The 144,179-nt window shown below is 37.3% G+C and overlaps 12 protein-coding genes and 1 long non-coding RNA gene across 22 annotated transcripts; 6 read left to right on the top strand and 7 right to left on the bottom strand.

Annotated features, from left to right (window-relative positions):
• The first annotated feature begins 25,693 nt into the window (after positions 1-25,693).
• LOC101901452 (beta-1,3-glucosyltransferase) lies at positions 25,694-50,591 on the top strand. Of its 5 annotated transcripts, none has more exons than XM_059125193.1 (9): positions 25,694-25,899; positions 30,620-30,925; positions 39,649-40,028; positions 40,195-40,331; positions 43,412-44,036; positions 45,448-45,580; positions 45,887-46,130; positions 49,637-49,901; positions 50,162-50,591. In XM_059125193.1, exons 2-9 carry the CDS (start codon positions 30,799-30,801, stop codon positions 50,486-50,488), a joined length of 2,238 nt encoding a protein of 745 aa, XP_058981176.1. In that variant the 5' UTR covers positions 25,694-25,899; positions 30,620-30,798; the 3' UTR covers positions 50,489-50,591. The 5 variants fall into 5 exon arrangements, with proteins under 5 accessions (XP_058981176.1, XP_058981174.1, XP_019890322.2 ...); XM_059125191.1 differs by having other exon boundaries at positions 30,584-30,925; XM_020034763.2 differs by having other exon boundaries at positions 25,694-25,909; positions 30,786-30,925.
• A 31,438-nt stretch (positions 50,592-82,029) lies between these two features.
• LOC101899399 (myotubularin-related protein 2) lies at positions 82,030-84,163 on the bottom strand. Its single transcript, XM_005177780.4, has 2 exons — positions 82,538-84,163; positions 82,030-82,468 (listed from the first exon to the last, which is right to left on the bottom strand). Exons 1-2 carry the CDS (start codon positions 84,090-84,092, stop codon positions 82,146-82,148), a joined length of 1,878 nt encoding a protein of 625 aa, XP_005177837.2. The 5' UTR covers positions 84,093-84,163; the 3' UTR covers positions 82,030-82,145.
• Positions 84,164-86,774: 2,611 nt separating this feature from the next.
• LOC101899219 (phosphoribosylformylglycinamidine synthase) lies at positions 86,775-92,404 on the top strand. The gene is made up of 8 exons (XM_005177779.4): positions 86,775-86,946; positions 87,049-87,218; positions 87,294-87,510; positions 88,064-88,983; positions 89,051-89,391; positions 89,452-89,666; positions 89,729-91,526; positions 91,590-92,404. The coding sequence occupies exons 3-8, from the start codon at positions 87,433-87,435 to the stop codon at positions 92,282-92,284; spliced, it is 4,047 nt and encodes a 1,348-aa protein (XP_005177836.2). The 5' UTR covers positions 86,775-86,946; positions 87,049-87,218; positions 87,294-87,432; the 3' UTR covers positions 92,285-92,404.
• LOC101899051 (FAST kinase domain-containing protein 1, mitochondrial) lies at positions 92,330-95,899 on the bottom strand. Of its 3 annotated transcripts, none has more exons than XM_005177778.4 (9): positions 95,381-95,844; positions 94,029-95,332; positions 93,819-93,967; positions 93,482-93,761; positions 93,277-93,427; positions 93,095-93,218; positions 92,884-92,993; positions 92,736-92,818; positions 92,330-92,679 (listed from the first exon to the last, which is right to left on the bottom strand). In XM_005177778.4, the coding sequence occupies exons 1-9, from the start codon at positions 95,723-95,725 to the stop codon at positions 92,472-92,474; spliced, it is 2,754 nt and encodes a 917-aa protein (XP_005177835.3). In that variant the 5' UTR covers positions 95,726-95,844; the 3' UTR covers positions 92,330-92,471. The 3 variants fall into 3 exon arrangements, 2 of the variants coding, with proteins under 2 accessions (XP_005177835.3, XP_011290174.2); XM_011291872.3 differs by having other exon boundaries at positions 94,029-95,316; positions 95,381-95,522; XR_009342737.1 differs by lacking the exons at positions 92,330-92,679; positions 92,736-92,818 and having other exon boundaries at positions 93,270-93,427; positions 95,381-95,899.
• A 267-nt stretch (positions 95,900-96,166) lies between these two features.
• LOC101901294 (nuclear pore complex protein Nup214) lies at positions 96,167-102,791 on the top strand. The gene is made up of 11 exons (XM_011291871.3): positions 96,167-96,349; positions 96,449-96,587; positions 96,665-96,852; positions 96,908-97,951; positions 98,020-98,293; positions 98,354-98,622; positions 98,681-98,862; positions 98,928-99,284; positions 99,340-100,641; positions 100,708-102,600; positions 102,659-102,791. Exons 1-11 carry the CDS (start codon positions 96,314-96,316, stop codon positions 102,681-102,683), a joined length of 5,709 nt encoding a protein of 1,902 aa, XP_011290173.2. The 5' UTR covers positions 96,167-96,313; the 3' UTR covers positions 102,684-102,791.
• A 189-nt stretch (positions 102,792-102,980) lies between these two features.
• On the top strand, positions 102,981-104,465 carry LOC105261463 (uncharacterized). Its single transcript, XM_011291870.3, has one exon. It carries the CDS (start codon positions 103,204-103,206, stop codon positions 104,416-104,418), a length of 1,215 nt encoding a protein of 404 aa, XP_011290172.2. The 5' UTR covers positions 102,981-103,203; the 3' UTR covers positions 104,419-104,465.
• Positions 104,466-109,245: 4,780 nt separating this feature from the next.
• Positions 109,246-111,348, bottom strand: LOC101898764 (protein slowmo). 2 transcript variants are annotated; one of them, XM_005177777.3, is made up of 2 exons: positions 111,227-111,348; positions 109,246-110,875 (listed from the first exon to the last, which is right to left on the bottom strand). In XM_005177777.3, the coding sequence occupies exon 2, from the start codon at positions 110,756-110,758 to the stop codon at positions 110,111-110,113; it is 648 nt and encodes a 215-aa protein (XP_005177834.1). In that variant the 5' UTR covers positions 110,759-110,875; positions 111,227-111,348; the 3' UTR covers positions 109,246-110,110. The 2 variants fall into 2 exon arrangements, with proteins under 2 accessions (XP_005177834.1, XP_005177833.1); XM_005177776.3 differs by lacking the exon at positions 111,227-111,348 and adding an exon at positions 110,992-111,220.
• Positions 111,349-112,927: 1,579 nt separating this feature from the next.
• On the bottom strand, positions 112,928-114,584 carry LOC101898590 (ras-related protein rab7). The gene has a single exon (XM_005177775.4). It carries the CDS (start codon positions 114,214-114,216, stop codon positions 113,590-113,592), a length of 627 nt encoding a protein of 208 aa, XP_005177832.1. The 5' UTR covers positions 114,217-114,584; the 3' UTR covers positions 112,928-113,589.
• Positions 114,585-116,083: 1,499 nt separating this feature from the next.
• On the bottom strand, positions 116,084-117,118 carry LOC101898417 (uncharacterized). Its single transcript, XM_020034762.2, has one exon. It carries the CDS (start codon positions 116,731-116,733, stop codon positions 116,218-116,220), a length of 516 nt encoding a protein of 171 aa, XP_019890321.2. The 5' UTR covers positions 116,734-117,118; the 3' UTR covers positions 116,084-116,217.
• Positions 117,119-123,284: 6,166 nt separating this feature from the next.
• LOC131803672 (uncharacterized) lies at positions 123,285-125,183 on the bottom strand. 3 transcript variants are annotated; one of them, XR_009342716.1, is made up of 3 exons: positions 124,467-125,183; positions 123,898-124,403; positions 123,285-123,527 (listed from the first exon to the last, which is right to left on the bottom strand). It is a non-coding gene; the product is annotated as an uncharacterized LOC131803672 (long non-coding RNA). The 3 variants fall into 3 exon arrangements; XR_009342715.1 differs by having other exon boundaries at positions 123,903-124,403; XR_009342717.1 differs by having other exon boundaries at positions 124,150-124,403; positions 124,467-125,173.
• A 1,151-nt stretch (positions 125,184-126,334) lies between these two features.
• LOC105261462 (uncharacterized) lies at positions 126,335-128,318 on the bottom strand. Its single transcript, XM_011291868.3, has 3 exons — positions 128,159-128,318; positions 127,384-127,563; positions 126,335-127,325 (listed from the first exon to the last, which is right to left on the bottom strand). Exons 1-3 carry the CDS (start codon positions 128,214-128,216, stop codon positions 127,111-127,113), a joined length of 453 nt encoding a protein of 150 aa, XP_011290170.2. The 5' UTR covers positions 128,217-128,318; the 3' UTR covers positions 126,335-127,110.
• A 425-nt stretch (positions 128,319-128,743) lies between these two features.
• Positions 128,744-131,885, top strand: LOC101898245 (sesquipedalian-1). Its single transcript, XM_005177773.4, has 4 exons — positions 128,744-129,103; positions 129,205-129,399; positions 129,462-129,641; positions 131,149-131,885. The coding sequence occupies exons 1-4, from the start codon at positions 128,902-128,904 to the stop codon at positions 131,502-131,504; spliced, it is 933 nt and encodes a 310-aa protein (XP_005177830.2). The 5' UTR covers positions 128,744-128,901; the 3' UTR covers positions 131,505-131,885.
• Positions 131,886-133,453: 1,568 nt separating this feature from the next.
• On the top strand, positions 133,454-136,828 carry LOC101898066 (protein RCC2 homolog). Its single transcript, XM_005177772.4, has 4 exons — positions 133,454-133,613; positions 134,330-134,680; positions 135,010-135,588; positions 135,666-136,828. Exons 2-4 carry the CDS (start codon positions 134,348-134,350, stop codon positions 136,200-136,202), a joined length of 1,449 nt encoding a protein of 482 aa, XP_005177829.1. The 5' UTR covers positions 133,454-133,613; positions 134,330-134,347; the 3' UTR covers positions 136,203-136,828.
• Positions 136,829-144,179: the final 7,351 nt, after the last annotated feature.

Genomic DNA, 144,179 nt, shown 5'->3' with positions numbered 1-144,179 from the left:
AAGAGGACACATATGTGCCATCGGGCCGGCACACATATAATCTATAAATGTGTGTCCGTTTGTCTGTCTGTGTGTGTGTGTGTGTGAAGTTTCGCAAAATCGTTTGATCCACCGCTACACCATTTATGTGGCGGCTCGTTTTTTACTTCTTTGGCACAGAGATTCGCAAAAAAAAAAAAAACAAAACAAAACTACAGTAGCATATTCATAAACATATGTAACACATATACAAATACACATGTGAGTGTCCGTGTGTGTGTGTGTGTTTTAATGTCTGTAGTTGGCTAGTTTCTTTTACGAATTTATGTCGGCATCCGAAATAGTAACAAAAGAAATTTTGTCCCTTAAATAGCATTGATCTGTAATGAGACGAACAACAATAACAACAACAAGAATGGAACGGAACACTTGAAATGTCAATTTGAAATCATCAATTCCAAACCATAAACATAGCGATATTCAAATGTCGGAGGAACTATAAAAAAGTAAGGAATTGTCTCGAGCTTTCACAGCATGCAATAAAAAAGGAATATGCATTTAGAGGTTCCAGGGAACCTCAAGGGTTACAGTGACATGGCAACCCATACAAAAATTAAGTCAGTCCAAAACTATGATCCTAGCGATGAGATGTTGTTGCGACAGATGGGTTTTTTCGCTTCGCCCTGAGAAAATCGTTGGAGCTGATCAACGACTAAAATAAATTTTTATTTTTTTTTTAATTTAATTTTTATTTTTTATTTAATTTAAATTTTTTGATTTGTAGTTTTGCGAAAATGTGTTACGTTCCGGTTTTCTACATTATTGGGCCACGCACTCTCTGGGGTAAGTTAGATAGTTTTGTCTTTTTGTGCAGGGTGATCTCAACACGCTTTTTCATAGCCAACATGCTGATTATAGTCCAGATTATACATAATGTTGGAGACCTCTGAAAGTAATATTTTCCACAATGATCTGAAGCGGTTTTGTATCCTACAATCGCTCCTAAAGATGTTTTCATCTAAAAACAAGTAAAATGGCATCAGTCGGTTTTGCCGACAGATGTATATCCCCAGCCTTGAGTTATGATTATTCAATCTGTTGACCCTTTATGGGGGAGGCTAATATTGATTAATTCCTATCTGACCTTAGACTGGTATAAATATTACACCACGTCAGATTTGGACTATATCGACTACTTCCTATACTTTAAATATGCGAGAGGTAATATGCAGCGTGATATCAAAAAACTGCAACCAACTTCAGACTGCTATCCTTTTTAAGCCACTCGTACGGCAGCTGTTAAAATTATTCCAGTGACAGCTCATTATATTGTATATTGTACAGCAGAAATGGTTCGAAAAGTAAAGAAGCGACTTGATCGAAACCCGCGTCGTGAGCTGAACATATCACAAGTATTGAAAAATGAGCTCGGGGTAAAGCCATTGAAATTCAAAAAAAAATGCAAGAACTTACACCGCAACAGAAAGAAATATACTCAAAAGAGCTAAAGAGTTGCTTCGCTTGGACGAAAGTAGAGAACTGTCGAATTTGGTTTTCTCCGATAAAAAACATTCGTTGTCCAGAATTTGCAAAAAAAAACAAAATTATCGTGTTTACTTGCCAAGAAGTTCAGCTGAAAATGTGCACCTTCGGTTGGCCACCAGAACTCAAGCGCCGGCCATGGTGATGGTGTGGGCCGCCATAACCGCCGATGGTCGCTCTCCGCTCATTTTAATCGACCGTGGCATCAGAATAAATGCCGAATATTGTCGCGAAAATATTCTGGAGGGTGTATTAAAGCCTTGGACACGCAAACATTTTGGCCGCAGACCTTGGACATTTCAACAGGACTAAGCACCATCGCACTCAGCACGCGGCACTCAAGAATGGTTACAAAAGTTCCTCGCTTCACTGCCATCACACAATGACCACCAAAACCTCCGGATACCAAACCGTTGGACTATTGTGTCTAGAGTATTTTGGAAAGCAAGGTTGGAACTAAAAAATACCGAAGTGTCGATCATCTCAAGCAAGCGCTTTGCCGGGAATGGACCAAAATACCGCAGAGCAATATTTGGGAAGCGTGTGATGGTTTCATTGGCCATAATTCGTGCCAAAGGTGTCCAATTCTAACAAATCTAAACTTATTCTAAACTTTGATGCTGTTTCCGATAATAAAATTAAGAAAAAGATTTAAAAGTTATGGCGTTTGACTTTGTTGCAGTTTTTTTAATTCACCCTGTATGGCGTTTTGTCAACAATCCTCAGACTCTTACTGCTCTTAAGAGCAATATCCGTCAAGAATGTGAGGACCTATCGCCAGAAGTCTTGGCCAAAGTGATGGAAAATGCCATAAAAAGGGCTCAAATGACAATAAACTGTGGCGGCGATCATTTACATCACATCATATTCTCGACTTGATGCAAAAAAAAAAAAAACTAAAAGACCATATAAAAATAATCCCCAAGAAGTATAATTCTTTTTAATTACAAACAAAAACATCGGAAGTTTACTTTTGTGCCGCCTTGTAGGTTCACACTTTCTATAGCCCCCATATTTTGGTATCACCCAATATTCGGTATTCTGATGGTTTTTGACACATTCTCCAGCGGAATTTTTAAAAATTCTATATGTGAGGTTCTGTCTTCAGTGTCAAACGACTTCTTGAAAAAAGGCGGACTGTATGGCATAGCGGTAACTCCGAATATGTGATTTTTTGGTGATTACAGCTACATTTTTTAACAGGATTTCGCTGGAAATGTTGGAAGAGGACGCAATATTCAATTCCGATACTTTTTTTAAATATTTCTTTACTTCATGGTGGAGGGTACTAAAAATTCGGCCCGGCAGATCTTACTGCGTTTTTAATTGTTTAAACTGCTAATAACGCACAAGAGACTTTTTAATTGATCATTCCCATCAAATGAAAGGAACATTTTTAATGAGCGTGATGATCCTATGATCATTCTAAAATCAGTGATTTTACAGTGAAAGTCGACCGGTTGTTATAGGAGCATAAAAGGAAAAAGTGGCTAGACCATCTGAAGTGTTGCAACATTGGGACCCATTTGAGTCAGCTGTGGTAAACGGTTAAGACGCTCTCGAACACTGGAAAAATGAAAAATCAATTTTAAAGACGTAACGGCAACTGATCCCAAGAGGTGCGCTGAGTATTACAACCGACAATTTGTCGAGCACCCCGAGAGCGAAGCGAGGAGGAACCACCACAGTTGGCGATGGGTGATGTTGCATGTGTCATCCGGAACGCTAAGTCATCCAAAGCGTTGGGTCCAGACGGAATCTCAATGGTATTGCTAAAACAACTGGATACGCCGGGAGTTGAGTACCTGACGAAAGTTCTCAACCAGTAGCTAGTCACACACATAGTTCCCGAAGCCTGGAAAATGGGTTGGCTGGTCCCGCTACTGAAGCCTGGCAAGGATGCCGAGTCGCTTTTGCTTTTGTCGCCAGTACTAAGACACTCGAGGCTTTACTCCTCTCTAGAGGAAGTTATCCAGTTGCCAACCACCAGCACGGTTTGTGTTTACAACATAGTACCACAACAGTATCCCACGCCATTTCTACACATATTAGTAAAGGATTAAACCAGAACAAACCGTGTTGGTAGTCCTTAACCTATCAAAGGCATTTGATACAGTCAATCATGCCACACTGTTTGACAACGTGCAGACAACTACCCTCCGGCCAAGTTTCTCCGGAACTGATTAACCTCTACCTTTCTGGAATTCCTAGCCCTCCAGACGGCATAGAGATCGTAACTTATGCGGATGATTGTACGATCATGGCGTCGAGCCCAGGGGTCGATGACATATATGAAAGGTTGAACCCCTATCTCGCTGGGCTTGCCGCATGCTTCCGAGAAATATAAAAATATCACCCACGAAATCAACGGCCAACTCTTTACCACATGCTCTGCGGAGATGAGAATACAGCTGAATGTGCAGGCCATGAATGAACCCCACGATTCTAGGGGTCACATTCGACAGCATGCTCAAGTCGTCCGCGCAAGCCACTGCTATCTGCGACAAGATGAAAATTAGGAACAAGGTCCTCAAGGCGCTAGACGGCAGCACTTGAGGTGCGGACAAGGGAACTTGTTCACCTCTTGTAAGGCGATAGGTCGGTCTGTGATCAGCTATGCAGCTCCACACCCAGCACATCCAGACCTGCCAGAATGCTGCACTGAGAACAGCGACAGGGTGCCTCCTCATGACACCAGTGAACTTGGAGGTAAAAGTCCTTCACTTACATCAACATAATCATATGCTTTCTTTTCAGTACCTGATTGGGTGTTACCATGAGAGTCATCCTAACCACCATATGGTGGATACAACTCCCCCACCCAGGCGTGTCAGGAAGGACAAACATTATCTAGAGGATGAATGTCATCCTCGGAGACCACCCCCATTCATTGCAACTGAAGAACGTCAGTTGCCTAGACAAACCAGGGTATTTTTGGCGCAATTACGTGTATAGTGTGGTCGTGACGTCTGCTCGGTGAGTCCCCATTCCAAGTTCCAAGATTTTCAATCCGCTTCAATATTTTGCCATTGAATTCCCGACGGGAAATGACATTTTTAAGTAAACTATGAAGTACAAACATAATGAGTGTTTTCAAATAGGTACATCGTTTAATTGTAGTTTGCGAATATAACTCAGGGTAAGGTAGGTATCCTGTCACATAAAAAGACTGTTATATTTATTTATTAATTAATTTTTTGTTTTGGTTTTTGTATTTTTTCATTATTATTATTTTACTAGAATAAATAAAAGTTTTAAATAATTTCCATAGTCTCAATTAATTATTGAAAAAAACTAAAATTATAGCTTAGCTGTTAATCAGGATAATAGCACCAGAAGATTTCATTATTTGTATCGGTTGAGATGCCCTGCAACGTAACATTAAATTATTGCACGTGGTCACTGATGATGCCGCCATTCATTCACCGCACAAATGCACTTGTCATTTCAACCTTAACGTACAACCGGCTGTTTTCATAATTCCATTACCGCACAAAAAAGGCGGCATCTTTTTTTTTTCTTTCATTTTGTTTTCATAAATTTCTTCATAAAACAACAACAATTGCAAATTAACAATTCTACTTAGCCATTCTCACTAACCCAGCATATTAGGGCCTTTGCTGTTAATGCTGCACAACAACAACAATAATAAAAGAACACTTTCAAATCTTCTTCTTCCTCCTTTTTTCCTTCAAAACGGAAAAGGTGACAGCGGCAACTTCGCTGGCATCAAAAATAAAAAATCGAGAGAGAAATTTAGACAAACAAACAACGCGCGCTGTCAAAGCCGCTGCAACAACGCCAAAAGTTTTGCGAAACAATCAAAATCGATCGTGTCAAAAAAAAACTCGCCGATGAATGGCGGTATGAAAGAATGAATGAATCGCGCTAACAATGGCTCTCTTGACGCGATCGCGGTTAAAATCACACTGTGGTGAAATTAGCGCTGGTGGTGGCGTGGCCCCCTTTTATTCATATTTGTCGCACATGTTTGGTTGCATCAGATCGGTCGGCCGGTCGGTCGGTGGGCTCTTCCAGTCAGTTACATACTACGAGACGACTTGATACTTTGCTTTTCTTCTTCTTCTTCTTTTGCTGTTTGTGTGTTATGCGATTGTGTCTCTCTCCACTTGTTTGCGCGTTTACAGTGCGGCGATTTGAAATTGGTACGGGTATGGTACTGTAAATGTTTTTTATCCACCACCCTGGATAATCTTATCCACCAACGTGGATAATTTTATCCACCGACGTGGATAATTTTATCCACCGGCGAGGATAATTCTATCCACCGACGTGGATAATTTTATCCACCAACGTGGAAAATTTTATCCACCAACGAGGATAATTTTATCCATCAACGTGGATAATTTAATCCACCAACGTGGATTATTTTATCCACCAACGTGATTAATTTTATCTACCAATGTGGATAATTTTATCCACCAACGTGGATAATTTTGCCCTCCAACGTGGATAATTTTATCCACCAACGTGGATAATTTTATCCACCAACGCGGATAATTTTATCCACCGATGTGGATAATTTTACCCACCAACGTGGATAATTTTATCCGCCAACGTGGATAATTTTATCCACCAACGTGGAAAATTTTATCCACCAACGTGGATAAATTTATCCACCAACTTGGATAATTTTATCCACCACCGTAGGTAATTTCATCAACCGGCGAGTATAATTCCATTACAAATGTGGATAATTTTATCCACCGGCGAGGATAATTTTATCCACCAACGCGGATAATTTTATCCGCCAACGTGGATAATTTTATCCACCAACGTGGATAATTTTATCCACCAACGTGGATAATTTTATCCACCAACGTGGATAATTTTATCCACCAACGCGGATAATTTTATCCACGAAACGTGGATAATTTTATCCACCAACGTGGATAATTTTATCCACCGACGTGGATAATTTTATCCACCAACGCGGATAATTTTATCCACTAACGTGGATAATTTTATATACCAAAGTGGATAATGTTATCCACCAACGTGGATAATTTTATTCACCAGGGTGAATAATTTTAATCACCAGGGTGGATAATTTTATCCACCAACGTGGTTAATCTTATCCACCAACGTGGATAATCTTATCCACCAACGTGGATAATCTTATCCACCGGCGAGGATAATTTCATAACTAATGTGGAAAATTTTATCCACCAACTCGGATAATTTTATCCACCAACTCGGATAATTTTATGCACCAACGTGGAAAATTTTATCCACTGACGTGGATAATTTTATCCACTGTCGTGGATAATTTTATCCACCAACGTGGATAATTTTATCCACCAACGTGGATAATTTTATCCACCAACGTGGATAATTTTATCCACCAACGTGGATAATTTTATCCACCAACGGGGATAATTCTATCCACCAACGTGGATAATTTTCTCCACCAACGTTGATAATTTTATCCACCAACGTGGATAATTTTATCCATCAACGCTGATTATTTTATCTACCGACGTGGATAATTTTATCCATCAACGCTGATAATTTTATCCACCAACGATAATATTTTTTTACACCAACGTGTAAATGATAATTTTATCCACCAACGTGGATAATTTTATCCACCAACGCGGATAATTTTATCCACCAACGTGGATAATTTTATCCATCAACGTGGATAATTTTATGCACCAACGTGGATAATTTTATCCAACATCGCGGATAATTTTATCCATCCCGGATAATATTATCCAACATCGCGAAAAATTTTTCCAACATCGCGGATAATATTATCCAACATCACGGATAATTTCCTCAACCAACCAGGATAAATTTTATCCACCATCGCGGATATTACTATCCTAGGTCTCTAAGTTCTGAAGAAGACACTGTCCCAGCACAACACCGTCCACATGTCGGTCTGTCTTCAAATGTGTGCTCGGACGGACATTTGTTGCGATCCCATCGATGTTTCAAGACAATGTTGTTGTGGTGCCGGTGCTGGGGCTGTTGGTGCGAGAGCTGGTGCTGGTTTTCCCGGTCTGACGTCTCCTTCGTATTGTGCGTAGACTCGTGCCTAAGCTTCATTTTGTCATTTCGCGATGTCGATTTCCTACCACAGGTTCCATTTGATGCTGCAGCATCCTCAGTGGCGGCAGCTGGCGCAGCAGTATCCACGTTGCATTTGATTTCGCACACAACGTGCCTCCTCTCCATTTTCATTCGTCTGTTTATTGGTTGCATCGTCTGCCGGCTTCACGGCTGTGGAGAGGATAGTGAACTTAGGCATCGCACCTAATACCAGATCCACAGCATCACCACCAGCAGCCAGCATTAGTACCGGCATCTCCATCGTCAACAGTGCCATCAATGCGGCAACAGCGGCATCATCATCGTCGTCGTCATCCTCATCTACATCGTCATCATCACCATCAGCATCACTGGTCTCATCTGTTATCTCTTGAAGTCGTAATTTCTTCTTTTTTTTTTTTGCTTCTCTGTGAGTTTCGACATTTGCATACATCCATCCGAACAGCCAGCCCAGCATTCGTCCATGCAATCGTACAAAACAACAATAGCAACAATAAAAGGCTTAACAGCTTCGCATAACTAGATTTGTGTTTGCACTTGTTTTGTTGGTGAAACGGTTTCTTTTGTTGTTGTTGTTGGACGAGCAATCGGACAGTGGACACTTGTCATGGAGTGCTCGATGGGAACAACATTAACTGAAGTTGTATGTGAAGGACCTCCAGGTCTTCTATGAGAAGACTTCCACGTCTTCTATGAGCAGACCTCCAGGTCTTCTATGAGAAGACCTCCAGGTCTTCTATGAGCAGACCTCCAGGTCTTCTAAGAGAAGACCTCCGGGTCTTCTATGAGAAGACCTCCGGGTCTTCTATGAGAAGACCTCCGGGTCTTCTATGAGAAGACATCTGGGTCTTCTATGAGAAGACCAGCAGCTCTTCCATGAGAAGACCACCAGCTCTTAAAGGAGAAGATCACCAGCTCTTCTCGGAGAAGACCTCCAGCTCTTCTCGGAGAAGACCTCCAGCTCTTCTATGAGAAGACCAGCAGTTCTTCTATGAGAAGACCAGCAGTTCTTCTGTGAGAAGACCAGCAGTTCTTCTGTGAGAAGACCTCCAGCTCTTCCGTGAGAAGACCTCCAGCTCTTCTATGAGAAGACCTCCAGCTCTTCTATGAGAAGATCTCTTGAGCTCTTCTATGAGAAGATCTCTTGAGCTCTTCTATGAGAAGACCTCTTGAGCTCTTCTATGAGAAGATCTCTTGAGCTCTTCTATGAGAAGATCTCTTGAGCTCTTCTATGAGAAGATCTCTTGAGCTCTTCTATGAGAAGATCTCTTGAGCTCTTCTATGAGAAGATCTCTTGAGCTCTTCTATGAGAAGATCTCTTGAGCTCTTCTATGAGAAGATCTCTTGAGCTCTTCTATGAGAAGATCTCTTGAGCTCTTCTATGAGAAGATCTCTTGAGCTCTTCTATGAGAAGACCTCTTGAGCTCTTCTATGAGAAGACCTCTTGAGCTCTTCTTCTATGAGAAGACCTCTTGAGCTCTTCTTCTATGAGAAGACCTCTTGAGCTCTTCTTCTATGAGAAGACCTCTTGAGCTCTTCTTCTATGAGAAGACCTCTTGAGCTCTTCTTCTATGAGAAGACCTCTTGAGCTCTTCTTCTATGAGAAGACCTCTTGAGCTCTTCTTCTATGAGAAGACCTCTTGAGCTCTTCTTCTATGAGAAGACCTCTTGAGCTCTTCTTCTATGAGAAGACCTCTTGAGCTCTTCTTCTATGAGAAGACCTCTTGAGCTCTTCTTCTATGAGAAGACCTCTTGAGCTCTTCTTCTATGAGAAGACCTCTTGAGCTCTTCTTCTATGAGAAGACCTCTTGAGCTCTTCTTCTATGAGAAGACCTCTTGAGCTCTTCTTCTATGAGAAGACCTCTTGAGCTCTTCTTCTATGAGAAGACCTCTTGAGCTCTTCTATGAGAAGACCTCTTGAGCTCTTCTATGAGAAGACCTCTTCAGCTCTTCTATGAGAAGACCTCTTCAGCTCTTCTATGAGAAGACCTCTTCAGCTCTTCTATGAGAAGACCTCTTCAACTCTTCTATGAGAAGACCTCTTCAGCTCTTCTATGAGAAGACCTCTTCAGCTCTTCTATGAGAAGACCTCTTGAGCTCTTCTAGGAGAAGATCTCTTGAGGTTTTCTATGAGAAGACATCTTGAGCTCTTCTAGGAGAAGACCTCCAGCTCTTCCATGAGAAGACCTCCAGCTCTTCCATGAGAAGACCTCCAGCTCTTCTATGAGAAGACCTCTTGAGCTCTTCTTCTATGAGAAGACCTCCAGCTCTTCCATGAGAAGACCTCCAGCTCTTCTATGAGAAGACCTCTTGAGCTCTTCTTCTATGAGAAGACCTCTTGAGCTCTTCTTCTATGAGAAGACCTCTTGAGCTCTTCTTCTATGAGAAGACCTCTTGAGCTCTTCTTCTATGAGAAGACCTCTTGAGCTCTTCTATGAGAAGACCTCTTTAGCTCTTCTATGAGAAAACCTCAACAGCTTTTCTATGAGAAAACCTCAACAGCTGTTCTATGAGAAGACGTGCCGCTCTTCTATAAGAAGACCTGCCGCTCTTCTATAAGAAGACCTCCAGCTCTTCTATGAGAAAACCTCTAGCCCTTCTATGAGAAGACCTCCAGAAGACCTCTTGAGGTCTTCTATGAGAAGAACCTCCAGCTCTTCACCTGAGTAGAGTATGGGATCTTTTCTTAAAAGACCACATGCTCTTCTCTGGGAAGACCTATTCTCCTTTTGTGAGAATTTTGCACAAAAAATCCTCGGTTCGTTATATCGGACACCTCCTGTCCCGATATAAATACATAATTATGTTTATTTTAAATTTATTACCATTCACTTGGAACACTTTGATAATTAAAGCAATAGCTGAGCGTATTGGACGATTCCTTTGCTGTGGATTTTTTGGGGTGCAAATGTGTGTTGTTGGTGCTGATACTGAGGATGGTGATGATGACGATGGGCCTCTATGTTGGGAATGAGCATTGGCTTTTGCACAAACACGCTCTGCTTCTGCTGCTATAGATTTCCTGTCCCAGAATCTGAGAAGATTTTTGATATTTTCTCATGTCGTCTTCTTTTACAAAAGACGCGGAGTAGATGTTCTTTTGTCGTCGTCGTCGTCGTTCGTTTTCCTTTGCATCCATCCATCCATCCACAGTCCTGAGTGCTGGCCCGCTCGAAACGAATCAAAGACAATGTAGCTATTTTTGGCGGCGGCAGTGGCCATGTTTGACTATAAAAACAAAGCATTAAGAAGTGATCTTTGTTTTGTCTTTCTAGACTTGGTGATCGGAGGGGGGGCATGGAGGTGGGATGGTGACTGGTGGGGTTTTTAACGTTTTTAATTTCTTTTTGAGATTTGTTGCTGTTGCTTTTTTGTTTTTGGTTTATCTTCACTGCCTTGGTTTTGTTTGATTTTGCCTTGCGTTGGGACACAGTTGTACCAGTTTTTGGTTATCATATCCGGAGTGTAAATGGCTGCAAAGGCAATGGCTGGGAATATGGATTCCAACACTCGCACACTCACGTACATCTTACGCATATGCATATGGATTCGAATTCGCATATTCGTAAGTCATTTCAAAGTTGATTTGGCGGTTAATGAGAGCAGCAGCAACAACAATCCGACCAGCACCCTGTTGATGGCTTGGGCGCAAAACGTTAACAGTTTCTCCTCTTCCTCGCTGCCAATGCATCTGGCTGGAATGGGACAACAATGCGTGGCTAGTGACAACTTCTCCTCTACGACGGCACGCAGCAGACAAATCGACAGTACAGGTGAAGCTGTACTGGTTGTTGAGGCAAAAAATAACCCCATCGAAACCCCTTCCCCTTCGTTAGAGCAATGAACGCAACCAACGTTAAGGATCAGGACAACAACGTTTACGCTTTGCAGCACCATGAGGTATGAGCTATTCACAAAACTTGTCTGTAAGGAAACTTAGTTGCAAACGCCGCACAAAGTCTCCTTACCCTCTCCTCGTCCTCCTTGGGCATTTGGGAATAATGATTATTATCTTTGACAAAGCCTGATTTTTGTCTCATAACCTAACAAATTAGATGCTAAGCCGAAGCTGGTATTTATCAGGCGGAATAATAGTTGTCTAAGCCAGAGGATATTGAAATAATAAAACGAGGAACAACAACAATGGATATAAATCAAGTGGGGAAAGTTATGGAGGAACGAAAGGGATATTTTGTAGGAGATCGCAGAATTGCAGGAGTACATAATTTTGTGACACGCCTTCCAACCTCATTTCTAGCTGCACCACTTCCACTAGGTAGCTTTACCTTATGGACTTTGGACTGTCCTTCTTCGTCCTCATATTCTAAATATTTAAAATGCTTCTTTTTGGATACACCTTTCCCCAAGTAACTTCTTCTTCCAAACAACTTGAACTTCCTTGTGCATTTCCAGAATCGTAGATGACCATCTTTCTCTTTCGTCGTCATCCCGCTGGCGTAAAGTTCACACTTGACTTCTTTCTTCTTCCGTTTCCACGTAAGTGGGATATTTGTTTATTTTTTCCAATCGGATTCTTCAGTGGTTGGGAGTAGTCGATTCAAGTCTTTTAAAAAATTCTGTTCTCTCCCCAAGGACTTCAACTTCAGTAATGGAATCTTCTACTCCAACATTTTCGTCCTTTCTGGCATTTGTGGCTATCCGCCTCGTCTGCATGTCATACCTTCTCCGAAATGGCCAAATCTTGGTGATGTTTTTTTATCTTTTCCATCAAGTATTGAGCTTTGCGTTCTGCTTTCTATCTTACATTTTTCACTTCATCATTTGCAGGCATAGCTTCAATATTCAGAAAAATGTTAGTTAATCATTTATTATGTGGATTTGTGAGGACACCATAGCTTCAACACCTTCGGCTCACCTTAATTCGATCTCGAGCTTCTTATTTCTCGCACTTAAATTGACAAATGCTAGCGTCATTTTTTAAAACTTCTGATTCAGGGCCTCTCTTTTACGGGCTTCAGGTTTGGCATGGTCAAAATCTGACCCCATAACCATGGCAAAATAAATTTCTAAAAGGGGATTTTTTATTCACGTTGCTGGTTCCCGCTTTTGACTACCTACGAAGATGCTACCCTTTGTTGACCTTGACCTTTAAGTCAGTAACCGATTCGCTCATTTATCAAACATTGATACAACATAGTGGTAGGTTGTGAGCTTATGGACCTTCTCCGAAGTTGTCATGGGAAATCTAATCCTTGAAAGAGTATTTTTCTAGCCTTTGCTGACATCCTAACTGGCTAACTGAGGTCTGTCACAGATTCATTCGTAACTCAATCGCCCAATTGATAAAATATATATGCTCGGTGTCAAGTTTTTGTACCTTCTCCGAACTGGCCAGAAAAATGTTCGTTTGAATTTTCATGTCGAATTGAGAGGAAACCTTAGCTTTAGGACCATCCTTTTCTTGTTCAGCTCGCTTTAGTTTGATCTTGAGCTTTTTGTTTCTCGTACTAAATTTGACAAATGCTCCCGTCAAATTTTCAAATTCTTGATTCAATATCTTTCAATATCTGACTCCTCAGCCATGGGAAATTTAATTGCTAAAATAGCCTTTTTATGTCCCTTACTGACTCCCGCTTTTGGCCACCTGAGTAGATGCGACCGCCCATTGAACTCTTAGTTAGTCTGCAATTCATTCATTCGTAGTATGCCAATTTTGATCTCAATCTTTTTCGGTACCGAGTTTTTGCCCCATTCGTTATCCTCAGTATAAGTCCCATAGCTGCCTATTCCTCCTTTTCTAGATTCCAAGCATTCTCGCATTTTGTGATCATATCACAACTATTTTTTTCTATTTTCAGTCGAAGTTTCGTCTACTTCGCTCAGGGTCATTAATCCAGCTTGTCATCCCTTCTGTCTATCCCATGACCATGGTTGGTTAGGAAATTTCTGGCCGATTCTGTTTGTAACCTACTTTCTCAAATCCGAAGCCCACTTGCATTTTCTGCTCATCATCACCAACAGTTTTTTTTTATTATTTTCAGTCGAAGTTCCTTCTACTCCGCTCACGGTCATTAATCCGGCTCGAAGATATCATTTTGAGGCCAAAACTTTGGTGAGTTCAATCTTGTTCGGTACCGCATTTTTGACACATTTGTCTTCCTTAGAATAAGGCCCTATAGTCTCCTCCCTTTTTTCTATCTCATGACCATGGTCAGTGCGGACTTTTTGGTCGATTCTGTTTGTAGCCTCATTTTTAAAATCCGAAGCCCTCTCGCATTTTCAGCTCATCATCACCACCAGTTTTTTTTTTATATTTTCAGTCGAAGTTCTTCTACTCCGTTCACGGTCATTAATCCGGCTCAAACGTATAATTTGTAGCCAAATCTTTGGTCCTTCTTCCTGCATCAGCAGCCTTCTTATTTCTCGCCTCTGGAAACTCGTATCTACACTAAAAAAATTTAAATTTTATCTATTGGGAGAAGGCGGTTATAAGAAGAAAACATTTTGAGGAGGACCATTTAAAGGACTTCTCTGAAGTTAAGTCTGTTTGAAGATCCTCTTTATAGAGATGACTTTTCGAAGGTCTTACAGAAAGAGGACCATCCCAAGCTTCCGAACAAAATGAAGTAGCTTTATAAAATTTTACCCAAATGTATATTATATCTGCAGGACTTTTGGTATTGAAAATGGGCCATGTAGGTCCATGTTTTGGTACAGCCCCCATATAATGGTACCTCCCTATTTTTAGTATTTTGGTGACTCAAGCGACATTATTCACCGGAAATGTTTCAAATTTGGTATTTAAAGTTCGTAATAAATAATACGGCCTGAGACAGAAAATTGGCTATGCAGGTCCAGGTCTTCGTATAGCCCCCATATATCGGTAACTCCCCGATATTCGGTATTTTGATGATTTTAGCGACATTATTCCCGGAAATCTTTAAAATTTGGTATTCGAAGTTCATAATGGATACTACAGACTATGACAGAAAATTGATTGTGCAGGTCCACGTTTTGGTATAGCCCCTATACAAGGACACTTCCCGATATTCGGTATTTCGATGATTTTAGCGACATTATTCACCGGAATTGTTTCAAATTTCGTTATGATAGGGTAATGGGCACTAAAGCCTATGACAGAAAATTGCCTGTGCAGGTCCACGTCTTCGTATAGGCTCCATATAGCGCCACTTCCCGATATTCGGTATTTTGATGATTTTAGCGACATTATTCACCGAAAGTGTTTCACATTTGGTATTTGAAGTTCATAATGGATACTACAGCCAATGACAGAAAATTGTCTGTGCGTCTTCGTATAGCCCCCATATAACGGTACCTCCCGATATTCGGTATTTTGATGATTTCAGCTACATTATTCACCGACTATTTTTCAAGTTTGGCATTTGAATATTGAATATGGCTTATGACAAAAGTTGCCTATGCAGGTCCACGTCGTCGTATAGTCCCTAATATAACGGCTCCATTCGGTATTTTTAAGATTTTAATAGAATTTTTAACGGATTTTATTTTGTTGAAAAATTGCCAAGTTCGTTTCAAATGGTGGAGGGTATTCAAAGTTCGTCGCGACCGAACTTAAAGCTTTTTTTAAGACCCTTTCTTCTATGGAAGGATGATCCCTTAAAGGGACTTAACAAAAAAACACTTTTAAAAGGTTTTCTATGGACAAACGATCTTTGGCACGATTTCTATTTTCGAAGACCTTACAGAGAGTTTTGTATTTGCAAGATATCTTCTGACAATCCGGACTTCATCTATGCAAAAAAGACTTGTTATTACGTCCACTTCCCTATCCTCCCCTCCCTTTTATCACACATCCTTCCAATTACAATTACCTCATTTAAAATAATTTTAATTGCTGTTTATTATTTTAAATAAAATCATTTACCCCATCTTCTCAATTTCAATTGGAGGCAAAGACCTAATACGGGCCTAAAGGATTCATACAGCAAACCATGATGCAGTTGTCTTGCAATTAGGCAAACGGTACGGAACACATGCAAAAGGTTTCAAAATACGAAATAAAATAAATAACAAAGTAAATATGGCAAAATGAAAGCCAGGCTGGGAGGCTTCGAAAGTCATCTAATTAGATGAAGATTTGCACTGCAGTGGTACGCAATACCCACAAAAAGAGTCCTTTTTAATTAGACACCAAGGCATACATATGTAGTCCTGGAATACAACACAAGGATGTTAACACATCATCGCTGAAGACACAAACACAGGTTTCTATACCCTCTCTGTACTGCAAGAATAATCTTGAAATCTGAAAGGACTTTCTATCTAAAAATCTAAAGAGAAATATTTTTAATTAAAATCCTGGGAAAAAGGAAAAAATAAAAATTACAAGACAAGTAGTACCCCATCCAAAACTTTACGATTTAATTTCATTTCATTTAATGACAAACCGTTTGCATGTAAATCTAACAACAACAAGACATTCTCTTGTTGGCAATGGTAAGTTCCAACACATGTTCTGAGGTCCTTTCTCCTGCTAGACACAGCAAACTTTAAGTAAACACTCAACTTTGCTCGTACAAAAGGGTTTACCTACTACGTACTTCGAGCAATTAACAACAACTACCCATCTCATCAGGCTTCGTTCGTCATTCACTTGCAGACTTGGTAAACCAGAAATAACCACACAATCGTGGAAAAACGGCAGGAACTCATTACATGATTAGATTTGTGTAAACTTTTTGTGGAGATTTTGCCAAACCAAACAAAAAGGAAGAAAAAATGCAAAACAAAACCCAAAATGAAAATAAAGACAGCTTAAGAAGAAGTAGGAGTTTTCTCGCCTTGTCTTCTTGGGGTTAACACAAAAGTTCATCAGATTATGCTGTCGATAAGTGGAATAGGCATTCATCACATGCTACTGCTCTACAAGGATCCTAGCCCTTTGTTCAAAATGGCACTTAAATGTGTATTAACATGGTTGGTATTTTTGGTGTATATTGGGGTGGATGGGTTCGAATGGGAAAATCTGATTCAGCTAAAATAATAGGTTCCAGAAGTTCCTATATTGGCCATGCTACTGTCGGAGATGTAGTTTCAAAGATTCGGCGGGTTTCGAATGATTACCCCCAAAAGTTTATTTAAATGCTGTTGCTGAAGAGTTCCGTTATCACTGGTTGAGATTCCTTGACATAAAGACAATAGACTTTTAAATACTAGTCATTGTTCGAATTGGTCACCTTTGGCACGAATTATGGCCTTGAAATGGCCAATGAAACCGTCACACGCTGCTCGAATGTTGCTCTGCGGTATTTTAGGCCATTCTGCTTACGGTGATCGACACTTTGGTATCTTTTAGTGCCAACTTTGCTTTCCAAAATACCCCAGACACAATAGTCCAATGAATGAAATGAAGCGAGGAAATGAAGCGAGGAACCTCATTTGTACCATTCTTGGGTGGCGCATACTGATTGCGATGGTGCTGAGTCCTGTTGGGATGTCAAAGGTCAGCGACCAAAAGGTTTGCGTGTCCAAGGCTTTAATACACCCTCCAGAATATTTTCGCGATGGTATTCGGCATTTATTCTGATGCCACGGTCGATTAATACGAGCGAAGAGCGACCATCGGCTGTTATGGCGGGCCACACCATCACCATTACCGGCGCTTGAGTTCTGGTGGCCAACCGAAGTGCACATTTTCAGCTGACCTCTTTGGCAAGTAAACACGATCATTTTGTTTGTTTACAAACTGCTGAACAACGAATGTTTTCTAATCTGAGAAAACCAAATTCGGCAGTTCACCTCTTTCGGCCAGGCGAAGCAACTATTTAGCTATTTTGAGTCTATTTTCTTTCTGTTGCGGTGTAAGTTCTTGCACTTTTTCAAATTTCAATGGCTTTACCCCGAGCTTGTATTTCAATATTTGCCGAATGAAATATTGCAATATGTTCAGCTCACCAGCCATTTTTCGCCCACAGCGACGCGGGTTTCGATCAAGTAACTTCTTTAATTTTCGAACCATTTCTGCTAATGTTGCTGTTCTTTTTCGTCCACTTCCTTGACGTTGGGCCACGGTACCAGTTTCACGATAACGAGCGATGGTACGGGACACAAAAGATTTGTTCACATTTAAATGCTGGAGTGCTCTTGTGGTTTTCCACCCAAATATAAAGAAATCACACTATCACGCCTGAATTCCATCACGAATAATATTTTTTCTGGAAAATTCTCACCAAAATGCTTTTGCACGCTTGTAAACATAACAATGAGCTGTCACTGGAATAATTTTAACAGCTGCCGGACGAGTGGCTTTGAAATGACAGCAGTCTGAATTTGGTTGCAGTTTTTTCATCTCACCCTGTATATGATAGATTCTTGATGTTCCTATTGTAGTTATGCTTTGGTCGTAGTAAGAGGGTAATAAAAATGTCTTTAATTCTGTTGCTGAATAGTTCCGTTAGTCATTGTCATTGAAAATTCGGTGTCATTGAAAATTCTGCTACCGGCCAAATGGCTTTTACTGCATAGAGTAAATAATTCTCGTTTACTTGGTGAAGTCTATCAAACATAGTGATCAGGAAGCTTGTCTAAACCAACCAGTTTCACTCTTTACTCGAATTTGAATTGCAGCCGTGTTGGAAGTTGATAAAATCATCTTCAATTTCGCTCGAATAGGAGTGAGCGTGCTTCTCTCGTTTTAGAGAGAAGCGAACTTAGCTCGAAATCAAGCAAATTCTACTCTTTCCGAGTACTCTTTAGATGTTGTCATATTTTCTCAGCCCACAAACGAGCGAAGAGTAAGCTTCATAAAAAAACTCCCACTCTTTGAGTACTCCGGCTCACTAGCGTGTCTCGCTCACGGGTAAGTACGAGCCAATCTATGCTCTTTCTCGAGCTAACATAATTGTTAGCTGAGAACACCTATATTGGCTGGCTGTCATTAAGATTAAAGGTCGGTAAATGATTTAAACAGGAACTTTAGCTCGTTGTTTCGAATAAGAGTGAGCGTGCATCTCTCTTCTAAGAGTGGAAGCAAAGTTAGCACGAAATCAAGCAAATTCTACACTTTTCGAGTACTTTTTTAGTTATTGTCATATTTTCTCAGCCCACAAAGTGAAGAGAAAACTTTGTACAATAACCCCATTCTGTACTCCAGTTCGCTAGCAAGTTCCGCTTACGGTTTAAACGAACAAATTTACGCTCTGCTTCAAGCTAAGACAAAGTTAGCTGGGAATACCTTTATTAGCTGGGTGTCATTTATATAATCCGAACCCGTGCAGTTATACAAAGATCATACCCATAGTGAGATGCCGAAAGCAAACGGTTTTACGTCTCCCTGATTTCACTTATAAGACCTGGCCATTTTTACCCGAGATGCTACGGTGAGTTGATGACCGCAACCAGAATTGTAATATGACGGGTTCCCAAATCATCTAATACGACGTGAAGACACCATTCATCAAAGTTACCGATTACCTTCCGAACACCAAGGTCGCAATTCTTGATCTCGTTGTCATCAGAGTTTCAGTTTTAAATTACCTTCAAATTGTCTGTTACCCTGACATTACTCTGGATTAACATTTCATAGTCCGAATAATTACATCTACATACGAATATTTGGCTCTCATCGGAATCGGGTATTACGATCGTGTTCCATAATTAAAAGGTGGTTAACTTTCGAAAAGAATTTTCTAAGAGGGAAGATTCGGCGACTTGGAAATTGTGAAATTTTGTGGGTGAGGTACCAGAAGGAGTGGACCGATATATTCCTGTTTCGCACCAAATCGTGGCTTAATAAAAATATTGTGATGTGTGTAATTTGAACCGGAACCGGATGCTTATTTCTGATTTCATGATCGTTTTGGTCAATCAAAACTTTTTTAGCCTTTGTGGGGGTGGTACCAGAAGGAAAGGTCCGATCTCTACCATCTTTATAACAGATTTTGTGTTTATGGAAATAATGATATGTACCAAGTCTGAATGGAATCAGAATGTGATTTATGTTTTATAGCTTTAAGGGTATTCAAAATTTTGACTCTTTGCGGGGGAGATACCAGAAGGAGTGGACCTATACATTGCAATTTCACAGCAGATCTTGTGTTAGAAGAAATAATGTAGTATGTGAAATATGAAGAGAACTGGATGATTTTTTTCGGATTTTTTAATCGCTTTGCTTATTCAAAACTTTTATCCTTTGTGAATGAGAAGTAATTCCTCTCCTCCTAGCATATTGATTTTTCCAGACCATTCTAATGCCTTTCCTAACGCAATCTGCTTTAATTGAGACATATTCTCTGAATATAAATTTGTTCCTTTTTAAAGCCCATTCCCACATCCTTTCCGCATTTATTAGCTTTCTTTTATGCGTACGAAAAAAATGAACGGTTTTATGTCTTTATCTTCCATCTTTGCGGAAAAGCCCCAAAGTTGCACAGTACCATATTATTGTTGTTATTAAAAGCACCGGTGATTAATGATAATTCTGATTGTATTAAGTTGTTTAAATACTGGTCAACATGGAACCAACACACGCACGCACGCCCCGCTCTCACGCCCACCTAAGTGTTATGGTGTGTGTGTGTGTGTGCGTGAGTGCTGATGCCCAATAACACCAAAAACTAATTCGAAATGTATTTAACCTTATCGAATGGGAGTATCGTCGTTGAATTTTATTGGACAGCAATAGATGTGGCCGATAAGCTATTTGCCACAAGGAGTTGACCGCCAGCCGCCTGCCTATTGATGGTAATAACTATTTGTGTTGAAAGTTTATTTTCTTTTCCGATTATTTCGTGTTAGAAAGAAATGGTTAAAAGGATAAAGGTAAGTATGGCATGGATTTTTTTCATTTGGGGCTACTTAAAAATGTGATTATGAGGGGGAAAATTTAAGAACCATAAGAATCGTTGGAGATTTTTATAGAATTATAAACCACTTAAGGCCTTAAAATGTGGAACCTTCTAAATGTCTTTGATACAATAGAATAAAATAAAGGTCGTTTATGGAATAGTAATCGTTTATAAAAACTGGCAAATTTTTTCCACAAAAAAGGAAAACATCCTGGACTCATTTAACGAAGAATGGAACATCCTCTAGATATCGTTCTATAGGAAAAGAGGATCTTTTGCAAGAATCCTATTGACAATAAAATATTGATATTTTAAAAATAATAAAACTCCCCATAGCTCTCCTTATAATAAACCTAGACCTCTAGAATTGGTTGAGTTTCTTTGAGTTTATTCGTTTGGATTCTCTAAAATCAAAAATCGTGTTCACATTTAGAACAGATGTCAGACTTCAAAATTGTTGAGCTTTCTTATTCGGTAACTGAAAAGTTACGTTGGGCTTGGTTGAGTTTCTTTGATCTAATGACAATAGGGAGATATTTTTTTCTCTGTATCGTTAGACATCTATACCAGTTCTGTTAAAAGCTAATAAATAAACTGAACGCTAATTTAAGCTTTCCGGAGTGATTTCCGATTAGTAACGTTAGACATGATTGAGTTTCTTTGACATACAGGCAATAAGACACTCGTGAATATCCTAAAATATATTGGATTACGAAATTATTGAGAAAATTCAGAAAAGGAGCAGCCAGACTCTTTGTGGCAAGACGACACTCAATCTATAATATATAGTTCGACCGGGCCGAACTTTGAACACTCTCCACCATTTGCAACAAATTTGAAAATTTTCAAAAAAATAAAAATAAAATCTGTTAAAAATTTTGTTAAAATCTTAAAAATAGCGAAGACGTGGACCTGCATAGGTAACTTTTGTCATAAGCCATTACAATATTCAAATACGAAACTTGAAAAAAAATCCGGTAAATAATGTCGCTAAAATCATCAAAATATCAAATATAGGGAGGTACCGTTATATCGGGTTATACGAAGCCCTGAAACTGCATAGACAATTTTCTATCACAGGCTGAAGAACTACAAATACGAAATTTGAAACAATTCCAGTGAATATTGTCGCTAAAATCATTAAAATGCCGAATATCGGGAGGTACCGTTATATGAGGGCTATACCAAGACGTGGACATGCACAGACAATTTTCTGTCATATGCTGAAGTATTCATTATGAACTTCAAATACCAGCTAAAATCAACAAAATACCGAATGTTGGAAGGTACCGTTATATCGGGTTAGACGAAGCTCTAAACCTGCATAAACAATTTTCTATCACAGGATGTCGTAACCATAACCAACTACAAATACCAAATTTGAAACAATTCCAGTGAATAATTTCGCTAAAATCATCAAAATGCCGAATATCGGATGCTACCGTTATAAGGGGGCTATACGAAGACGTGGACCTGCACAGACAATTTTCGGTCTTAGACTATAGTATCCATTACGAACTTCAAATACCAAATTTGAAACAATTCCGGTGAATAATATCGATAAAATAATCATAATATCGAATATAGGGAGGAACCGTTATATGAGGGATATATATGAAGACGTGGACCTCCACAGACAATTTTCTGTCATATGTCGGTGAATATTGTACCTAAAATCATCAAAATGCCGAATATAGGGTGATACTAATATATGGGGCCTATACGAAGATCTGGACCTGCATAGACAATTTTCTGGCATAGACTGTAGTTTCCATTACAAACACTTAATACGAAAATTGAAGCAATTCCAGTGAATTATGTCGTTAAAATCATGAATATACCGTGGCTATACGAAGACGTGGGCCTGCATACGCAATTTTTTGTCATAGATTGTAGTTCCCATTACGAACTCTAAATACGAAATTTGAAGCAACTCCGGTTAATAATGTCGCTAAAATCATGAAAATGCCGAATATCGGGAGGTACGGTTATATGGAGGCTATACGATATCATGGAGCTTTATAGACATTTCTCTTTCAGGGGGTAAAGTGCTTCCATGTAGATAAAATCATCAAAATACCAAATGTCGGGAGGCACCGAAATAGGAGGGATATACGATATCGTGGACCTATACAGACAGTACTCTTCCAGGGTTTAAAGTTGTCAAAAGGAACTCCTTTTGATTTAATTTTTTCATTTTCATTGAAAAATTTGCCTACAATCATGAAAATACCGAATATCGGTGGGTAGCAAAAATATTTGGATGTGTGAAATTTGAAGAGAGTAGGATGCTTTTTTTGCTTTCTTTGAGCGTTTTGTTTTTTCAAAAATCTTGAACCCTATGTGGGGGGAGATACCAGAAGAAAAGTTCCGATCTCTACCATTTTTATAACAGATCTTGTATTGATAGAAATATTGGGGCGTACCAAGTTTGAATATAATCGGATGCGAATTTCGCGTTTTACCAGCTTCGTGGATATTCAAAATGTTGACCCTTTGTACGGGAGGTACCAGCGGGACTGGACTGATGTATTCCATCTTAAGACCAGACCTTGGGTTAATAAAAAATATTGGGATGTGTGAAATTCGGACTCTTACTTCACATTTTATAAGAGTTGTAATTATTCAAAAATTTGACCCTTTGGGGGGGAGGTATTTGATAGAGTGGGCCGATATTGTCCATCTTCGCACTTGATGAACATATATAGATTCGCAAAGTTGGAGCAAAATCGGATCATCTTTTCTCTTTCTGTACAGAAAATAAATTTTTTGAAAATTTCGACCTGTTGTGGGGGACGTACCAGAAGGAGTGGATTGATATATTCCATCGTAAAACCAGACCTTGAGTTAATAAAAATATTGGGATGTGTAAAATTTGAAAACAATCGAACTCCTACTTCACTTTTTATTAGAATTGTAATTATTCAAAATTTTGACCCTTTGTGGGGGAAGTACTTGATGGAGTGAACCGATATTGTCCATTTTCGCACCTGACCTAGCACTAAAGAAAATATTAGGAATTACAAAGTTCGAGCAAAATCGGATCATCCTTTCTCTTTCTGTGCAGTAAATAAAGTTTTGAAAATTTCGACCTTTTGTGGGGGTCGTACCAGAAGGAGTGAACCGATATATTCCATCTTAAGACCAGACCGTGGGTTAATAAAAATATTGTGATGTGTGGAATCTGAAGACAATCAGACACTTACATCACAGTTTATTAGCGTTTTAATTATTCAAAATTTTGACCTTTGTGGGGGAGGTACTTGTTAGAATGGACCGATATTGTCCATTTTCACACCTGACGTATCACTGACGCAAATATTAGGATTTGCAAAGTTGGAGCAAAATCGGATTATAGTTTCTCTTTCTGTACATAAAATATATTTTTTGAAAATGTCGACCTTTTGTGGGGGAGGTACCATAAGGAGTGGTCCGATATTGTCCATCTCCGAACTCGATCTAAGTTTTACAAAAGTATTACGATGTACCAAGTTTGGACCAAATCGGATACTCCCTTCAAGAGATATCGTGCACACCAACCAGCCAGACAGACAGACGGACATCGCTAGATCGACTCCAAATGTCCTGAAACGGATTTGGTCCAAAGGGACCTAGGGACCTTAAACCATTATTTGGACCTTAAACCATTATTTGGATCATACACGTTTTGGTCGCCTCAAATGATAAATACCCTCTCTAGCCATATGGCTGAGGGTATAAAAAACTATTCAATTTGGGTGAGCAAAAACCCGTAAAATCGGATGAATATGTATATCTAAGTTATATACAAAGCTGAAAGCCGACTTCGATAAAATTTGGGAGTGGTATTTTCGAGCTGTATCTGATGTCAGGTATTATATATTTTTGTTGTGGTGTGCATATTACACATGTGAGGGACTTAAACACAAAATATCTGAACCGATTTGTACTAAAATTTGAAGCACTTGATTTTAGGCAGAATTGCGTCGGAAGTGCCAAAATTCAATCCATTTAGGCTGATATTAGACATTTGGTGCGCAAAAAATCTGAAATCGGATAATGATATTTATGGGAGCTATATCCCAATCAGAACCGATCTTGACAAAAATTTAGACACATATTTCTGAGCTTTATCGGATAATTGGCACCAAAGATTATTGTTGTGGAGTGCATATTACGCATGTGAGGGGCTTAAAACCCCAAATCGGATGAAACATATGTATGGGAGATATAGCTATATCTGAACCAATTTTCACCAAAATTTGAAGCACTTGTTTCTAGGAGTAATTCAGTCGGAATTCAGTCATTTGGACTAATATTGGCCATTTGGTGCACAGTCAACCCGAAATCGGTTTAAAGATATTTATGGGATCTATATTTAAATTTGAACCAATTCTCAACAATTTCAATAGGATTCGTTCTTGGGCTAAACATGTATTGTTTGGAAAATTTCATCTCAATCGGATAACAAAAGCGACCTGCAATTTTTTACAAAAATGCATGGACAGGTGGACGGACTGACATGCATAAATCCACTCAGAAAGTGATTCTATGAAGATCCTCCAAAGTAACTATGAGTCTATCTCGCTTGCTTCTCCATGTTACAAAGGAATGCAGAAAGACAAATACCCTTACCCCTATGTGGCGTAAGGTATAATTATCAAGGTTCTTGAAAAAGTGTGTCTCGAATGTCCTTGGGAAATATGAGCCAATAGATTTCTTCTTCTAAACTAAAATATCCTCACATCCCAAGAAGAGAGTAAAACTCAACTTCATTAGCAACAACTATTCAACCATGGGACATTTTTACACATCGTTGATGGAATCTCTTGCATTTGCTAGGCTTGAAGTGTTAAGCAATTAAGTCTGGTCATAACACACAAGTGTAACATCGTCACAAAACATTGTCGTCAACCATTCAGCCAAGCAAACCATCCATCCACCCGACATGAGAAGAATACTCAAGCTATTAACTGAATTAACTTAATCATACGTAATTACACCGGACGGACGGGCGGACGGACGGATGGACTACCAGGCAGACGGTCAGATGGTTTACTACAAGCTCTGGCATCCATTGCTTGTTAATGTTTTTTGTTCGCACTCTCGCATTTCACTCCAAATGCCTGTAGCAGGTCGGGCATTGCATTCATTCATAAATTCCAATAGACCGCACCGGCGCACTGCCATTTCTACTCAATTCCTCGGTGATGAGTGATTTATGTGGCAAATTCTTTTGGCAAGTACTGCTACTACTACTACGTCCGACTACGACCGAGCTTCAATGGCATACCATCCGCATGTTTACAATCAGTACATGCCGGCACGTCAAACCATTCAGATCGAACGTTTCCGCACAAGTTGAGGGCGCATCGGTGAACGCACGTGACAAAACGAGAATTTTGTGTTTTGGGTTTTATGTTTCGCTGCTGGAAATGAATGCATTTAAATGCTGAGTGACAGACTAACTGCGGGACTGACAGTGACAGTCTGACCACTGTCATCAGTGTATGATTTCAATGTCATATCAAGTGTAATTCCCTGTAATTTAATTCAATTTCTGTTTTTGGTTCGATGTGTTGTGTTCTGTTGTATCTTCTGTATGGGTATGTGTCGGCAGAACCCGCATCATCCCAGTCGTTTAGTGTCACTTGCATCCCTGCATCCAAAAACACCCATTACACACAATAGCCGATGAATGACTGAATTAATTAATCTAAAGAGCCTCGCGCTATTGATTACAAACAATGACAATGGCATTGGTACTTGACCGAAAGATGCGATGCGATCTTGAATATAATGCCACAAAAGTTTTGAGAACAATATCGAATCCAATAGTTTTACATGTGTGTGTGTGTGTTTACCACTACAAGTGTCAATTAATTAATTTGCCATATTTAAGCGATATGATTGATAGGTGGCGATTCCATTAAAAATTGACCTTCACTTGACTCGGAAGGCGAATACTTGGCTACAAAAATGAAAATCAATCTCTTGTCGGAATCTATAATTCAAGACAGTAAGGCCTCAATTTAGGTCTTCATTGGGATTGGGAAATTGCGACTTAAATCGATTGTTATACCCTCAGCCATATGGCTAGAGAGGTGAGATAAAACAAGTTAAAAAGCAGGAAGTTAGGCCGGCCGAACTTTGAATACCCTCCACCATTTGGAAAGAATTTGGAATTTTTCAACAAAACAAATCCCTAAAAAAATCTGTTAAAATTTTAAAAATACCGAATATAGCCGTTATATTGGGGTCTGTACGACGAGGACGTACATTGACATTGTTCGTCATAAGCCATTGCCATATTCTAATTCGAAACTTGAAATAAACGGTGAATAATGTAGCTAAAATCATCAAAATATCGTATATAGGGAGGTACCGTTACCGTTCCGTACCGGAGCTGTGCGAAGACCTGGACCAGTATAGACAATTTTCTGTCACAGGCTATAGCATCCATTATTATCGTCAAATACGATATCTCAAACAATTTCGGTGGGTATTGCACCTAAAATCGTCAATATACCGAATATGGGAAGGTACTGATATATGAGGCCTATACGAAGTCCTGGACCAGCATAGACAATTTTCTGTCACAGACTGTAGTTCCCATAACGAAAAATAAATACGTAATTTAAAACAATTCTGGTGAATAATAACGCTAAAATCATCAAAATACCGAATATTGGGAGGTACCGTTATATGGGGACTATACGTAGACGTGGACCTGCACAAACAATTTTCTGCCTTAAGATGTAGTATCCATTTCGAACTTCAAAATACCGAATATCGGGAGGTACCGTTATATGGAGGCTATACGAAGACGTGGACTTGCACAGACAATTTTCTGTATTAGGCTGTAGTATCCATTACGAACTTCAAATACCAAATTTGAAACAATTCCGGTGAATAATGTCGCTAAAATCATCAAAATACCGAATACCGGAAGGTACCGGGGGGGCTATACGAAAACGTGGATCCATACATACAATATTCCGCCACCAGTGCTACTAGAACCTATAAAAAACTACAAATACCTTTATTTAGACAAACCGTAGAAAAATGTGACAAAAATCATTAAAACACCGAATATTGGGAGGTACTCTTATATGGGGGCTATACAAAAACGTGTACTTATATAACCAAAGCTCCGTCACCGAAGCTGGTATCCACTACAAACAACAAATACCATTTTTTAGAAAAACCCTTAGAAACTGTGACGAAAATAATTAAAATACTGAATATCCGGAGGAACTATACGAAAACATGGACCTAGATTTTCAACATTCAGCCACGGAAGTTAGAACCCACAACAAACTACAAATACCCTTTTTTAGACAAATCCGTTGAAAAATCTGGCAAAAATCATCAAAATACCGAATGTCGGGAGGTAGCCTTATATGGGGGCTGTACGAAAACTCGGACCTACATGTACAATGTTCTGCCACCAGTGCTAGAACCGATTACGAACTACAAATACTAATTATACCCTCTTCCACATGGCTAGAGAGGGTATATATCATTTGATACGGCCAAAACGTGTCTCATCGAAATAACGGTTTTAGGCCTACGTCTCTTTGGACCAAATTCCTTTCAGGACATTTGGAGTCTATCTAGCGATGTCCATCCGCCCGTCCGTCTGTGTGTCTGGCTGGTGCGCACGATAACTCTCGAAGTGAGTATCCGATTCGATCCAAACTTGGTGCATTGTAATATTATTATAAAACTTCGATCGAGTTCGGAGATGGGCAATATCGGTCCACTCCTTCTGGTACCTCCCCCACAAATTGTCAACATTTTCAAAGAAAATAATTTATTGCACAGAAAGAGAAAGGATCCAATTTTGCTCCAGCTTTGCAAATCCTAATATTTACATCAGTTGTAGGTTAGAAGCGAAAATGGAGAAAATCAGTTCACTTCATCAAGTACCTTCCCCACAAAGGGTCAAAATTTTGAATAATTATAACTCTTTTGAAATATGATGTTAGAGTCCGATTGTTTTCAAATTACACATATCAAATTACACATATCTAGTACTTCCCCCACAAAGGCTCAACATTTTGAATATTCATGAAGCTCACAAAACACGAAATTAACATCCGTTTCCATGCAGACTTGGCACAGCTCAATATTTCCATCAACACAAGATCTGTTATAAAGATGGTAGAGATCGGACTATTTCTTCTGGTACCTGCCCCACAGAGGGTCAAAGTTTGGAATAACCAAAAAGATTATAAAATCCGAAATATGTATCCGGTTTCCTTCAAATTCCACACCTTACATTATTTTTACTAACACAAGAGCTGCTGTGAAGATGGGATACATCGGTATACTCCTTCTGTCCGTCCGTCAGTCTGTCCGTGTATTCTTGTGAAAAAAATGCAGGTCGCATTTATTATCAGATTGAGATGAAATTTTCCAAACAATATTTGTTTGGCCCAAGGACGAAGTCTATTGAAATTGGTGAGAATCGGTTCAAATTTAGATATAGCTCCCATATATATCTTCATCCGATTTCGGGTTAATTGTGCCCCATATGGCCAATATCAGTCCAAATGACCTTAATTTTCGCACACCCGACCAAATTCAGTCTAGAAGCAAGTACTTCAAATTTCTTTAAAATCGGTTCAGATATAGCTGTAGTTCCCATAAATATGTTTCATCCGATTTAGGATTTTGAGTCCCTCACATGCGTAATATGCACTCACAGCAATGATATTTGGTAAAGATATCAGATATAGCTCTGAAATAAGTTCCTACAATTTTATCGAGATCGGCTAAGATTTAGATATAGCTCCCATTTATATTCTTAATCCGATTTCAGGTTCATTGCGCAAATAATGGCTAATATCAACCCAAATGGAGTGAATTTCGGGACGTACGTCTCCATTTTGTTGAACTTAGCTCCGATATATATTTTTTTAATATAATCCATCTCGAAGCGATATCATGCACTCTATTTGATATAAAAGATTAAAATGTCTCCGTCAAATTTAGTGAAAATCGGTTCAGAATTGGATATGTCTCCCATATGTTAGTTCCCTCTGAAACCATGCTATAACTGCTCTAAAGCCAAACGTTGATAGGTGGTATGATCTACTTCAAGGGGCTTAGGGTGTAGAGGGGCTCCGAACGTCTTTTGACTTTTCCTTACTGGTTCATATAAAGTCAGTCTATAAATATATAAATATAATTTATGAAGCAGTATATAAATCATTATGTGGAATAATTAAGCATTTGCTTCTACGTTGAAAATCGACCTTATATAGGAGCCTAGCGAGATTTTGCATACGGTTAAAAAAAAGGATATGTAAAACTTGGCTGAGCTTTCCATTTGCTATCGAATTAACTATTCCGTGATCTCGAAGCAGTTGGCCAAATTGACCGATTCGTATCTGACCTAAGACTGATATAAATATTACAACGAGCCAGGTTTGGGCTATGTCGACTACTTCCTATACTTTATATAAAAAATGTGCAATTTTTTGAAAAATTTGGAAAAATGCGTGGGGTGCTAGATATACCGCACCGAGGCATTACATTTTCATACTTCATCTAATACAAATAAAAATATTCGTATGAGCAAAATTACAAAAAAAAAATCGAATATTTATATCCAATTTTATGCGAAATCATAAATTGCTTATTCATTTCAGGTTTCTGGTTGAGAGAAATATTCAGATATAGCTAGTTGTTAGGAATCGCTGACTTGTTTCGCAAGTTAACACAGATACAAGTATTCAAAATTTTAACTTTAATGGGTGAGGTACCAGAAGGGATTCGCAGATATCTATCATCTTCACAACAGATCTTGTGTTAGCAAAAATTTAAGAGAGTTGAATGCTTATTTGGCTTTTTTTGAGCATTTTGTTTGCAAGATCTTCAACCCCAATGTACCAGAATGATCTACTGCTATGGTGGACCAAGTTATTTTAGAACCTAGTCCCCTGTTTTTCCATTGTTCTTCCTCTCGGTGTTCCTAAGATATTTCGGCCTAAATTTAAGCTTATATCTTCCATAAGATAGGCATAACATCTAACTCCCTATTTAAATGCATTGGTGTAAATATCAATGTGAGTGTGTGTGCGTGTGTATGTGTTTGAATACCCACTTGAAGAATAGCCCGAAAAGCTGAAACAATTGATGATGAATTGAAAAATGCAATTCAATTGTTTATCCAAACGATAATTAACTCTATTGTATTGTCCGGATAGGCGAACGAACGACTCCCATACGAATTATCTTTGCAGCAACTACGACTACTACAACGGCAGCAAAGTAAATAAAATGCATAGATAATTGTGTAGGTGTGCAGCATACAGTCTCCATATGTGTATGTGTGCGTGTGTGTGTGTGTGTGTGTTGGCAAATACTATTCAAATGATTTATATTCAACTAATCAATATTTGGTCAAAGACAATAAAAGAAAATGAAAATTGTAAATTGCATTGGCATCATCAGCAGCAGCAACAGCATCTGTCGCCTCAGCATCTTCATCATCATCATCGATGTCTTGTTCTTGGCAAAATTATCAACGGCCACATTAAATGCAAAAGGTGAGTGAGTACATCTGATGACATGTCATTAGTCAATAAATAAGTGAAGTAAATATAGGCACATACAAACATACTTTTTTGTTGTTGAAAATTGCCATCTATTCTTGTGGAGTAAAGTGTTCAGATCAATCAATCAATCAATCGGCCATCAAGGTTGAATGGATATTATTAACCCTTATGATAATTTGATAAAGAAATAGGGTTTATATTTTATAATAAAGATCGATCCCTAGAGAACTCTCATAGAGTTATATCTGCCCGAGAAAAACAAGGTTCTCATGTAGTTCCTGGTGACACAGAAATCTCATCGGTAGCTCTCTAATTTTTAACATAAAACGAAACTCAAGTACAGAGTGGTACAAAAATAAACTTCCGAAGTTTTGTGGCTGTAATTTAAAGAAAAAAAATAACAAGCTAAAAAGCAATAAGATCGGCCGGGCCGAACTTTGAATACCCTCCACCATTTGGATCGAATTTGGAAATTTTCAAAAAATAATATTCTTAAAAAAAATTCTGTTAAACTTTTAAAAATACCAAATATAGCCGTTATATTGGGGTCTATACGACGTGGACCTACATAGGCATTGTTTGTCATAAGCCATTACCATATTCAAATTCGAAAACTAAAAACGGTGAATAATGTAGCTGAAATCATCAAAATATCGTATATAGGGATGTACCGTTACATCGAAGCTGTGCGATGACGTGGACCAGCATAGACAATTTTCTGTCATAGGCTGTAGCATCTAATACGAAGTTCAAATTCGACATTTCAAACAATTTCGTTGGGTATTGTACCTAAACTCGTAAAAGTACCGAATATAGGGAGGTACTGATATATGGGACCTGGACCTACATAGACAATTTTCTGTCACAGACTGTAGATCCCATTACGAATTCTAAATACGCAATTTTGAAACAATTCCGGTGAACAATGACGATAAAATATCAAAATCCCGAATATACGAAGACGTGGACCTGCATAGACAATTTTCTGTCATAGGCTGTAGCATCCATCACAAACTTCAAACACCAAATTTGAAACAATTCCGGTGAATAATGTCGCTAAAATAATCAAAATAAAGAATATAGGGAGGTACCGTTATATAGGGGCTATAGGAAGACGTGGACCACAGTAAATTTTCTTAGGCTGTAGTATCCCTCTCGAACTTCGAATACCAAATTTGAAACAATTCCGGTGAATAATGTAGCTAAAATCATCAAAATACCGAATATCGGGAGGTACGGTTATATGGGGGATATATGAAGACGTGGACCTGCAATGACAATTTTCTGTCATAGGCTGTAGTATCCCTCTCGAACTTCGAATACCAAATTTGAAACAATTCCGGTGAATAATGTCTCTAATATCACCAAAATACCTAATATGGGGAGGTACCATTATATGGGGGCTATACGAAGACGTGGACCTGCATAGACAATTTTCTGTCTTAGGCGGAAGTATTCATTTCGAACTTCAAATACCAAATTTGAAACAATTCCTACGAATAATGTCGCTAAATTAATCATGAAAATACCGAATATCGGGAGGTACCGTTATATGGGGGCTATATGAAAACGTGGACCAACATGGCTCATTTACGAACTTAACATGCCTACTGGCATAATAGACATGTGTGCAAAATTTTAGCCTTCTATCACATTTCGTTCGAAAGATAGCGTGATTTCAACAGACAGACGGACAGACTGACAGACAGACAGACGGACAAGGGTAAATCGTCTTAGAATTATACGGTGACCAAGAATATATATACTTTGTTGGGTCTAAGATCATTATTTCGATGAGTTGCTAACGGAATGACAAAATGAATATACCCTCCATAGTATGGTGGTGGGTATAAAAACCTTGGGCCAACACTTCCGGCGATATGTCCTCAGATTTTTGACAGATATTGTCTTAAAGAGCTGAAAGAGTCTGAAGCTTGTTGACCTAAACCTGCGACTTCAAAAAGCCCCACAAAAAGAAGTCTAGAGCGGTCAAATCAGGCGATCTTGCTGGCCAGTGCAAGATTGTGGCACGTGCAGCGTGTGCCGTTGCACCATCCTATTGGAACCACATGTTTTCTAATCCCAACTCATCAAGTTGCGGCAAAAATAAGTCGTTGATCATTGCTTTGTAGCGCTCACCATTCACAGTAATCGTTTGGCCCGCGACGTTTTAGAAGAAAAAAATTGCGATGACACCTCCAGCGAAAACAGCATACCATACAGTGAGTTTGAGAGGGTGTAATAGCTCTTCGTAAATTACATGTGGATTTTCAGTGCCCCAGAAGCGTAAATTTTGCTTATTAACGTAGCCCCTAAGATGGAAATGGGCCTCACCACTCATGAGTATTATACCCTCAGTCATATGGCTAGAGGGGGTATATATCATTTGAAACGGCCAAAACGTGCCTCATCGAAATAACGGTTTTAGACCCTAGGTCTCTTTGGCCCAAACCCGTTTCAAAATAAAATAGAAAGAGAAAGGATAATCCGATTTTGATCCAACTTTACAATACTAATATTTGCACCAGTGCGACGTCGGTCCACTCCATCAAGTACATCCCCCACAAAGGGTTAAAATTTGGAATAATTAGAAATCTTATAAAATGTGATGTAAGAGTCTGATTATCTAGTTTTATAAACTCAAGGTTTGGTGTAAAGATGGAATGTATCGGTCCAGTAGTTCTGGTACCTCCCCCATAAAGGGTCAAAATTTTGAATATTCATTAAGCTTGTAAGACACGAAATTAACATGCGATTCCATTCAGACTTGGCACATCTCAATATTTCCATAAACATAAGATCTGTTATAAAAATGGTAGAGGTCGGACCATTCTTTCTGGAGCCTCCCCCACAAAGGGTCGTAATTTTGAATAACCAAAACAATCGTAAAATCCGAAATAAGCACTCGGTTCACAATATTTTTATTAACCCAAGGTCTGGTGTGAGGATGGAATATATCGGTCTACTCCTTCTGCTACTCCCCCACCAAGGGTCAAAATTCTGAATATCCATGAAGCTCATAAAACGCGAAATTATTTTCCGATTCCCTTTAGACTTGGCACATCTCAATATTTCCATTATTACAATATCTGTTAATAAGATGGGACCTATCGGACCATTTCTTCTAGTACCTCCCCCACAAAGGGTCAAAGTTTTAAATAACCAAAACGAGTCTAAGATCCTAAATAAACATCCGGTTGTCTTTAAATTTCACACATCACTATATTTTTATAAACCCAAGGTCTGGTGTGAAGATGGAGTGTATCGGTCCGCTCCTTCTGGTACCTCCCCCACAAAGTGTCAAATTTTGAATATCCATGAAGCTGATAAAACCTGAAATTAACAGTTAACCGATTCCATTCAGACTTGGCACATCTCAATATTTCTATCAACACAAGATCTGTTATAAAGATGGTGGTGATTGGACCATTCCTTCAACAAAAGGTCAAAGTTTTTTATAACCAAAACGATAATAAAATCCGAAATAAACATCCGGTTCTCTTTAAATTTCACACATCCCAACATTTCTACTAATATAAGATCTGCTGTGAAGATGGAATGTATCGGTCCACTCCTTCGGGTTGAATCTACTCCAACTTTGGAGCCTGCAGGCGTTACTTAGTTTCGTCTCCTGTACAGGAACGACCCTAATGTTCTTTCGACTCATACCATTTACTTTTTTTGTTGTTCTTAACTCGAAGACCATCGCAGTTGGGTTAAATGCTGCATAAATTGCTGGGGAGTTTCGTGCGGCGACGATGAAAACGTGGACGATAACTTCTCATTAGCGCAGCATAAAATAATGTGGTCCCTATCGCTGTTCTACATAATTTGGTTAAAGGCGAAACAATGTCAAAAATTCATTTGCTTCCTACTTCCTTCGCATCTCACCGAGATCGATCTATGGTGGATGTGGTTACGACAAATGAAGCAAAATTATCGTCTGGAGTTAGGGTCAATCCCGACTCGGACCAAGAGAATTCGGAGCAAAGATTCCAGGTAATGTTGCCCCATATCAGAAAAATTGACGAACATATAGTTGCTGGGTTGACGGCGCCTGGTTTAAGAAATGTTCGAGGCAATCCGGTGCCTTAAACCGACAGAAGCGGGATTGTGCTAAGTTTGTGGATTTCTGAATTTAATTGACGTTTGACCCTAATTTGCCGTTTTTTTAAGAATTCTTTGCTTCACCCAATGTGGTGGAAATTTTCTTGGCCTATAGGCGAATATCAGCCATTCGATATTGTGAAACAGAAACGTATACACCGATTATTATGGCCTCCGCTTATAATCCGTGCTGATATTTTTGAAAACCCTTTGACCGATTTTTGAAACGAAGCTGGCAAATAAATTACATTCCAATCTTCAGTCTAAGGCAAGGAAGACTGCTTCATGTATCCTCACTCAATCCTTGTTAAGACAGCTTTATTTGAAAGTTATCAAATACTACTCCCTTCGTTCTCATCTTTAGTAAATAATTTCTGATACCTTGATTGAAAAGATGTCGCTTTTATATTTCCATGGCTTTCCGGCTTTTAAAGGAGAAATTTTAAAATAAGAAATTCATGGAATAGCAGATGTCTTTCTTTTGAAATGGCTTTTGAAATTGTTTCTCTTATTGAAGTTATTTCAACTGATCTGAGGGTTAATCACCAACGTTTACATTGTTAATAACACTAAATTTCCAACTCAATTATTAAAATATAAGTAAAGACTTTGAAGAGGTCGACAAACATACATAGGCCATAGCATCAATAATGATAATTTGTAGGTATGTAAACATTTTTCAGTATTCATGTCAATAATTGTTTAATGAATATGGCAGAGAACTTGTGATGAAGTTATTACAATGATATATCACATGGAAAATTAATAAAGGTTGTTTCCAGTTCCAGATTTTTATCCGTTAAAACTTAGGATGAAAATATCTGCCGCCTTTAAAATATTATAGGAAAAAAATTAAAAAAAAATTAGGCTGTACAAAAATTAAAAATGTGGTGAGGATAAAAACGATACAGGTTCTAATATCAGGATCAATTATAAAATCATTTAAAATTTAAATTAAATTTTGGGCATATGGCCACCGCGACTATTTTGCACAAAGATCATTCTGTTGCCAAGACTTTCGACTAACTTTTCAAGCATTTGAGGACGTATTTCAGCAATGACACGTTGAATATTGGCTTCCAAAGTGTCAACCAAAGACTTCAGACATGCCCATAAAAAATAATCGAATGGCGTCATATCACACGAACGCGGAGGTCAATTCACCGGTACATTTCTGGAAAAAATGTCGTCGAAAAAATATCTTTCAATAAATACATTGTTTCGGCCGCAAGTAGCACGACGACGAATCGATAAATTGCAGTTTTCTTCGACACTGGCCTCAACGACTGCAATATTTTCTTTGGAAGAGATCTTCTCATTCTTTTCGGTGGCTTGGCATCTAAAAGGGTGAATGTTTACCGAAATTTGGTAATTACGTTCTTTACGGAGTTCTCAGACGGACGATTATCTGCGCCATAAAATTTACGAAGTGCTCTAATTGAACCCTGTTTTTGGAAATAAATTTCCACGGTTTGAGAGCGTTGTTCTGTTATTTACCTATTCATGATGAACATATTCTGAATAGGGACTTAACTTAACTTGTAAAAACAGCTCTGTTGTTTGAATGATCCTTTAAAAAAATAAGTTAAAAAGTATCAGTCGGTTTTGCTGACAGATATATATACCCCCAGCCATGACTTATGATTATTCAAACTGTGGACCTTTTCTGAAGCAGTTGGCCAATATTGACCAATTCGTATCTGACCTAAGACTGATATAAATATTACAACGTGCCAGATTTGGACTATATCACTACTCCTTACACCTTAAATGAATGAATTTGCAAATTTTTAGAAAATGTGGAAATATATGTGAGGTAACAGATATAGCGGAGCGAAATATTCCATTTTCATACTACTTCTAATATAGATAAAAATATTGGAATGTGCAAGAAAATCGAACAATTGTATGCGAAATCATAAATTTCATATTTACTTCAGATTTCTGGTTAAGGGAAATATTTAGATATAACAAATTGTAAAGAATCGCCCACTTGTTTCGCAGGTTATGACAGATTAAGCTATTGAAAATTATGACCGTTGGAGGGTGAAGTCCCAGAAAGGCTTCGAAGACATATATCATCTTTACAACAGATCTCGTGTTAGCAAAAATATTTTGATTTGTTAAATTTGAAGAGAGTTTGATGCTTATTTTGCTTTCTTTGAGCGTGTTTTTCATAATCTTGAACCCTATGTGGGGGAGGTACCAGAAGAAATGGTTCGTTCTGTACCATTTTTATAAGAGATATGTTGTTGATGGAAATATTGAGATTTGCCAAGTCTGAATGGAATCGGATGTTGATTTCGCATTTTATAGGGGGAGGTACCAGAAGGAGTGGACCATCTTCACTTCAGACCTTGTGTTAGTAGAAATAATGGGATGTGTGAAATATGAAGAGCACCGGATGCCTATTTCAGATTTTATGATCGTTTTGGTTATTCAAAACGTTGACCCTTAATGGGAGATGTACAAGAAAAAATGGTCCGATCTCTAATGTCTTTATAACTGATCTTGTGTTAATGTAGATATTGAGATGTGCCTAGTCTGAATGGAATCGGATGTTAATTTTGCGTTTTATTAGCTGGATATTCAACATTTTGATCTTTGGGGGGGGGGGTGTGTTGGGTACCAGAAGGAGTGTACCATCTTCACAGCAGACCTTGTGTTAGTAGAAATAATGAGGAGTGTTAAATATGAAGAGAGCCGGATACTTATTTCGGATTTTATAATCGTTTTGGTTATTCAAAAAGTTGACCCTTTGTGGGGGAGGTACCAGGAGGAATGATCCGATCTCGACCATCTCTGTAACAGATCTTGTGTTGATGGAAATATTGAGATTTGCCAATTCTGATTGGAAATATGAGCGTTTTATGAGCTTCATGGATATTCAAAATGTTGACCCTTTGTGGGGAAGGTACCAGAAGGAGAGGGCCGATATATCCCATCTTTACAGCAGATATTGTGTTAGTAGAGTTAATGGGTTGTGCGAATTTTGAAGTGATACGGATGCTCAATTCAGATTTAATGCTCTTTTTGGTTATTCAAAATGTTGACCCTTTGTGGGGGAGGTACCAGAGGGAATGGTCGGATCACTACCATATTTATAACAGATCTTGTGTTGATGAAATATTGAGATGTGCAAAGTCTAAATGGAATGAAATGTTAATTTGGCGTTTTATGAGCTTAATGGATATTCAAAATTTTGACCCTTTGTAGGGAGGTACCAGAAGGAATGGATCGGTATACATATGCGATCATTATAGCAGATCTTGTGTTAGTAGAAATAATGGCTTGTGGAAAATTTTAAGGGAACCGGATGCTTATTTCGGATTTTATGATCGTTTTGGTTTTTCAAAATGTTGACCCTTTGTGGGGAAGGTACCAGAAGAAATGGTCCGGTTATCTATGATCTTTATAACAGATTTTGTGTTGATAGAAATATTGAGATGAACCAAGTCTGACTGAAATTGGATGTTTATTTCGCGTTTTATGAGCGCCATTGGTCACTTCGTAGGAGAGATACCAGAAGGAATTGTCCGATATCTACCATCTTTATAGCAGATCTTGTGTTGATAGAAACATTGAGATGTATCAAGTCTAAATAGAATAAAATGTTAATTTCGCGTTTTATGACCTTCATGGATAATCAAAATGTTGACCCTTTGTGGGGGAGGTACCAGAAGGAGTGGACCGATATATTACCTTTTCACACCAGGCCTTGTGTTAATAAAAATATTGCTATATGTGTAATTTAAAGACAGCCGAACTCTTAAATTACATTTTATAAGAGTTATAATTATTCAAAATATTTTTTATGGTGTAGGCACTTGTTGAAGTGGACCGATATTGTCCGTTTTCGCACCTTACCTATCACTGATGCAAATATTAGGATTTACAAATTTGGAGCAGAATAGGATTATCCTTTCTCTTTCTGTGTAGTAAAATAAATATATATATATATATTTTTTTTTTAAATTTCTGGTGGGGGTACCAGAAGGAGTGGACCAATATTGCCCATCTTCGAACTCGATCTAAGTTTGACAATAATATTATGATCTATTAAATTTGCACCAAATCGGATACTCCCTTCGAGAGTTATCGTGCGAACCAGATAGCCAGCCAGTCAGAGAGACATCACTAGATCGGACATCATTAGATCGACTCCAAATTTCTTGGAACGGATTTTGTCCAAAGATACCTAGGGTCTAAAGCCATTATTTCGATGAGGCACGTTTTGGCCATATTAAATGATATATACCCTCTATAGCCATAAGGCTGAGGGTAAAAACTCAACTTTTTTATTCTCTATCAAATTTCTTCCCGCATGGTCCTAGAGAAGACATTTTAATGACATTTTTTTTTCCTATCGAATTTCACCCAAAAAAATTTACTATTTTTAAAATTTTCATTTTTTTTAAGTGATTTCAAATATGAAAATATTCCAAATATGACCTAAATATGATCCAGCCTCTCAACAACTTATCTATCAATTATTTTTGGAAGCCCACAATACACGCCAATCATCCGAAATACAAATTACAATAGAATTAAACACATACCTAACCACCACCGAACATCTATGAATTTCTTAATTCTCTCAATTCCAGGCGAACCCATCGAAATTCTATTCCTCATCCGGAGTCAACCCACTCCGCCACACAGTCAATTAGGTCAGCATCTCAAGGAGAATCTCACCAGGCAAGCAACGCAGCTGCAGCCCGACTACAACATCAAAGTACACATCTTGCATGAATTATTCAATTATCCTGGGCAATGGACAATACTACACATCATGTCACATCTAATGGCCGGCCAGGCCATGGGGATAACAACAACAACACCACAGCCAAGCACAACAACTAAACAAATTGACAATGGAATGGAATTAATAACCAATCTGACCAGATGGATAATCTTCTGTGAGGAAACGACCAGCATTAATGTGCGTCAACTCCTGGCAAGATTAACCGACGAAAATCACAAACAGGTATTTGGGTGGGTGCCCCTTAGAGGGTGGTGGGGTGGTAGGGATTTTTGTTGTTAACTGATTCATTTTGAAATGCATTTCGAAAATTGATGTAATGTTATTGTTCACACCCGCATCTTGCTTTCTCTGGCTGTTCCGGTGCGGACTCTGTGTGTGCGAACAACAGCCTTTGTTTCTAGGCCATCCATTGTACGATCGGGAACCGACAATAATACATCACTTTGCATTTTTCGAGAATCCCAAATGGTTTCCATATCCAATGTTGGGCGCCGGTGTCGTGTTTAGCTTGCCGCTGCTTAAAAGGTAGGTTGGCTTTACGCTTTTGACTTTTGCGAATTTTTGTATGTGTGTGTGTGAGTGGGAGTATGTCTGAGCGTGAGTTTGGTTACAGGTGTACATGTTCACAATGTTCGAATATCAAAATATACACAACAGTATGAGACAGTGGTTCAAATAAGGGCAGAATGAAAGAAGATGCCCACACTCGGAAAGGCTAATCGAACGTATGTTCAATCTATGAGAAGACCCTTTGGTCTTCTATGAGAAGACCCTTTGTTCTTCTATGAGAAGACCCTTTGTTCTTCTATGAGAAGACCCTTTGGTCTTCTATGAGGAGACCCCTTGGTCTTCTATGAGGAGACCACTTGGTCTTCTATGAGAACCCCCTTTGGTCTTCTATGAGAAGACCCTTTGGTCTTCTATGAGGAGACCCCTTGGTCTTCTATGAGAAGACCCTTTTGTCTTCTATGAGGAGACCCTTTGGTCTTCCATTAGGAGACTCTTTGGCCTTCTATCAGTAGACTCATTGGTCTTCTATGAGAAGACCCGTTGGTCTTTCATGAGAACACCCTTTGGTCTGCTATGAGAAGACTCTTTGATCTTCTATGAGAAGACAATTTGGTCTGCTATTAGAAGATCCTTTGATCTTCTATGAGAAGATCCTTTGGTCTTCTATGAGTAGACCTACTCGAGCTCTGCTATGAGTAGACCTCCTCGAGCTCTGCTATGAGGAGACCTCCTCGAGCTCTTCTATGAGGAGACCTCCTCGAGCTCTTCTAGCCGAAGACCTCCAGATCTTCTATGAGGAGACCTCCAGCTCTTCTAGGCGAAGACCTCCAGCTCTTCTAGGCGAAGACCTCCAGCTCTTCTAGGCGAAGACCTCCAGCTCTTCTAGGCGAAGACCTACAGCTCTTCTAGGCGAAGACCTACAGCTCTTCTAGGCGAAGACCTCCAGCTCTTCTAGGCGAAGTCCTCCAGCTCTTCTAGGCGAAGACCTCCAGCTCTTCTAGGCGAAGACCTCCAGCTCTTCTAGGCGAAGACCTCCAGCTCTTCTAGGCGAAGACCTCCAGCTCTTCTAGGCGAAGACCTCGAGCTCTTCTATGAGAAGACCTCCAGCTCTTCTAGGCGAAGACCTCGAGCTCTTCTAGGCGAAGACCTCGAGCTCTTCTATGAGAAGACCTCCAGCTCTTCTGTGAGAACCTCCTGCTCTTCTATGCGAATACCTCCAGCTCTTCTATGTGAATACCTCCAGCTCTTCTATGCGAATACCTTCAGCTCTTCTATGCGAATACCTCCAGCTCTTCTATGCGAATACCTCCAGCTCTTCTATGCGAATACCTCCAGCTCTTCTATGAGCAGAACTTAAGCTCTTCTATGAGCAGACCTTAAGCTCTTCTATGAGAAGACCTCCAGCTCTTCTATGCGAAGACCTCCAGCTCTTCTATGCGAAGACCTCTAGCTCTTCCATGCGAAGACCTCCAGCTCTTCTATGCGAAGACCTCTAGCTCTTCCATGCGAAGACCTCCAGCTCTTCTATGCGAAGACCTCCAGCTCTTCTATGCGAAGACCTCCAGCTCTTCTATGCGAAGACCTCCAGCTCTTCTATGAGAAGACCTCCTCGTCTTCTATGAGAAGACCCCTTTGGTCTTCTATGAGAAGACCCCTTTGGTCTTCTATGAGAAGACCCCTTTGGTCTTCTATGAGAAGACCCCTTTGGTCTTCTATGAGAAGACCCCTTTGGTCTTCTATGAGAAGACCCCTATGGTCTTCTATGAGAAGACCTCCACGTCTTCTATGAGAAGACCTCCTCGTCTTCTATGAGAAGACCTCCTCGTCTTCGCTCTTCTATGCGAAGACCTCCAGCTCTTCTATGCGAAGACCTCCAGCTCTTCTATGCGAAGACCTCCAGCTCTTCTATGCGAAGACCTCCAGCTCTTCTATGCGAAGACCTCCAGCTCTTCTATGCGAGACCTCCAGCTCTTCTATGCGAAGACCTCTAGCTCTTCTATGCGAAGACCTCCAGCTCTTCTATGCGAAGACCTCCAGCTCTTCTATGCGAAGACCTCCAGCTCTTCTATGCGAAGACCTCCAGCTCTTCTATGCGAAGACCTCCAGCTCTTCTATGCGAAGACCTCCAGCTCTTCTATGCGAAGACCTCCAGCTCTTCTATGTGAAGACCTCCAGCTCTTCTATGAGAAGACCTCCTCGTCTTCTATGAGAAGACCTCCTCGTCTTCTATGAGAAGAACTCCTCGTCTTCTATGAGAAGACCTCCTCGTCTTCTATGAGAAGACCTCCTCGTCTGCTATGAGAAGACCTCCTCGTCTTCTATGAGAAGACCTCCTCGTCTTCTATGAGAAGACCTCCTCTTCTTCTATGAGAAGACCTCCTCGTCTTCTATGAGAAGACCTCCAGCTCTTCTATGAGAAGACCTCCAACTCTTCTATGAGAAGACATTATCCCCGACTATGAGAAAGCCTTCTCCGTCTTTCGTTAGAAGTCCTTTTAGACTTGTATGAGAATCACTTCTGTTTTTCTATGAGAGGTCCATCTGCTCTTTTTAGAGAAGAACTTCTATAAGAAGACTTTCTCTTCCTTCTAGTCTTCCACAGAAAGTCCTCCACAAACTCTTCTTCTCATTTTATGGACTTCCCCCATCGAGCCCAATTGAACCACTGTTCCATGGAAACATCCTGCATTTTTTCGGTTCGGGTTTTGCAAAGCTATTTTGATTTATTTGTGTTTATTTTGTAATTTTTTAGTTTGTTGTTGTTGCTGTTGTGTTGGTGGTAACACGTTGTTGCCATTAACTTTAACAGAAAAATCTGTTGCTGGTTTTCTTTGTGTGTGTGTGTGTGCGGGAGAAGCCATGAGTAGGAATGTTATTTGTCTGGCTGCCTAGGCAATGCGTATGAGCAACATTCGAACCCGAACTTGGTTGAATGATTGTTGGGTGCTTGTGTGTGTGTTTTTGTGTTTGTGAATAGATGTCGGTACATATTTGCTCTTTAACACATTAGAATCCTGTTTAGTCCTTTCATCATTGTTCCTTCACATCTCTTTTCCTCCCCCTCAAAATGTTTTCCATGGCCATGGAAACGACAGCATTGCCGACATTTTTGGCCACCACAACGAAAATCAGCAGCCTCCGCTTCTACATTCCGAGTTTAGCATCGATGCAGCCCATGAGCTGGCTCGTTTCATTTATGATAATGTCCAAGTGTCAGAAGCAGACGAACTCCAAGCCGAGGTAGTCGAAGAAGAAGATGTTAAGCCTGTAAACACAGCGAGAACATCATTACTAAATGATAGTAAAAGTCCTGATGTCACTATCCATTACCGAACAGCTAGCATTGGCATAGCCACAACAAAGCTCCAGCAACATCCGCACACACAGGATGACACAGTACAATCTAAGGCCAACACTCCACCAGCCATGGAGGATGATAACACGCATCCCCATCACCAGCATCAGTATCCTCCTCGTCGTTATGATGATGGCGTTGATAATACCTCTGATTTGCGACATCCTAATGAAATCATTGATGAGGCTGGGTCAAAGGTTTTGCCTCTGCGACGGGGCAAAAAGAAAACGAAGAAAATAATTTTAAAGAAAGCTCCATACATCTGTCCCGAAGCCAACTGGGAGACCGGAAACCCAATGTCGAACAAAGCATGTGCCATGTATGCCAGAGCACAAAGCAAGTCATCAACATTGCCCGAGTCATGTGTAAGTACAATCCGTGATGGGAATAAAAAGCAACAACAGGAGGACACACATACAGACAGATAGACAGACACAGGGACACACAGAACCATGGGCATAGATTTGGTTACACATCAAATGTTGCTTTGCCATTGAGCTTTGAACATTGTCAACTATTATTTCAATCACAAAGCAAGGTTTGAATATCATATTTATTATTGGATGTGTATGAGGAGGGAATGCAAAGGGGAGGGAGGACTGAAGATGTGATATATAAAGTCATGACACATACTATAACAATGTAATAAAATTCCACAGAAATTTTCATAGAAGACATCCTCGGTATCTTCTATGAGAAAACCTTGAGCTCTTCTATTAAAAGACCTCCTCGAGCTAGTCTATCAGAAGACATTCTTGAGCTAGTCTATCAGAAGACATTCTTGAGCTCTTCTATGAGAAGACCTCCACGAGCTCTTCTACGCGAAGACCTCCTCGAGCTCTTCTACGCGAAGACCTCCTCGAGCTCTCCTACGAGAAGACCTCCTCGAGCTCTTCTACGAGAAGACCTCCTCGAGCTCTTCTACGCGAAGATGAAAATCTATTTTGCCGTCAAAACTTGCTCGAAATTTCACAGGGAACGTCTACCGATAATACAGACCACTTGGGCGCCATATGCAAAGCATATCCACTATTTCAGCGATACTGAAGGTATGTGGGTCTCAAAATATGATGGATAGGTTTTCGAACCCTAAACCTCCTCCTCGAGCTCTTCTACGCGAAGACATCCTCGAGCTCTTCTACGCGAAGACATCCTCGAGCTCTTCTACGCGAAGACCTCCTCGAGCTCTTCTACGCGAAGACCTTCTACGAAAAGACCTCCTCGAGCTCTTCTATGAGAAGACCTCCTTGGAGCTCTTCTATGAGAAGACCTCCTTGGAGCTCTTCTATGAGAAGACCTCCTTGGAGCTCTTCTATGAGAAGACCTCCTTGGAGCTCTTCTATGAGAAGACCTCCTTGGAGCTATTCTATGAGAAGACCTCCTTGGAGCTTTCTATGAGAAGACCTCCTTGGAGCTCTTCTATGAGAAGATCTCCTTGAGCTCTTCTATAGGAAGTACTCCTTGATCTCTTCTATAGGAAGACCTCCTCGAGCTCTTCTATGAGAAGACCTCATCGAGCTCTTCTATGAGAAGACCTCATCGAGCTCTTCTATGAGAAGACCTCCCTGAGCTCTTCTATAGGAAGACCTCCTTGAGCTCTTCTATAGGAAGACCTCCATGAGCTCTTCTATAGGAAGACCTCCTTGAGCTCTTCTATGAGAAGACCTCCTTGAGCTCTTCTATGAGAAGACTATTCGAGAAGTCCTCCTCGAGCTCTTCTATGAGAAGTCCTTGGGCCTTATTTTAATGTTTATTTTTTTAATTTTGTCTTTCCAGATACCAGCCAAGAGGGATGAAATCTATTTTGCCGTCAAAACTTGCTCGAAATTTCACAGGGAACGTCTACCGATAATACAGACCACTTGGGCGCCATATGCAAAGCATATCCACTATTTCAGCGATACTGAAGGTATGTGGGTCTCAAAATATGATGGATAGGTTTTCGAACCCTAAACAAGACAATTTCTGAGTGAAATTTTGAAATTGGCTATTGATTTAATTTACCATTGATGGCATGTCTAAGAGCGATTTTTCGCTCTCCCGACCTTCTCACATACGATATACCCCAATACATTTTGTTTACATCAGTTCCCATTAGTTTCAATCTATTGCAACATACATCTATGCTAATTGAAAATGATGATTGATATCACTCTCTTTCCTCATTTTCCTCACCTCTCTATTTCTTCCTGACATGCCTACCTTTCCTCCGCAGATGTCAACATACCAACAATCAATACTGGCATTGCAAATGTTGAAATGGGACATTGTGCCAAAACGTTACAAATTCTTAAATTGGCTCTGAGGGATATTGAAAACCACAACAACTACAACAACGACAACAATTTTATCAACAATAAGAACAACCGACACTATCATCAACACCTCAACCAATCGGGAGGGAAGAAATCGCATCAAATTCGTTGGTTGCTATTGACCGATGATGATACTTTATTGAGGTAAGTGAGGAGGTCCAAAGGTAATAATTATGCCACAATAATATTGAGGAAATATGAAAATGTGGAGTAGGTGTTTATATTAATTTTTGAGTCTCCTCTCCCTCCCTTCTCCCTCCTATCATACAAATGACCATCGGCTAAGATTCATTCGAATGCTCCCAATTCTTTTTTCCAATTAAAATTTCAATTTATTTTCATCGTTTCGGATTAAGGATATTCAGCTTCATTGCTTTCAATATGGAATTGCCATATTGATAATCAGGATATGTTCTGTTGCATTTTTTTAACTTCATAACATTGTTGTCTGGCTGTTTGTACACGTTTTGAGGTCACCTCATGTCTGGTGGGTTAAGTTGTTGGGCATTTACATGGATTTTGGTGGCGATAAAGTTGGGAAATATTTGGTCGACTGGAATGTGGGCAACAAGTTAAATAGTGGGGTATGGGAAAACAGTGGAACGAAGAATAGAAGAGCTGGAGATCTTCTAATATAAGAGCTGGAAGCCTTCTCATAGAAGATAAGGAAGTGATTTCATAGAAAAGCAGGAAGTCTTATCATAGAAGACCAGGAAGTCTTCCCATAGAGGACGAGAAAGTATCTTCATAGAAGACCAAAAAATCTTTTTAAAGAAGCCCCGAGGTCTTCTCGTAGAAGACGAGAAGGTCTACTCATCGAAAGCCGAGAGGTCTTAAAGAAGAAGAGCTCAAGGTTCTTTTTCAGAAGAGTTCAAAGAGTACGCATAGAAGAGCTCAAGATCTTCTCATAGAAGAGCTCGAGGAGGTCTTCTTATAGAAGAGCTCGAGGAGGTCTTCTTATAGAAGAGCTCGAGGAGGTCTTCTTATAGAAGAACTTGAGGAGGTCTTCTTATAGAAGAGCTCGAGGAGGTCTTCTTATTGAAGAGCTCGAGGAGGTCTTCTTATAGAAGAGCTCGAGGAGGTCTTCTTATAGAAGAACTTGAGGAGGTCTTCTTATAGAAGAGCTCGAGGAGGTCTTCTTATAGAAGAGCTCGAGGAGGTCTTCTTATAGAAAAGCTCGAGGAGGTCTTCTTATAGAAAAGCTCGAGGAGGTCTTCTTATAGAAGAGCTCACCGAGGTCTTCTTATAGAAGAGCTCACCGAGGTCTTCGCTAGAAGAGCTCACCGAGGTCTTCGCTAGAAGACCAAGGGGTGTTCTCATAGAATGCCAAAGGATCTTCTCATAGAAATCCAAAGGATCTTCCCATAAAAGACCAAAAGTTATTCCAATAGCAGACCAAAGGGTCTTGTCATAGAAGTCCAAAGGGTCTTGTCATAGAAGATAAGGAAGTGAGTTCATAGAAAAGCAGAAAGTCTTATCATGGAAGACAAGGAAGTCTTCCAATAGAGGACCAGAAAATATCTTCATAGAAGACCAGAAAGTCTTTTTAAAGAAGCCCCGAGGTTTTCTCGTAGAAGACGAGAAGGTCTACTCATCGAAGGCCGAGAGGTCTTCTTAAAGAAGAAAAAAAAGAAGAGCTCAAGGTCCTTTTTCAGAAGAGTTCAAGGTCTTCTCATAGAAGAGCTAGAGGAGGTCTTCTTATAGAAGAGCTCGAGGAGGTCTTCTTATAGAAGAGCTCGAGGAGGTCTTCTTATAGAAGAGCTCGAGGAGGTCTTCTTATAGAAGAGCTCGAGGAGGTCTTCTTATAGAAGAGCTCGAGGAGGTCTTCTTATAGAAGAGCTCGAGGAGGTATTCTTATAGAAGAGCTCAAGGAGGTCTTCTCATAGAAGAGCTCAAGGAGGTCTTCTCATAGAAGAGCTCAAGGGGGTCTTCTCATAGAAGAGCTCAAGGAGGTCTTCTCATAGAAGAGCCCAAGAGGAGGTCTTCTCATAGAAGAGCCCAAGAGGAGGTCTTCTCATAGAAGAGCCCAAGAGGAGGTCCTCTCATAGAAGAGCCCAAGAGGAGGTCTTCTCATAGAAGAGCCCAAGAGGAGGTCTTCTCATAGAAGAGCCCAAGAGGAGGTCTTCTCATAGAAGAGCCCAAGAGGAGGTCTTCTCATAGAAGAGCCCAAGAGGAGGTCTTCTCATAGAAGAGCCCAAGAGGAGGTCTTCTCATAGAAGAGCCCAAGAGGAGGTCTTCTCATAGAAGAGCCCAAGAGGAGGTCTTCTCATAGAAGAGCCCAAGAGGAGGTCTTCTCATAGAAGAGCCCAAGAGGAGGTCTTCTCATAAAAGAGCCCAAGAGGAGGTCTTCTCATAGAAGAGCCCAAGAGGAGGTCTTCTCATAGAAGAGCCCAAGAGGAGGTCTTCTCATAGAAGAGCCCAAGAGGAGGTCTTCTCATAGAAGAGCCCAAGAGGAGGTCTTCTCATAGAAGAGCCCAAGAGGAGGTCTTCTCATAGAAGAGCCCAAGAGGAGGTCTTCTCATAGAAGAGCTCGAGGAGGTCTTCTCATAGTAGAGCGCGAGGATGTCTTCTCATAGAAGAGCTCGAGGAGGTCTTCTCATAGAAGAGCTCGAGGAGGTCTTCTCATAGAAGAGCTCGAGGAGGTCTTCTCATAGGAGACCAAAGGGTCTTCTCATAGGAGACCAAAGGGTCTTCTCATAGGAGACCAAAGGGTCTTCTCGTAGAAGACCAAAGGGTCTTCTCATAGAAGACCAAAGGGTCTTCTCATAGAATGTCTTCTTAAACACCAAGAGATCTTCTTAAAGAAGACCAGGAGATATTCTTATGTATTTATACAAAATAAGACTTATTCCCAAATATGGCGCCGAACCTGAAACTCCATCTCCATAAGATGTTATGCTTAGAATCAGGAAACATTTATGGATTCCGAGATGTATTTGTAGACTCGAAAGTTCCTAGAATATTAAGGTTAAAAGTTGCAAATATTGCGCCCAACATGAGGTTCCTCCTCATTATAATTGTGTGTGGTTTCAAATAGTTTTTTTTTTTTCAGAAGTATTTTGTGGAAGGCCAAAAAGAAGAAATAGAAAGATGGGTTGTCTCAAATTGGCTCTTTTGATAATGGCGCCCAACGTAAATATTTTAGATCTTCCCAGATAAGAGCATAGATATCACTTCCCATAAAGAACCTTTTCGAGAATCTCACGATTTTCCTACTCCCTTTCGACCATAGGGGATTCATCAAAATCTCTTCTCCGTTTAATGCCCCCCTACACATAGTTCATCAATCTATTTACCCTATCTGCCATTTGTTTAATTTAATTCCGGGCGGGAATAAAAAAATAAAATTAACGGAAACGCATGCAAAAAAAACGACTTTCAAGTGCAGCACTTGACTGTTAATGTTTGAACTCTCACACCACTGTTGCCGCTGAGTGGCCAAGTCAGTCGTCCTTCAATTGGCAACAGCAAAACCATTGAATTGAAATTTACCTAACCAAACACATTGTTCGCGCCACATTATTATATCCAATAATGTTGCCATGAATGAATTCCACCTCCACTTCTCCGTATTCCCATTCTCCATCTTCCAGGACTTTTTTAGTTCGTTTTAATATGATATCTTCTCTGCTCCTTTATCTCCTTCACAGCGTTTCAGGTGTTTGCCAAGTACTCGGTTGTTACAATTCAATGGATGAAATCTATCTGGGCGAACGTTACGGCTATCGTCTGCATGCTCCCGATGGCTTTAATTACATAACGGGAGGCGGTGGCATTGCCCTCTCGGTGCCGGCCCTCAGACGCATTGTGCAGCACTGTAGCTGTCCAACGCCGTCGGCACCCGACGATATGATTTTGGGTTCCTGTTTGCACACACTCCAGATGAAAGCTCTTCATTCAGCGCATTTCCATCAAGTAGGATACTTTAATGTTATTTGCATTGGCGCCTAGAGTAATGACACATAAATACGAAAAAAAAACATGAGCTCACATACATGAATCATTACATATGTATATGTATGTATACACATACATATATGCATGTATGTATGTGAGACATATGCTGTGTTAATAAAAAGGCTTCAAAGGCTAGATGGCTTGGTTAACCCATATTTACATCATTGTTCTCCCTCTCTCTCTCTCACTCTTTCCCCCTCTTTTTCTATATTCAACAGGCTCGTCCCAGTGATTACCCTACGGAACGTTTGAAACATGATAAGCCCGTATCCTTTCACAAATTCTGGCAAATGGATCCCCGAGAAATTTACCATCAATGGTTCTTTGACAACGATGATCGCATGCTACTGAGTGAGGCCAAAGCCATCGATGAGGAGATTAAAAATCACAGAGGTCATCCTATCCTAGCTGAGGACAACATACAATACTATCACAAAAATCGTAATCTCTTGGCCAAGCCGGAAGAGTTGGATGATTTGAATGTACCTGTATCGTTGATAGCCACTCTGCACCAGCACAGCAAAGAGCGGCATGTCGATTTGTAGTTGTAATTATTTTTGTAAAAAAGAGCTGTAAATAAATAAATAAAAAAGGATAAATTGTAAATATATTAAAAAATTAAATAAATAAAAGTTTTCATGAAAATTATGTTAATATAACAAAATGTATTTATTCGGCCCGGCAGAACTTTGAATACCATTAGGAACGAATTGGGAAATTTTCAAAAAAAAATAAAATCTATTAAAAATTCTGTTAAAAACTTAAAAACATCGAATATCAGAAGGTGCCCATATGTCTGGGGGGTTAAGTACTCACAAAGAACTCCTTGTGTAGAATTTCAGATAATTCCGTTAAAAAATGTTGCTAAAATCATCAAAATACCGAATACCGGGGGGTAGCGTTATACTGGGGATATACGATATCGTGCACCTATGTAGACAATTCTCTTTCAGGGGGTAAAGTGCTCACAAAGAACTCCTTGAGTAGCGTTTCAGACAAATCCGTTGAAAATTGTGGCTAAATTCATCAAAATACCGAAAATCGGGGGGTACCGTTATATGGGGGCTATACGACATGGTGGACCTATATAGACAATTCTCTTTCAGAGGATAAATTACTCACAATGGACTTCTTGTGTGGAATTTCAGACACTTCCATTGAGAAATGTGGCTAAAATCATCAAAATACCGATAATCGGGGGGTACCGTTATATGTGGGCTATACGACATCGTGGACCTATATAGACAATTCTCTTTCAGGGGATAAATTACTCACATGGAACTCCTTGTGTGAAATTTCAGACAATTCCATTGAAAAATGTGGCTAAAATCATCAAGATACCGAATATCGGGGGGTTCCGTTATATGGGGACTATACGATATCGTGGACATATATAGACAATTCTCTTTCAGGGGGTAAATTACTCACATGGAACTCCTTGTGTGAAATTTCAGACAATTCCGTTGAAAATTGTGGCTAAATTCATCAAAATACCGAATATCGGGGTGTACCGTTATATGGGAGCTATACGATATCGTGGACCGATATAGCCCATCTTCGAACTTGACCTGCCTGCAGTCAAAAGACAGATCTATGCAAAATTTTAGCTTCCTATCTTTATTTGTTTTGACTGTAGCGTGATTACAACAGACGGACAGACGGACCGACGTTACAAACGGAATGACGAACTTAATATACCCTCCATACTATGTATATAAAAAGGGAACTTTACCCTCCGATCACCTCAAATTAAGGGGACACGACATGGTATTCCATACCATAAAGAGGGCGAATTTTGTTTTGTTTTTTTGAGTAGTTCTTTCAGAGTGAGAAACGGAAAGGGAAATATCAAAATGTAGCTAAGGTATGCAGTATTATAATTTGCCGAAATTTATGCCTTAGTGTCAAACAAACAAGTTAAAAAGTATCAGTCGGTTTAGCCGACAGATGTGCACCCTCAGCCTATGTTCGATTATTTAAATATATTTTGACTTCTGTTATGATTATTCAAATTGTTGACCCTCTATGAAGTGGGTTCCGAAGGAATGGATCAATATTCTTCATTTCGTATTGGACCTAAAAAACATGATTAAATATTGCGACAAAGAATCGGTGACTTGTTTTGCAAGTTATGACAGATAAATATATGGAAAATTGTGGATGAGGTACCTAAAGGGATTGGCAGGCAAATATTTCGATTTTTGAAATTTCACAGCAGATCTTGTGTCAGTAGAAACAATGAGATGTATGAAATATGAAGAGAACTGGATGCCTAGAGAACCGGATGCCTCACACCTTTATAACAGATCTTGTGTGGATATAAATATTGGGATGTGCCAAGTTTGAATGGAATCGGATGGTAATTTTGCGTTTAATGACCTTCGTGGATATTCAAAATTTCGACCCTTTCGGGGGGAGGTACCAGAAGAAGTGGACCGATATATCCCATCTTCACAGCAGATCTTATGTTACCAAAAAAAATAATGGGATATGTGAAATATGAAGAGAACTGGATGCTTATTTCGTATTTTATAATCGTTTTGGTTATTCAAAACATTCACCCTTTTGAGTGGGAGGTACCAGAAGGAAAATTTTTATAGATTTGCTGAATGGAATCGGATGTTAATTACGCGTTTTACAGGCTTCATGGATATTTAAAAGTTTGAACCCTTGTGGGTTAATAACAATCGGACTCTTACATCACATTTTATAAGAGTTAAAATGATTCAAAATTTTGACCCTTTGTGGGAGAGGTACTTGATGGAGTGGATCGATATTGTACATTTTCGCACCTGACCTAGCAATGATGCAAATATTAGGATTTGCAAGGTTGAGGCAAAATCACCAGATTGAGTGGACCGATATTACCCATCTCCGAACTAGATCTAAGTTTTACAATAATATTACGATGTACCAAGTTTGAATCAAATCGGATACTCCCTTCAAGAGTTATCGTGTGTACCAAGCCGTCAGACATACAGACGGATGTACATCGCCATATCGACTTCAAATGTCCTCAAACGTATTTTCTCCAAAGATACCTATGGTCTATGGATGAGGCAAGTTTTGGCCATAACAATTGATATATATCCTCTGTAGCCATATGGCTGTGGGTATAAAAATGGCGCCGAACATAAAGTTACACATAAGTTTCACCTATTTTCAAAGAATAAAAACGGTCGAACGTTAACGAATGATCAACCATCTTTTTTCAATTTGGCGCCCAACTTGTAGTTTTGAAGTGATTATTTTTAATGAGAAAGAGGAAGAGCTGAAGTGGGCTTGAAAGTGCAATATTATGGTTCCCGAAGAATTATAACCCAAACCCCTAAGTACTCTAGAAATCAGGGATCTATCTGGGATCTGCTCCGAAAGTGGTACCTTTTATATGGGCGCTACATCGAAATATTGACCTGCATTGAAATTTTTCTGCATTCTGAGGTTTTAAAATCCCTTAGAAACCAAGATGCCAAATTAATGAAAATACTCGAAATCTTGGGAAACCTTCAAATGAGGGTGAAACCAAAACGTTGGAATCTTTTGTTATTTTTTTCCAAGAGTGGTTTCTGCTCACTAAAAATTCAAACTACCAAAATTGGTTGATTGGTATAAAAAATATGGCTATAAGGTAAAAAATACCAGAAATTTGGCTATGCCCTTATGTGGGGATATACCAAAACGTGAAGCAACAGGACCCATATTTTGTACGAATGAATCTACCTGCCACACACAGGCTTGTATCAAAAAAAAAACTCTATCTTAAATTTTGCGAAGTATAGCAAAACATGTCAGACCCAAAATATTTGAGACCCATCGTCAACGTAATATCTATAATGGGCCTGGTGAAGTATGACCTGGGAACCTACAACCCTTTTGGAATTTCAAGCTACTAACCGAATACTATCACCATCACTTGGAATATGGCGCACAAGTTGGAAACACCCCACTTTTTAGGTTAAGACATAATCGTATCCGTTAAAAGCCCATGGTACTTCATTGATTCTGAAGATCTTAATTTTCTTAGCCATGGCCAAGCAAGTGAAATACGTTATGTAGCTAATGCAAATATGGCGCCCAATATGTGATTCCCCATTTGCAAAAAACCCAGTGGCTTTTGCAACAATAATGACTTAACCTGGCAAGTCACTTTTACCTTAACTTTAGGTTTCCTTCCTATCAGCATTACCGACCACCCGACTTCATATGATCCGAAGGCCATAGTTTTTATCTAGATCTGTTGGTATTTTATGGAGCCATTCCATTTCTCGTATTTGTCAAATGGTCATTCTTCCTTCTAAGCTCTGAAGGTGGTACTTTCCATAACCATAGCAAACAAGTGGAATACGTTCTATAACCGATGCAAATATGGCGCCCAACATATGATTCCTCATATGCAAAAATAGCCAATGGCTTTTACAACCATAATGGCTTAACATGGGACAACACAATTTCCTTAGCTTAAGGCTTTCTTCCGCATTATAGACCTCCCGACTTGATATGGTCCGAAGGCTATACTTTCCTCAACCATGTCGCCTCGGAGTATATCATTTTAGCAAAGATCTATTGGATTCAATCCATTTCTCACTTTCCATATTTATTTGACGCCACGAAACTTAATACGAATACCATTAATTCATCTTCATCCTCACAATCTACTCCCCCATCATTTATCATTTGAAACCAAAAATCAAAAGTATTGACTGGTGACATATTGATATGGCGATTGACATTGCTACGAACGCACAGCTCAACTCAAATTAGGTAATGATGTTTACGTGGAGAAAATAATTCGAAAAAAAAAACTTGAAAATTACGGATATTCGTGCGGAACCAAATCATGAATAATGAATTTGAGGTTATGCCAGTGCCACGAATGAAGGAAGCAATTCACACCAACTTAAGAAAAACAACACCTCCCACTCTCCTCCAAGCATTCCCATTCAAGGGTGTCAAGGCATTGGTGACAAAATAATACTTGAAGCTGAGAGAGAGAGAGTCATCATTAATCAAGGATAAAAGCTGAAACTAAGTCAAGCATTTATTGAGGTAAGACGCGACCAAAGAAAAAAGTTCAATGAATTTTCATTTTTCATCCAAAAAAAAAAAAAAAATAAGAAAAAGGGAATGTTTTTCACCATCACCTGCACAACGGAAATCGAAAGGTATGCACTTAAAACAGTTGAGGGCCAGGGGACCATCATTACGCATTTTAACAGTGTAAACACAGACAAGAGTGCGATGCTTTAAGCTCCAAGCAATGGAAGTTGTTAAAGGGCTCTGCATGAGAGAGAGTGAGAGCTGAAGAGGGCAGCGGAGTGCTATTAACTTAAATAACTTTGTTTAAATAAGTTTTCATTTAAATTTTATGCTAACGATACATATCTCCAACCACCTTCCTCCCAATCATTGACCATGCCGCCACCTTCAAACTCGGGGAAAAAATGAGAAAAAGAAAACATGGAAAACTCCAATGAAAATGAAAACACGTTTACCCCGGAGGATTTACTCTACGCTTTTGTGCCATGAATCCCAAATGTGTGGACACTTCTTGGAATGCCACGAAGAAGAAAAAAAAAAACAAAACAACTAGAAGTCGAGGAGATCTGATTTGTATTTTTAAGAATAACAACACAAAGAGAAGAAGATTTGTCTATCTCTCCATTTAACATTACATTTTAAAAATGCCCTTGCCCTTGTTGGATGCAGAGGGAGGGGGACATTGTTTACAAGTTTGTTTTGAAATTTACATATTATCATAATATTATCGTTATTTCATGGAAAACTGACCAAATTCTTAATGGATTAAAGGGAACAAAGAAAATTAGTACCCTACAAGAAGACATACAGGGTGGGATAAAAAAAAACTGCAACAAAGTCAATCGCCATAATTCGTATATTTTATTTTTAAATTTTATTGAATGAAAGCAAAAAATGTCGGAAATACATTAAATATTAGAATAAATTTAGATTTGTTCGAATTGGTCTCCTTTGAAAAGTCTTTACTTCCCTAAGTATAAAACATATGGCGCCCAACTTTGAACCCCACCCCCTTTTTAGGTTCAGACATTCTTTATATGCTTCCTTAACCATGGGAAGGAAGTGGAATACTTTCTAGAGCTAATGCAAATATGGCACGAATTATGACCTTCAAACGGTCAATGAAACTGTCACACGCTGCCCGAATGTTGCTCTGCGGTATTTTGGTCCATTACCGGCGAAACTCTTGCTTGAGGTGATCGACACTTTAGTGCCAACCTTGCTTTCCAAAAAACGCCAGATACAATAGTCCAACAGATTGGTATCCGGAGATTTTAGTGGCCATTGTGCGCTAGCTAGGAACCTCATTTTGTAACCATTATTGGGTGGCGCGTGCTGAGTCCTGTTGGAATGTCCAAGGTCCGCGGCCAAAATGTTTGCGTGGCCAAGGCTTTTATACACCCTCTAGAATATTTTCTCGATAACATTCGGCATTTATTCCGATTTCGATTAATAAGAGCGGAGAGCGACCATCGGCTGTTATGGCGGCTCGCACCATCACCATGGTCGGTGCTTGAGTTCTAGTGGCCAACAGAAGGTGCACATTTTCAGCTGACCTCTTTGGCAAGTAAGCACGATCATTTTGTTTCTTTACAAACTGCTGGACAACGAATGTTTTCTCATCGCAGACGGAGAAAACCAAATTCGGCAGTTCACCACTTTCGGCCAAGCGAAGCAACGCTTTAGCTCTTTTGAGTCTATTTTCTTTCTGTTGCGGTCGGTGTAAGTTCTTGCACTTTTTGGAATTTCAATGGCTTTACTCCGAGCTCATTTTTCAATATTTGGCGAATAGAATATTGCGATATGTTGAGCTCATGAGCCATTTTTCGGCCACAGCAACGCGGGTTTCGATCAAGTCGCTTCTTCACTTTTCAAACCATTTCTGCTGTTGTTACTATTTTCTTCCGTCCACTTCCTTGATATCGGGCTACGCTACCAGTATCACGGTATCGAGCCATGGTACGAGACACAAAAGATTTATTCACATTTAAATGCTGGAGTACTCTAACGATAGCCAATTGAGGGTTTCCAGCGAAATATCAAGAAATCACACTATCACGCTTGAACTCCATCACAAATAACTTTTTTTCTGGAAAATTTTCAGCAAAATGCTTTTGTACGCTTGTAAACAATATAATGAGCTGTCACTGGAATAATTTTAACAGCTGTTGGACGAGTGGCTTAGAAATGACAACAGTCTGAAGTTGATTGTAGGTTTTTCATCTCACCCTGTACCTTCATGTGCAATAAGAAGATGTACCAGATTAATTTTTTTATTTTTTGGAAAGTATGAAATGAAATGAAGACAAAAAGCTGTAAGTTTGGCCGGGCCGAACTTTGAATACTCTCCACCAATTGGACCGAATTTGACAATTTTCAAAAAAAATCCGTTACTAATTCTGTTAAAATCTTCAAAATACCGAATATAGCCTTTATTTTAAGGCTCTATAAGACGATGTGGACTTGCATATACAATATTCAAATGCGAAACTTGAAAAAATTCGGTGAATAATGTCGCTAAAATCATTAAAACAACCAATATAGGGAGGTACCATTATATAAGGGGTTACACCAAAATGTGGACCTGCTCAGACAATTTTCTGTCATAGGCATTTTCTGTCCATTACGAATTTCAAATATCAATTTTGAAACAATTCCGGCAAAAAGTGTCACTAAAATCATCAAAATACCGAATATCGGGAGGTACCGTTATATAAGGGCTATAGGAAGGCGTGGACCTGTATAGACAATTTTCTGTCATAGGCTGTAGTATCCATTACGAGCTTCAAATACCAAATTTGAAACAATTCCGGGGTATGATGTCGCTAAAATCATCAAAATACCGAATACAGTTATATTTGGGGATATATGAAGACGTGGACCTGCATGGCGCATTTTCAAAACCAAAAGTCTTGCAGACATAATATACATTTGAGTAAAATATTATCAACCTACTTTATTTCGTTCGGAAGCTAGAGTGACTTCCACAGACGAACGGACATCGTTAAATCGTTGGGTCTAAAATATATATTTCGAGGTGTTACAAACAGAATGACAAACTTAAAACACTCTCCATGCTATGGTGGAGGGTATAAGAAGTAAAATAGTATCAATCGATTTTGCCGACAGATGTATTCCCCCAGCCTTGAGTTATGATTATTCAAACTGTTGATCCTTTTTGGGGGAGGTTCCCAAGCAGTCGGCCAATATTGTCCAATTTCTATCTGGATGTGTTAAATTTAAAGAGAGTTGGATGCTTATTTAGCGTTTTATGGGCGTTTTGTTTTTCAAAACAAAACTGAGGGGAGGTACCAGAAGCAGTGCGCCAATATATCCCTTCTTCCCACCAGACCTTGGTTTAATGAAAATATTGTGATGTGTGATATTTGAAGAGAACCGGATATTTATTTCGGATTTTATTTTATTCAAACATTTTTATTCAAAATTTTGACACTTTAGAAATGGTACGTCCTGTACCATCTTTATAACAGATCTTGTGTTGATGGAAATATGGAGATGTAGCAAGTCTGAAGGAAATCGTATCTGTACTTCATGTTTAATGAGCTTCGTGAATATTCAAAACTTTCACCCTTTGTGGGAGAGGTACCAGCATGAGTGGACCGATATATTCCATCTTCAAACCAGACCTTGGTTTAGTAAAAATATTCTACATATTTTAATTCCAGTAATCGTGAAAAATAATTTCAAGGCCATTTAAACCCTGAAATCGTGGATTACTTAGATATTTTTTTCAAGCCTCTTTCATGTCTATTTCAAACCAATTTTCAATTTTAAGTCCTGTTATCGTTAAATATTCATCAGATAATTTCAAGGCTATTCCAGGTCCTGTAATCGTGGATTACTTAGAATTTTTTTCTCAGGCATTTTTCATGCCTATTTCAAGCCCTGCTGCGAGGACTTATTAGACATATTTTATGTCCTGTAATCGTGAAATATTTAATGATAATTTCTTAGCTATTTTAAGCCCTTAAAGCGTGCATTTCTTGGTTTTTTAAGCCTTTTTCATGTCTATTTCAAGCCCTGCTGTGTAGACTAATTTCAAGGTTATTTCAAGCTCTGTAATCGTGGATTTCTTGGGTATTTCCTCTAGGCTTGTTCATGCCTATTTCAAGCCGTGCTGTGTGAAGCAGTTAGGCATATTTTCAAGCCTCGTTTTGAGTCCTGTAATTGTGAATAAGAATAATTTCAAGGCTATTTCAAGCCCTAAAATCGCGAATTTCTACGGTGTTTTTTCAAGCCTTTTTCTTGTCTATTTCAAGCCCTGCTGTGTAGACTAAGAGGTATATTTTCTAGTCCATTTTAAGTCCTGCAATCGTGAAATATTCAAGAGATAATTTCAAAGCTATTTTAAGCCCTGTAATCATGGATTTTTGGGTATTTCCTCTAATCTTTTTCAAGTCTATTTCAAGCCCTGCTGTGAGGACTTATTAGACATATTTTCAAGCCCCTTTTTAAGTCCTGTATTCGTGAAATATTTAAGGATAATTTCAAGGCTATTTAAGGACCTATTTTTCCGAATTGTTTAAGAATTGGTTGAAGCCTATTCCACGTTATGTAAACTTTGATTGTTTAAATATGTTTTCGAGCCTATTTCAAGCCCTCTCAGTTTTTAATTTTAGAAATATGGGAAGAGTTTTTGATTCCATATTAGAATACTATTGTTTTCCCTGCCAAAAATTTTTCCTGCAAATGTATTAACCCATATGCCTTCCCATTAAACACAGTAGACGTGTTAAAGATTATCCGAGGATAAAGTTGAATTCGTTTATTCCACTTATCATCTTAAACGATGATAATGTGAGACTATTATTTTCTTTTTCTTTTCCGGTTTTTTTTTTTTTGCTTGAAAGACGAAAAACCCTCCGGGCTATACGAGAGAAAAAAGAAGACATTATTCGCTTGAAAGTTTCCATATTTTCTACGGTCTCGCCTTAATAAACTGTAATTTCATCGAGTCATTTGTGAAACAAACATGTGGGAGAGCTGAGATGGTCCATGAGGATAGGGAGGGGGAATGAAAAGGAGGACAGTGGATAAACTTTTTTAAATTTCATTGTTCTAAATATGACCGATGGCCATTGCATGATAATAATTTTTGGGAGACTTTTTTCGTTCGAGGGTAGATGGTTTACTATTTAGGAGACTGCATTAAAATACTTTTTAAACTTTTGGGGGAGAGGGGAGATGTTTTAAAGGGAGAAGGTTTGAAATAAGAATGGCTTTTAGGTCCTCATATATGCATTTCCGAGTATCTATTAAGAATTAGACAATTCTGAAAAAAAAATCAGGATGAAGAACAACGCGAGATAAAGAAAAACTGCAACAAAGTCAAACCCCATAATTTTTACATTTCTTTTTTTAAATTTTATTAAATGAAAGCAAAAAATATCGGAAATAGCATCAAATTTTAGAATAAGTTTAGATTTGTTCGAATTGGTCGCCTTTGGCACGAATTATGGCCTTTAAACGGCCAATGAAACCTTCACACGCTGCCCGAATGTTGCTCTGCGGTATTTTGGCCCATTCCCGGCGAAGCGCTTGCTTGTGGTGATCGACACTTTGGTATTTTTTAGTGCCAACCTTGCTTTCCAAAATACTTCGGACACGATAGTCCAACGGATTGGATGAAGCGAGGAACCTCATTGCAAGGGTGGCGCGTGCTGAGTCCTGTTGGAATGTCCAAGGTCTGCGGCCAAAATGTTTGCGTGCCCACGGCTTTAATATACCCTCCAGAATGTTTTCGCGATAATATTCGGTGTTTATGTTGATGCCACGGTCGATTAATACGAGCGGAGAGCGACCATCGTTTGCGTGTCCAAGGTTTTAATACACGCTCCAAAATATTTTCTTGATAGTATTCGCCATTTATTCTGATGCCACGGTCGATTAATACGAGCGGAGATCGACCATCGTTTGCGTGCCCAAGCCTTTAAAAAACCCTCCAGAATATTTTCGCGATAATATTCGGCATTTATTCTGATGCCACGGTCGATTAATACAAGCGGCCGGAGTTCTGATGGCCAACCTAAAGTGCACATTTTCAGCTGACCTCTTAGGCAAGTAAACACGATCATTTTCTTTGTTTACAAACTGCTGGACAACGAATGTTTTCTCATCGGAGAAACCCAAATTCGGCAGATCACCGCTTTCGGCCAAACGAAGAAACTCTTTAGCTCTTTTGAGTCTATTTTCTTTCTGTTGCGGAGTAAGTTTTTGCACTTTTTGGAATTTCAATGGCTTTACCCCGAGCTGATTTTTCAATATTTGCCGAATGGAATATTGCGATATGTCCAGCTCACGAGCCACTTTTCGGTCACTGCGACGCGGGTTTCGATCAAGTCGCTTCTTTATTTTTCGAACCATTTCTGCTGATGTTGCTGTTTTCTTCCGTCCACTTCCTTGACGTCGGGCTACGCTACCAATATCACGGTAACGAGAGATGGTACGAGTCACAAAAGATTTATTCACATTTAAATGCTGGAGAGCTCTAACGATAGCCTCTTGTGGTTTTCCAGCTAAATATAAAGAAATCACATTATCACGCCTGAATTCCATCACGAGAACTTTTTTTCTGGAAAATGTTCACGAAAATGCTTTTGTACGCCGGTTGTAAACAATATAATGAGCTGTCGCTGGAATAATTTTAACAGCTGTCGGACGAGTGGCTTAGAAATTACAGCAGTCTGAAATTGGTTGCAGTTTTTTCATCTCACCCTGTAAGTAGCATAGTATAGCCTTTAGACAATTCTGCCAAAAATTTCTATAAATATATATTTATTTAAAAGCTGAAAAATAGCAACCTCCCAGACCATTTTTCAAAGGATGGAGGATATCAACCATTATTGAATGAAACCGTTGCTGTGAAAGGAATCTAAAAAATCTAGAAGTAGAGTTTGGAATATAACCTTCAAAATTTCCAAACAAATCCTCGATTAAGGTGTGAATCCTACAATTTAACACCTTCAATGCTGCTGCAGCTAAAAATCTAATTCCATTTAAATTCATTACAAAATTTATCCATTTAAAGCCTCATTCGTCTACTTGACTTTTGAAGAGGAGTGAAAAGTTTTTTGTTTAATGTTGTTTTTTCTCGTCCTTTACCAACCTGACTAGTCAAATATATGCAGATCCCGATAAGAGTCAATGAATGAATTATAAATGCGACAATGGCCCTCTTCACGGCGGGAAAAACAAACAAAACCTGATGATGATAATTTTCTGTTGTTGAACTTTTTTTTTTGCTTCTGGTGGGCCAAACAGATTCGAAAGTTAAAACGGGAGAATTTATTATAGACCGCAAAACTTATTGGAGTTCCAACACCGCCAGCCAGCTGGCGACGAGTGTCAGCCACAAATTTAACCAGACCAACGGATTCACCCAACAAGCTAAACCCTTTCACACACTCTCACACGCACAGGTGCCAGTTTTATATTGGATTGGATTTAAAATAATTTCCCAAACAGTTGCAGAATTGTCCTTGTGTCCCACCAGCACCGCCACCACCCCTACGTGTGTGTGAGTGTGGTGCGTGTACGTGTGTGTGTGAGTTTGCGGATAAGTTCATATCAAGCTGTAAATAAGCTACAAGCGAAAATTGCGACAAGCCCGAACAAAAGAGTTAAACCCATCTCCGAATAAAAAACAATCCCAGCCAAAGACTCGGAAGTGTACGAAGAACATTTGTTATTTACGTTATCAGATCACGTGCGAGGCATTACAAACTGCAAGGTAACGTTGCAGGGATAGTAGACATATCCGAGTATGGGTGTGTGTGCCATTTTTACATTCGTCCTGCTATCACTCCAACTAACTGCGAATTGTGTCCTTTTGTAGAACAATGTGATGAACATGAAATAAAAGGATTACACACGGGCGTACTCTCACTCACACACACACACACTCAGAGACCGACACAGAGATACATGTAGTTGATTCGTAAGCAGATTGGCTACCAAACGAATTAAACTGGATAAAGTTTGTAATTTCCGAAATGGGCAATAACTTCGAAAAATTCGGAATAAATTGGAGGTTACAAAATTGATGAGAGTCTTCCAAATATTCAAAAATGGTCCATTATTATATAGTCTAGTTTAAAACGGTCTACGACTCTAGGGCTTGAAATAGTCTTGAAAATATTTGAAAACTGTACATAACTCTAGGGCTTGTAATAGGTTTGAAAAAATAGCTTGAAACAAACTTCAAAATAGAGTTAAACAACCCACTACTTAGGGCCTTGAAATAAATTTGAAAATAACCTTAAAAAATCCGCAGTTGTAGGGCTTGAAATAGGCTTGAAAACAATTTCGAATAAACGATCGCTTTAAACAAGCATCGAAATAGACTTAAAAGATCCACTACCTAGGGCCTTGAAATAGATTTGAAAATAACCTTAAAAAATCCGCAGTTGTAGGGCTTGAAATAGGCTTGAAAACAATTTCGAATAAACGATCGGTTTAGTGCTTGAAATTGGCCTGGAAATAATCTCACATAATCCACGGGTACAGAGCATGAAATGGGCTTCAGAATATTCTTTAAAAATTCACGAGTATAAAGTTTGAGATAGGTTTGAAAATAATCTTCAAAAATCTATGAATATAAGGCTTGAAAATAATCTGAAATACTTCCCGAATATAGGGCATGGAATAGGCTAGATTATAACCTTAAACATTTTGTGCGTATATATTCGGAAATAGACTTGAAAATAGTCTTAAGTAATTCCTGTTGGGCTTGAATTAGGCTTGAAAATAATCGAATATTATCCACGAATACAGAGCTTAAAATAGTCTTGAAAATAAAGATAAATTATCCAAGAGTGTAGGGCTCTTATAGGCTTGAAAATATCCCCAACAACCCCAGATTATATCGATTGATATGGGCTTGAAAATATTCTAAAACAACCCAAAATTATGTGGGTTGAATAGGCTGAAAATATTCTTAAAAAAATCTATAACAGCCCAAAATTATGTGGCTTGGATAGGCTTGAAAATATTTTTAAACAAGCCATGATAATATGGCATGATATAGACTTGAAAATATCCTCAAACAATCCAAGATTATATGGTTTTATACAGACTTGAAAATATCACCAAAAAATCCACAGTTGTATGGCTTGATGGATTGTCAAACAATCAACGCTTGTACGGCTTGATAAAGGATTATATAGCTTGATATATGCTTGATAACATTCTTAAACAATCCTCGATTATATGGCTTGATATGGGCTTGAAAATATCCTCAAACAATCCAGGGTCGTACGGATTGATAAAGGATTATATAGCTTGATAGAGGCTTGAAAATATCCTCAAACAATCCACGATTATGCGGATTGAGATAGGCTGATTGTTAAACAATCCTTGATTATATGGCTTGACATAGGCTTGAAAAAATCCTGAAACAATTCACGATTATACGATCTTATATAAGCTTAAAAATTTGTCAAACAATCCATAAATATATGCCTTGAAAAGGTTAAACATATGTAAAGGTTGAAATAGCCTTGACAATATTCTAAAATAATTAACGATTGTAAATCTTAACACAGGCTAGAAAAAAATCATCAACAATCTACTAATGTAGGGCTTGAAAATAATCTTAAATAATATTGGGTATAGAACCTGAAATGGCCTTGAAAATAATCTTAAATAATCCTAAGTTGTTGGGCTTCAAAACAAACGAGAATAGAAGTTAATATAGGCTAGAAAAAAATCTTGAATAATCCATCAGTATAGAGCTTGAAATAGGCTTGCAAATAATCTTTAGCAATCAACGCTTTAGGGTTTAAAAATGCTTCAGAATAATTCAAGACAATCTACGTATGTATGGCTTGAAATAGGCTTGATAAGTACTTTAATTAATTAACAAGTGTAGAACCTGAAATAGAAATGCTTGAAAAAGGGTTGAACATAATGTTGAGTAATTAACTAGTATAGATCTTATAGGCTTGAAGGCTTGAATATAATACTAAACAATCCACGTATGTAGAGATAGAAAAAGGCTTGGAAATAATTGAAAACATTCTACGAGTTCAGAGCTTTAAATAGGATAATATTAAATAATTTTCTGGAATAGGCTTGGTAAATTCCTAAACAATAAACTATTATAGGGCTTGAAAATATTTTAAATAATAGCCTAATATAGGCTTGAAAATAATACTAAACAATCCACGTATGTAGGGCTTGAAAATAATCTTAAACATTCCACGAATTCAGAGCTTTAAATAGGCTTGAAAATAACATTAAATCATTTTCGGGAATAGGCTTTGTAAATTCCTAAACAATCAACGATTGTAGGATTTGAAAATTAGAAAAAATCACGGTTGTAGGCTTGAGCTTCAAAATGATCCCAAGCATTACATGATATTGGGACTTGATATAGGCTTGAAAATAATCATACATAATCCATAAACGTAGAGCTTGAAATAGACTTGCAAATAATCTTTAGCAATCCACAATTGTATGGCTTGAAATTGGCTTGAAATATGCTAAGTATTCCATGATTTTGGGCTTGAAGTAGGCTTGAAAACGACCTTAAAAAATCTATGGGTATAGAGCTTGAAATAGGCTTGAAAATAATATTAAAAAACCCAGTCAAAACAGTCGATGGCTATCCACAATTGTAGGGTTGAAAATAAGCTAAGCAAACTTTCATTTTCAGGCTCGATATAGGCTTGAAAATTATTTCAAATATTCGATGGGTATAGGGCTTGAAATAGACTTGAAAATAATCTTAAACAATCCACAATCATAGGGTTCGAAAATAATTCTAACACTCCCGGGATTCAGAGCTTTAAATAGACTTCAAAATAATATGCAATAATTTACTGGAATAGGCCTGGAAAATTGAGTGAGTGTGGGGCTTGATATAGGCTTGAAACAAATATTAAATAATTCACGTTTGTAGAACTTGAAATAGGTTTGAAAAAAGGCTTAGCAAACTACCACTGTCGGAATTGATATAGATTTGAAAGTAATCTTGAATAATCTATGGGTATAGATCTGTAAATAGGCCTGAAAATAATCTTTCACAGTCCACAATTGTAGGGCTTGAAATATGCTTGAAAATATGCTAGGCAAGCCATGCCTGTTGGACTGAATATTGACTTGAAAATAATATTGAACAATCCGTAGGGTTTAAAATATGCTTGAAAATAATCATAAACAATCCACAATTGAAAGGCTTTTAAAAAGCCTAAACAATAAACAATTGTAGGGCTTGAAGCAAAGCTAACCATATGTGTCGGACTGGATATTGAATAGAAAAAAATCTTAAATAATCTATGTACTTAATGCTTGAAATAGGCATAGAAATAATCTTCAACAATCTACAATTTTAGGGCTTAAAAATGAGCTTAAATAATACAAAAGTGTATAGCTTAAAATAGGCTTGACGTAAATCCTAAAAAGCCCATAATTCGAGGGCTTGAATGGCTTGAAAACAATCCTTAATAAACTATGGGTATAGAGCTTGAAATAGGCTTCGAAATAATCTTAAACAATTCACAATTATAGGGCTTGAAATAGGCTTGAATATTAGCTTAAATATTGCAAGGGCATATAGCTTAATAACAACCTGATAAAAATCCCAGACAATCCCCTATGATAAGGCTTGTATGACTTGAAAACATGCGTATGGCTAATCTATGGGTATAAAGCCTGAAAAAGATTTGAAAAATATTTTGAAACACTTCTTTATTATAGTCTTGAAAATATTCCTCATAGCAAACAAGTTTGCCCAGATCCGCTTACGAAAAAAATTTCGCCAAACATACCAAAACCGCAAATCTGCTTTAGCAATAAAAACAACAAACTGTTGAATTTCCTTAAGCGTTTCGCCCCCCACTTTTTGTCCTTGTTGTTGCCCCCCATCTTAATATGTGGAACACGATGCCTCCCAACCAACAGTAAAAATAGTTGAAGATTTTGCTTATTCGATAACTATGAAGTTCGCATACTGAATGAATCAGAGAGTGAGTGAGCGAGTGTGGGTCGAATTAGTTCAGTTCGAAAGTTGGGGTCTTTTTTCGCAACGCCCCACTCTTTAGCCAAACGGAATATGCACAAATCTCGAGACAATCAGGCACAGCAAACCTGTGTTTGTGGCTTACATGGACAGTTACTGTTGTTCCTAGAATGAAGAGGAGGAGGAACTGTATTAAGCTTGTAAAAAGTTTCTAAAGTTTTGTTTCCGTTTTGATTTAAACAAATTCAAACTTGTTGTTGTCGGCTACTGTAATAAAATTGCGCCCCAAGAAATCCACTGCTGACAAATAAATATATTTAAAATATTCACGTATGTGATTTATGTGACTATCCTTCGTTTTTTGTTTGCACTTCATATGAAAAGCAATCGGAATAGTAGCTAGTTCTCATTGGGGAGTCCTTTAAGCATGCCTTATGTTTAATATGATGATGTTTGGAGTTGAAATATTTAAATATGAGGTTTTGTTAAATGAACTAGCTGAAAGAATGCAACGATGGTGGTTAGAGAAGTTGGAGAATGTTTTCAAGCCTATTTCAAGCCATGTAAGCATAAATTGTTTCAAGCCCATATCAAGTCATATAAAAGTAGATTGTTGAAAAATATTACCAAGCACATATCGAGCCATCAATCATGCATTGTTTAGCAATGTTTTCAAGCCTACATCAGGACATATAAGCGTGGATTTTTAATAATACTTTGAATATATAAAAGCATATGATAGTGAATTCATTGACAATATTTCAAGCATTTTTGGTGTCATATAACACTGCCATACAATCGTGAACTGTATGACAATATTTTAAAGCATATGTCAAGCCATACATTAGCGGATTTTTTTCAATATTTTGAAGTCTATATCAAGACATATATAATGGCAAATTTTTTTTAAGTCTGTATCAAGCCATATAATCGGGGATTGTTTAAGGATATTTTCAAGTCTATAGCAAGCAATATAATTGCGTATTGTTGTAGAACATTTTCAAGCCTTTATCAAGCCATACAATCGTGGATTGTTTGAGGATATTTTCATGTCTATACCAAGTCATAAAATCGCAGATTAGGAATATTTTCAAGTCTATATACAATGCCACATAATCGTGGATTATTTCAGAACATTTCAAGCCTTTGAGGATATTTTCAAACCCATATCAAGTCATATAATTGTGGATTGTTTAACATAATTTCAAGCTTATATCGAGTCGTATAAACATGGATTGTTAACAATATTTTAAAGCCTACTTCAAGCAATGTTATTTTGGATTGCTTGACAATATTTTCAGTCTAATATTAAACCGTATAGTTGTGGATGGTTTCAAGATATTTTCAAGCCTATCAAGCCATACCATACCATGGAATGTTAAACAATATTTTCAAGCCTATCTCAAGATTTTTAAGATTATTTTCGAGTCTAAATCAATCAACATAATTTTGGATTGTTTAAGAATATTTTGAAACCATACAAGCCGTGGATTACTTGAGGATATTTTTAAGCCAATATCAAGCCATATAATAGCGAATTGTTTATGAATATTTTCAAGTCTATATCATGCCTTATAATCGTGGATTGTTTAAAAATACTGTCAAGACTTCATCAAGTCTTATAATCGAAAATGTATGACAATATTTTCAGGAATCTATCAAGCCATATATACAATATGTACTAGCCTATATCAAGCCATATAATCGTAGATTTCTTTTGGAATATTTTCAAGAATATATCAAGCCATGTAATCGTGGATTATTTAACAGCATTTCCCAGCTGTTATCAAGCCAAATAAACATGGCTTTTATAACAACATTTTCAAGCCTACATCAAACCATATAATCGTTCATTCTTCAAGATTATTTTTAAACTTCCACCACCCCGACAGCCGCCAATTTTTAAAAATATTTTCAATCCTATACCATGCCCTGAACACGTGAATTTTTTAAGATTATTTTCAAGCCTATAAAATCGCACATGAACATGAATTGTTTAACAATATATTCAAGACTTTATCAAGTCATATATAGTCGTGGATTTATTAACATAATTTCCATGTCTATACCAAGCCATGTTGTCGTGAATTGGTAAACAATATTTGCAAAGCTTTGCCAAGCTATGTAATGGAGGATTGTTTATGAATATTTTCAAACTCTTATCAAGTTATAAATTCCTTGAGTATCAAACGAGCCTATATCAAGCCAAATATATTAGTAGATTCCTTTAGATTCAAATAAGCCTATATCATCACATATAATCATGAATTGTTTAACAATATGTTCGAGTCAATATCAAGCCATCTAAAGTAATATTCAAGCCTATACCAGTCCATGAAGCCGTGCATTATTTAACAATATACATCAAGCCATATAATCGCGGATACTTTAAGATTATTTTCGAGTCATTTGATTGTCGACTATTTAATAATGTTTTCAAGCCTATATCAAGCCATATAATCATGAATGGTTTAACAATATTTTTAAACCTATATCAAGCCATATAATCATGGATGCTTCCACAATATTTTCGAGCCTATATCAAGCCATATATAAGTGGATTCTTTTAAAACATTTTCAGGCCTTAGTTAAGCCTTATAATAGCGTATTATTTAAGATTGTTTTCAGAACAGATAATAGGCGATTATTTATAAATATTTTCAAGTCAATATCAATCTATATAATGGTAGATGGTTGAAGAGTATTTTCAAGCCTATTTCCAGCAATATAATCGTAGATTATTTAAGAAAATGTTTTAGCCTACGTCATCACATATAATCATGGATTATTTGACAGTATATTCAAGCCAATATCAAGCCATATAATGATGGATTCATTAACATAATTTTCAAGCCTATATCAAGCCATGTAATCATGCACTGTTTGACAATATTTTCAAGCCTATATCAAGTCATGTAATCGCGAATTTTTCAAGATTACTTTCAGGTTTTTAACACGGTGGACAGTCGTAAATTTCTCAAAAATATTCTCAAACCTATGCCAAGCCATGCAATCGTGGATTTTTTAAGATTATTTTCAAGTCATATAATCGTGAATTGTTTAATATATTTTCAAGTCATATATAAGTGGATTATTTTATCATATTTTTAAGCCTATGTCAACCTATATAAAAGCGGATTGTTTACGAATATTTTGAAGCTTATGTTAAGCCACATAATTGTGGACTGTTACAGATCTTTAAATGCTCTATAATTCCAACAGATATTTCATTTTTTGACCTTTCCACTCAAACTCTCATCATCTGTTATGCTTTAAATTTCCAGAAAAACTTAATTATCCATTGCAAGAACCATTTAACTGTTGCTCGTCCATAAGATTTCCAATGTGTTTTTCATTGCAAGAAAAGTTGTTTCGTTTAACTTTAAACATCCCAAAAGTCTGAAATTGAGTTGTATGCAGTCGCTACATTTTGCCGTCGCTCCTCACATGCCCCTTGGATCCCTTTATGGATAACAAGGCAAACATGAAACTTTTAAGTTTATCCCTAAAGGATTGTTGCTGTTGTTGTCTGTGAACATGCCTTGAACTGCAGTGCACTTTACCTTCAGTTTGGACTGCATCATCATCGTCGGATGGACGGACGGACGGACAAACAATATTCAGTCGCCAATTCGCCATGAATTGTTTAAGAACTATGAAATGTTAAGGATTTCTGCCTTGGCTATGAAAATCATTTATTGGGAGTTAAAACTAAAACTGGCAGAACATTTTAAGTTGTTGTTACTGTTTTGGGAAACTTGAATATTCAGTTTTTTTGGGGGGAAAAGGAAGAAACAATTTTTATTGAATATTGCCACATTTACCTGGGGGCGATCAGAAACTCTATTGACCACTTAACACAGTCGGGTCATGTTAGAGAAAAATAGTTTCAGATATTCCTCAGCTGACTTGGAGGGGCAATGGAAGAACCATACACAAAAAAATGTCTATTCATTTAACAGTTACTTCTGTTTGAATGTTAGGCCACCAAAAAATTAAGAGACTTCCTTCGACACCCTTTGGACCATGATATTGATCTTGAACCCCTTGAAAATCAGCTTCGTCACTTTAAAAGGTTTATCCTTTAAATGAGCAATTGTCCTTGATTTCATCACCGTGATTTCAAATGTTTTACATTGCACTCATATCTGCCGCTCCTTCTCTCTACCCCTCCCACCCCACAATATGGTCATTTTACAATTTTCAAATTTATTTTTACAATTTTTTTTTTTATTTTTTGCGGGGACACAATCTGCCGAATGAAAATAAGCATTCGTAATTGGACCACATCCATTAAAATAATCGTTATTTTTTGGCGCTACACAAGTGCTCAGGGTATCCATGTGATGTGTTTTATATTTAGGTTGTGTGTTTGTTACAAATAAACAGACACATTATGGCGACCACGTGACCCGTTACATGTATCTGAATCCACCTACCCATATATCCTCACATCCCGTCCATTCATTTCTAATCAGTTGATGATTGTGCGGCTGGCAACATTTTCTGACCAAAAACGAAATGTTAATAAGGCTTTTACGAAAATAATTTGTTGCCGCATTGGAATGTGTTGGCTTTAAAAGCATCGCCCTCAGGAATGGAAGAGTAAATTTTTGGTGGGCTTGTGCGAGAGGGTATCAATTCGAAGGAATGCAGAAAATTCAAGTCTACATCAAGTCATATTTGCAAGGACTGTTAAGGAATATTTCCAAGCCTATATCAAGCCACATAATCATGAATTGTTTGGCAATATTTTCAAGCCTACATCAAGTCATACAATAATGGATTCTTTAACAATATTCGGAGCATATATCAAGCCATATAATCCATGTATATCCATAACCATATAATCGGGGATTGTTTTAGGAACTTTTCAAGCTTTATCAAGCCATGTAAGCATGAATTGATTAGCAATATTTTCAAGCCTATATCAAGCCACATAATCATGAATTGTTTGACAATATTTTCAAGCCTACATCAAGTCTTACAATCGTGGATTCTTAAACAATATTTGAGCATATATCAAGCCATATAATCCATATATATCCATAACCATATAATCGCAGATTGTTTTAGGAACTTTTCAAGATTTTATCAAGCCATATAAGCATGAATTGATAAACATTATTTTCAAGCCTATATCAAGCCATGTAGACCTGTATATTGAACAATATTTTAAAGCCTGCCAACCCATATAATCATGGGTTGTTTAAGAGTATTCTCAAGCCCATATCCAGTCATATAATCGGGAATTATTTAACAGTATCTTCAATCCTATATCAAGCCATATAATCGTGGATTGTTTGACATATTTTCAAGCCCATATTAAGCTATACAATCATGGATTGTTGAACAATATTTTCAAGCCATTATCAAGCCATACAATCATGGACTGTTTAAGAATATTTTCAAGTCAATATCATGCCATATAATCGCGGATTGTTTGAGGATATTTTCAAGCCTTTTTCCATCCGTATAATCATGAATTGATTAACCATGTTTTCAAGCCTATATTTAGCCATGTAAGCCTGTATGTTGAACTATATTTTAAAGGTTGTTTGACATATTTTCAAGCCTATATTGTGCTATACAATCATGGATTGTTTAACAATATTTTCAAACCACATAATCTTGGATTGTATGATGATATTTTCGAGCCTATATCAAGCCATACAATCGAGGATTATTTGAGAATATTTTCAAGTCTATATCATGCCATAGCTTCGTTGAATGGTTAAGAGTATTTTCAAGCCTTTATCAAGCCATACCACCGTAGATTGTTTGAGGATATTTCCAAGCCTTTATCAAGCCATACAATAATAGATTGTTTAAGACTATTTTCAAGCCTTTATCAATCCATATAATCATGAATTGATAAACAATAATTTTAAGTCTATATCAAGCCATGTAAGCCTGTATGTTGAATTATATTTTAAAGGTTGTTTGACATATTTTCAAGCCTATATTGTGTTATACAATCATGGATTGTTAAACAATATTTTCATGCCACATAATCTTGGTTGTTTAAGGATATTTTCAAGCCTATATCAAGCCATATAATCGAGGATTGTTTGAGAATATTATCAAGTCTATATCATGCCATAGATTCGTGGATTGTTAAAGAATATTATCAAGCCATACCACCGTAAATTGTTTGAGGATATTTCCAAGCCTATATCAAGCCATATAGTCATGGGTTGCAAAGGAATATTTTCAAGCCAATATCAAGGTATAGACTCCTGTATTGCTAAGATTTTTTTCAAGCCTTTAGCATGCCAAACAATAGCGGTTTGTTTAAAGATATTTTCAAGCCATACAATCATGGATCGTTTAAAAATATATTCTGGTCTATATCATGTCATATAATCGTGGATTGTTTGAAGATATTTTCAAGCCTATCTCAAGCCATATAATCGCGGATTGTTTGGGAACATTTTCAAGCCATATAATCATGGGTTTTTTAACAATATTTCACTGTCTTATAGGGTGAGATTAATAAACTGTAACTAACATCAGACTGCTGTCATTTCTCGTCCGGCAGCTGTGAAAATTGGTCCAGTGACAGCTCGTTATGTTGTTTACAAGCGTACAAAAGCATTTTGGTGAGAATTTTCCAGAAAAAACGTTATTCATGATGGAATTCAAGCGTGATTTTTTTATATTTGGCTGGAAAACCACAAGTAGCTATCGTTAGAGCAATCCAGCAATTAAATGTGAATAAATTTTTTGTGTATCGTACCATCGCTCGTTACCGTAATACTGGTAGCGTAGCCCGACCTCAAGGAAGTGGACGGAAGAAAACAGCAACATCAGCAGAAATGGTTCGAAAAGTAAAGAAACGACTTGATCGAAACTCGCGTCGCTGTGGCCGAAAAATGGCTAGTGAGCTGAACATATCGCAATATTTTATTCAGAAAATATTAAAAAATGAGCTTTGGGTAAAGCCATTGAAATTCCAAAAAGTGACAGAACTTACACCGCATTAGAAAGAAAATAGACTCAAAAGAGCTAAAGAGTTGCATCGCTTGGCCGAAAGTGGTGAACTGCCGAATTTGGTTTTCTCCAATGAGAAAACATCCGTTGTCCAGCAGTTTGTAAACAAACAAAATGATCGTGTTTACTTGCCAAAGAGGCCATGGTGATGGTGTGGGCCGCCATAACAGCCGATGGCCGCTCTCCGCTCGTATTATCGATCGTGGCATCAGTATAAATGCCGAATATTATTGCGAAAACATTCTGGAGGGTGTATTAAAGCCTTAGGCATGCAAACATTTTGGCCGCAGACCTTAGACATTCCAACAGGACTCTGCACCATCGAACTCAGCACGCACCACCCAAGAATGGTTACAAAATGAGGTTCCTCGCTTAATTTCCAGCGCACAATTGCCACCAAAATCTCCGGATACCAATCCGTTGGACTATTGTGTCTAGAGTATTTTGGAAAACAAGGTTGGCAATAAAAAAAATACCAAAGTTTCGATTACCTCAAGCAAGCGCTTCGCCGGGAATGGGCCAAAATACAGCAGAGCAACATTCGGCCAGCATGTGACGGTTTCAATGGCCGTTTGAAGGCCATAATTCGTACCAAAGGTAATTAATTCGAACAAACCTAAACTTATTCTAAAATTTGAGGCTATTTCCGACATTTTTTGCTTCATTCTATGGAATTAAAAAAAAATTTAAAAACTATGCCGTTTGACTTTGTTGCAGTTTTTTTAATCTCACCCTGTAATCCTGGATTTTTAAGTATATTTTCAAGCCTTTATCAAGTCATATGATGGTGGATTAAGGACATTTTTAAGCCTATACCAAGCCATATAATCGCGGGTTGTTTGAGAACATTTTCATGTCTTTATCATGTCATACAGTCATAGATTGTTTGAGTACATTTTCAAACATATATCAAGTCATACAATCATGGGTTTTTTAACAATATGTTCAAGCAATACAATCGGGGATTTCTTAAGAATATTTTCAAGTCATATAAATAAAAAAAATTGAAATTATATAACAGATAATACGATTATGTCCTTCTAAAACTTTCAAAATATTTTTCAGGAAGTTTAAATTGTGGATCGATATAGTTTCAATTATAGCCTTCAAAATATTAATGCTGTTATTCTTGCTTACAGAGCCTACTTATAAGTGCAGATACCAATTTAACAAATTTTATTTTATTTTTTTCTTCTCTCGCAATAACCACCATCCCTTTGGGCATGATAATGCGGCAAACGTTGCTCCAGCATTTCGCCAGTTATATTGACCTCATTGCTTTTGTAATAGAATCCTGGACAACATATGTTTTCATATGTATTGGTGGCATTATTTATTTTAATTACAATAACTTAACAAGAACCAAAACAGCAATCACTAACACTGGTGGCAACCGCATTGAGTCAAAACTTTGCCATTTAATTTGTCAACGTGAAATCCAAACAAAAAAAAATAGCAACAGCAAATAACAAAAACAATCAACACGACGACAACGAGGACCTACCGGTTTGGTCTGGTCCAATGGTGTGTGTGCGAGTGTTTTACCACAGTTTACAGCAGGGAATTTGTTTTGTTGTTATTGGTCTTAAACCGGAACAAAATCCCCGCAAAAAAGGACACACACAGCAATACGAAATGGCCAAAAAGTTATTTCCCTACTCTCTCCGGTTTATGGTTTTACACTTTAAGTCGGCTATTAATTATATGTTTAAATGTGGAAATAAGTTGCAAATGTGCGCGTGTGTGTATGTGTGTGTTTTTTTGGGGAACAAAACTTGGGAAGAAGGTCAAATTGGATGTCAACAAAGCCTCAGTTTTTAATGAACAAAGTTGGTAATAACCATTTTGCAGACAAAGAGAAAAAAGTTAAGGCCATTAATTCGGTGCCCTAACCTTTTTTGGTGTCGCTGTTGTATTGGCCTTGCCGCAATTAGAATTGAAATCACGTTTAGTTTATTAACAAATTTTTTAAATGTTTAACAACTTATTAAACGCAAAACAATGGGGTGGATTTTAAATTTTCGAGTTCAAGCTATTGAGGAGACATTTTATTGAGGAATGTTTAAAAATATTTTCAAGCCTTTGTCAAGCCATATACTCATGGAGTTTTTAGGAATATCTTGAAGCCTATATCATGCCGTATAAACAAGGATTGTTTAACAATATTTTCAAACCTTAATCAAGTCATATAATCGTGGTTTTTTAGAAATATTTTCAAGCCTATATCAAGCCATGTAATCATAGATTGTTTAACAGCATTTTCAAGCCTTTATCAAGCCATATAAACATGAATTGTTGAACAAAATTTTTAAGCCTTTATCAAAACGTACAATCAAGCCTATATAGTGCCATATAATTGTGATTTTTTAGGTATGCTTTCAAGCCTATATCTAGCCATACTACCGTGATTTGTTTTACAACATTTTTCAGGCCTATATCAAGCCTTATAAACATGGATTGAATAACTATATTTTCAAACTTATATCAAGCCATATAAACTTGGAGAGTTTAACAATATTTTCAAGATAAAATTAAGCAATATAAAATTGGAAAGTTTAACAATATTTTCAAGCCTATATTATACCATATAAACTTGGATTATTCAACAATATTTTCAGGCCATATAAACTTGGATTGTTTAACATCAAATTCAAGCCAATATAAAGTCGAATAAACATGGATCGTTTAAGAACATATAAATTTATTTAATCGTCGATTGTTTATAAATATTTTCATGCCAATATTAATCCATAAAAAACATGAATTGTTTAACTATATGTTCAAACTTATATCAAGCCATGTAATCGTGGATTGTTTAACAACATTTTTAAGCCTATATCATGCCACATAATTGTGATTTTTTAGGAATGTTTTCAAGACTATATCTAGCCATATTACAGTGAATTGTTTAACAACTATATCAAGCCATGCAAACATGGACTGCTTCACTATATTTTCAAATTTATATCAAGGCATATCACGGCATATGAACATGAATTATTTAAGAGCATTATCAGACCTAGGGAAGGAGATTGTTTAAGAATGTTTTCAAGCCTTTATAAAGCCATATAATCGTGAATTGTTTAACAATATTTTCAAGTCTATATCATGCCATATAATCGTTAATTTTTTTAGGAATATTTTCAAGTCTATAACAAGTCATACAAATATATTTTCAAGCCTTTATCAAGCCATATAAACATGGATTGTTGAACAAATGTTCAAGCCTTTATCAGGCCATATAATCGTGGATTGTTTAACAGCATTTTCATGCCTATATCAAGCCACAGAAACATGGATTGATTAGCAACATTTTCAAGCGTTTATCAAATCACATAATCGGTATTATTTAAGAATATTTTTAAGAATTTTTTCAAGCCTTCAAAGAGGTATAAACATGGATCGTTTATTAAGATATTTAGTCATGAATTATTTAGGAATGTTTTCAAGCCTATATCAAGCCATACAATAGTGGATTGTTTAAGAATATTTTCAGGCCTTTGTCAAATCATACAATGTGGGATGTTTAAAAATACCTTGAAGCCCATATCAAGCCATATAATCGTGGAATGTATAAGAATAGTTTCAAGCCTTTTCAAGTCATTAAATCATGAATTTTTTAACAATATTTCCAAACATATATCATGCCTTATAATCATGGATGGTTTATGTTCAAGCCTATATCAGACCATACTATTAAGAACTGTTCAAATTTCAAACCGAATTCGCAGTGGGTGGGTCAACTCTCCTAAAAAAGCGAAGTTAACAACGTTTTTACCAGACAATCCTCTCAACTGCTTACGGTACTTTCGTTACTTTTATCCTGTAATTATTATTCCCATATGGCTAGAGAGGGTATACAGGGTGAGATAAAAAGAGTGCAACAAGGTCAAACGCCATAATTTTTCAATTTTTATTCTAATTTTATTGAATGAAACGGAAATAGCATCAAATTTTAGAATAAGTTTAGATTTGTTAGAATTGGTCACCTTTGGCACGAATTATGGCCTTCAAACGGCCAATGAAACCGTCACACGTTGCCCGAATGTTGCTCTGCGGTATTTTGGCTCATTCCCGGCCAAGCGCTTGCTTGAGACGATCGACAATTCGGTATTTTTTAGTGCCAACCTTACTTTCCAAAATACTTCAGACACAATAGTCCAACGGATTGGTATCCGGAGATTTTGGTGGCCATTGTACGTTGGAAATGAAGAACCTCATTTTGTAACCATTCTTGGTGAGTGCGATGGCGCTGAGTCCTGTTGGAATGTCCAAAGTCTGGGGCCAAAATGTTTGCGTGCCCAAGGCTTTAATACACCCTCCAAAATATTTTCGTGATAATATTCGGGATTAATTCTGATGCCACGGTCAATTAATACGAGCGGGGAGCGACTATCGGCTGTTATGGCGGCCCACGCCATCACCATGGCCGGCGCTTGAGTTCTGGTGGCCAACCGAAGGTGCACATTTTCAGCTGACCTCTTTGACAAGTAAACACGATTATTTTGTTTGTTTACAAACTGCCGGACAACGAATGTTTTATCATCGGAGAAAACCAAATTCGGCAGATCACCATTTTCGGCCAAGCGAAGCAACTCTTTAGCTCTTTTGAGTCTATCTTCTTTCTGTTGCGGTGTAAGTTTTTGTACTTTTTGGAATTTCAATGGCTGTACCCCGAGCTCATTTTTCAATATTTGCCGAATGGAATATTGCGCTATGTTCAGCTCATGAGACATTTTTCGGCCACTGCGACGCGGGTTTCGATCAAGTCGCTTCTTTACTTTTCGAACCATTTCTGCTGATATTGCTGTTTTCTTCCGTCCACTTCCTTGACGTCGGGATACGCTACAAGTATGACGGTAACGAGCGATGGTACGAGACACAGAAGATGTATTCACATTTAAATGCTGGAGTGCTCTAACTATAGCTTTAGCCACTTGTGGTTTTCCAGCCAAATATAAAGAAATCACACTATCCCGCTTGAATTCCATCACGAATAATTTTTTTTCTGGAAAATTCTCACCAAAATGCTTTTGTACGCTTGTAAACAATATAATGAGCTGTCACTGGAATAATTTTAACAGCTGTCGGACGAGAGGCTTAGAAATGACAGCAGTCTGAAGTTGGTTGCAGTATTTCCATCTCACCCTGTATATACCGGAACCTCTTGCTTTTTGGTGTTTTGAAGGTTTCGACACCCGATTTTCAATCAAATCAGCAGTAATTTGATATTCCGGGTCATTTGTGGGTATTTTATTTCTCTCCAAATATATGCAATGTGGCTGTTGCCGCTATTGCAAGTTTTTGTAATTACCCCACCTTTCATTATCCGCTACTTTTATCCTGTACCAATATGTACATCAATTTATTTGCTCTCCAATGTCATTTAATGCCACCTAAAATTTCTACACAACTATAAATCCCCACAAATCAAATCGAATTACTTTGAAAATACCTCTTTAAGGCTGTGAAAATTTGCCATCATAAAATTAAGGAAAGAAACTTTTTTCGTCTTCTGGTTGTTGTTGTTGTTTCGAAGTTCTATAAATCACGTTTAACACAGGTTGTACGTGGACAATTTATTTGGCGCAACTAATTCGAACCGAATGAATGCATGGTGGAGTAGTAGTCCAACAAACATTGTACCAACTTAGCTAGCTAGACGGTTAAATGTGTGAGCGTGTTGTTGCCGTTGTCGTTGCTAGTTTTTGGTCACATTTATAAACTCTTCTTTCTTTCTTCAAATTGCAGCCATTGCAAGTCTACTAATTTTTTTTTATGTGACAACAATAACAAGTCTCTTTAACACGGCAGTGAAAAGGACATCATCCGTAAGACGTGAGATGTTTTACGGGGGCGATTGATTTTTGAAAATGAATGTCTTTTAGAAGGAGTTATTCAAGAAAATAAGGAAGAGATTTGAGAAACCACTTTTGTCTCTTAGCCCATGAAAAACAATTCTTAAAAAAGTGCTGGTTTTCGGACTTTGCCAAAATTTCCTTAGAAAGTCCAAAGTTTCCTTTACAGGTTTGTTGATCCTTGAAAAGGCATTCTTTACTAGCCTACATTATTTTATCCGAATTCATCATCATTATTTCATCCGAATTCGCTAAAGTCGTCAAAACGTCGAATATAGGGAGGTATCGTTATATAAGGGGCTATACGAAGACGAGGACCTGCATACGCGATTTTTTGTTGTAGGCTGAAGTACCCGTTACGAATTTCAAATACGAAATTTAAAACAATTCCGGCGAAAAATGTCATTAAAGTCATCAAAATACCGAATAATGGGAGGTACCGTTATATGGGGGCTATACGAAGACGTGGACCTGCATAGATAATTTTTTTGTCATAGGCTGTACTATCCATTACGAACTTCGACTATGAAATTTGAAATACCTCCAGTCGCTAAAATCATCAAAATACCGAATATAGGGAGGTATTGATATATGGGGCCTATACAAAGATGTGAACCTGCATAGGCGATTTTTTGTTGTAGGCTGTACTACCCATTACGAATTTCAAATACTAAATTTGAAACAATTCCGGCAAAGAGTGTCGCTAAAATCATCAAAATATCGAATATCGGAAGGTATCGTTATATGGGAGCTATGCAAAGATGTGGACCTGCAAAAACAATTTTTGTCATATGTTGTAGTATCCATTACGAACTTCAATTGCGAAATTTGAAACAATTCCGGCTAGAAGTTTCACTAAAATCACCAAAATACCGAATATTGGGAGGTATCATTATATGGGGGCTATACGAAGACGTGGACCTGCATAGACAGTTGTCGGTCATAGGTTGCAGTACCCATTACGAACTTCAACTACGAAGTTTGAAACAATTTCGATAAAAAAAGTCGCTAAAATCATCAAAATACCGAATATTGGAAGGCACTGTTATATGGGTGCTATATGAAGATGTGGACCTGCATAGGCAATTTTCAATCATAGGCTGTAGGACCCATAATGAATTTCAAATACGATATTTCAAACAATTACGGTGAATAATGCCCCTAAAATCATAAAAATGCCGAATATTGGGTGGTACCGTTTTATTAAAACGTGGACTGACATGACCCATTTACGAACTTAACCTGCCTACTGGTAAAATACACATGTGTGCAAAATTTCTGCCGTTCATCTCAATTCGTTCCATAGATAGATAGAAATAGATAAAAATATCCGCCAAATCATCATCAAATATCCAAATCAACGGCCACACTATTTACTACATGAACTGCGGAGATGAGAACACAGCCGATAGTGAAGGTCGAGGGGCACATCGAGAACCACTACCTACCCGAAAATCCCTGGGGTCACATTCGACAACATGTTCAAGTCGTCCGCGCAAGCCAAAGTTTTCTGCGATAAATTGAAGAGCAGGAACATTGTATCCAAGGGGCTAGCCGCAACCACGTGGGCGCGGATAAGGAAACCTTGTTTATCTCTTATAAAGCGATAGGTCGGTCTGTGTTTAGCTATGTGGTCTGCGAATTCAAGTGCAACGCAGTGGAAAAAGTATTCAGATCTGTTAGAATGCCGCCCTGAGAACTGCAGCAGGGTGCCTCCTCATGACTCCCGTGGACCATTTACATGAGGAGACGAAGGTTCTTCCCTTATGTCAGCATGCTTTCGTTGCAGTACCTGCTTGGGTGTTATCATGGGAGTCATCCTAACGACCATATGGTGGACAGAACACCCCCACCCAGGCGAGTCAGGAAGAACCTGCATGATCTAGAGAGACAGATCCAGCGATATAAAAAATCCTCTATATCATGCAGCCTTTCAACCGGGTCTGAATAGCATTCATACTGATGCAGTCACAGACGTAGCTAACAATTACAGTATGAATGCCAAAAAAAAATTCTCTAAATACTCCAAATGTGTTGCTATGTTGATCCTTAAAAAAATAGAAAATCCATGATTTTGGCCTTGAAAAAATTGTCTTATGGCTTTGTTCTGTTCCAGAAACATCCTTCTTCTGCTAAAACTCAAATCAACTTTTTCTATATTGAGTTTTTATTTTCGAAAAATACTTAATTATACATATGTATATATGCTCACACGCGAAAAAAAAAAGAATATAAATATATCTAAAAAATTCTAATAAAAAAGAAGGCATTATCTCTAAATTTCCAACAAATTACAAGAAAAAAATAATAATAATAATCATAAAATTCCCCTATCTAATGCATTGGAGAAGCCAGGCGAGATGCCGCCTGTGTGGTCTGGCGCATATTGGCCTTCAGACGTTTCTCGGTGACCTGTTTTACCAACTGTTCCTGCATGGTCAACAGTTCCCTTGTGCGATTATAGATTTTATTTTGTGGTCGCATACTGGGATTCCAGCGGCAATAGAGTCCCTTCCATATCTTGACAATACGCATGCTTGCAATGGGACGCAACACAGTTTGGGCACCCTGTGTAAACGAGGGATACAACGGATTCAAATATTGATCCACCGACGAGTTGATGTAGGTCCATAGCGATATTGTTTTGTGTTTAAGATCTGTATCGAACAAAACAAAGTAGCCATTAGAATATTTTAATTCAAATAACAATCATCAACAAAACTCACCTTCCTGCACCCTATCATATTCCGTATTGCCGAGGAATGTACCAAAACGACACGAATACAAATGATCGATAATGGTTATAAGGAAATGTTCATTAAATTCAAAAGCATTGGGATATTGTTGGGACACCTGCCAAACACAATCAATGAATTGCAAAAAGACCGGCGAGCGATCGGCATCGGAATGACGATTGTCTCCATGGCCAATACGTTGCTGGAATTTATGGCCAAATGAAAGCCATTCCTTTTCGATGAGTACCTCCAATCCCCGCAAAGTCCTGTAATATGGATCCAACAGCAACATGGCCAGGGCAGTCAATTGGGCGGTACGATCCCAACCATCCGAACAATGGACCACCACGGAAGTACTCATTGTCTCTACCTTGTCAACAATGCGTACCGCACCGGCCAATATACATTTGATGTGTTTCAACCACAGGCTGTTATCAATGGATGACAACCATTTCGAATCATCAATGGTGGGGTAGCATACCTCTTTTACTTTCCTCAAGCTTTCCCTCATCACATGGATATTATGAATATCCAAAAAGTGAATTTCAACATTTTTATATGCCTCCTCCGATTCGTAGCCTCCACCCTTGGCCTTATTAGCAATGGCATTGGCACTGGGCCGGGCATCCATGATGGCCAACTTGTCCGATTGGGCATTTGCCTCCATAATATAATTCAAATATTGTTCATCGTCGGCACTGCGTTTGCCACCCACTCCCACCAAAGGTTGGGAACACCTGGTAATCGTGGCCTGAGAGCGGGGATGCATCCACGACAGAACGGGCAAACGACAGCGTGACCTAAACTGAGCCACCCGCCTCAAGAAATCATCTGATGCCTGTTTTGGTACTGCCCACACGGCTGGGTAACTATCGCATACCGTATAATTTTCATTAATCTTCGTAGCTCTCCACATATCATTGGGCACACCCAAACGCCTTAGCTCTGCCAATGGCTCATACACATTCCAACCATTTTCTCCAGCCGCGGAGCTGCCAATGGCTGCTGCATGGGCAAAAGCAAACAACTTGCCACTGTAGGACAAGGGAAAGGCATACGACTGCAACTTTTCAAATACTGTACGACGGGAATGATTCTGTTGCTTATGGGCAAAACGTAAATTTCTCATATCCTTGCAAAATATCTCAATACCATATGAATTTTCGCCTCGCGAGGAGGCTCCACCGATTTTCTCCACACGAGCAATAACGCCCAACGGTATGTCCACAACCACAGGCGGTTCATGATCTCTGAGCGGCAATGAACGGAAATACAAACGATAATTGGTTATTGTCAGTGCCCCATAGGCTGGACCCCGGTACGGACAGACATAGGTAACATCATTCTTTTGGTCTTGATCTTCTTCACCCTCCAAATAGGTAAAGGGCGTGTCTTTTGATGACCCAGTCTCGTTGCCATGTTTGGAGCCTATCGAACTGGATTTTGAATCTGTGTCCAGTGAATTTGTGCTGGCATTTTTCGATGTAGTTTTATCCGGTAAATTGTTACTAGTTTCCTGAAGATCCTTCCTGTCCATTCTGTCCATTGTCACCAAGTCAGCAATGACGCTTCCGACGACGACGACACTGCATAAAAAACTCAAACGATATCACCGATAAATCGAAAGCGCGTTATCGAAATGAAAAAGAAGGGACATAAGAAAAGTGGAAATAAAGATGTAGAATCAAAACAGAAAGGCCGATTGATATAGAGTTGCATAGATCGAAACGACAACTAAGATTAGGGGTCTAAAGATACAAAAACAGACTCGAGAAAAAAATAAAACAATTATGACGCTCCTACTAAATTATTGTGTGAGCCTACGATTGTATTTACCCAATGAAAAATGCAAATTATTTTTATTAAAATCTGCAGTACAAAATGCTTAAGAAAAAAATAGGTGTAAAGATTGATATTGGTCCGAGACTAATAAGCTTGAATGGAGTAAGTAAATTCAATTTTAAACGTAGCTCCTGGTATTTTCTTAAACTCTCATAAAACCAGGTAATTATTCAGATGCATAGAAATATAACAACTATTTATATAAAAAATGGTTAAAAACGCACCTTCCTCACTGGCCACCTCATTTCTCCTTGTGTTGATTGGATTCTGATATAAATCAGCATTGAGACTAACAACTCGTATTTCACACAAACCACATTTTTATATTAAATTATTTTTGAAACACTTTGATGCGAAGAAACACAAATCGACTCTTCTGGCAAAATTCAGAAACCACACAGAAAACTCTATCTATCACACGCACAGAGCAATTCCATAGAGGCTGGACTTCCAGCGGAAAATATTTTTGAGATAATTTTTTTTATCCGATTATTATTTATAAAATTAAAAATAAAAATCTTCATATTAAAATCACATTGGGCAATGAATGACACTTTTCTCATTCTTTTCTTTCCCGCAACCGTACTCATGATAAACGAACGAGCAACATCAATTGGAATCTTATTGGAGAAATGAAAAATAACGTTTTTCCAACAAATGACATTTAAAAAATGGCAATAATTTTACAATTTCATTTTTAAACTTTAACAATTGGATTATAATTCAAACATTTCCCGATAAATAAAAAACGAATTTTAATTATTTAAATAAAATTATCAAACACTAACGAGATCCCCGATGCACAGCAGATAGCTTTTAATATAAATGACAAGTGTACGACTATCTGGCTCACGAACTTATAAACTTATTCTCGTAAGTAAAGCAACAACATAAATGACAATCTTTTTGGAGGGAAACAACGAATTACTTTTAACATCCACTTTATTTCACATTTATATAATTAAAGGCGATCAAATTGATGATAATTTATTATTTTATCGATAATTAACAACACAATTGTTTCATAAATTAATTTTTTTAACTCCACAGAGACCGCGGCACAACCGATAGCCGTTAATATAAATGACAAGTATTCGGTCATCTCGCTCACGAACACACACGCATAAACTTATTCTCATAAGCGAAGCAACAACATAAATGACAATCTTTTTGGAGGGAAACAAGAATACAACTTTTTGCAACAAATAACTATCGAAACCGAATTTACTTTACAATCATATTTGTAACCGCGATCAAATTTATGATATTTCACAATTTTCCCGTTAATTAATAATGTACTTATGGCTCAAATTAAACTATTTACTGCCATAAAGATCGAGGCACAACCGGCCCATATTAAAACAAACGACAACTAAAGAAGGAAACAGTTAGGAGAAAAAGTGTTGTCAATACATCACATCAGAAGAATGACAGCTAAGGGAAGTAACAAAAGGCTATAATATTTTTTTGGCTTAAAACCACCTAACATTTGTAATAATTATTTATTTTCCAGATTATTAACAATAAAAGGTGTGTCTAGTTACTTTTCCTGCATGAATTGTCCAGCAACTTCTTTCTGAGAGAGTGAGGTAGTTTTATTCTCTTTTGCAAGGAAAATGCGAAAAGTTAACAGACGGTATTCCTGCAGAAGCTTGCAACTAATCAGCTGATTTGTCAAAACAAACCAATTTGTCCCCATTCAAAGAATTAAAAGAAGGGAAGCACAAATTTTACAAATTAAAAGGAAATTAGCAATAAACTAAAAATATGTGCAATAAAAGAAAGAAAGTAGATTTGATCTGTTCCCCGGAATTCTTTTAAACTTGTTGCTAATGGTGTTTGTTTGAAAATTTTGGAAATAGTCTTTTATTTTCTTATAAGAAAAATATTTTTAATTTGAAAGCAGAAAAAGGTAAACAAACAATAGAAAACATCTGATTGAATGTCCATGAATGAGAAGAAGAAGAGTTGCAAGTGATTGCAAGAAGAAATTTGTCCAGCAAGAATTTGCAAACTCTCACTGAAACAACTGTCAAAATTTCTCTCTCCAACCGCTCTCTTTTGCAGAACTTTTGGGTTAACAGACGACTTCCAGTAACAATTGTTACAAATTTTAGGGTAACCAGACACACCTATATAATTATGGTATTTTAATATTTTGAGTTAAAAGGTCTTTTTATTAGATCTTTACACAGATACCAGAAAGAATAAATACCAAAATATTTCATACTGGCAACACTTGTTATTTATTTCCATGCAATAATTGTCCCCCAGTGTAAATGGGGCCTATGGCCCCCACAGAAAAAAAGAGAGCGCGAGAGAGAGAGAGTTTTTCCAGCATAAATGCTCTTGAGCACCACTATGAAAGAGGGGGAACAAGTTAATTCAAAAAGCAGCAAGCATAGCACGTGTAGGCCGGCAAATTGGTGTGCGGTAGTTTTGGATCTTATATCGTAAAATTAAATTAATTTTATTGATTTTAATCAAATAAAAGTCATCGACATGATCTGTTTCCTTTGATTGGGATGTTTTGTATTGAAAAACAAAGTCAAGTTAAGGTATTTATGGCGGATTAAAAAAGTATTTGTATATTCTTATCATTTGGCAAATTGATAATAACAACAATTATAATAACATGTTTAATTTTACATTACATATAGCCTTGTTTGTGCATCTTCAATCGGTAGTCTATTCCTCCTCGGATGCAAATAATAAATAAAGTATTTACGTCTGTAAAACACTGATAACCCCCAGCAAGGAATCGTAGAGGAAGCCCAGTAACAAGTAAGCAGCGTAGAACGTACAGACAGACAGACAGACAAACCTGTTCGTAAGTACTATACATACATATATAATTACAAAACATACATATGCTTAGCTTTGTTTTTGAAATTTGTATCGCCAGACTGTGTAGGTTACTTGCCATCGATCCATATTCCATCGAATTAAATCAACAGTTGGTAGGCGACTGCTGCGGAGTGTTGACGATTCAAATTTGATTGCATTTATTACATACTAATCTATTGGAGAAGCAAGACCGTATAATGGCCATAATTCGTTTTTTTACAACCGAGGCCTGTGATGAGGTCCATCGTCTGAAGTTGTTGAAACTACTGAAAGCGGTGAGTAAATTATGTAAATTATATACATGCATGTTTGCATCTGTGTATTTAAAGGAAGATATCTAATCAACACTTTTGAAGAACATATTAAGCATTGGTGTTATATAATAGTCTGAGATTCAATTTTCTTTTGGAATGAGACATGTTTTTGTCGCATCATATCAAATTGATTTATTGTGTCGCCAAGGTGTATTTAAGAGCCATGTGAAGCTGGCACTGAATATTTTTTTTTCACTGGGGGACTAAACCTAGGTATTTATTGTATTGAAGAGATTTAATAATTTTATTTTGTGAGTTAAAAATATAAAAAAAGTTATTTTTAATTCAAATTAAATTTTATTTTTTTCAATCAAAAGAATTTTTTGAATTTTTCCGGTATTAAAAAGCCATGTGAAGCTGGAACTGAATATTTTTTTTTTAAATATTTTTTTAAAGATTTAATAATTTTATTTTGTGAGTATATTTAATTTTTGGTTGAATCTGAAATTTAAATTAATTAAAAAAGATATTTTTAATTTAAATTATAATTTTCATTTTTTTTTTCAATTAACAGAATTTTTCGAACGTTAATTCCGTGCAAGTGGAAAAATGCTATCACGTGGAAACAACCACATCTCTGGGTGAAAAATCCAAAAATTTACTTAAATGGTTGCTGAAGCATCCTCAGGGCGAAGAAAAGAGTTTATGCGAAGCATCCCAGCTGCCCAAGGAGAACAAGGAAACTGTTCTAATAGAAATTGGACCACGTTTTAATTTCTCTACACCATTTTCAACGAACTGCGTTAATATTTGTCAAAATGTGGGTCTGGATGAAGTCACTCGGCTAGAAGCCTCCGATCGTTATTTGATCGGCTTTACCGGTGCCCAACCAAATGTTGAACAATTAGTTGAATTACTCAGTGATCGTATGACCGAATGTCGTTACACCAAGGATAACTTGCCGGTCAACAGTTTTAACGAACAGTTGCCACATTCGCAAGAATCTTGGTATAAAGTACCGGTTTTGGCACAGGGCCGCAAAGCGCTGGAGGAAGTTAATGCTAAGCTCGGTCTGGCTTTTGGTGATTGGGATTTGGATTATTATACGAATCTTTTCAAGAATATTCTCGGCAGAGATCCAACCACAGTCGAGTTGTTCGATTGTGCCCAAAGTAATAGTGAACATTCGCGTCATTGGTTTTTCCGCGGTAAAATGATTGTTGATGGTGTGGAACAACCACAGTCGTTGATACGCATGATAATGCATACACAGAATAACTCGAATCAAAATAACACCATTAAGTTCAGTGACAACAGCAGTGCCATTCGAGGCTTTAAACATGTGACGGTGCGACCTCAATGTTTTGATGGACCCGGTCCCATGTCATTGGTAACGGTCGATAATGATTTAATTTTCACCGCTGAAACGCATAACATGCCAACTGCTGTGGCACCTTTTAGCGGCGCCACCACTGGCACTGGTGGTCGTTTGAGGTATTGCGATTTCTATCTTCATACTTTGAATCTGCTTGTTTTAATGTGTTTCTTTATTTATTTCCAGAGATGTTCAAGGTGTTGGCAGAGGTGGTATACCAATTGCCGGTACGGCTGGTTATTGTGTTGGCTGTTTGAACATTCCAGGATTTTCCCAACCCTATGAGAATGCCACCTACGAGTACCCATCCTCGTTTGCCAAACCTCTCAAAGTCTTGATCGAAGCAAGTAATGGGGCCTCAGACTATGGCAACAAATTCGGTGAACCAGTCATCACGGGTTTCGTTAACTCCTATGGCCTAACTAATGCCCAGGGCGAGCGGGATGAGTATGTAAAACCAATCATGTTTAGTGGTGGCATGGGTACCATGGAATCTAGCATGCGTCAGAAATATGATCCCAAAAAAGGTAAGACAAATTTAATAATTTTTAAATTGGTTTGCTAAATTTTGATTTGGAAATTTTTAGGCATGCTCCTGGCAAAGATTGGTGGTCCAGTTTATCGCATTGGTGTGGGCGGTGGTGCTGCTAGCTCCGTTGAGGTACAAGGTTCCAATGACTCTTCGCTGGATTTTAATGCCGTGCAACGAGGTGATGCCGAAATGGAAAATAAACTAAATCGTGTTGTGAGGGCCTGTATTGAAATGGGCGAAAATAATCCCATTATTGCCATACACGATCAGGTTGGTTGGCTGGAAATATGGTATATTTATTTAAGTTTATAACAAATATATGTCTTTTGCAGGGTGCTGGCGGCAATGGCAATGTTTTAAAAGAATTGGTTGAGCCTGGTTTTGCTGGCGCCGTCATCTTTTCCAAAGAATTCCAACTTGGTGATCCCACAATTAATGCCCTGGAACTCTGGGGTGCTGAGTACCAAGAAAACGATGCAATTCTATGCAAATTTGAGGATCGTTCCCTCTTGGAGAGTATATGTAAAAGAGAACGTTGCCACATCAGTTTTGTGGGTGTTGTGACGGGAGATGGTCGTGTTACTCTAATTGAAAGTGATGCTGATTTTGAAAAGGTGCTCAATGAAAACTTTGATCGTACACAGTTGGGACCTGTGCCATTTGACCTGGAATTGAAACATGTCTTGGGTGATATGCCCAAACGGGAATATCAATTACAACGTATTACCAATAATTTGGCTCCATTACAGTTTGACAAGAATTTCGACGTGGCCAAGAGCTTGGAATTGGTTCTAAGTTTGGTATCTGTGGGCAGTAAACGTTATCTGACCAACAAGGTTGATCGTTGTGTGACCGGTTTAATTGCCCAACAACAATGTGTGGGACCATTGCACACGCCATTGGCTGATTTTGGTTTGGTGACGGTGTCGCATTTTAGCAAGGAAGGTATTGCAACGTCGTTGGGTACCCAACCCATTAAGGGATTGTTGGATGCGGGGGCCATGGCTCGCATGAGTGTGGCGGAGGCCCTGTCGAATTTAGTTTTTGTAAAGATTACAGAGTTGGCTGATGTTAAGTGTTCCGGAAATTGGATGTGGGCTGCAAAATTGCCCGGCGAGGGAGCTCGTATGTTTGATGCCTGTAAGGAAATGTGCAGCATTATGAAAGAACTGAGAATTGCTGTTGATGGTGGCAAAGATTCTCTTTCCATGGCAGCGAAGGTGAGACGCCAAACAGTTAAATCACCTGGTACATTGGTTATTTCCACTTACGCCCCTTGCCCCGACGTTAGTGTCAAGGTAACACCAGACATTAAGGGACCTGCTGAGGGAAAGGATACTGTCTTGCTTTGGATCAATATTGAAAATAAATTCCGTTTGGGTGGCAGTGCTCTGGCCCAGGCCTATGGTCAACAGGGCAATGAGTGCCCTAATTTGTTGAACTCTCAAATTTTGGTAAATGCCTTTAATGTTACCCAAGAATTGCTGGGCGAGGGAAAATTATTGGCCGGCCATGATATCAGTGAAGGTGGCCTGTTTGTTTGTGTACTTGAAATGGCATTTGCTGGTTTGTCTGGCTTAGATGTGGATCTCACAGATGCTTTGAGCCGTATATCATTGGAAAATGTTGATTCATCAGCGAAAACACACCCAGAACTGGCTGTACTCTATGCTGAAGAATGTGGCTGGGTGTTGGAAGTTGAGACAAAACATGCATCGGAAGTTCAACAGAGGTTCAGTGGGCTAAATGTTCCAAATTATTTAATTGGTCAACCCAAGGCCTTTGGTTTGGATAAGACCATTAAAGTGACGGCAAATGGAAAAACGTTGATTAAAAACACCGTAAGGACATTGTTCCAACAATGGGAACGTATTAGCTTTGAATTGGAAAAGCTGCAGGCAAATGCCGACTGTGCCATTGAGGAGTTCAATACGTTGGAATATCGTACGGGTCCCAAATATGAGTGTCCCGTAGATTTGTCTTCGGAATTGGTCTTGCAACGAGCCGCCAAAACGGTGACTGTTGCTGTGCTCCGCGAAGAGGGGGTGAACAGTGATCGTGAAATGATTGCTACCCTGATGAAAGCTAATTTTGATGTCCACGATGTAACCATGTCGGATTTGTTGAGTGGTAAGTTTGGAAGATGATGTTTATTTGGGATTAGAATTTTTTGAATTGATTTTTTACTTTCAGGCAAAACAACATTGGATCGCTATCGTGGTCTCGTTTTCCCCGGTGGTTTCAGTTATGCTGATACCTTGGGTTCGGCCAAGGGTTGGGCAGCAAACATTATGTTCAGCGACCTGTTGGCTCCACAATTTTCAGCATTTAAAAAACGCCAAGAAACCTTCTCTTTGGGCATTTGCAATGGTTGTCAATTGATGAGTTTAATTGGTTGGGTGGGAACCAGCAATGATACCTCCAAACAAGAAGTCATATCCAAACCAGATGTGGCCCTGTTGCACAATAAATCGGAACGCTTTGAGTGTCGTTGGTCCAGTGTGCGCGTGGCCAACAGTAAGGCCATGATGTTAAGTAAACTCCAGGGTTCCGTATTGGGTTGTTGGGTGGCCCATGGAGAAGGCCGCTTCTCATTCCGTGAAACTGGCATATTAAACAACTTGAAACAACAAAAATGTGTTGCTCTGCATTATGTTGATGATGATGGTAAGGCTACAGAAACGTATCCCATGAATCCAAATGGCAGTACCGAGGGCATAGCTGGTCTGTGTTCGGAAGATGGTCGTCATTTGGCCTTGATGCCACATCCAGAACGTTGTCATGCCATGTATCAATGGCCATATGTTTCACCTGGTTTCAATGTCAAGAGCCAAGCCAGTCCATGGCAGGTTATGTTCAACACGGCCTACGAATGGTGTACAAGTTAGAGTGATGCTGCCGAAGCGACGCTGTACTGACAGTCAACAAAGAAACACTTTTTTGTACAATATATTTTTTTCTTTTGCTCTCAGCTATCATAACAATAAAAAACATTATCTTTACCTATACATTTAAACAACAACATAAGAATTAACTAAGATTATGGAAATAATTTAGACAACATATTTTTTGTTTTCAATTTGATATTTGCAATAGGCATTTCAGATATTTCGTCTTGGCCCCCGGTGCATTCATGTATTTTGAGTTCCAGTCATGTTCGTTGATGTGCAACACCTTGTAGCCCATCATTTCTAAATGTTTGATTTTCAGGGAATCTGGGCCGCGTAAGGCATTCAAGTCATTTGCACAAAAAGAATCCAGTTTAAGCAACAATATTGCAACTCTAGAAAATAGAATTTGATAATGAAATGAAATCTATTAATAATTGATGGATCTTACTTGGTTATGCGATCCAACATGGTGGTCTCAGCCGGTGCTTGTAGGGGTGTTCTGTTTTTATCGAAATTTATCACAAAATCAATCTGAAGAAAGAAAGAAATTATTTTTTATATTTTTAATGGCTATAAACATCCCATTCTTAACCCACCTGATAACCATAGGGTGTTGTATGATTACAGCGGAAATAGGATTCATCCTTAAGTACAGTTGTTAGGAGATTTTTGACATCACTATTGAAAGGGGTCTCGACAAAAGGTCCTGAAAGAATGCAAATACGTTTTTCAAAGGTCAAATAAACGAACAAAGTTCTAGCTAACACTTCTACAAAAATGATTTTTATAGTCGTTTGATGGACTTACTTTTGCTCATTTGTGCTTCAATGAAATTCTGCTGGAACCATGGAACATTTGCTTCGGGAAAATCCAGACAAACACTGCGGTTAAGTTGCATTACAATATTAAGTACTCTCTCCGGATATGTGGCCTGTGAAAAAAAAATATTTTTTTAATTATAGTTTTTAAAACCTCCATTTACCACTTACCTTGGAGTAACACATTTGTATTTCATCCTCCACACGTTGTATAAATTTCACACAAAACACTTTATTGATTAGTTCTTCGGGTATTGTTTTGTAATAGCACAGGGCCAGGCAGGCCTGTACCAATGACAAGCCGCTCATGTAGTTGAAATCTCTACAAAAGAATTTGATTATCATTCAATTTAACTTAAACCAAAAGCCTCCTCACCTTAGCAATATAAAACCAGCATATTCCAGCGATTCGTAGGACTCTGGTGTATAGCCCAGATTATAGGCACATGATAATAACTTCTCCACTGTCTCCCCCAATATGTGTTCATAGTGATTTTGTACATATTTAAACATGACTTCTAATACTTCAGGTACAATGTAATTGGTTGCCAGGAAATTATACGACATATCTCTCATGATACGAGAATTCAAATCTTCACATTGGATTTCTTTGTATTTCTGCAGGGTTTTATGATACACCACACTGTTTTGAAGGGCTGCAGCGAAAGGGGGGAATATATGTGAAATGTCTGCGTATTGTATCATTCACTTACTTTTTCTATTGCTTAACATGCGTACCAGGGCATTGAGATCGCTTGTGTTCAATTGATTGTCTGCCAATACCCTATCTGCACAGCTTGTCAAAACGCTGTCTATGGTGGCCAGCTGCATGTTGGCCAGTTGTGGTGTTTGATATCGGTACCTAAAATAGAGAAGAGCATAAATGTTAGCAAAGAACACAAAATTTAATTCCACAAACTTACCTCATTTCCAGGGATATTCTTAGACCCCTACTGATCAAAAAACAGTCTGCCACTGTAAACTGATCGGCCATATTTATGATCTTTGACAATATAATATTTGGATATTTCTTCCAACTATACGGCGTATGACCATAGGCCAGCACAAATGAAGCTAGACGAGCAAATATATAAGGAATCCGTCCCGACACATCATGTTCTATGGCCCTCATACACATTTGTGAGAGTTTCTTTTCCAAAGCCATATGTCTATAAGTTCCACCCAAATTGTTATTGAAATTCATATAACGATGACAGTGTTTTAGGAAACTTGTATGCGTCTCATTATCTGGCACAGCATTCAGTTCATTTAGCACACCATTCCAGTAGGCATTACATACTTTTGTATCGGATATTTTCAATGATCTTAGAATTGAAAATAGAAATCCAGTTGCATTTGTCTGTTTCCAACTGTCGGCGGATGCCAAAAGGGCCTTGAAGGCATTGGTAAGGGTATCCCGTTTATTGGGCTGTGAAAAGGGTACATAACATGCCAAGGTTTCGGGGGACATGTGAGTGGCCAAAAGCTCCTCCAATGCCAGTGATAAAGGTTCTTGTAAACAGGCTGGTTCCATGTGATATTGATATATACGGCTAATTATTTTCAAATCATTGGCATCCAATTGGTTTATGGCCGGCTTAATGGTTAGCAAAAGATCTCTGATTAAATCCATGTGTCTGTTGGACCAAACTGCCATATTTAACATATTCAATATTTTTATTATTGTCTTTGGTTTGGCGGCGGAGATTTCTCCATTGTCAATAAGTGTCTTAACACGTTGCTTAAACACTGACATCAGCCCATCATCAATGAGTGGTTGTAAATTGAGCATAATTATAGCTATCATGCGAGCCTCATCGTCAGTACAGAATTGGTTCACATGGGCATGAAGATGTCTTATGAAATTTGCACACAGCATTGGTGTGAAAAAGTTGCGTCCCGCATTAATACCCACAATGAGTCGTGACAGGGCCGGCAGACCGACCACATCTGAATTTTCTACACAATTCAGGGCTCTCGTCAGCAATTCTTGCAACAATGGATGTGAATTCTCCTCCCCCATTTTGCGTATATACAAATAGCAAGTACTTATTTCATTGACGTTCAATTGCTCGACATACTGCATCAAAAGTGGCTCAATTTTATCCAATATACTTCTGTGATTGTCCACATCATTCAGTCTTCTAAACATCCACAGTAATACAATGGTTTGGACCACATGCTCCTTTTGCATTTGTCCCAGTGAAGCTTCTGAAACGTTTAACAACTATATTGGATTGTAAGATATGTTGGGTAAAGTAATTGCACCATTTACCTGTTCGGATGTTTCACAGGCATTTAACTTTTTTATTATATCATCCTCCTCGTTGTACATCATCATCTGTTTAAAATTTAGATTTTGTGAAAGAATATCATCATCTTCGTGGTTTACGGCTTCCTCCTTCGGAACATATTTGTCTTGCTGTTCCCTGCTGGAACTAAGGAATCGTTGTGTCGCACACAAGCTGTTTTTAGGTAAGCAAAGATCCTTTTGAAGTGTGGCCACCATACCGCCTCCAAGAACGTGGCTTCGCATCTCATTTAACATTCTCAGCTGTTGTCTCCGCCATAGATATGTAATGACTTTAATTTGTTGCTTTGCCCACTGGCCGGAGTACATTGTTCCTTCCTATCTTTAATTCAGCAAATTCCGAAAAATTGCGCCTTAAATCCTTTGTTTTTTTTTTTTTTTTTTTGCTTGTTTGGCCCCCCAATAGGTGTGTTGTTTTGTTTGTGTGATGACAAACCAAACGTCAAACAAATATGTAAGTTGGTAAGAGCGCATCGACACAGCTGCTGGGACAATGAACTGTTAAACCAATTTTGGAATTGCAAATGTTGAATGAAAAAATAATTGAATTTGTAAAAATTGTTGAAAAACACGAATTATAATAACGTCCGAATGACGTAGTATAAGAAAACATATAAAAATCTACTTATATTTGAAAAAAACATTTAAAATTTTTTTTGACATATCAATGCTCCCAAGCGTTGATGCATCTACCTGTATTCTTCTGCCATGGTAGAACCGAAAACATAAGTTATCATTTTTTGGTGATTAGCAGACAACGCCGTTTGTGCATGCTGAGGGGAAATTGCGAACATTTGCGCAAAGTTAATTATTTAATTATTTCTTTCTTTTGTTAGTAGTTTGTAAAAAAAATATTTGTGAAAGTAAAAAAGTATATTTAAGAAAAATTTGAACAACATGGCTCAAAATGCACCGGCTTCAGTAGATGTGCAGGTAAAACTTACAATAGGCTAGTACCGCGGTATGGCGTGCTTCCTTGTTTCATTATTTTAAGGCTACGTTTTAAAAACATATTTTCTTTCATTTCTTCAGGATATACAATTTAAATTACATGGAAAATTTCCAGTTTTTCCCGAAGGCAAAGAATTGAAAAGCCTAGTTAGTCTATTGGCGGTATCGTCCACCAAGGGTCTGTTGTTTGCCGGCAATCCGAATGCCAAGGAACTAAAAGGTAGGAGGGGAAAGTGGGGACAGTACACAATACAAAATAAATAAACACAAACAAATGCAAAACATTTTTATTTGTAGTTACAAAATTAAAGGACATTATCGATTACAAGGCCAATGGCAAAGATCTTCCCGTGCGTGTTATACCCTTGCAGGGCGAACCCAAGGCAATGGCTTGCAGTTGTGACGGTTCAATGTTGGCTGTTAATTACATGCAAAATAATACCGGATTTTTGCAAATATATCAGGTTGACTGTTTCTTGACGCCGGTAAGAAACCATAGACCCATTAAATGTCCAATAACTGATCATTTTTTATTTAAAGAACGTAAATGCTATTTACAATGTCCCCGTGGCTCCCGAGAGTTATGTCTTTGCTCTGCAACTCCTGTGGAATCCCGTTATTGCGAATAACATTGCTTTGGTCTTAAGCGATGGTTCAGTAACCATGTTTACTCTGAATCCAGGTGGCAATTATGACAAAGTGACTTTGGGCAAAGAAAATCAAGTTAAATCGGGCTGTTGGTCACCCAAGGGAAAGCAAATAGTTTTTGGATTTTCCGATGGTAAATTACAACAATTTAAACCCAACCTACAGCCTGCTCGTGCCATTCCCTGTCCTCCAGGAATACATCCTGGACCGTTTGATTGTATTGCTGTCCATTGGCTGTCTACATTTCAATTTGCTGTAATATTTCTACAAAAAGGCGAAGATGTGTGCCCCTCACTCTTTATTGTGAATGCACCGAAAGCAGGAAATCCAACCTATATCAATTATTATGACATCTGTTATAGTGCTCCGGGACCACGAACTCAACAGCTAACATTTAATCACATATCACAGTGGAATTTATTACTTGTTTCCTCAGCCAATGGCGTAGAAGTTGGTATTTTGGGCACCAAAGAGACTGGAGAAAATCCCACTTGGATCCAATATACTCTTTTAGATGAAGCTCGCATAGAAATGCCTTTAACGGAGTCAAAAGATGAAACATTTCCCATGGGCTTTGTTTTCGATACGGCCTCATCGCATCAAACAAAAATGGGAGAACAAATGTTACCTGTAATGCCTATGATACATGTTCTTTCCACACATGGGCATTTGGTGTCGTTTAATTTTTTGAACTTATCACCCAATGCTGTGGGAGTTTGTTCTCCACCACCGCCATTAAATGATACATCGGGAGATTTTAAACCTTTACATGAAACTTTGTCCGGTGGAGCCAGCGAACCAAGTGAACAAAAGACACAGGGTCGTGAAAAAACAAGTGGAGGAAATACAATGGCTGCACCACAAACTGGCGGAACTGGTTTTGGTGACATGACCTTCACGTTGGGCTCAAACATGGTCACATCTACGCCAGCCATAGTAAGTGTCTTGCCTTTAGGAGTGTAAATGAAGAAACTAATTTAAATATTTCAAATCTTTTATTTTAGAAAGACAAGCCTGTGCCCATGTTTGGAGGACTGGCAAATGCTTCATCCAAACCAGGTGGCATAGGAATGGGTTTTGGAGCTCAATCAACAACAATTAAAACAAGTACATCTACCGCACCAATTGCCACAGGAGGAATGACTTTTGGTACGGGCAGCACCACCACTTTTATGCCACAACAGACGACCTCATCTTTAGCACCTAAAAGTGGTTTTGGAACACAAGCAGCTGTACCCAGTTTTGGTGCTTCCGCAGGGAGTCAAAGTGGTTTTGGAGGTATGCCAAAGTTATAAATTTAGTTAATTACATTTCATACAATTTTTTTTTTCTTCTTAGTTGCGGCAGCTGAAAAAACGTCACTTCCAGCTGCCACAGATAAAAATATACCTAAAAGTGAGGCGAACCAACCTTTGTATACGGTTCCGCCCACCTTTAAGGCACCTCAAGCTGTCCAATCTAACAAACCTACAACGCCTGTGGCAAAAGTCAATATGAAAGTTGGCGAAATAGATGATGTAGTTAAGCAGATGATAGCAATTCAAATCGAGGCATTTGACCTGGAGATAAAGCAGATACAAACACAAACCCATAAGCTAATGGAAAATGTACGAACGCGTTTTTTAATTTTTAATTTTTTAATTTTTTTAATATTTTTTCTCCTAGATTGGTACACCGGACGAAATCAAGTCATATACCAAACAACTAAATGATCTCCAAGAGATTATAGAACAAGCAGACGATCATGAATTCGAACAAGATGTACAAAGTTTGAGGCATTCGATGAATGAATCATATGCTATGTTGGCTGAATGTCGTTCTAAATTGGATATGTACAAAAATCCCAAGTAAGTGCATGAAAATTGACCAAATAATAAAAGTAGTTTTTTTATTAAATTTTAATTTTCCCCAGTCTATCCCGTTTAACCTCCTCATCAACTGCTGATCCCGCAAATCGACGTCAATTGGCAAAATTGCAGGCTTTTATAGCAACAAATCAAACCCAGCTGAATCAGGTTAACTATTTAATTGATGCCCAATGGTCTCAATACCAGGATGTTGTTCGTCGTAATACAAAAAATCAAATGCATATACCTTGTTTGGATGGCATCTATCAACGAATGTCAAAACTAAAAGATCTTCTCGCGCGCCAACGCACCAAGATGAACCATATTAAAAGTAAATTGAAGCAAAAGGGTTTAAACTATAAACCAGGTAGTGATAAGGATGTTACATTAGCTGCTGTTGGGGCGTTAACAAAAAATCAAAGGTAAAATTTTGAAATCACATTTTCAAGCCCTTCTTCATGCATATCTTATTTTCAGTACCATGGAATCTTTGGCTGACTCCATACTATCAATGAGTCTATCACAGGTTGTTTCCCAGTCGCATTCAAAACTTTCAGAAAGTAAATTGAATGCAATACGTAATTTCACCAAGCAACAGCAGCAGATATCAATAATCAGACCAAAAAGACCCGATAGAGTAGGCCTCAAATCCGAAGTGATTTTGGAAACTAAGCTTGAGAGTGAACGCAAACAGAAAGAGAAAGAAATGAAAGAGAAACAGGCTCAGGCTCAGCAACAACAAAAACAGTCCACGCAAATATCTACACAAAAGTCTGTAGCACAGACTAGCATCAAGCAATCCTCCCAGCAAATGCCGCCACAAAATGTACAGCAGCAGCAAAATCAACAGCAACAATCATTCTTAGCCAAACCTACAGCTTCGAAACCCGCCCTTTTGCCCAATATAAGCCAGCCATCACCGTTTATAACTCCCAATCCTGCCACCTCAAGCACTCTATCATTTGGCAGTCAAAGCTCTTTTGTAAAGACGTCAACGGGTCTCTTGAAATCTGATGATGCCCCAAAACTTGCTACCTCAGCGTCATCGCCGTTTTCTGCCTTTGGCGGCACATCATCTGGTGGCGGACTTACATTTGGTCAAACCATAAAAGCTAATCAAAATACTGAAGGAAAAGAAAATAATGTGGCCGCCACGCCAATTTCTTTCTCCGCCAAAGTCATTGGGGGTAATTCCAATCCCAATAATAAGGCGAATATAGGAGGAGGAGGGGTCTTAACTTCCGGCGCCGATAATAGTTTAACTAATCAAGGTTTTGCTTCGTTCTCCACCGCTAAACCAGCCAATTTGACAACGGAAACGAAAAATGCCTCAAATGGTTCTAAAAAACCGGAGGACCAAAAAGAAGGTTTTAGTTTTGGTAGCCTGTCTTCTGCAAATCTCCCTGTATCTGCAACCGCTACTCCAACAGCTTTTGGTGGATTTGGGGCAAAGTCCACAACTACGACCGCAACAACACCTGCCACTCAAGCTGTTTCTTCAGCCCCTTCGGGAGGTTTGTTTTCCTCGTCAACATTTGGTTCTGGTCTGTCATTGACAACCACCCCCAAACCATTTGCAACTTTATCATCTGAATCCTCACCGACACCATTCGGTGGTTCCAATACTCCATTTAGCTTTAGTGGGTTGCCTTCGGGAGCAGCAACTGCAAATACAACTACTAAAACTACTGAGGCCAGCGCCAAATCCGAAGAAACAAAAACATCTGCTACGCAGCAACAGGTATCCTCCGCCAGCGACACAACAACAACAACGACTGGGTAAGAATAAATAATTTTTGTTTACCGATCAACCATTTTTACTTTTTCTTTTTCTGTAAAATCTAGTTTTACATTTGGAGGTCTTGCTTTAGGCAACACAGGCTCTAAAGCTCTTACTACAACCACACCGAGTACTAGTTCAGCTCCACCAAATGTTACGATCACCTCATCAGGCTTGCCAACGTCTAGTGCTGCACCTAAGGCCACCACATCAACCACTTCCACAACACCGGCTGATTCCTTATTCGGGTCTTTGAATATTTGCAAACCTGAGGCAAAACCATCCGACGCCTCAAAGGGACAGGCCAATATTTTTTCAGGGTTTGCCACATCATCTTCGGCAGCAACTTCATCCACATTTACCTTTGCTACAAACAGTGCGCCAACTGATGGAGGCAAATCCACCCCCGCTTCATCATCTCAAACTCCAGTTTTTGGTACAAATAGTACAACAACCGGAAATCTATTTGGCAAACCAACTTCTACAACCGACACGACATCGTCTACAGCTGCAACCACAACAATTTCAGCGGTTTCCTCGACAGCCACAACCACTTCAACAGGAGCAACTGGATTTTCATTCGCTTCTTCCGTAGATCAAAAACCTGCAGATGTACCATTATTTGGTGCTCTCTCCGTTTCGTCCTCTGCTTCTGCAACAACTACAACAAACACTGCTGCCACAACGACTGGACCATCTACCACAGCTGGTAACATTTTTGGAACTACCGGTGCTTCATCAATATTTGCCCAAGCTGCAGCAGCGACATCGACTGTGGCAACTTCTAATACAACATCCACGCCAATATTTGGCGGCGCTGTTGCTGCTAATGCTGGTACTTCTAGTACCCCATTGTTCGGCTCCACAGCACAAGCCAGCACAACTGCTTCAACACCAAGCACTGGCTCTATTTTTGGAGGTAGTGCAAAGGCAGCAGAACCAACAACAGGCGGTAGTATTTTTGGTGGTATACCAAAACCGGATCAATCTGTTTTCGGCAGTTCAGCAACAGCCTCTGCTGCACCAACACCTGGATTATTTGCCGCAGCTGCAGCTGCGACCAAGCCAACAGGTACAACGGGAGGTAGTATATTTGGTGGCAACACAACAACAGGAGCTTTTGGGGCTCCAGCAGCTGGAGGGGGTTCTATTTTTGGAGGTGCAGCCACAACTACGAGCCCATTTGGTTCAGCGGCTAACACGGCTGGTTCAATATTTGGTGGTGCGGCCGCTGCAAAGCCTGCCGAAGGAGGAAACATATTTGGATCTCCCACTCAGCAATCGGCGTCAAGTGGTGGTTCTATTTTCGGTAAGAGTACTTTCGGCCAAACAGCTGCAGCAGCACCGGCAGCAGCTTCCCCTGGTAGTATATTTGGTGGTGGTGGTGCAGCTCAACCTTCATCAGCCGGACCCTTTGGGGCACCTTCTGGCGGATCAATATTTGGAGGCGCAGGAAATGCTGCAAATAGCCCGGCATCCGGTGGTTCAATATTTGGAGGAGGGAATACAACTTCTGCTCCAGCCTTTGGATCAGCTACAGCTTCATCAGGCTTTGGCTCATTTTCACAAACATCAAATGCACCAGCCTTTGGTTCACCCAATGCTGGTGGTGCTGGCGGCTTTGGTGCCAGTAATACAGGCTTTGGTTCACCCCAACAATCGGCATTTGCCAAACCTGTATTTGGTGGACCTCCAACCTTCGGCAGCCCACCAGCATTCGGTGCTCAACCTACATTTGGAGGCGCTCCTACTTTTGGCAGTCCCAAAGCTGGATTTGGTTCATTTGCAGCTGCTGCGACGACATCGCCCACCACCACAGGTTTTGGTGCGGCAGCCAATACTGGAGTTTCAAAGGGTAATATATTTGAAACATTGGGCTCAACTGATACCGGCTTATCATTTGGCAATTTGGCTCAGTCTACACAGCCTCCAAATCAACAAAAACCAGCATTTGGAGGGTAAGTCATGACGAATTTTTTTAATAATCCAAAAGCTAATTTTAACTTTACTTTCCAGATCATCATTCATGAGTTATCGTTAATTTAAGTGTACATGTGAAATCGTTGGAAAAAAGTACTTGTTATTTTTTTGGTATGTAATCAGGATGTTATATTTAAGGAGGAATAAACATTTCATCTCTAACATCAAATTGTGTATTGTTGATTCATATTTGCACTTTAAAAATGAAAATAACGGTTCGCTCCCTAATAGATGTAGTTACAAAGAAGTGATATATAAGCATTCTGGTGTTATAGAACGGGGTATCATTCCTTTATGAATTGCATTGACAGAGAGAAAGAAGAAACACAAATAAATACACATGCATTTATTCACCAAATGGATCTAGGGATCTCAGTTGTGACGGCGTTCTTTTTTAAGTCGAAAGGCTTTGCGATATGGGTTAATTCTACATGCATACACACATTCACAGGATTCTTTCTTTGTTGTTGATAAAGAGAGAAATACGGACGGGTGTTAATAAGTCCAGCCGGTGAAAACCATATGGGATATTAAGGATACTCGTTTTACAAAACAGTGGCAGCTTTATCCCATCACTTAGTATGCCTGGATTTCAGGATTCCCTCCAACAGCAAGGCCGATTGAATACTCTAGATGTAATGCAGGAATATTTTGCCAAATTAAATCCCATAGCAGAGCGTATATACCATGATATAAATGACACCAAAGTGAACTATGGTAAATTATGGGATAGTCTCAACTATCATGAACAGACGGATATTATAAACGACACGCTCATCAAGCCGGAAATTTCATTGCACTATTTTGATAGCTTTACTACACCCCAGTCGAATTCTAGCAAAAGTCATGCATCAACCGATTCCTTGGCCGCCATAGTCTTGAATGACTTCAGTGCACACAAAGATAATGGTGGTGGCAGAGACTGCAAAGACATAGTTCCACTGAACAAACAATTTGATGCCAAATATAATAAAAACGAAGGATATGGGTTTGATGGTCGCGATTTAAGGACATTTGCCATACAAACGGTAGCAATGAAAGTGATTCAAGACGATAATATTGGCAGCTTTCGTGATGAGTACTCGCGACCATTTAGTTATCGCACCAAGTCACAAATAAATTTACATCTGTTTTCGGGGGATCTTTCGGATTCATGGCATACTGGAAATCATCAGCAGCTCTCATTGTTCCCAGGCAGCAAGGATACCAAACAAGAACCGTTGGATGCTGAGTCCAAAAAGACTCTGCTAAATTATCAGCGACTACAGTGTGAACTAAAGAAAAGTTTAAATCAGAATCTACAAAAATCACGGCTAAATGATGTCCACCAAAAAAGTGGTGGTGGTGGTGTTGTCAAACCGAGCAGTATTACCAGCCCCTGCATGGATATTCTGAAAAATCGCAAAAGTAGTAATAATATCGAATCTCCGAACAGCAGCAGTGTTGACAGTGAAAAGCAAGCCAGCAATACCAACAAGTTAAAACCAAATAAATCGAATTCTTCTTCAATAATACAGGTATTTTTAAACTCAAATAATAGTTCGGCCCCACCATCGGCCAGCATTGTTAATTATGCTGTCTACACTGATAGTTTTTTGGATGGCGAGGAGAAAACTAATTTAATGCAGAATTGTGGTAGGGGTCAATTTTTATTGTCGGCCTCATCCTCATCTACAGCCACCTCTGAAGATGATGAGTATGATGGCCGAACTGATGATAAGGCATTGGACTCGGAAGAAGTTTATCTTTTGGATAGGGATATACGCAAGGGATTTGATTTTCTAAATAATTGGTAATTCTTTTTAAAGCTAAAATGGTATACTTTATTGGATTTTTTTTTTTTTTTCTTTAAAAAAATGACATGTTTTCTTCGATATCTAACATTTTTTTCAAAACACGAAAATCTTAAATATTTTTACAAAAGTGGTAAATTTGTCATAACAAATTTTAAAACTACCATAAAAGTTTTAGACATTTTATGTAAAAAATATAACTTTTTATTAAATATTTTCATAAAATTTTGTATCTATATTCAAGATTTGAACCTTTTTTTGATTTTTTTTTAAATAATGTTTTATGCAAAAATTGAATTTTTTTATAAAAAATTAAATTTTTTATATAAAAAATAATTATGAAAATATTTAATTTTTTATAAAATATATAAAAATTTTTTATAATAATATTAATTTTTTTTTATAAAAATAATTCAATTTTACATTAATTTTTTTTCTATAAAAAAATAAATTTTAAAAGAAATTTAATATTTTTTATTAAAAAATATTTCTTAAATTTTTTTATGAAAAAAAATCATAAAAACATTTAAAATTTTTATAAAATAATTATTTTTTTCAAATTTTTAAACTTTTTGTGCAAATAAAAACAATATTTAAAACAAATTCAATTTTTAAAAGAAATTTAATAAAAAAATATTTTTATTAAAAAATATTTGTTATAATTTTTTTATGAAAAAAAGTTATTAGAACCTTTAATATTCTTTATTTAAAAAAATATTTTTTTTCGAATTTTTAAACTTTTTGTGCAAATAAAACAAATTAATTTCTAAAAGAAGTTTAATATTTTTTTTATTAAAAAATATTTTTTATAATTTTTTTTCTGAAAAAAGTTATTAAAACCTTTTATAGTCATTATAGAATAATTCATTTTTTTTTCCAAATGTTGTGCAAATAAAATTAATATAAAATTACTGCTTTTTTAAAATTTAATATTTTTTAAAATTTTTTTATAAATTCTTGTTTTTTCATAAAAAAATAATATTTTTCATAAAATGATAAAAATTTTGAAATTTTTGTGTAAAATGAATTTGTTAAATTTTGCAAATCTCTACTTTTTTGTTTTGCAAATCTCTACTTTTTCTATTTTTTTGTAGAAAGAGTTTCAGAATTTAAAAACAATATTTAAAAACCTTAAAATTTTTAAAAGAAAATTATTATTTTCTTTTTTTTGAAAATTATTTTTATAAAAAATTTTAAGACTTGTCATTTTTTTTTTTTTTTTTTTTGTTAAAAATATTTATTTTTTTCGTTAAAACTCCATTTTTAATTTCCGAACATGCCAGTCTAATTGCAAAAATATAGAAGTTTTTGTTTGTCTTTTCGGGGAATTTCTAATCTATTGGTGTTTAATATGTATTTAATTGAAATACACCTTGACGATGGCCCCTGCCAGCTCTCTTATTCATAAGAACCAGTTAAGCAGTATAACGAAAAAAAAAAACTTAATTTTAATCCAAAATGGACATTATATACAGTTCCCACTACAATCTGCAGCATTTTATAACTTTCTTATATAAATTCTTTGTCATTTTATATAGTCATATATTTTGGATAATATACAAATTACAAAATAAAAAACAAAAAAACTAAGTAAGGAGACTAACATATTAATAGACTGATTATAACACATTTAACACGGATAAATTAAGCAAAATAAATAAAATATACGTGTGAAAAAACGGCATCTATTGATTTACAAATCATAATATTTCCTAACACATAAAACTAATATCCAAACACTTTTGTAGTGCTAACTAGAAATGTAGTTTTAAGAGCTTTGTATCAACTATTGTATGAGAAAAATAAAACAATATAAATATACATATATTAAATAATAAATATATTGGCTTTGTATTTTGTTCAGCAGGATTTTTCTTACATTGATTCAAAATGCAACAAAAATTAGTCAACTGTAATTGACCATAAATAGTCTTGGCTTAAATAATGTCTCAATAAGGTTTCCCAGTTAATGTGTCAAGGGTTTTGCAATAGCCAAATGCAAACAAATATAGAATTACAAAAATAAATTCTTTTGTGGGAAGTGTGGCAGAAAGGCAAAACCGTCTAACATAGAAGACTGTAACAAAGACGTAATATACAAGCAGATGCGCAATTTTCATTTTTTCGTCTCTTTTTTAGCATTTGTTTGGGTGGGTGTCTATATTTGGGGAACGCATAAATTTAGCCAATTGTTTGAATTGGACTATCTACCTTTGTTGCTGCGAAATTAAATCATTTATGTATGTGTGTGTCGTCTGTATGGCATCAGTGTATTGTCATTGTAAAGCATAAGAGAGGGAAAATGTCCATTCTATTAAGATCTAATAGGAAAACAATTTACTGTCCATAAGACGAGTTTATGGTTGTGCACATTTGTTCAACAGGTTACATTTATTCTCAGACTAAATATCCTAAGCGTGTTACATTTAATGATTTTTAATTTATTTTAGTTAAAGGATCTTCTATTCATAGAAGAACTTTTGAAAATATTTATCCCTTACAAATTTATTTTAATCATTGAAGTGTCAAAGAAATTGAAGACAGAACAGGAGCTGTTTAAATGCCTGAAATACTCCTGAGATTTAGTCAGAATGTCCACCGGATCTATTGAAGATGGTGATTACCCTGCTGATAACAAATGTTTACTTAGCCAGTGATACACTCAATTAAGTGATACATTTAATTATCTGCAGGCAACCTTCGATAAACGGTATATACCCTCCACCATACATAGTATGCTATATTTAGTTTTGTCATTCCGATTGGAACTCAACACAATTATCATTTTAGACCCAACAAAGTGCATATATTCTTGATACATTCTATGTCAATTAATCAATGTCTGTCCGTCTGTGGAAACCACTCCAGCTTCCGATCGAAATGAAGTAGGTTGATAAAATTTTACTCAAATATGTTTAAGATCTTCAAGATTTGTATACCCTCAGCCATATGGCTTGAGAGGGTATACAGGGTGAAATAAAAACCTCATCAAAAAAATGTCGGAAATAGCATCAAATTTTAGATTAAGTTTAGATTTGTTCGAATTGGTCATCTTTGGCACGAATTATGGCCTTCAAACGCCCAATGGAACAGTCACACGCTGCCCAAATTTTGCTCTGCGGTATTTTGGCTCATTCTCGGCGAAGCGCTTGCTTGAGGTGATCGACATTTTGTTATTTTTTAGTGCCAACCTTGCTTTCCAAAATACTCCAGTCACAATAGCCCAACGGAATGGTATTCGGAGATTTTGGTGGCAATTGTGCGCTGGAAATGAAGCTAGGAACCTCATTCTGTAACCATTCTTGGGTGGCGCGTGCTGAGTCCTGTTGGAATGTCCAAGGTCTGCGGCCAAAATGTTTGCGTGCCCAAGGTTTTAATACGTCCTCCAGAATATTTTCGAGATAATATTCGGCATTTATTCTGATGCCATGGTCGATTAATACAAGCGCAGAGTGACAATCGGTTGTTATGGCGGCCCACATTATCACCATGGCCGGCGACCGGAGTTCTGGTGGCCAACCGAAGGTGCACATTTCAGCTGACCTCTTTGGCAAGTAAACACGATCATTTTGTTTGTTTACAAACTGCTGCACAACGAATGTTTTCTCATGGGAAAATACCAAATTCGGCCGTTCACCACTTTCGGCCAAGCGAAGCAACTTTTTAGCCCTTTTGAGTCTATTTTCTTTCAGTTGCTTTGTAAGTTTTTGCACCTTTTGGAATTCAATGGCTTTACCCCGAGCTCATTTTTCAATATTTGCCGAATGGAATATTGCGATATGTTCAGCTCACGAGTCATTTTTCGGCCACTGCGATGCGGGATTCGATCAAGTCGCTTCTTCACTTTTCGAACCATTTCTGCTGATGTTGCTGGTTTCTTCCGTCCACTTCCTTGCCGTCGGGCTACGCTACCAGTATCGCGGTAACAAGCGATGGTACGAGACACAAATCTCACCCTGTACACTTCCTTCTATAAATATATTCTTCTTCTGGCTTCTATATCTCTCCTATCCCAAATTGTTTATTTCTCCCCAGGAGGAAAACAGTGGACCAGAGGTCTCCGAGTGGAACAGTTGCCGAATCCTTAAACAAAACCAACGCCGGCTTCATAAATTCAAGGACCCAATCAGCAAAGACACGAAGTGGTTGAGGGTCGGGCGCTTGTTAAGTGAACTTTTAAAGCGAAGTCTTGACCCATGTTCTGATGCAAAGTACGGTATAATTAAATTTGTATTTATTTAAAGTTCCTATTTTTAATTTTAAATTTAAAAAAATTGAATTTTAAAAAAATTTAAATACATTTAAAATAAATTTAGAAAAATTATTCTTTAAATAACAATTTAATTTTATAGAGATTTGTTCTAAAAAAAAATGCTTTTAAATAGTTCTAAAAATATCGTGAATCCGTGAATGAAAAACTATAGGTCTTCTACAAATAGAAATGCTTCAATGATCCTCAAAAACATACCACTGCGAATATCCTTATTTTGCCCAAAGGAACCAATTTGCTTCGTTCTACATACCCAATATATATATTGTCATAGAATACCTATAGGAAGTTTAATACAACAATACATCTCATTAGATACCAAAAGGCACTATATAAAGGAAGAAATAAATTACGATTTTAAATTATTTCCCCTTTTTTTCTTATAAAAATGCGATGGTTGGTTTGCCACATGTCCAAGTCATACAACAATACATACATATGCTTTTTAACAGTTGTATATAGGCGACATGATAAACTTATTGAGATACGCATCAATCTGTTTGCCAAATTTTACACATCACCCTCACGTGCAGATTATCAAGAAGAAAAAAAGGATGAAATTGTTTTTTTTTTTACGGAAAACTATATTTCTTTTATTTTTAGTTTTCAGAAATCGGTGTTATGTATTATGGTATTTATCGCACAATTTTGAATTTTGTTTCGTTTTTTCATTTCATCATCATACTGTAGTATATGTGTAGGTATATAAACAATTCATCTTCATATATGTAGGTAATAACTTAGCATTAAAATTGGTAAATATACTTTTTATTCATTATGATTACTGATAAAATACAAAACACCTCCATGTTGAGAGTTGGGCATGAGACAATTGGCTGCGGCATCATAGCTAGCATATAGCTAGCCATTGGCATTTTTTTTCAAATTTAGGGAAATGGCGACTCTATTTTAGACTAACAATAAATAGTATTCTAGGAAGATGTTTCTTTTTTTAAGTTTTCTGAAGAAAAAGCCTTGAGTGGAAAGTTTCTTTTTTTTACTGTATTTCGAAAATGTCATCATTAAAAACATAAACATAGTGTTCGCAAAGAAGAAAAACTACCAGTTTAATACATTGTTGTAAACATTACAAAATAAAGAATGAGAAAAAAGGAAAACAAACATCGAAACAGAGGCCACACAGCAACGGTTTTTTGTTAATGTTTTTGCGAAATGTTCTGTTTGTTAGAAGGAGGGTTTCCAATTTGACTACATTTCGCAAAAAGTTGTACTATCTTTTTCATTTATTCCACTTAACTTACATCATGGACACTTCCTTAACTTTTCTCACAATGTAATCTAATCCTAATCAGTGCAGTACGTGTAAACAATCGGTAATACTCCTGCTGCTGCCTGCCGTTGCCTTAGACAGCAATTGGGTTTTTGAAATGGGCACTGCTTTTTTCTTCGCTCTGCTTGTGATTTTTAAATGTGCATGTGCTTGGCGGCCTGCGCGCTAATTTCATCCATACTCTTACGTGCACTTTCGGTCATATCGTCCAGGGAGCGCCGTGTGGTCATTATCAAATCATCTGTGCTCTTGGCTGCTGTCTCGGCGATACCTTTTACCTCGGCATTTATTCTACCTATAACCCATTCCAAGCCGAGGCGACCTTTGCCCGCGTTCATGCTAATGTTTGAAGTTACCATATCCTCCATGTAGTGTGAAAGGGGAACGCCATGTACCGTTACTGAAGCCTCTTGTCTTAGCAATGTTTTTGTGGGATCTTTGGGATGTGGTTCGTAGTAAATGATTTCGTCCACCGATATGTGTCGGCAGAATGTCAAATTTACAGTCTTCAAAATCATTTGTCGTTTCGAGGGATCCACCACTGAACGTTCGCTGGCAAAGCACGATTTGGCTGTGCCAATTATTTTATGTGTCCATTTGGGAAGATACCATTTGGATTGCACCAGACGATGTGTGTGCAAGACACCATCGACAACTTTGCGTTCAACAACATCGGTGCCAATGATGGACGGTGTCATGGGGTTGGGATATTTACGCCACGCTGCTTGAGCCACCGTCTCCCATGGGTGGTTGAATGTGTGTTCTGACGTCCAAATTTTCATTATGCAAGATCTGTGTGCGTGTGTATGTATGTCTTCTAGATCTCGTGTTTCGCAGAACTCCCCAAGTGTATTACACCAAAACCCCGTTCGTCACTCTGCTGTCCAAAGATCAGCCTCCTGTTGCGAAGAGAGATAAGACACACAATTATAGCAACAACAAAAAATTTTGTTTATCGCAAAAAAATATTGGAAAATTTTATTGATAAAAAAAAGAATTTGGTGTACGTAACAACCTTCAACTTGGACTATAATTACGACAAGAAAGACTGGCAAATCGCAATAACCACCCCTGAGCAAATTTATCACAGTTGTAAAAATTAGTAGTAAAAACTTTCTAACAAATATTTCCCAATTATTCTTTTGTTTGGAAAATAAATTTATCACAGTTCATTGATTTTTAAAAGCGTAATTTTTATAATTTTTTTATCTTGTTACTGCATTCGATTAAATTTGACCCGTTAATAGCACCTTCTAATAAATCACTGATTTTTTAGATGCATTTTATAACAAAAAGAAACATGTGAAATTCGACGACAACTACAATTGACAACTATGACGAACGAATAACAACGGTTACCAAGTAGTCGCATGTGGGAGTACTCCAAAGGCCTTCCTAACGGCATTATCTAAATGTCAACGGTTGACGTTTTTCACCACAAAAGCTATCACACATGTATTTATAATAATGTTGCCGAAATGCGTGGAGCGTAAGAAATTTCAAAATTTGAAAATTTTCAATATTGAGAGGTAATAGAAAAATGTATATTTACGTATTTGTAACCATATGTTTACAATTCTTGTCAATGTTATACTTTTGGCAACATCCCATTGTCAAAATGTATATTCGTAACTTCTTCGTTTATACAAAATCAGACATGAGAATTAGTCTTCAATAAAGATTAATATGAAAAGGTAAATTACAGAAAATCCAGAGCATGATTATTTGAAATGAGGTTACCTTGATTATACCATGGGGAGAACTTTATTCCACCTGATGTTATTGTACCATGGTATTACCAAGATCCAAGTAATAGAGTAAAAAAGTAAAAATAAAGTAAAAAGTAATAACATGCAAGAATCCACAATTTGACAGCTGATTTCGTCCGTGCTATCCATGGTAGAAGAATACAGGTAGGTGCATCAACGCTTGGGAACATTGATATGTCAAAAAATTTTTAAATGTTCTTTCAAATATAAGTAGTTTTTTACACGTTTTCTTATACGACGTCATTCGGAGGTTATTATAATTCGCGTTTTCAATTATTTTTACAAATTTTAATAAATTTTCATTCAGCGTTTTTAATTCCAAAATTAATTTGACAAGTCATTGTCTCAGCAGCTGTGTCGATACGTCTACCTATATTCTTATACCATGGTGCTGTCGAAATGCATGCAACCGTGAACTAAAAGCAAACATAATGTTTTGAAGCAAAAAGATTTTTTATCACAGTGATAGTTTTTATTGTTTAATAAGCATTGTCTAACACTACTGAATCAAACTCTCAATAGGGTTACAAAGAAAACAAGGCATATAAAAGTAAAATTACATATATGCTTGGGAGGTTTATATTTCTGCCATTTATGGTGGTAAAGTGATTTGACATTATATTGATTAAAATATTCGACAAAGAAGTCAGAATGAGTCAATTATCACTATAAAAGTCATGTATTAAGCACTCTTCTATTAACTTTATTATGTATACCTGCTGTGTCATTAATATGGACTAGTTAATGCATTCTCTCTTTCAAATACACGTCACATGTGATGTAGGCCATGGCACATATTGCTTGCCCTTTGGAATTGAATCTAAAAGGTTTTGACGAAAAAAAATCTCAACTCAAACAATGCACAAAGGCTTTGAACGACTTTATCAAACAATAAAGACAACAATCCAGTTAAAAATTTCTTGAAATTGTGCATGCAAATAATAAATGAGTCACACAACTCTCATGTCTATTCCATTCATTGATAACAAACAACTAATGAACGTTCAAAGCAAAATACACAAGTTCATATCGCACACACACACAACGGAATGTGATATTTCAATGAGCACATTCACGAAGATGTACAAACAACAATGCTGTCTTTTTTTGAAAAATGCAACAACAAAGGCTGTCTGTCACAGAGAAAATCTAATTGTAAAATATGTCAAAAAAAGAGAGAGATTTATTTATCTTTATTGTTCTTTTATTTGAATATTAATTACAGTTATTTTTATTTTATTATAATATACTTAAGAAAATTGTTTAAAATACAAAAAGCACGAAAAGCTACTAAGGCCTACGGCTTCCATTCGGTTTTGTTGTGAATTGATTTTTTTATTTTCGTTATTTTCTATTCGTGTAGAACATTATTTGTTTATTAAAGAATTTGATTTAATTTGTGTAATTACTAGTTATTTTTTATTCTTCTATATACTCGAATATATTATCATATATAAACATATAGCGACATGTTTACTTCTTGTTCTTTTAGAATTCCTTAAATTATGTTTAAAATTATAAAAAAAAATAATTCCTCATATTCACCAAAAGAAAAAAATAAGAAACATAGAAGAAAACATTTTTTTAATTACAAACAATTTGTGGGAGATACTGTTGACACTTTCAATGCGCTGACAGGGATAATAGGGGCGGTAGATCAACACAAAAGGCATAATAGAGGGAGTTGGGGGTGGGGGGGGCTTGTACAAGAATCAAAACAAATAAAGAAAAACCATTGCAATACGTTCAGAATAATAATAACGACATGCATACTCGTTTGTGAAGGCAGCCAGGCAGCAGCCGTCATAACTTTGAATGAGAACGATTGATTAAAAGCTTAAGAATTAGCATTGACAGTTATCAGCATTTCCGGGACGATTGTTTCGATCGGCATTCAAACGAATTTGATCGGGGAATTCATTATAGAGTTCTACTTCAGCCTCCTGAGCCAAGGCGTTCTTGGCAATTGTTTGGAATGCCAGTTCCACATTGATGCCTTCCTTGGCCGATGTTTCAAAATATGGAATATCATTTTTAGACTGACACCATTGTTGAGCCCTTCTTGTTGACACCTGACGATTGTCCATGTCCACTTTATTGCCCAGGACCACAAATGGAAAATGCTCAGGATCCCGGGGACTGGCTTGTATTAAGAATTCATCACGCCACGAGTCAAGGTTCTTGAACGAATTGGGTGATGTGACGTCATATACCAAAACACAACAATCAGCTCCGCGATAAAAAGCAACGCCCAGTGATTGGAAGCGTTCCTGACCGGCAGTATCCCAAATTTGCATTGTGACCACACGATCATCGACCACCACCTCTTTTGTACAGAAGTCAGCACCAATCGTTGCTTTGTATTGATTCGAGAATCGTTTGCTCACATACTGGTTCATCAATGACGTTTTTCCAACACTGCTATCGCCCAAAATGATAACTTTCAACAGCGACTTCTTGCGTGTAGCCATCTTTTTTGTTGGTTAATTAAACGAAAACAAATATTTTTCTTCTTTTTTTCTATATGATGTACGTGTATATAAAACGTAATTATTTTTTCTGGGATGAGAATTAATATTTTTCTGCCACACACACAAACTGCGCAGTTATTCAATATTTTTCGAGGTGGATAAACTTTAATCTTTTATCAGTATATTCAAATTCGCGTTATGTTTTTTGGCATTAAAAGTATAATGTCAGCAATAATTTCATGTAATACTATAATTTAATTCGTTCCGATGAAAAACCACTTTTTCTCGACAAGGAAAATACAAGTTTTATGTTTTTATGTGTAGTAATTGTGTGAATTTTTTTTCTTTGTTTGTGGTAGCAGACTTTGGAGTCGTTAAATGAATTCGACGCCGGTCATTTAGGATTCTACGGCGCCGGATAGGGTAAAACGCCGTCAGTCAGAAGAGTAAACAACGTTTATGGGTTGTTTTACACGTCGGGGTAATATGATGCGTGTAAATGAGACTAAATCATAAAATAGTTATCATCTTAAATTGTTTTTATTACACATAAATATTATATTGAAAAAAAGAGAGAAGAAATACATAAGTACACCGTATGGTTTCGATTACTTGGACTGGTGATGAGCGTGTTGAAATCTCCCACCGACTCAATTGACGATAAAAATATGCGTTATTCTGCTTTGCAATATGAAGTTTCATATATTTTAATTTATTGAACGTTATTAATTTTTTATTTAATTTTTTCAAACATTAATTTAACGACAAATCTTTGTAAAACGCGTAATTTAGGTGTATGTAAAAATCAACTTAAATGCTTCAAAAATTAGTTTGTAAACATACTTGAACATATAGCACTTGGCATGGTAGAAGAATACAGGTAGAGGCATCAACGATTGGGAATATGTGAAAATTTTTAAAATGTTTTTCTTTTTTTCAAAAATAAGTAGTTTTTTTTAATTTTTTTCTTATACAAAGCCAATATGAGGTGATTATGATATGCATTTTCAAAAGATTTTACAAATTTCAGTAATTTTTTATTGAACATTTTCATTTTTAAAATAGGTTTGACAGTTCATTGTTCCAACAGCTGTGTCGATGCGACTACCCGTATTTTTCTACCATTGCACTTGGGTATCGGCGGAAAAATGTATAAAACGCCCTTGTGAAAACACGTGCGACTTTGGATTATCCCTCACGGAAAACAGTGATGCACTGCCTAGTAGAAAAATACAGGAAGTCAAAACGACACAGCTGTTAGGACAATGAACTGTCACACCGATTTTAAAATTGAAATTATTGAAAATTTTAAAAATTGTTGAAAAATGCATATCATTACAATGGAAAACCATGGTTAAACATTATTTTTGTAACCGCTCTGTACGAAAACTTATAATAAATCTGATTGAATCTGGCTTATGCAATAAATTCATACTTTTTTATGAGAAAAATTGAGTAATTAGTAAATGTTGGCAAATGTAGCCCCCATAATATTGAATTTAAAAACACACTTTGTTAAGGAAAATCTATGCATCCTCAACTGTAAGTTGTAGGCAAAACTATTTACTCATTTATTTACAAATAGACTACAATATACCTAAAATATTTACTTGGAGAGCTGGTATTACTACGAGATTTAAGACTGCATATATACAATTTTTTTCTATACTTAATAACAGCTTAAGACAAACTTAAGACTTCTAGTTGTGGATAGATGCCACAATTAGTATCCTCTCCAAGTGGATTTTAAGTACGCCTACATTCAACTAACTCTCATATCCAGGAGATTTCATTCGAAGTATACGCCATGAAATTCAGTTTTTAAGTTTAAGTGTAGTTTTAAGCACTAAATTTAAATTAGACTTAATGTGTTGTTTGTATAAATATTTAATCTAGCTATTATATAATTAACTTATGGTATAAACATGTCAGGATAACGGAATTATTTGTAAATCTATTACTTAAAATATCTTATATATTAAACGTCGTTTCAGATTTCGCCTATGTTCCTTTAAACGCCTCAAGATATCTTTCGAAACATGTCGGGTTAAATTGCATCAGATTTTTCTCAATAAATCTACGAAAATTCCGCAAACTCTGCTGCTCTGAAATAAGTTTCTGATGTTCCAAATCAAGCAAATTAGAAATTGCTTGTTGTTGGTTGGATTTAGTTTCACCTGGATTCTCACCGGATAAAGATGGTTTGTTCCGCAAGACTTGTTCCTTTACCTTGCCAATCTCAACATCGGTCAATTTTGCTAATAGTTCGGGTAATTTTATTTTTGTGGCCTCAATTGTATTAACTGCCGCTGTTGGTGGATTGTTATTATTACGTTTGGAAGTGTTGGCATCCAAACCTAGTATCGTAGCCAAATGTGGCTCTTTGAGAGCACCATCGTTGCTACGATCTGTAGCAGCAAGGCTTCGAAAGTTATTTATATCTTCTGGTACGCCATAAATATCGTAAAATGTGTAGCCAAGCATTTCCAAGGCGATTTCCGTCACCAAATATGACATTATTGGCTTTTATTTATTTTTTTCTTAAATTTCCAAATTGTTTACAAGCGAGGAATTCTTTAGGGATGTGCAAATCGATTGTGGTCTGTAATTTGACAATTGATTAGTTTTTTTAGGGGTTCCTAAGCCGACTTTTGCATGACAAGATTCGATAACTTTGCTGTGGTACCAATTATACCAAGTTCTCATGGTACATGATTCGAAATAAATTATAACAATTATAAATCGCTTTTATAAATTGCATAGAAAAAATTTATAGAGATTTAAAATATTCCAGAAAAACTAAAATATGAATGAAATGTTGAACAGCCTATTTACATTCAAACGAAAGCACATCTTGTTATTTCTCTCATCTGACGTACGATTCTTGTCCCAGAGTTGTTATGTGTGCATTTGCTCGGCATACGATTGGCGGGTTGAGATCCCTAGCCCTGGGAGTCTCTGTGACAGTCGGATGGCCTAATCGTATGCCGAGCATATGCACACATAACAGAGATGGCGCCCAATATTCTAAAATAAAGCTTTATTGTACCTGATACCACTGTCAAAAATGGCGACTCAAACATGGCCGTGTTAAACTGTGATATTAGGTTAGTAACTCTGTGCAGTAACATCGACGCACACAGCCATAGAATGCTAGTAGATTTTAAATAGACAAAAGAAAATGTTTTTGACAAATAATATTCTGTGATATTAGTATGCATCCGAACTTTAGAGAGATGGGTTACGAAGTGCGATATTACTATATCAAATATATTATGGGAACGTTTTCTCCACTGTTCTAAGTAGGGTGTAATCAATAGCTTGTAATTCCGAGCTGGAATAAAACAATTTGTATTGAGAATCCTACTGTTAAAATTTGTTTTTGTGAAATAACCCAAATAAATTATAGACAGGAATAAGTACATCGAGTAGCAGCAATAGCGATTTTGATCTGAGAGATGCAAAAATCTTAGTATTGCATATAAAAACCCTGAGCTTTCATTTATGAAATGTAATAGATATGTCAGGGGTCCGAAGTTAACAAAGCACTATAATTTATTAGAAGAATAAGAATGTCTAAGGGAAGAGTCATACACCTCATAAAGGGCACTAAAATTATTAAAAAAAAATAATAATAATAATAAAAAAATAAATAAATAAAAAAAAACCACACACACACTGCTTCTGAAAATTACACTTCCCCCGTAGATCTATGTTGTAATTGTCAAATTTGAAAATTTGTATGTGTAATTGTAATCGAATGTATTTATAAAAAGTATTTGTTTTGCCGATGTTTCATATTTGAAAAAAAGGTTAACTGAATTTAAAACTTACTTACAAGAAAAGGTTTCTTCCGAGATTCAATTGATAACAAATGAGAAGATAAATTTTGGGTATAGGTCATGATCTACAATACCCGCAATAGTAAAAGAAATAAGAGAGACAGACCCGAAAATTTTGACCTAAACCGATCGACTTATTTTCCAGAGCAGAGCAAGCAAAGACGAATAGGGTCGGACGAAATGGCGAATGAGGATAGGAATATGAGTGCTTTGCAATTTATCGATCTAGCAGACACGATAATGCGAAGAGATCAGAACACCAATCATGTGCCAACAGTGAGTGATAATTTGAATAATAATGGTCCAACTACTTCCGACTTACATGGACTAGTACAAGATGAAGCAGCGTCTGTCCAGAAGTCATTGGAAGATAAAGTTAAAAAAATGGTCGAAACAGAAATATCTGATGTGAAGAAAATGATAGATTCTTTATCAAAAGGCATGAGAGAACTATCCGACACTGTGCGTAAACAATTAATTGTACCCCCAACGGCTACGGTAGCCTCTAATTCTATTACAAATAGTAATGCTAATCCGACGTCAAACAATAATAATGACGCAGTAAATAGGAATATGCCACCAATTATCCAATTTCCGAGTGCTAGTCAAACTCCATTATCAGATCAATTTACTGGCCCGATAACGAATACGTTTAGAGTGGAACCACTAGGAATACGAGTTGATAAACTTGGTTTAAATTTCAGTGGTGACCCGAAAGGCTTAAGAGTTATGGATTTTATTAAGCGGTTAGAGATCATGCAGGCTCAATATAATATTCCATGGTCTGAAGTGTTGAGGGATTTCGCCTTTCTGGTTTCTGGTCAAGCCAGAGAATGGTATTGGCTGCATAGACAAAGTAATGTTTACACCGATTGGGTGGGTCTTAAAGAAGCGCTGATAAGCCAGTATCAAACCCCACAATCCAAATTCGACATACTCAGGGATTTGTTAGAAAGGAAACAAAGGCCAAATGAAAGCATCAATAGTTATTTTCACGAGATGGGAATTTTGCGATCTAGATTACTTCAACCTATTTACGAGTACGAAATGATTAAGATCCTAAGGGGAAATATACGTGAAGATATAAAACGACATGTATATCAGATGACCATTTCGTCGGTTGAACAGCTACGAATAGAATGTATTGAAGCCGAGAGAAATTTCCCTAGGCGCGAAAATAGAGCTGTAACGTTCCCCCAGCGACCTATCCGCCAAGTAAATGAAATATATGATGAAATTTATGAAAAGCCTGTAGAAGTACCGGAGGAGAATATTGGTGAAGAGCTGTCAGCTATCCGGATACAAAGCCAAATTAGAGTCCCAATGATCTGCTGGAACTGTCGAGAAAAGGGGCATGTTTTTATGGACTGTCCAGTAGAAGTCCGGAAATTGTTCTGCTATAGGTGTGGGAAGCCGGACACAGTAACCCCAAAGTGTCCTGTCTGTCAACAGGGAAACTCCCGAAGGGGTGTGGAAGTAACAGGGGAAACACACCCGTCAGAGAACCCTGTGAATCGGAAGAATTAGCACCCAAAAACGTCCGAATTTTAATAAAAAACAACGATAATATATTTAGAGATAAGAGTAGTGTAGAATCGAAAAATTTTTCTGCAGGTCAGAGGCATTACATTCCATTAGAAGATCGCCAAAGAAATTATGCTAAGGTCAAGGAGAGAATTTTTAACTCAGAGTTTACTGTAATCCCGAAAAAAATTATTGAATTGAGACAAAAATCCAAGAAGTGGCGTGAGCAGCGAAGATATTTGATAGAAACTATTTCGAGAGTGACTGGTATTGCCTCAGATCCCAGAGTTTTCTCGGAAATCAGTATGCAAGGAAAAATCATGAATGGGCTCCTAGACACCGGCGCTTCGGTTACTATGTTAGGGAAAAATTGCCGAGAGATAATAGAAGAACTTGGCATTCCAATTATACCAATGTCCAGCAGGGTAACCACCGCCGGAGGTACACAGTATAATGTTTTAGGGAAAATTAAAGCCATCATAAAATACCAAGAGCAGGAAAAATTTATGACACTGTATCTATGTCCTCAATTGGAACAAGAACTATATCTTGGAATAGACTTCTGGCGAACATTCGAATTAGCCCCTGATGTGATAGGAGCTGCTGAAATTAATATAGAAAAAGTTTTCAGGGATATGACTGCTACGGGTCCCGACTACAAACTCAACCCTCACGAGTTAACAAATGATCAAGAGAATCGATTAAAATGCATAGTAAAAAAATTCAAGACCTTTGAAGAAAATGGGCTAGGTTGTACTAGTTTAGAAAAGCATTCGATTAAGCTCGTGGAAGGTGCGGAACCGGTTAAAGACCGCCACTATCCAATGTCTCCAGCGGTTCAAGCTATCACGTACCAAGAAGTCGATAATATGTTAGCACTTAATGTTATTGAGGAAAGTGAAAGCCCTTGGAGCAATCGTACAACTATCGTACGAAAGCCCGGAAAAAATCGTTTCTGTCTGGATGCTCGAAAGTTAAATAAGCTCACGGTCAAGGACGCATATCCCCTGCAAAACATTGAAGGAATACTAAGTCGCATTGATGAAACTCATTACATTAGCAGCGTGGATCTTAAATATGCGTTCTGGCAAATCGAATTAGACGAAGAAAGCAAGCCGTACACCGCTTTTACGGTCCCAGGCCGTCCATTGTATCAATTCCGTGTGATGCCGTTTGGATTGTGTAATGCTGCACAAAGGTTATGTCGACTGATGGACAAAGTCATTCCCCAACGACTCAAGGAGAATGTCTTTGTGTACCTGGACGACCTGTTGATTATTTCAAGTGATTTCGACGAGCATCTTCGTCTATTGAATGAAGTAGCCGATTGCCTTGACCGAGCGAATTTAACAATCGGGTTAACCAAGTCAAAATTTTGTTTTCGTCAGTTGAGATATTTGGGATTTATTATTGGAGAAGGCATGTTGCGTACTGACCCCGAAAAAGTAGAAGCAATTCGAAAAATTAGAATTCCCAAAAGTGCTAGGGAAGTGAGAAGTTTTCTGGGTACAGCAGGATGGTACCGAAGATTTATTAAAGACTTCGCGTCACTTTCAGCTCCCCTTACTGATACCCTGAAGAAATCGCCCAAATTCGTAATTACGGACAAGGCAAAGGAGGCATTTGAAAACTTAAAGAGGGCCTTAACTTCCGCACCGGTGTTACGCCACGCAGATTTTTCCAAACCCTTTTTTATTCAATGTGATGCTTCGGAATATGGCATCGGCGCTGTTCTATTTCAGCTGAATGCCGAAGGACATGAGCATCCGATCGCTTTCTATTCGAAAAAGCTCAATAAGTGTCAGAGAAATTATAGCGTGACAGAGAAGGAATGCTTGGCGGCGGTGATGGCTATCAAAACTTTCCGTCCTTACGTGGAGCTAATGGAATTCACCGTGATAACAGATCACGCTAGTTTACAATGGCTGATGAGTCTAAAGGACCTCAGTGGTCGTTTAGCTCGCTGGTCATTGCAACTTCAGGGATTTAACTTCAAAATCGAGCACCGAAAAGGAAAGGAAAATGTTGTCGCCGATATGCTATCCCGCCTACCCAATGCCGACGAAATAGACATGAATCGGGTTTTTGAATTCGAGACCACCGAGTTTGAAAGTGATTCGTACAAACAGCTTAGAGAAATTATTGCAAATAAAAAGGAGAATCTCCCCGATCTAAAGATTGTCGACAATATGGTATTTAAAAGAGATCACAAGTCCTATAACCCAGAAACACAAGAGTTTCAGTGGAAATTGTGGGTCCCAGAGTCTTTGACCCATTCTTTAATAGAGCAAGCCCATGATAGAACGACGTCAGCTCACGGAGGCATATCAAAAACCATTTTTCGTTTAAGAGAAAAATATTACTGGCCTCTAATGGTATCCCAGGTTAGGCAATATGTGTCTAAATGTACTGTTTGCAAAGAGACAAAGCCTACCAATGAAAATACTCAGCCTCAGATCGGAAATGAAGTCGTGACAAATCTTCCCTTCCAGAAACTCTACGTTGACTTCCTCGGGAAATACCCCCGGTCTAAAAGTGGCAACGCCTTTATATTTATAGTGGTGGACCACTTTAGCAAATTTACATTTCTTAAGGCAATGAAAGAGGCAACAGCTTCCAATGTGGTAAAATTTATGGTTGAGGATATATTTCGTAAGTTTGGCGTACCCGAGACGATACATTCCGACAATGGGGCACAGTTCGTATCTAAAACTTTCAAAGACATGATTGAAACATATGGAATCAATCATATCCAAACAGCTCCATATGCTCCGCAGTCTAATGCATCTGAGAGAGTCAATCAATCAGTATTGGCGGCGATTAGGGCATATCTAGAAAATGACCACAGAGATTGGGACCTGTATCTAACAGACATAGAGTGCGCCTTAAGAACATCGATTCATACTGCAACTGGTGTAACGCCATTTTTCGCGCTGTTTGGTCATAGTATGTATACCCATGGTTCAGATTATAAATTAGCTCGGAAGCTCCACTCATTGGCGGACCATGAAATTATACATTTAGATCGTAACGACAAGATGGAACTAATCCGAAATAAAATTAGACAGAATATGCATCAGGCTTATCAACAAAGCGCAAAAAGGTATAACGCAAGGGCTCGTACGATTATTTTCTCTCCGGGTCAAGAGGTATATAAAAGAAACTATGTTCTTAGCGATTTTGGGAAAAATTTTAATGCTAAGTTTGCCCGGAAATTTACGAAGTGTCGTATAGTAAAGCCCATAGGAAATAATATGTATTCTCTCGAAGATCTAAATGGAAAGGCGATTGGAATCTGTCATGCAAAAGATCTTAAAAGATAAGTGGAAAAGAAAGTCTTTTCAATCCCCTTTCCCAATTCAATTTTTATAAAAAGAATTCTAAAATAACTCTCAAAAACTATTTCACATTTGTTACCAATTCTATATCACATTTATCATGGTTATGGTTTAATTCAAAATCGAATGAATCAAAACAAAACATAGAAAATGTGTCTGAGGAAACTAAATACGATAGTAAAATCACCTTCGTACTGAATTCATTCGTATTAAGGTTCAAAAATATCAGCTGATCTGTTCCCCTAATTGGGTAATTCAAGTTAATCAGACTCTAGTTTCGCGTTTATCACAGCTGTCTAATTTCTTTTACAAAATATTCTACGCGACATATAAATTTAAAAAAAATGTACTTAAACACCCCCGGTGGCGATAAAAATAGCACAATCTGGTTTATTCCGGCATAAATTAATGAAAGATTCCCATACATAAAAAGCGAACATACATAAAACTACATTCTACCAGACAATCACGTAGACACCACGATTATGGTATTTGTTTACCTATCAATCACATCAGCATATACCGCATACAAAATCCGTTCTTCGGCAACCACGACGACAAGACAGGCATAGGCACAAATATTTCCGCATGCAAAATGTTTCACCACCTATTAAGGAATGAAAGTTATTAAATGTTCAAAACAAACAAAAAAGTACCGCAATACATTGCTAGGGCTATGCCCGCTTTCTGTCAAAATACTTCAAAATTGTATGCGACAAAATGTTTTGATAATTGTTATTTTTTGAATGCGTTATTGAACGCACGGATTTTTTTTCAAAAAATGTGATCAAAACTGTTTAATCCTTCAATTCCAGGACAAAACAGGGTAATATTTTGAACGCCGGCCACGCAGTGTTCGTTTTTCCAAACATTGACCTTGAAAATATTTTTTTTTATTTTCAAAACAAATAATACACAATAATGACAGAAGTCGGGCACACTTGGAAAAAAAAATTGTAATCAGCTTTTAGCTCTACCTTACCTTTTTATTGTACCATGATTTCAATAATTTGATCAAATTATTTGTGTATCAAAGTACGTATAGATTCCAACTTTGAAGATTATATCCATAACCAAGAAGAATGTGTGAAATTTTGATGGAATCGGAGAATTTTTCATTGAGAGCTGGTGGGTATTACCAGTGTAGATCCGCCGGAGAGGACAAATATATTCCAACTCCACACAAGATCTTAGGTTGATAGAATTATTGGGTTGTTCCGGATGTTTACCTTTTTGTAGTGAAGGTCCCAAAGGAGTGGGCCGATAAATCCCATCCGTTCCTCTGAGCTTGTCTTAGTAGAAATACTGAATGCGGGATTTTATAAATGAATGAATGCGTATTTTAAAATTTATGAGCGTTTTTGATCTTCCCAAATGTTGACCTGCTATAGGGGAACTCGATCGATGTTTGGTAGTGACACGATATTTTCAGGGTGTCGGATCGAGAATTATCAGGCGAACCAGCAAGACATGTTTCACAGATCTGATGGACAGATTAGAAAAATAAATTAATTTATGTGGCTCTATTTCGATGGGGGATACTTACCAGCATGAGGGGGAGGGCTTAGACCAGCCTGCTGTTCGGAGCTTATGCCCGGCATGAGACCTTCAGGGAGTGGGAAGTCCCCACGTAAATGAGTTATGCGGCCCTGCACATCACCTCCGTCCTCGATTTTCTGGCCGAAGTTGAAGTTTTGTTGCAGGCCGTTCACATGCGGCGCAATAAGGCAACAAATATATGGGGCCGTGTTTTTTGGCAAAACCTGTCCACAACCACCGCAGAAATTATCCCAATTCTGTTGGTAGTGCATCCCATAATTGGTCCTCAAATGGATCTGCTCAGTTTTCCTGGGTTTTTAGTGAGGATGGTGAGGATGCTTCGAGATTTCAATTTGCTTGTAATTTCTGCGGGGTGTGTAGTCTGGGTGGCGATGGGATCAAAATGCCGGAAATGGTTTGTTAGGGTTCGCTACGTACGAAATTAGGCTCGAACAGGGTTGAGTTAAAGAGTATTATAAAGGTAGTGAATGACAGGGTGACTCAGGCTAAGAAGTGACTAGGCAGCCCTCTGATTGCCGAGTAGGTGGGAACCTACTACTACTCCGGGGTGAGCTGAAATGAGAATTCACAATAGAATAAAAAAATGGCTATTGACAGTTGAAAAGAAAAAGGAATGAAAATTGAAAATGGCTCAGGAAAATGGTGTTTCGTGGAAAATGAGCGTCTGGCGGGATTCACTGAGAAGAGGGGTATAAAAGGCTGCGAGCATAAGAAAAGCCAAAGTTAAGAATAAGACGTTACCGGTGAAACTTAGCTAGAGAGCAGTGCAGAAGTGGAAAAATTTAATTTGTGTGTTGCAATTTTTTTTATTGTGTAAGTAGTTTGTAACAGTGGTTTGTTGAGTAATGTGTTGTTATATGTGATGTGTGTTGCTCCAACAGGAATATTCCGGTGGTGTATCAAGCTTTTTTGGAAGCACTGAAAATTGTCCGGTTTTGGTCAGCACAACGGCGGGAAATTGCCTTTTCTTTTTGGTAACGCAAGGTAGTGGCAAGTTGTCCACAGGAAAAAAAAAGCCAAAAAAAGTTACATTGAGGGTGTGGAGATTTGAATTGTAAACTGGCCAGCTGCAACTTTGAGCTTTTTGCTGTGCCTGTTATTGATCCCGCCCAGAACGCCGGCATTGTAAAAGGACCAGTCAACAAGTCCAGCTTCATTTGAGGGTTTGCCTGGCGTTCAAAATCTGTTTCCTCCGGAAAGAAGCGTAAACTGGAAGAAGAGATAAGAAGAATTAATCAATAACGTTATAAATCACTGCTCAGGTAAAAGGTGTCTTACCGTTGTGTTGTCCTATATATATTTATATATATGTGACGTCCATAAAATTTGCTGTCTCCTTTTTTGGAACTAAAAGAAAAGAAAAAAAAAAGAGTTAATAATCATAAATTTCGAGAAAAAAAAAATATAATATTCAGTATAAAGATTTAGTAATAAGATAGGTTATAGTTCTTAGGATTTAAGTAATAATCAGTTTGTAAGGGAAAAATACCGCGTTTATTTTCAAAGGCTAGGAGGTGTTACAGTAAAATTATCTTGAGTCCTTGTGATTCGATCTGATAGTTTAGGCCGTGGAATTTTAGCGGCAATTAGGCCGGTTAAGAGAGCTCTTTTAGGTGGCTAGTAATTTCGTATAGACGCGGAATATTGCGCGGGAAAAGCAAGGCAAAGGATAATATATTGGTTTCTACCGAGTAATTAAAGCCATAGATTTAAGAAAGCCCGGTATTATTCTTAATTTGTTTTTTTTTATACCATACAGTTTGTCAATTTTAATGTAAGAAAAAAAATAGTAGAGAAAAAAATTAAGAAAATATTTAAAGCTAACTTATTTTTTTTTAATAAAATTAAAAAGGATTCTTTTGTAAACAGTAGATACTAATATGTGTTGCTAAGTTTGTATAGCTTGGGGGGAAGGTGGTATGAAGTAAGTGTGTGATTCGAAGCGTGTGGCTCAAGGGGATTCAGAGAAACGCAAGAAATGGAAATACTGGATCCAGGTAGGGTGGGCGAGTGTGGGATCGATCCACCGAGATCCCTGTATGATGACTCCTATTTTGTATATCGTAGAGTAGAGCAATTGTAGTAAAGTCCCCTTTCAATGTTAGTGTGTTGGATTCGATTGGCGGGTTGAGATCCCTAGCCCTGGGAGTCTCTGTGACAGTCGGATGGCCTAATCGTATGCCGAGCATATGCACACATAACAGAGTTGGAATTTCCACAAAAAACGATTTCAAATTTCAATTCCATAATAAAATAATAGATTCTTGTAAATGCCGATATTGTTAATCATCCAATCCCCTAAATGATTTTCTAAAAATAACAGAAAAAGTTTACTCACCTAACCGCAAGAGTACACATATAGCAATTACTTCAAGTTAGATAGCGATTACAATACAGTATAGCAACATATATTGGGGTGTTCTAAGTAAAAAACGTATTTATTGTAGATATTAGCAATGTAGTTGAGAAATTAAATATAAAATTGGGTTAAAACAATTTTGGTCTTATTCAATAATTGCCAACAAAATTGTGTGACAATATTATGCATCTGATAATTATTATAAAAATTAACTCAGTAATATACAAAATACTAAAACTATCCCATAAACCAAATTAGGATTGGCAAATTATTAAAGAAATTGACACAATAATGTACAAAATACTAAAAAGATCCCATAAACGAAACTACGATTGGCAAACATTGAGTTACTGCCATTACACAAGTTACCGGAACATATGTAACATTTTTGAATGGCATAATTGTATTGAAGGCCCGTGCATTTATAGTCGTTGATAAGTTTCGTAGGGCCCTTATAACACATGCGTGACAATACTGTATCTTTACCTGTAATATAACAAACAGTTTTTAGAATAACCACACACCATATAATTCTTTATATTACCATCGAAATATAGCCTTTTTAGGCATCCTTTGGTTCCTTCTTCGCATGTTTGTATTAAATCCGTGCTATTGGGATAGACATCGTTGCATCCCACATCTGATATATTGTAACAGCTATAGCATGATATTAGGTCGGCTTTCTTGGGACCGAATATGCCACTTGCAAGAATATCTGCTATTTCTAAATAAACAAATTAAATAAGAGACAGATAGGCTTGAATTAGAACTATATTTACTACCACATACACACTTGTCCGATTTTTTTTATTTAGAATATTTCAGAGAATAAATATCTAATTAACTATATACTGCTCTGTTCTAGAACCCGCCATGTTTTTCAATCGGTCTGTTCCAGAACTACAAGAATGTTATGCCATGTTTACGTTAGAACTTTTTGTAGGGTTAACCTACTTTGAGAGGATTTATTTGAAGTAAAAATAATGGATATGACAATTTAAATCCAAACCCAGTGGGTTAACCCTCATATATATAAACGTACTATTAAAGTTTTTACTACAATAAATCCCACCATCTTCATGATATCACAAAACGACAAAACTAGTAGATTCTTACAGGATCTGTAACAGAGCATTTATAAAATCTGAAAATGACCTTAGAATAAAACAAACACTGCTCATATTTATTCAAATTAATATAATTCACACTTAAATATTCGTATTATTGCGTGTCATACAGAGTGTCTATATCACGATGTCACTTATATTTTCAGTTTTACGCTTAAATATATTTTAAGATTTAAAAACATGCAATTTTACCGGCTCGATTAAGCTCCACAGATAAAAGAACGACCAAAATTAATAGTGAATATCTCATGGTTAGCGCAAACTTTTATAGAAGCACACTTATATTGTAAGAATATGTTCAATACTGAAATCTTAACGCAATTTATAAAACATTTCATGTAATTTTTAGTTTGTTATCACTGATTTATAAACGTATATCTAAATATAACAACTTGTTGATTCATGTAACCGCAAGTTTGTCATTTAAATCTTCGTTTTTTTTTTTGTTTCATTCAGAGGCGTTGTTGTATCATTTAAACGGCGTCATAAACATTTATCGATTTTTTTTATCGCTTAATATTCAAGTTTGTTTTTATGCCTAGACTTAAAGTTGAGTACACACCATTTGTCACACTGTTAATTTTCTATAGTTTTCTTTCTCTTGAGAATAAATTGCTCTGTATCAGAAGTATTTCAATTGTAAACAATTTTTAATTGCAATTTTCTCTTACTTTTCCTACTTGTCTTCATTGATAAGTACTATTTTTGTTTTGATCGATATCCTTTAAAATATCTATCTCGATATCTTTTTAAAATTAAGTATCGATATTATCGCCATCGATTGTTTACCACCTCTGGAAAGGAGCTGTTTTCATATTTTTACCTAAATTGACATTGGAAACTTTTATTGTGATGTTATTGCTGTCCGATTCCTTATAAAATCCCTTGAAGTTGATGGTAGCTGGTTATTTGAAAAAGAGACGCTGAGTTTCACCATGAAAATCAACGAAAAGAATCTGTGTGTTTTTGCTTCAACTCCACCATACGACAAAGAAGGCTTCCTTTACAAGAGAGGCGAGGTCAACAAGGCATTCCAGCGAAGATATTTTGTCCTCAAGGGAAATTTACTCTTCTACTTTGAGAAAAAGGGCGACAAGGAACCATTGGGCCTAATAATTGTTGAAGGTTGCACAATAGGTAAGCTGCGAAACAATGTCAAATATACTATTTATAAAACAACAATTGCGTGCTTACTCATAATTGTTGGTGGTGGGTGTTTCTTTCTCTTTTTTTGGTAGAATTGTCCGAAGAAAGCGATCAATATTGGTTCGAGATTGCCTTCAATGGAAATCGTACGTATATCTTACAGGCCGAATCACAGGAAAGTATGGAGTCCTGGATGAAGGCATTAACCTGTGCCGGCTATGAGTATAAAAAATTGATGGTCGATGAATTGCAAAGACAACTGGAAGAAATTGAAGGTTCTCGTAATAGTAAGTAGCATCATTGGTCACGTATATTTTTTAATATTCATGAAAATTCTATTTCCATATAGAAATTACAACGGAAACTGTGACCAGTTCTACGGCAACGTTAACACCTAAACCTCCACCACGTCGAACAAATCCATTTAATCGCCCGGCTCCTCCTATCCCCGGTACAAATGGCAACGATAATAATATGCCATTTATAAATGGTCATTTCGGTTCTTCATCACAACGCAACACTCAATTGAGTAAGTTTCAATTATTTGTAATTAAGTGATTGTCTATGTTGATTTTTTTAGACCCTACACTATACGATGAAGGTTACATTAGACTTGTCATTCCGTTTGCTACATTTAGATATATTGTTTCAAGATATAAAGATCAGGATAGGGCTCGTAATAAATATTGTCGCATTTTGAAATAGTTACTCCATTACTCTAATTATGTTTTGTATAGAACATGTTCAACATCTGCAACAATTTAGCCGCAAAGTGGTTGGAGTACCCAAACTCTTGGAAAAAATACGTTCAAATATGAACATAGTCTTCATGAAAAGGTACAACCATAAACATTTCAGTATTAAATTTAATAAATTTGAAAATAAATTTCTAACATATGCTCTGTTCCAGTACCTGCAAGAATCTACTAGTTTTGCAATTTTCTTCGATATCATAAAGGGAAAATCTGTTGTCATACTAAAAACATTTACATCCTTGCAGTTCTGGAACAGACAAATAGATCGCAATATGGTTTTACCCCAATTATAGGCCTGCAAGAATCTGCTAGTTCCGCTATCATAGAGGAAAAGTCGGTTATCGTAGTAAAAACTTGTACATTCTTGCGGTTCTGGTATGTGAAAGAATGGATATTTTCCAAGTCGATGAAATGTGTCATTTTTTAATCTTGCTAAAATTATTCAATGAGCTTCCATTTTAATAATATTTTGTAAATTTTTCTCATGTAGAGTTGTCTGACTATTTCGGCATTGCCGATCGTAACTTCATTTGAACTTTTTTTTTTATCAATAAATGAGTTGAAGACACATATTTACGATAAGAGGTATCTGTCATCATTCAATACCAATAGAAAGTGTGATATGTAATTGATAAAAATATTTTTATGAAACGTTAACAGAAAAATTACACCATATAAATTTTATTTATTTTTTTTGTTCTACTTAAATTAAGAACGTATATTTGTCTGTAGTGAATTGTATGCCATTTTAGGGTCTGTTATGATGCATCGACATTAAAGTGAAAAATACCATTCCAAATATGTATTTCAATTTTAAATTTAACTCAAAATTCAAAAGTTTGTTACACACAAAGCGACACTTTTTCATTCATATTTTTTATGTAAATTGACACACCTGAGGCACTTTTAAAAATACGCCACCAAATTGTGGTTTTGTGTTGATTACCCATTGCCCTTAGTAAAATGATCGAATTTCATGTTTATTTATTTTTCTCAATCTCAATAGAGCACGACGCACGCTTTATCAGCTCTTAGACTGGTGTGAGGTAAACACAAACAAATGCATTCATTAACGTGAGAGATTAATATTAGGTATAACGGTTTAATCCAGTCTATTGTACATTTCTCATCAATACACTTAAAGTGTTGGGCTTTGTTATTGCTTTAGTTGCAATCGAATCCAAAAAAAAAAGAAAAATAAAGAAATGGAGAATTTTTGTTACTGGGAATATTTCTGTTGTATCTTTCCACGAAAAGGCTATAAACATTTCCCTTTTGCAGGTAACGAAACTAGTCCAGTTGCACCGCCCAGAGGAATACCGCCAAGCTCAAATTTTACACCTGGTGTAATAAGTACGGCCAGAAGTGAGTTTTATGTTCCTACACAGACAACAATACAACCTCTACGTCAACCACAACAACAACAACAACAACAACCGGCCGCCAATAAACATCATCTCAATGCTAATATAGCATCTATTGCAGTATTTAAACCATCTCTAGTTGATTTACAAAATCACAATAAACCAATCAACTTTGAAGACATACATGAACAGTTTCGTCAGCTTGTCATGAAGGATGTGCTGGCGTATCAAGCCCAACGGGAGGTCAAACGGAGGCCATTGATTGAATTATAAAAATAATATTGTACCATAATAATAAGCTAATGAAATTCTGTTTTTTTACTTCCCATGGGAGGGTCCTTCATGCTATTGGTTCCCTTCCAAATAATGCAGTTAAAACTAAAAGCATACAAAGTAGGCATATTGGCATTGGTGTTAATGTGAAGGAGATACCATTTACAATTTTTCAACATTACTAATACATGAGTTTCTATTTATTTTATTTACACATATTTTTTTAATTATGTTTCTCTAAACATGTCAAATTGTCATCTAACATATTATTCTAAATTACTGTTATGTAGCAAACAATTGATATGTTTTAGCTCTTAATTATTTCTTGTTAAGTATTAGGATTTGTAAGAATCAAAATAAAAAAAATGCTATACGAAGTGATTTTTTTTTTTGGAAAGTTATTCTTAAAAGTCCCCTGTTAAATATCGTAACTGTATAGTAAAAGGTGTTCCTTTGACTATTTGTGGTTCGGAAGGCTGTCGTAAGAAATACTTATTATTAACATATCAGATGTCAGAATTTATCATTTTAATGTATACAATATTTTTAGCATACTCATAAGAGCTCCCAGCAATTTTTTTACTCAAACACTATACTATATACAGGGTGAGATGAAACAATTGCAACCAATTTCAGACTGCTGTCATTTTTAAGCCACGGTGGGCCACCAGAACTCAAGCGGCGGCCATGGTGATGGTGTGGGCGCCCATAACAGCCGATGGTCGCTCTCCTCTCGTATTAATCGATTGTGGCATAAGTATAAATGGAGGGTGTATTAAAGCCTTGGGAAGCAAGCGCTTCGCCCGAAACGGGCCAAAATACCGCAGAGCAACATTCGGGCAGCGTGCGACGGTTTCATTGGCCGTTTGAAGGCCATAATTCGTGCCAAAGGTGACCAATTCGAACAAATCCAAACTTATTCTAATATTTGATGCTATTTTCGACAATTTTTGCTTTAATTCAATAAAATCAAAAAAAGCGTAAAAATGTTGAAGCTTGACTTTTAAATTTTTAAAAAAATGTATCTTTCGCTCTGTGATTTCAGTCACAATAATGCATTTTGACATTGCATTTGGTAGTCAGCTGGCTTGGCAGGGGAACCTCATAATTGGGTCATGCCATGGTAGAAGAATATAGGTAGACGCATCGACGCAGCTGCTGGGACAATGAACTGTCAAACCAATTTTGGAATTAAAAATGTTGAATGAAAAATTATTTAAATTTGTAAAATTTGTTGAAAAATGTATATCTTTACAACCCACGATTTTTGTCGTATAAGAAAACATATAAAAATCTACTTATATTTGAAAAGAAATTTAAAAATTTTTGACATATCAATGCTCCCAAGCGTTGATGCATCTACCTGTATTTTTCTACCATGGGTCATGCTCAACACTTTTGGGTAACTCAGAAAATGCGAATTACCGTGCATTTACATGCAATTCTTCTCTAAGGTTAACTGTTATAATTGACCAATAACACCAAGTTAATGTGATTAGTCAATTAGCAGCGTTTTCGTATAACGAGTAATATGTAAACCTACTATTATACACAAATATATGATTGTCAAATCTACAAATTTCGCAATAGTATATTTATTCAAATTTTAAATTATATTGGTGTTAAGATAAAATGGTTAAAAATATTTTTTCTTTTAATATTATGTACAATATGTACGAAGCCTTTCCGAAGTACTCATACATTTTGGGTATATTTTCAAAAATTTATTTAACTAGCCCCACTCTTATCCATGCCAAACGGGGCCATTACTCTCTCGAGATTCTATTCTAATATTTCATGGACACATTTGTTATACATTTACACATTACAATAACATACTATCAACATACATTGACACCCCTAATTTGTGAGGCATTACAAGCGAAGCCAAAAACTGTTATAAAATACAGCTCTGTGTATGAAATGCAGCCCTGTGTGAGGTTTTTGGCATTGGTCGTCGCAACAAAAACAACAGCACGAATTGCCGCGATTCATCGGAAGGGGAGAGTGCGTCTGCTTGCGTCTATTTGTTTCGTTCTTTGAATTTTCGCATCATTTGTTTTTTGTTTTCAAACAAAAGCATTAAGGAAGAAATTTTCCATTCAAAAAGTAAGTAAAAGTGTTTAGCGTACGAAATTAATTAAACTGATATAATGATTTGTTATTGAATCGTGGTTTGTGCAAAATATGAATGCTATTTTGCATTGGCGTCTATCGGCGGTGGTACGCTACATAAATTTCTGCTGAAAAGAAAAAACTACAGGCTGGATTTCAAACAAGGGTTTAAAATTGTTCCATGGTGTATCCCAAGCTACATCCGGCAGGAATATCTTGCAAAATATTTTTTTCCTAATCCCAATAATCGTGTTTAATTTACTCGGCTTCTTTTTTACACGCTGGTCACTGTTGCAAATCCTTCATTTTGTTCTTACACTTACACAAAAAACGTTCTCCCCGCACTCTGCGTGCGTGCGTCCATTCATCAGTTGGTTGGTTCAGACCAGAACATACGCTATACTTTATTACAAAGAGCCGAACCATTGCACAAACACAAACAAATTGTCTTGCGGTTCTTTGGCATTGTTGAAATTATGTACCACTTGGAGGAAAAATGAACGTTTGTTTGAGAGCATAATACGAGTTGTAAACTTGAAATTTATAGTGTTGATATTGCCTTCAAGCCTTGTACGGGAGATGTGATCGGCGGGAAGGCATAGGCTTGGTATAAATGTTCCCCTATTGTAGCTTTTGTAAATGAAACCTAAGAAATATTTTTTTTACCTCTTACTTATTTTCCCTTTTCTTTTTTTGTGTTTTTTCTTTAGCATTTTCATCTTCTCATAATGTCGGCCAAACGTAAAGCTGGTGGTAATGGCAATGGACCAACCAAAAGACGTCCAAAGAAAAAAGAATCCGACTATGAGGATGAAGTAAGTGATGAGTCCGATGCTGAGGGTCAGTCTTCATCGAATCATGTTGAAGTTTTGATACCGAACGATGATCTGAATCCACCATCAAAGTTGCCGGATGATTTACTAGCATCCATGGAAAAGACTCCAGGTCAAATGCTAATAGCCGGTATGGTTACCTGGGATTTGACCGGCAAAAGAGATCGCAAAAATGTCGTCAAAGTTCGTCCAAATCTCTACAGTTTTCATCGTTTCACGGATGAGAAGGTAAGAGGAATTTATTTGTTTTCAATAATTTGTCTCTCCACATAAGTCCTACTCAAATTCCTGTGAATAGATGCTAAAAAGGTCAATAGAAGTGGCCTTGCTATCCCTTCTACATATAGAAGAGTTTTTAGGCCTTTTTCAACACAAAACCATTTTTATCCTCGGCTGACATATGGAAGGCCTTCTACACACAGAATTCCTTTAAAAAGAGGTCTTCTAATCTTAGACACCTATTACTATCCATAAGCGACGTATAATATTTTTAAGATTTAAAAACTTTGTATCTGGTGTCCCCTAACGATTTTCTGTTTTGTTTTTCTCTCTTCAAGTATCGTTTCATTGCCAGCAGTTGTTCGGCTGCCCATACAATTCTCATTAATATGGATCGCAAAGCTATGGCATTTGGTCGTAATCCTTCGGGACAGCTGGGTTTACCAGACACGAAATTGTGCGAAAAGCCAACTATTATCCCAGCATTGGAAAACATAAATGTAGTTCAGGCCGCTGTTGGACGTCATCATTCGCTTTTCCTTACCGATACGGGACGTGTATTTGCTTGCGGCGACAATAAGTCGGGACAGTGTGGCATTGGCAATACAACGCCAACAGTGGCCACACCGACCCTAATCAATTATAGTGGTCCACCCATTATACGTATTGGATGCGGCGCTGAATTTTCCGTGATATTGGATATCAAGGGAAATTTACACACCTTTGGCTTGCCAGAGTATGGCCAGTTGGGCCATAACACCGATGCCAAGTACTTTGTAAATGCCAATAAATTGTCATTCCATTTTGAAACATCTCCCAAGAAGATAGTTTTGTATATTGAGAAGAGCAAGGAGGGCCATGTTACACCAGTGGATAATGTGCAGATTGTTGATTTTGCCTGTGGAAATAATCATACGGTGAGAAGGAAGATTTTTCTTTTGATAATTTTGGCAATTTAAAGTAACTTTGTATTGGTTTTTCTTTTTTCTCTTAGGTGGCCATTGATTCCAAAAAACGTGTTTATAGCTGGGGCTTTGGTGGCTTTGGACGTTTGGGCCATGCCGAGCCAAAGGATGAAATGGTACCACGTTTAATCAAATTCTTTGATATCCAAGGTCGTGGTGGTCGCAGTGTATATTGTGGCGCCACCTACAGTCTGATTGTAAATGAGTTGGGTGTTCTGTTCTTATTTGGGCAAAACAAGAAAACTGGCGAAGCCAATATGTATCCAAAACCAGTACAAGATTTATCGGGTTGGAATATCACAGCCGTTGGCTGCTCAAATACCTCAATTGTTATATCAGCCGATGATACCCTCATTGCATGGGGCGCTTCTCCCACCTATGGTGAGCTGGGAATCGGTGAGTTCCAGAAGTCTTCCACAGTTCCTAAGGAAGTGCCGAAAATGGATAGCATGAAAATACCTCAAGTAACCATGGGTTACTCGCATACCGTTCTGCTCGTGGACACCGACCACGAAGGAACCAAAGCGAAATTTGACAAGTTGCCGGAATACACTATCGATGACTAGTGCCGGGAAAGACTTAAGCGGAAATCATTGCGCGATGAAAGCAATCTTCATATATTGATATAAAAAAAACAGAACCTCCATGCATTTACTATAATGCTATAAAAAGTTTAGTATACAACTACTACGATTCATACGAATAAAGAGAAGAAAACTTATCTTATTTCCATATATTACCAATTTGAAACAAAAAAAGAATAAACACACCACACCCCCCTCCAACATGTCACTTGTCCATTTTGTTTATTTATGAATTTGATTTGTATTTATAAATTATTGTAAATTTAAGTATGTCTACTACTACTACTCACCTAATGCAAAATCCAGTCCATTGTCATCAGTTTTACTACGGCTAAGTGTATCAAATGTTTTGTATTTTCAATTTATAATATTATTGTCACATTAACATTTTTTTCATGAATTCATATCCAGTATTTACTGTGCGCGCCCACAATGCTGCCCAGCCACACCGAACGCCACATTTACTACTTAATTTCAATTTGAATACATTTCATTTTGGAGCAAAAACAAAAAAATCATTTATTATGTATACAACTCGATTCAATATCCATTACAAATATTAATGAAAAAAAGGAAGAATAAAGATATACTGTTAGTTTTAGCCAAAATTAACGGAATTTTAATTCAAGTCAAGTCAGCTGAAAAGCGGGAGAAAAAGAGCAATTTTAAACCTCAAGAAGGATATTGGAAAGGCAAGATCGAAATCAAATTTACGAAAGGCATATGGAAGTCCGCTAAAGTTCTGCAAGAAATTAAAAATTGGGAGGACCTATTATCCATTAGAAGGATAGGTTTGAGACTGTTCATATGTCTAGTGTCAAATTTACGATGGCCAGACAAAAGGGCACAATCCGAATTTTATTATTATTAGGCAACAATTTTTCTCAAGAGTCCAAAAAGCATTGTAACAATAAACCGCCTTCGAAAACACTGAGCGAAATGCCCACACTCGCGACTTCCAAGATAAGGTAAGAATTTGTAAATTAGAGAAGACTTAACTTAAATCTACTTTTTGTCATTTCAGTAGAAGAGATGAACGGCAATTAGACCAAACAACTTCCCATCTTCATATATGTGGCTTATTCAAAAATATATGTTATAGTGTCACAGAAGCCCATCATATCCATTGGGAGAGTGAGGATTATATATCCAGTGGTAAGTCCGTATTTAAATTTGATATAAAATCTGATTCTGAGATGGACATCATTGAAATCAAATAGTTTACGCTTTGTGCTTTGGCCTAATCTACTGAAACTCAAAAGAGAATATTTGTGTTTTTTTTCATGGTCTTAGTACCGATGTAAGACGATGAGGACAGCCAGTCTTGTCATCCAAAAATAAATTTAGGTTTTAAAGAATGTTGAAGCAATTAGTACTTATAATACCAAGGAATTAATTGTTGCTGTTTTATTAACAGCTTCTTTGTTTTTTGTGACTTCTGCTAATGCGATTCTAGCTTCAGTTTAAAAAAATGGGCTACTTTCACGGGCTGTAAGAAAGATAAGTGGGGGTATGTTTGGCAGGGCATTTAAAGGGACGCAGTGCTTTGTGGGGGCCTGCATAACACACCGGGCGGGGGTTTCGATATGTTTAATCGGTATTTTTAAGATTTTAACAGATTTTTTAACGGATTTAATTTTTTGAAATTGCCAAATTCGTTCCAAACGGTAGAGGGTATTCAGTCTGTTCGAAAGTTTATAGCAATTGTTGAAAATTGTTACTGAAAATCATCTGTACATGCATAAGTTCTGCAGACCGGCAATTTCTACGGTTTTTGTTCATTTTCTTTTTTAGTTCTAATAAATTTTAAAATTTCTGTGTGCTGTGTTTCTCTTATGGTGGAAAAATGTTATGTTAGCCTACAATTTGTAACAATTGTTACAAATTGTTACTGGAAGTCGTCTGTTAACCCGAAAGTTCTGCAAAAGAAAGCGGTCGGAGAGAGAAATTTTGACGGTTCTTTCAGTGAGAGTTTGCAAATTCTTGCTGGATAAATTTCTTCTTGCAATAACTTGCAACTCTTCTTCTTCTCATTCATCGACATTCAATCAAATGTTTTATATTGTTTGTTTATTTCTTTTTCTGCTTTCAATTTGAAAATATTTTTTTGGAATAAGCAAGACAAATTGTTTTTGGAGAACAACTATTTCAAACATTTTTAGACAAACGTCATTAGCAACACGTTTAAAGGATTCCGGGGAACACATCAAATCTATCATTCTTTCATTGCTCATATTTTTATTTTATTGCTAATTTCCTTTTTATTTATAAAACTTGTAAAATTGGTGGTGCTTCCTTTCTTTCAATTCTTTTAATGGGGGACAAATTGGTTTGTTTTGACCAATCAGCTGCTTTGCTGCAAGTTTCTGCAGGAATAACGTTTGTTTACTTTTTGCATTTTCTTTGTAAAAGAGAATAAAACTACCTTACTCTCCCAGAAAGATGTTGCTGAACAATTCCCTTATAATAAAACACATGTATTTTCTGTTGTTGTTTTTTTTTTCTCGTAAGGATTTCTTTTTTTTATTATAATATATATTTATCATTCATATAGTTTTAGTACTAATCAAAGCAAACACAATTACTTTTTCTTGTTGTAAAGATAATAGATTGAAATGAGAGAGGAAGAAGAAGACGAATACAATAGAGATCACAAATTAAAGATGTACTCAAGACTAACATACAAGTTGGACATAAATACAATATATATGTGATATCATATCATTCTAAAACAATTCAATTTTTTGATTAATTTGTATGCTACAACAACAATAATGATAATAATTTTGCTACTAAATCAATCAAATCAAATGAAGAGTGAAACAAAATTATTATATTAATTTTTTTGGTTTTGTTTCTTTGTTTTAAATTTATAATATTCAATAACTTCGTTTTGTTACGATACCATTTAAAATTTGATTGCGAGAGTTTTTTATTTTGTTTAAAACACCTTTCTAATTGTTAATTGTACTTAGTAGAATTTGGGGTTAGGTATTGTCTAACCTAACCCTATTAGAGTTTTTATTATTATTATTTTTTTTAATATATGTATGTATATATTCTTTTAATATCGTCTAGTTATTGTTAGATTTTTGTTTTTTCTTTTCTTTGTTTTTTTGTTTTTTATATTTTGTTTGTTGTTCTCTATGTAAGGAAACCTTATATTGAGTTATTTTATTGCTTGTTTAGTCCTTGTAAGGTGAGAAAAGTGGCATTTTTTTGTTTGTTTGGCTTATAAAAATTCTAAAAATTAACGAGATTCCATATATAAAAAGGCGGGTATTAAAAAGAGGTATAAAATTAAAAACAGATTATATAAATAAATTTGAATAGCTTCAAGTGTAAAGTACAGAGATAAGATCACTGAATAAGGTGAACAATTTTTATTTGGGCGATTTGAAAGACGTCACAAAAAAAAGGATTGGGATACTTATAAAAATCTAGTTATTGGCCACCTTATTATTATGATACATATGATTTCAGCAAATATTTTAGGATCTATTTTTCTTTGTCTACAAGTCTGTTGTTTAAAGATTTATCACGTCTCATATTAATGGTTTAAAAGTTATTGGGTTGATGATACGAGAATGGCTTTGAAACCAATATTAAGAAAGGAAGAGTTACGTCTACACTTTAAGTCAGATTGTCATACAAAGTTGTTGATAACATATTGGGATCTACTGGAGTAGAATATTTAATTATTTAAGTGGACCGTTTACATAGAAAATCTTTTCCCGAATTAACCCTGATAATTGACCAATCACAATAGTGTTGATGTATGTTTTCTATAGTCTAATTTATTGGGATTTGTATACCCTCCACCATGGTATGAAGGGCATATTAAGTTTGTCATTCCGTTTGTAACACCTCGAAATATACACTTTAGACCACACGCAGTATATATATTATTGATCAGCATAAAATTCTATGTCGAAACGATGTCCGTCCGTTTGTGGAAATCACGCAGCTTCCGAACCAATTGAAGTAGGTTGATAAAATTTTACTGAAATGTATATTATGTCTGCAGGACTTTTGGTATTGAAAATGGGGCATGTAGGTCCACGCCTTCGTATAGCCCCCATATAACGGCCCCTCCCGATATTCGCATTTTGATGATTTTAGCGACATTATTTACCGGAATTGTTTCAAATTTAGTATGTGAAGTTCTTAATGGATGTTACAGCCTGTGATAGAAAATTGTCTGTGCTGGTTCACGTCTTCGTATAGCCCTCATATAACGGTACCTCCCGATATTCAGTATTTTGATGATTTTTAGCGACACTTTTCTCCGGAATTGTTTCAGATTTGGTATTTGAAGTTCGTAATGAATACCACAGCCTAAGACAGAAAATTGTCTGTGCAGGTCCACGCCTTCGTATAACCCCCATATAAGGGCCCCCCGATATTCGATATTTATTCACCGGAATTGTTTCAAATTTGGTATTTGAAGTTCGTAATGGTTACTTTAGCCTAAGACAAAAAATTGTCTGTGCAGGTCCACGTCTTCGTATATCCCCCATATAATGGTACCTCCCAAAATTCAATTCGATTTTGATGATTTGAGCGAAATTATTAACCGAAATTGCTTCAAATTTGGCATTTGAAGTTCGTATCGGATACTTCTACCTAAGACAAAAAATTGTCTGTGCAGGTCCACGTGTTCGCATATAAGGACTTTTCTAATAAGACTTCAGAATGCCAATAAATTGGAATTTTAAGACTTTCTAAAAACATTTTTTAAGCAATCAATCGATCTTATGATGTAAGATCGTCTTCAAAGACAACTATTAACTCATCTAGAAAACACTAGAACGCCTTCCATAAATATCATCAACCCAATCAATTTTAATACTAATATGGACTTCAGCAATAGAAGAGCCTTGTGGCAAAAACACAACGATGCTGTTAACCTAAGTAGCCTTTGTCGGGCTTTTTAAGTCAAAAGGTCAACATATTTGACGAAACTTGTGGCAAAACACCTTTAGAAATACAGACCAGTGTATTCTCCACGCGGCGGAATAGGTACTAACAAAAATTTCCCCAAAATTGTTGGCTGTTCAGGACAACGGCTTCATTGTGTTTCTCCTTATAGAGTGGAAGGATGGAAAATGCCATTAATAATTGTAGTCAATTATCATAGCACTCATTTTAATATCCTTCCAAAAACTTTATACGTTTTTTACTTAACAGAAATAAACAATTAAATAAAATGTAATTTGTACTACTACATCCACTAAATTATTTAGATGTTATGTCGTTTTGTTTTTTTATTTCTTTTCTTAAATACACCCATGTTTTCATTGTTGTTAATTATATTTACATTAAATAGTTTTATTTTCTTTTGTTTTTGTTATAATTGAATTCGTTTATTGAACTGAAAAAACTGAGAATACATATTTGACAACAAACATATTGATATCAAAGCCTATTAAGATTATGTTAATAATATTGGACAAAGTGTTTTATGCTAAAGTACAATATTTGATTCAATTCTCAACACTCTACCTGAATTAAATATTTCTTACATTATAATTACAAAACAATACAAGTTGGAAACTAAGCAATGCCAAAAACTCCTTTAAAATATTCCAACTTCTGTGGAGTTACTGCCTTGGTAAAAACGTCAGCAACCATTTCTTTTGTTGAAAGATACTTCAAAGATATTTCATTGTTGTCAATTTTCTGTTTGATAAATTTGGCTTTAATATCCACATGCTTTGTCCTTGACGAATACTTGTTATTTGTAGCCACTTGTATAGCTCCTTTGTTATCACAATACAAAACCATGTTGACATTGTTGTTGGGATTGAGTTCTTTTTCTAGTCGTTTCAACCAAACAGACTCCTGTATAGCTGCAGTTATTGCCATGAACTCAGCTTCCGTTGAAGATAGTGCCACCGTTTTTTGTCTTTTTGTGGACCAGGATATTGCTGCTGATTGAAAAATAAAGACATAACCAGTTGTCGAATGGCGGTCGTCCAAACTTCCAGCCCAATCTGCATCGCAATAGCCGGTAATATCTTCTTCTAAATTTTTCTTATAGATGAGCCCTTGTTCTATAGTTCCTTTGAGATAACGCATTATTCTTTTTACAGCTTCCCAATGCGCTCTACCAGGATTTATTCCGAATCGGCTCAGGATATTCACAGCATAGTATATATCAGGGCGCGAAACCTGAGCAGCGTACAACAAGCACCCAATAGCTTCCATATACGGTGTTTTCGACATTTTTTCCTTTTCAACTTCGGTTTTAGGGGACATACTTTCGTATAACTTCTTATTATAGTCCATTGGAGTTGAGGAAGGGTTACAGTCATTCATTCCGAAACGTGTCAATACATCTGATATGTACTTAGACTGATCAATTTTGATTCCATCTTCAGTTCGGGATATTGTCATACCAAGAACATTAGACACTTCCCCCATGTCTTTCATTTTAAATGTTCTTGAAAGTGTATTCTTGACAGAATTTATTTCGTTTTCGTCATTGGAGAATATAATTACATCATCTACGTATATTGCAATATAAATCTTCTTTTCATCTGTCACCTTTGAATATACGCATTGATCCACTTCTCCTTGTACAAAACCCATATCGATAAGTTCCTTGTTTATGGTTTCATTCCATACTCTCCCAGATTGTTTCAAGCCGTATATGGATCTGTTAAGCTTACAGACTTTATTAGAAGCATCACGGAAACCTTCGGGTTGTTCCATATATATGGTTTCTTTTAAAATCCCGTTTAAATAAGCGCTAACGGCATCCATCTGATGAATCTTCATGTCATATTTTGCTGCCAATGCTGCTAAATACCTTATTGATTCATACCGAACAACTGGAGAGAATGTTTCCATATAATCGATACCTTCAGTCTGTGTAAATCCCTTTGCGACTAGTCTTGCTTTCCATCGCAACGTGTTTCCATTGGAATCTTGCTTGGTCTTGAACACCCATTTTGACTTCAGAGCTTTGCATCCTTCAGGAAGTTGAACCAAAGTCCAAGTATTATTGACTTTCAAAGAATTCATTTCATCTTGCATGGCTTTTTTCCAATGTTCAGAATCTTCAGACGACATTGCCTGTTTTATAGTCTGGGGGTCTGAAGAAACATATTCTATTGCAGAAAATGCCGTTGATCGTTGATTACGGTTTGCTATCCTTTCTGATCTTCTAATATTTTCAGACGTTGGTATTGGTCGTGAATTACATTGATTTGGTTCCCATTCTTCATCATTTGGGTCCACATAGCCATTGTTATCAAAACATTCTGAATCCAAAAACTCACTATCAGTTTCAGAATCACTACGAGGCTCATTTTGAATTACATTATTGCCATCCAATTCGGTTGACTCCATATTCGTTGATACATTATTCACTGTTTGGTTCAAAACATTATCCATTTCTTCATCTGGAGATTGAATTAGCAAAGGATTGTACAGATTAGAAGATGGCGTTTCAATGTTTGAGTGAACATTTTCAAGAAATACCACGTCACGGCTAACAATTATTTTTTGATCACTTGGATCAAATAATCGATACGCTTTACTTTCCGTGCTGTATCCAACCATGATACATTCTAATGACTTTGGATCAATTTTAGATCTTCGTTGTTTTGGTACATGGACCAAAGCTGGACATCCGAAGACTCTAAGATGCTTCAAATTTGGTTTTCGACCCGACCATAGTTCTTCGGGACATCCTTCATTTCCTCGGCATGGCACTCTATTTATCAAGTACGATGCGGTAGAAGCAGCTTCTGCCCAAAAACGTTGATCTAATCCACTGTCGATAAGCATACATCTTACCCTTTCTATAATCGTCCTATTTATTCGCTCGGCTACACCATTTTGCTCGGGTGTATATGGACATGTTTTTTGATGTATTATTCCACTTTTTTCCAAGAATTCAGAAAAATGTTTGCCGGTGTACTCACCCCCATTATCCGATCGTAGAATCTT

Source organism: Musca domestica, unplaced genomic scaffold (assembly GCF_030504385.1).
Source record: "Musca domestica strain aabys unplaced genomic scaffold, Musca_domestica.polishedcontigs.V.1.1 32, whole genome shotgun sequence".
Taxonomy (NCBI): domain Eukaryota; kingdom Metazoa; phylum Arthropoda; class Insecta; order Diptera; family Muscidae; genus Musca; species Musca domestica.
The sequence above is the reverse complement of the archived record's forward strand: the minus strand, read 5'-3'. Positions and strand labels throughout refer to the sequence as shown.

Coding starts and splice junctions, on each gene's coding strand:
- LOC101901294 (XM_011291871.3), top strand. CDS start 96,314: ATGGCTCAAAATGCACCGGCTTCAGTAGATGTGCAG. Junction 97,952..98,019: donor TCACATCTACGCCAGCCATA/GTAAGTGTCTTG, acceptor CTTTTATTTTAG/AAAGACAAGCCTGTGCCCAT. Junction 102,601..102,658: donor CAAAAACCAGCATTTGGAGG/GTAAGTCATGAC, acceptor TTTACTTTCCAG/ATCATCATTCATGAGTTATC.
- LOC101898066 (XM_005177772.4), top strand. CDS start 134,348: ATGTCGGCCAAACGTAAAGCTGGTGGTAATGGCAATGGACCAACCAAA. Junction 134,681..135,009: donor ATCGTTTCACGGATGAGAAG/GTAAGAGGAATT, acceptor TCTCTCTTCAAG/TATCGTTTCATTGCCAGCAG. Junction 135,589..135,665: donor CCTGTGGAAATAATCATACG/GTGAGAAGGAAG, acceptor TTTTTCTCTTAG/GTGGCCATTGATTCCAAAAA.
- LOC105261462 (XM_011291868.3), bottom strand. CDS start 128,216: ATGAGATATTCACTATTAATTTTGGTCGTTCTTTTATCTGTGGAGCTT. Junction 127,564..128,158: donor TGTGGAGCTTAATCGAGCCG/GTAAAATTGCAT, acceptor TTGTTTATTTAG/AAATAGCAGATATTCTTGCA. Junction 127,326..127,383: donor AAAAAGGCTATATTTCGATG/GTAATATAAAGA, acceptor GTTATATTACAG/GTAAAGATACAGTATTGTCA.
- LOC101899399 (XM_005177780.4), bottom strand. CDS start 84,092: ATGGACAGAATGGACAGGAAGGATCTTCAGGAAACTAGTAACAATTTA. Junction 82,469..82,537: donor ATATGATAGGGTGCAGGAAG/GTGAGTTTTGTT, acceptor TGTTCGATACAG/ATCTTAAACACAAAACAATA.
- LOC101899051 (XM_005177778.4), bottom strand. CDS start 95,725: ATGTACTCCGGCCAGTGGGCAAAGCAACAAATTAAAGTCATTACATAT. Junction 95,333..95,380: donor CCTGTGAAACATCCGAACAG/GTAAATGGTGCA, acceptor AATCCAATATAG/TTGTTAAACGTTTCAGAAGC. Junction 92,819..92,883: donor CAACACCCTATGGTTATCAG/GTGGGTTAAGAA, acceptor TTCTTTCTTCAG/ATTGATTTTGTGATAAATTT.
- LOC101898590 (XM_005177775.4), bottom strand. CDS start 114,216: ATGGCTACACGCAAGAAGTCGCTGTTGAAAGTTATCATTTTGGGCGAT.
- LOC101898764 (XM_005177777.3), bottom strand. CDS start 110,758: ATGAAAATTTGGACGTCAGAACACACATTCAACCACCCATGGGAGACG.
- LOC105261463 (XM_011291870.3), top strand. CDS start 103,204: ATGCCTGGATTTCAGGATTCCCTCCAACAGCAAGGCCGATTGAATACT.
- LOC101899219 (XM_005177779.4), top strand. CDS start 87,433: ATGGCCATAATTCGTTTTTTTACAACCGAGGCCTGTGATGAGGTCCAT. Junction 87,511..88,063: donor TGTTGAAACTACTGAAAGCG/GTGAGTAAATTA, acceptor TTCAATTAACAG/AATTTTTCGAACGTTAATTC. Junction 88,984..89,050: donor GGCACTGGTGGTCGTTTGAG/GTATTGCGATTT, acceptor ATTTATTTCCAG/AGATGTTCAAGGTGTTGGCA.
- LOC101901452 (XM_059125193.1), top strand. CDS start 30,799: ATGAAAATTGTAAATTGCATTGGCATCATCAGCAGCAGCAACAGCATC. Junction 40,029..40,194: donor CCGACGAAAATCACAAACAG/GTATTTGGGTGG, acceptor TGCGAACAACAG/CCTTTGTTTCTAGGCCATCC. Junction 44,037..45,447: donor CAACATTGCCCGAGTCATGT/GTAAGTACAATC, acceptor TTGTCTTTCCAG/ATACCAGCCAAGAGGGATGA.
- LOC101898417 (XM_020034762.2), bottom strand. CDS start 116,733: ATGTCATATTTGGTGACGGAAATCGCCTTGGAAATGCTTGGCTACACA.
- LOC101898245 (XM_005177773.4), top strand. CDS start 128,902: ATGAAAATCAACGAAAAGAATCTGTGTGTTTTTGCTTCAACTCCACCA. Junction 129,104..129,204: donor TGTTGAAGGTTGCACAATAG/GTAAGCTGCGAA, acceptor TTTTTTTGGTAG/AATTGTCCGAAGAAAGCGAT. Junction 129,400..129,461: donor AATTGAAGGTTCTCGTAATA/GTAAGTAGCATC, acceptor ATTTCCATATAG/AAATTACAACGGAAACTGTG.